General features: G+C 33.2%; 1 long non-coding RNA gene across 1 annotated transcript; it reads left to right on the top strand.

The window, feature by feature from the left end:
- The first annotated feature begins 21,976 nt into the window (after nucleotides 1-21,976).
- LOC146995703 (uncharacterized) lies at nucleotides 21,977-100,793 on the top strand. The gene is made up of 3 exons (XR_015042834.1): nucleotides 21,977-22,098; nucleotides 35,159-35,245; nucleotides 98,628-100,793. It is a non-coding gene; the product is annotated as an uncharacterized LOC146995703 (long non-coding RNA).
- Nucleotides 100,794-114,170: the final 13,377 nt, after the last annotated feature.

The following is a 114,170-nucleotide window of genomic DNA, read 5'->3' as shown; positions in this document are numbered from 1 at the left end:
TTGTTTTATCACAATGCGAGAAACATACATACATTTATGCAGATTTTTCATTATTTAATTTCTTTAAATATAATACAGGGTTCTAATATTTGTTGGCAACAATTTAAAAGTGATTCGCCGTTTAAAGTGAATCAACGCAAAATGCCAAAACTAAATTAATAGCCTTTCTGGGCAAATTGCCCCTTTGGCCTAAAAACTTATAATTATTTACGTACAAACCTATGTATTTTTATTTATGTTTCCAAAACATATATTTAATACATAATAGAAAGAGATTGGGTTATCCTTATTTATTCTCAAGTTTTGTCCCACTTCGTAAATTTTGTCTTTATTTTTAGTTTAAATTACAATATGTTATTTAATGATTAATTAAATATGTTATAGCTATTTATAAGAAATGTCAGGTTAAGAATTTAATATTTAGCTGTCAGTATATTTAAATTATATATGGTAACCAACAAAAATGACTTAAGATACCAAGTTTAGACTTTCGAGTAAGAAATAAACATGAATTTCCAACTTTTCTTTTGCTGTGTTATTAATGATGTTTATGTAGGTTTTAATAAATATTTAAAATTTAAATAAAGTATTTTTCATTTTATTGATAAAAAATTTTAATTTTGGTAAAAAGGGAAAATTCTAGCCCTTCAAATGTTTTCAGATTATGCATTAGACCTGTGTACAGTTTGAATTTGAGATAAACTCTGATTCAAGCCCGAAGGCAATTGATGGAAATTAATGCATAAATTACATGGTGAGATTATTAAAAAGCTTTTATTCTCCTTGTCGAAAAACCTGTACGACTGGAAAGGGTCCCTAAACTCCTACAACGGCATTTTTCAAGCTGAGGTGGTGGCCTTTACGAACGCCACTCAGTATGTCATTAACAGCGACCTAGGAAATGTCAAGCTGTTCATGGATAGCATGTCTGTCCTATACGTATTATGTAATCGCAACCACACCTTTCCCCTTATAGCCAACCTTCAGAGGACTTTGCAAAACAACCCACAAGTTCGCATTGACATAGTCTGGGTACGCCCATGAAGGTAATGTCGAGAACGAAGCGGCAGACATACTTGCGAAGAAGGCGGCCAAGATCGATAATTCCAGAGCAGTTGCGTTACCTGCGATCTGAGAGGAAAAGCAATGCAAATATGGCAACAAGATTGGGAACTAGAATAGACTGGCCGAAGAACTTTTGAATTTTACTTGAAAGTCTCTACTGAGCGTTTAATGGTCATCTAGCCGATCGTATGTTTTATAACAGGCACGGCTCCTTTCCAAGCTACTACTATCAACATGGCATTCCCAACACAGACAATTGGGTATGCGGGGACGTAGAGTCCCAGGATTGTTATCCCTTTCAATGCCCGTTGACGGCGAATTTCTACCAGCTACAATCTACAAACAATCTCAAGATCTTTCGCAAATTCCGGGCCCAGAACAGAGCGGCCATAAACAAAATATGCAAAATTACTCATACAGTAGAGGCTTATGGCCAAGGCATTTGCTTGCCACAGTAATGCAATGCAAATTTACACCTATGTCCTTATAGATGCCAACTGGACTTATAACAACAGCCCGGTATTTGTGCCCCAGTGCTATAAGTGCCCAATAATTAACGGTTAATGACAATAGTTAGCATCTACATGCTATAAATAAGCGTTGTACTCAGTGTACAATGTTTGGCTTTTATGCTACTATATGTGTTATAATATGAGTATATTGCATCGATACTGTATTGCGCAACTGTTTTATCGAATCTTTATGTTACGAGTAATAGCTGCGTTCAGTGTTATTATATCTGACAACTATATTAACAGCTGTATAATGTTCAATCTATTAAGCTAATATTAGTAACATCGTCACTGTGTTGTGCTACAGTATAATCAAGTACTTTATTGTACTATTGCATAATTATGTACTCATGCCACGGTATTCTATTCTGCCACTGTTTAATCATATAACTGCTGCCATATTAGATACTCTTGCTATTGTACTATAGCTATTCCATGATTTTGAACTGCACTTCATCATCGCTTTGTCTCTGCTAAATAACATATATAGGATGACGCTGCAAATACAACAGTGTCAGCGTATTTGTAAGCATGCGCATTTGTCAGCATTGTTGTGTTTGATTTTTAATGCGTATATGTTGTAGAGATATTAGGTATTTTTTTTTCGAAGCAGGAAAGATGAAAAATTAACAATACCTTCGCCGGGATTCGAACCGCAGATCTCTCAATTACGCGCTGAGCGTGCAGACCACTACACTACGTAGGCTCGCTAAGAAGGCGGGAGAAATACCTTATAATGTATTTGCTCATGTATATTTGCATATCTGCGTTTGTATCGTGTAACTGTGTTAGTATCGTGTACCTGTAAGTAATAGTGTCAGCGTAGTTGTAAATATTGTGTACTTGCCCCAGCTTTGGGCATATGTAAGCGTTCTACTTCAAGCACCTGTATCGGTGTACTGCAAGAATAATACTATTAATGTATCAATTACACTAGCATTTCTATAATAGTATATTCTATACCTTGGCATTTTTTAAAAATTAGCAATATTTTCATAAAAAGAAATTTTATATATCAATATACATAGCTGTTCTCGATTTTATGTAATAATATATTTGATGTAACTGTAAACACAACAGTGCCAGCGTTTTTGTAAATATCTGCATCTGACAGCGCTTGTGGCTTTGCTTTTTAATGCGTATGTTTATTTGCGTATTTGTATATGTGTAATTGCGTATATTTCCGTTTGTATTGTGAATCTGCTTTTGTAAGTATCATGCACCTGTAAGTATTAGTGTCAGCATATTTGTAAATATCATGTACTTGCGTATTTGCGATTGTATTGCGTATTTGCTTTCGTAGGACTTGTGTACTTGTACGTATTAGTATCAGTGTGTCTGTTAATATCGTGTATCTGCTCCAGTCTTGTGCATTTTTAAGTGTTGTACTGCAAGTAACGCATCGGTGTATTGCAAGAATTTGTATATTAACATATTCTACATATTAGCATTATATATAAATGTAATTATGTAAATCACTTCTGCACTAACATCTGCCTCTGCAACATATTTAGATATCAAGGGCATGTCTCCCAAATCAATATGTACTGTTTATGTGTGTTATCGTGCTAGTGCTAAACTTTAATGTATGCGTAACTGTTATTAGTTTTGCTAGTGTATGTCCACCTGCTCTTTCTTCACGTCTCTTACTTTCATTACTTTCATCTTTTCTCTTCCCTTTCTCAACTCCCTTCTTTTCCTTTTTCTCCCTATATTTCTCCCTTATATGTGTTTATGTTTATGTTTATGTTTATATGTATGTACAATCACAAAATTATCTAATTCTATCACTTACGTAAAACTGAAACCGCCCCTCTATGACACTGTAACCTCTATGTTTTAAATTATAATAAACTTTCGGTGCAGCCTCCTGGAGCTCCAGGGAGTTGTTGCTTATCTTCATCATATGTAAGGAGGAGAAAATTCACAAAGTCAGCACGCTGTTGCTCGTCTTCAGATTGCAGCACAAAACCTCCGCAGAATAGGAAAGTAGAAACTTGAGGACTCTAGTTGTTGATAAATCCAAACTACGGGCAACAAATTGCAGTTTGCAATGCACCTGTAGCAATCATATTGTCACATTCTTGCCACTAGGTGGCGGGCATCTCTTCCTTTACTTTTGCTGTAATTAAGTTCCGAGAAGCAGTCGAGATTGGAACCGCTTTGAGGAGCGTAAAGACTCAGAGTTAAAAATGTACTGTCTTAAAATAATTATCACTTACCTTGTAAATAGTGTATATTAGCGTTTTCTTTGAATAAATAATTAAAAGACAAGATGGCCTGCTAATTGTAATAGAAACTCTTACTGGAAAACGTGATTATTAGAAGCCTGGCGTCGAGAACACTGAAGATGCAGCAGGTAAGGAATTTTACATTAATTTTATTGTAAATAGAAGAACCTGATGCAACATTTTTATGGCGCCCGAACAGGGACGCCAGGTTTTTTTGAAAAGTTCTAATAAAGTGAATTCAAAAGCTGAATATTAAAATTGAAGATTTTAATACTTGTTCTTGAAGTATTCAGCAAAAGAATAATTTTGTTTTCTAAGTAAGAGTTAAATATTTGTTTTTCATGAGACGTATATTTTTTGTGTAAGTGTTTGAATCTAAGAAAGATAATGGCTGAAGTAGATAAATTAAAAAAGAGAAGTAGTATCTTAAGAACTGCCGTTACAAAACTATTTAAGAAAATCGAATGTGAATTAAATAAATCTGAAGGTAGTATTAATGAGCTCGAAGAATTGTTAGAACAGCTTAATGCTAAAGCCGAAACACTAGCTAATGCCGATGTAGAAGTTGAACCAATTCTGAGTGTAGATGAATTCGAAAATGAATTCGAAATTACAGAACAATATCGTGAGAAGATAACGTTATGGAAATTTAGGCTTAAGAAACGGATTAAGGAACTTAATCATGACTTAAATGCACCGAACACACAGCAAAATATAAAAGATACACCTAATGTTAAATTACCAAAACTTTCGATTCCCGTATTTTATGGGAACAGTAGTCAATGGCTTACTTTTTGGAATAGTTTTGAGTCCTCGATACATAATAACGAATCATTGAACAAAGTAGACAAATTTAATTACCTGAAAGCATATTTAGGAGGAACAGCTGCTAGCTGCGTTCAAGGATTTCCGTTATCGCCAAAACATTATGATTCAGCAATTCAAATCTTACACGACCGTTTTGGAAGGAGAGACATTCTTATTAATGCGCACATGAATAATTTGCTGAATATTGAATCATTAAAAAATGCGAATGACATAAAAACATTTCGTAACTTGTATGATAAAGTACAAACGCAGATTAGATGTCTCGAAGCGTTAGATGTTGTATCGGAATCTTACAGCGCTTTGCTGTGTCCGATGATTTTGAAGTTATTGCCTTCAGAATTAACGCTTGAATTTCATAGAACACAAAATGTTGGCACAGATTATAACATAAAAGATTTAATGTCATTTTTACACGCAGAACTTTCATCCCGCGAACGCACAAGGTCAACGGTTTCGCAACAGCAAAAAGTATCCGATCGGCGACAGTCTTCTTTCCCCCCTGCAACGAAAAGCGCATATGGTTTCTCAAATAGACATAATAAACCAAAGATTCCGACCGCTACAGATTTGTTTACAAAATCTGAATGCAGGGAGGAAGATATGAACTGCGTATTCTGTAATCAATTCCACAAGATTCATGACTGTAGTTTCGTTTCCGGCTTATCATTACAAGAAAAAAGGGACATTTTAAAAAGAAAATGTGCTTGCTATAAATGCCTAAAATTACACCATTTGGCTCAAAACTGCAGAACAAAAATAACTTGTTCTATTTGTAAAAAACAACATGCAACTATTATGTGTAATAAACAAAATCCTTCTGTCGAAGTTTCGGAAATTAAAAAAGACAAACAGATAGAAAATAAAGTACTTTCAAATCAAGCAGGATGTTCAGAAGTATATTTGCAAACTTTAATTGTTCGCATATATGGAAGAGGGAATAACCAATTTGTTCGAGCGATAATTGACACCGGAAGTCAAAACTCATACATAAGCAGGTATGCAGCAGAAAGGTTACAATTAAGAAGCTTAGGTGAACAAAGTGTAACCCACGGACTTTTCGGTGGCATAGAAGTTTCGGAAAAACATAAACGTTATAGAATAAAATTGGGTAGCGTAGATAAACGGTATAATTGCGAAATCAATGTATTGGATGAAAGAAAAATATGTTCTTCGGTCCCTAAAATCAAAAATATACACTGGATTGGGGAACTTAGAAGAAGAGGAATTTACGTCAGTGATGTTTTTGAAAATGGAAATTGCAGATTATTCCAGGAGAACCCCCAAGAGATTCATTTGTTGTTAGGGGCAGATGTTGCTGCAAATTTATTTACAGGTAAAATCGAAGTTCTTCCTTGGGGAAGATTAGTTGCTGTAAGTACAAGACTTGGGTGGACAGTCATGGGGAAAGCGAACACTGACAATTATGAAATAGAAAATTCCTTTTCCACGCTTTCGTTATCTTTACATATTTCTGATGCCACGTTGTCAGAACTGTGGAGGCTTGATGTTATCGGAATAACAGATCCAGTTACAAAAAAGGCTAGAGAGGAAAGGGATTTGCAAGCAAAATTGCAATTCGAAAATTCTGTATCTCTAAACGAAGAAGGGCGTTATGAAGTCGCACTTCCGTGGGCGGAGAATCATGTACCACTCTCCACCCACAAGGATTTAGCGTTGAAACGTCTACAATCTACCACCCAGAAACTTTTATCTCAAAATTTATTTTCTTCATACAATGCAGTTTTTAATGACTGGTGTAACTTAGGAGTGATCGAAGAAGTTAAAGAAAATATTGCGGTTGACTTTGGACATTATTTACCGCATAGACCGGTGATCAAAGAAAATAGCTCAACACCAATTCGACCGGTGTTTGATGCGTCTGCAAGGAAACAATCGTCTCCTTCTCTAAATCAGTGTTTGGAGTGTGGACCAAATTTGATAGAACTAATTCCATCTCTTTTGTTGAGATTTCGGGGAGGCAAGTTTGCTGCTATAGCAGACATTGAAAAGGCTTTCTTACAGATAAGTGTAAGGCCTCAAGATAGAGACTGGCTTCGGTTTTTCTGGTGGAATGATGTGGAAGAAAGGAAAACGAAAATATTTCGTCATACTAGGGTAGTATTTGGGGTTAAGAGTAGTCCTTTCCTTTTGGCAGCTGTTATAGAATTCCATCTACAAAAGTACATGAAAAATTCTTCATATGATGCGGAGATAATAGCTAAACTCTTGCGTAGCTTCTACGTAGATAACGTTGTTGCCAGTTTTGACAAAGAATCCGAGATGATTCAGTTCATCGAAAAATCTCGAGAAATAATGAATGAAGGAAAGTTTAATCTTCGAGGTTGGTTACACAATGGAGATAACCTGAAACAGGAAACTATATCACCCGTATTGGGTCTGTTATGGAACTGTCAGAAAGATAATTTAACTTTGAATCTGAATTGGCTAGAAGATTTTGAAATGGGTATAATAACGAAGAGAACAATTCTCGCTGTAACACACAAAATATTTGATCCTATTGGTATTGTGAGTCCTGTTCTCTTGTATTCTAAAATATTGTTGCAGAACCTATGGAAAACAGGAATTTCTTGGGATACTGAAGTTGACGAGAGTACAAAACAAAATTTTGTGAATTGGTATAAAAGCCTTTTTCTCTTAAAAGAAATATCCCTCCTACGTTGGATACATTCCAGCAAGGACAATAGGAAGTTCTGCAGCATTCACACATTCTGTGATGCCAGTAGTAATGCGTATGCTGCTGCAGTTTTCTTGAGAACTGTGACGAATTCTGGAGTTGAAATTCATCTGTTGGCATCGAAGTCTAGAGTAGCTCCCGTAAAATCTATTACGATCCCTCGTCTGGAATTGATAGCTGCCACGATAGGTGCCAGACTATGCTCTTCTGTTTTAAATGTTTTGCAATGGCAAAATATGGAAACGCATTTTTGGACGGATTCTACAACAGTTTTGACATGGATTCAAAGGGAAGAGATTGTCTGGGCTGTCTTTGTGGAAAACAGAGTCAGGGAGATTAGGAAACTGACGGATCCAAAAACGTGGAAACATATTGCTGGAACAAAAAATCCAGCTGACCTCCCATCAAGAGGTTGCACCGCTAAACAACTTTTAGTAGTTAGATGGTGGGAGGGCCCCGACTGGCTGAAGAAAAATCAGGAAGAATGGCCTAGACAAAGGGAAATACCGGACATGGAAATAGTGAATTCAGAAAAAAGGAAATCAGTCATTTCTGCACTAAATACGCAAAGGGTAGAACATTTTTTTGAGAAATATTCATCTTACCATAAAATGTTAAGAATAACTGCTTGGATATGCAGATTTATCAACAACTGCAGAAGACCAGATTTTAAACAATCAGGAGAACTCACGGTCCCTGAAATAGAAACTGTAGAAAAGAAAATATGCAAGATAATACAAATAGAAGCATTTGGCAAAGAACTTAAAGTTAGCAACCTTTGTACCTTTCTTGACTCAGATGGCCTTATTCGGTTAAAGACCAAGATTACTAGAAGAGAGGAAGAAGAAAATTTTCTCTGTCCAATTGTATTGCCCTCAAATCATGACTTAGTTCATAGGTTAATTTTAGATTACCATTTGCGACTGGTGTGCAATTCGTACTAGCCAATATTCGACAGAAATTCTGGGTCCTGAGAGGAAGAAAAACAGTACGTAAAGTTCTTATGAAGTGTGTTCGCTGTAGAAGATATAGCGCAAAGAATATAGAGACTGTTCCAGCACCTCTTCCTGAAGATCGAGTTAGAGATGCTCTGGTGTTTGAAGTGACCGGAGTCGATGTAGCCGGTCCTCTTTATTTACGAAAAGGAAAAAAGGCATGGATCTTGCTCTTTACTTGCGCGGTCTATCGCGCGATACATCTTGAACTGATAGAAAGTTTATCAACAAATGCGTTCATCTTGGGATTAAGGAGATTTATTGCCAGAAGAGGTCGTCCAAGTATTATTTACAGCGACAATGGCACTAATTTCGTTGGAACTGAAAATCTTTTAAGATCGATAGATTGGAAAGAAATAGAATGTAATTCAACTAGTATGAGAATACAGTGGAAGTTTAATCCCCCAACTGCTTCATGGTGGGGCGGTTGGTGGGAGAGGTTGGTACAAACAGTGAAGAAGATGTTGAGAAATGTTCTCGGCAAGTCCTGTGTCTCTTATGAGGAAATGTTGACTATACTTTGTGATATCGAATCAGTAATCAACTCAAGACCCCTTACGTACCTTTCAGAAGATCCAAATGATCTTACGGCACTAACTCCTTCAATGTTTCTACAAGATGTGCACGACGTCGGAGTGCCTGACTTAGACTACCTGGATACCATTAATCTGACAAAAAGATACAAGTTCTTGCAGAACTTAAGAGAACATTTCCGCAAAAGATTTCGTGATGAATATTTAGCTATCCTTGTGCAAAAACCATCTAAACGCTCTACTCGGACTATCAACAAAAATGACTTGGTGTTTGTCGGCAGCGACAACAAGAAGAGAATAGATTGGCCAATAGGTCGTGTTGTAGAACTATATCCTGGGAAAGACAACGAAGTACGTGTTGTCAAAGTGAAAACTGCAACGGGTGAACTCCTAAGACCTGTGAAACGTATTTATCCTCTCGAACTTGGTAGACCTAACTTGTTTAGTGACTTCACCATGAACATAAAAAACTCTGCGGATAAGTGTTACAGTGATATGAACTATCAAACTAGATATGGACGTAAAACTGTAAAACCTCTTACATATTTTTAAATTGCTATACTAATTTTTGTTTCTTTTCAGTATTTTAGAAATTTAATTGTCCTAACAGTTGTCAATTGGAACATGTTATCTGGATATAGTATGAATGTAATGCAGAAAATGTTTAGATGTGTAATCTTCTTTGTAAGTATTAATTTTAGAGCATTAGTTACTTTTCATATTTGTGAAAGTTGTACTTGAATTTTTGTTTGATTATTGATAAATTTTGTTTTGATTTTCCCATTTTATCGAGGTAAAATCAAAAGGTGGGAGGATGTCACATTCTTGCCACTAGGTGGCGGGCATCTCTTCCTTTACTTTTGCTGTAATTAAGTTCCGAGAAGCAGTCGAGATTGGAACCGCTTTGAGGAGCGTAAAGACTCAGAGTTAAAAATGTACTGTCTTAAAATAATTATCACTTACCTTGTAAATAGTGTATATTAGCGTTTTCTTTGAATAAATAATTAAAAGACAAGATGGCCTGCTAATTGTAATAGAAACTCTTACTGGAAAACGTGATTATTAGAAGCCTGGCGTCGAGAACACTGAAGATGCAGCAGGTAAGGAATTTTACATTAATTTTATTGTAATTAGAAGAACCTGATGCAACACATATTATGCGCAATCTTCTCACACTGCTTATTAAAGGTTTTCGACACGCAATGCTTTGCATATGGAGTTCTGTGATTCGTGTCTCTACTGTCTATCCCTATGAATTATGCAAAGTGCGTCAATGCACCTCATCTTTTGTTGTCATTTATCCTTTACTACGTTCTTCTTTGCAAACGCTTTATGCCGGCAATTTTCGTCATACGTAATCGTTCCAAAGCTATTTATGGTTTTTCAATGTACTGGTCAATTTGCAATGAGAGAAGGTGAGTATTCGAAAATTTCGAAATATTTTTACTATAACCATAGTCGTGAGAGCTATATTGTTTTAGATCATTAAAATCTCGAACGCATACCTCGATACTGAATTTAATCTCGATTGGTTGAGCAGATAGGCCGCTACGGGTTAAAATGCCTGGGAAGAATTTTTTCAAGACCGCCCTGTATATATACACCATGTTCACAAAAGCTTTTACCGGTCTTCATTTTTCTGGTCGTACACATAAACTTCCAATTACTGAAATATTTTAAATGACGCAGACATTTATGTTTTCGTATTTTAAATTTAAAAAAATTATCTTCGTAACAAAACTAAACTTTTTACACTTTCCCGGTACCCTATACTTATATTTAGGAAAATTTTGCACGTGTTATAAATAATAAGAAACAAAACGTTGACTCCCATACGACGAAAATTAACCGAGATATTTAATTTCAGATTTTGTAATACTGAATTTGCATTGAATCTGTTATTAATAAATAAATAAGACTAATTCGAAGTTGATTTCCCCCTTAAATTCCTCTTTGTGATTTACTAACGTTTTTATTTATAATGTTGTGTTCTTAATATATTCGGTAAGTAATTTATAAGAATTCAAAGTCTAAAAGCACTTCATTAATATTCTCATGAAGTTTTATTTCTTTATAATCATAATGCGGGGATCATAAAATCATTTATTAAAGTACAAATGCTTTTTATTTTTCATTAACGGAAATAATATTACAAGTGGGTTACTTGCCAAGACTGCTAGTGTTTCCTAGAACACGAATTTAAAAAATTCTGTGAATGAGATTTCAACTTTGAAAAAGATTAATATTGATCAACACTTTTTATAATAATCTGCATAGAAATGCTCGTCCCTTAATTTCTTATTTCTAAAAAACGTTTCCTACACGTTATTTTATTTTTAGTTACGTACAAGTGCCAACATTTTGCTCTTCAATTTGTGTACGGCCCCTGAGTATGATTTCCTATATAAAATCAAATATTTTGGTCAATTTGTTTTGTACGAAAGTCGAACGTTTTGTGTTTAACTTTTTTTATATTGACGACAAAATTTTCGTAAATATAAGTATAGGGAGCATAGGAACATGTAGAAAATAGATTTCGTATTTTATACAAAATTGATTTCTTTAAATTTAAAAATGCCACACAGATCTTCGCGTTATTTGCAACATTTTTGTTTTAGTCTATGACCAGTACTTAGTGGAGTAGCTAGGAGGAAGAAAACGGGACATCAGCTTCCGGGCACAGCGTCCAGGGGAAGCCAAATTGATGTTAACGGCATTTTAAAATGAAAGTTTTTCTGTTCTTGACAAACAAGAAGCGGCGGGATATCATGAGCTGTTAAAGCAAAAGGCTGTAAAGACTTTGTAACCACGGTGTATGTAAATTTTGCAGACATGTTTTCGTATCACGTGACTCAAAGTGTTACTAGAAGCTGTTTAACTATTAAAATCCTTTTGAAAAAAAGTATTAATGGAATAATCTATTCAGATATGTTCACTTAAAATAGAGGAAAAGGTTATTCTTAACAGTTAACAGTTCTATAGAATTTTTGGCTTTGCGTGATGTTAGCTGGTGACCTAGCTTTGCTCATCAGAATGGCGCACATTATTATTAATTTAGGTTTAAACTAGGTTTTATTAACGAACCAATTATTTATATTTATATAATAAAATACGATGGCTACCCTAAAAAATAATTGGCAACCTCAAAAGTGACTTTCTAATTTTGATGTTTTCCCCCTAAGTTAATCTTTCTCCCGAATTCGAGATCTTTCCAAAATCATATGATCGTTACATAACGCTTCCAAAGAGAACTAAAACCTAAAATTAACCAATCGCAGCTTAGCTATACATATGCACCTGCCTAGCATAAATACTGCTTCGCGAGCAATTACGTCATTCCTTTTCTTAACTTCTGTCCTGCAAACATCTCTGCGCTGCTATGCTCAGTTGTCCTCCATCTTTATCTGAGATGATGTAGTAAGGTGTTAACCCATGTACATAAAAATTATTGTTGCTAGAACTATCTTGTCTACAAAAAATGATTGGATGTGCATCATCTGTATTCGAGTGTCATCCTTCTAACTTTGCAGTTGAGCCTCTCAAACGCAAATCCGTTGCAACCTTCTTTCTCCGAGTCAAAATATTACATGTATATCCAGCTGTACTGGGCAGGACTAAAGAGTACTATTTATCCCTGTGTACTGGGAGAATCTTCACATCGCCATTACATTCGTTCGCGGCCTTCTACCTCGCGCTTCTCAGGTATGCGCCTTCTAACGTCGGCTTTCTTATAATGCCATCTGTTGGCGCTTACAAGTACAGAGTCAATGAGAAGGCAAACTTGTTTTCCATTATATCTTCAAATGTTCTAAATGCTCTGAATTGCAATTTTCATCCCTTCCATTTGGAACTATGTGTGTTATCGATGATGGTCGTTACTAAAAATTATGTATCCTATAAATATGACGGAAGGAAAAGGAATGAAAACACTGTTATGTCAGAATAGTCTTGCTTCAGTGTCCAAAGCTATATAATAGGAAACAGCGCAAAGTTATCTTCCAAACTGAGTCTGATGGAGCCAATCTGGTTTTTACTAAAAATGTTACTTTATGAATTATCTATAGTACACAATGTCCATAAAAAGTACTTATAAGGCTTTTATTTTCGCAGCCGTTGATTATAGCCATATACTTCCAATTACACATTTTTTAATGACGAGAATAATCCTGTTATTGCGATTTTATATTTAAAAAAAATCAATTTTATAAAAATTACGCAATCTCACTTTTTATATGGTTTCGCTTGGTCTCTGTAGTGACGTGTAGTATTTTATACTTATTCTAAAAAATAAAGCACAAAACATTTGACTCTCGTACAAGAAAAAATTGACTGAGATATTTAATTTTAAAACTTGATATTTTGCCCTCTTTTTTTTAAGCTTGTCTTGAAGGGTTGGTTAAAAAAATAAGTTAGAATAATTCGAGGTTGATATTTTTCTCTTTAATATCATTCAGATTTAATAATACGCAATATTCTTTAGTTTCTAATTTTGTTACGAGCATTACGTCGAAAGAATTTTCACTTGAGTAATTTAAGGTTTCATATGCTGAAAATGATTTATTATTACTCTGACAATGATCTTCCGGCCTTCAACCCTCAATATTTCTTAATATATTAGCGGCTAATATTTTATAAAAAATCAAAAATAAATCGTTAAATATTGGATTTTTGGTCTCCAATGACAAACTATCTGATGAATTTGAGTACAAGCAGAGAAATTTCAGAATTAAATTTTAAATTGAATGAAAAACAGGGCTATATTTCCAAAACAGGGCTGTATCATCAAATATAGATATGCTTTCACATTTCGCATGATTTATTTCAAATGACAAAAAGCATTTGTAGCTATTTTTTATATTGCTTTATTTCTAATAATCTAAATTGTTTTTATCGGAAACGCTTCTTTAGATTTGTAGAAATTGTAATCTGCATTTATACGAACTTTAAATGAATTTGAGAGGAAAAAAAAAAAAAAAAGGTTACAGCAGCTTCCACGCTTTTCAGAAAGAAAGTTATCATGGACGAAAAAATCATCATACACATGCACACAGACAGACAAATACGTAATAAAAACGTACTGTGGGGACCGTAATTCGTAATTATTCACTGAAACCTCACTATCAAATTTTTGGACTGAAAACATTACCTGTGAACATATACTTAAGTACATAACCTAGATACATAGGTTGGCCGGAGGTAAAAAATAAAATTAAAAAAAAAAAAAAAAAAAAAAAAAAAAAAAAAAAAAAATCTGAAATGTTTCAGATTTTAAATTACGTCCAAAGGGGCGTTTTTTAACATTTTGTGTGTTACCTTTCTTTATTAAATATCATGTTCCTCGCACTTAAACCATAAGATCCAGTGCAACAGCAATATCGCAAAATAGTTTTAAAACGAGCATATCTTTAGAATTTCCGATACAGAGACTCACGCGCTGGAGATAAAAATGTTTTTTCTGCACAACGCTGCCATTGCTCGCTTTGAAATCCTTGAGTTTGTTAATCAAAAATTCGTCAAACTTTTAAAAAATAGGAAATCGATCATAAAAAAAATTTCAAATTTCAAATTTGGTCTTCCACATGCTCATATTCGTTGGAGGATTACGTTATTCAAAATTCGATGACTCTATGTACCGTTGTTTTATCACAATACGAGAAATATACATACATTTATGCATATTTTTCATTATTTAATTTCTTCAAATATAATGCAGGACTCTAACATTTTGTGGCAACAGTTTGAAAAATGAACCGACATTTATGAGTCCGACGCAAAATGGCAAAACGAAACTAATAGTCCTTCGGGATTCAAATCCCTCCCTTTGGACTAAAAAATCATTAAACTAGAAGTACTTTTCGTTTTTAATTTATGCAAATAATATACGAGTTTATCATGTTTCAGCTATTGTTTTCTAGAATACGAATTCTGTAGTTTTCTGTGAATAAGATTCCTCGTTTGGTGTGTGTGTGTGTGTTTAATTATGGCAAAGCACACTAGGGCTATCTGCCTAAGGGGAGGGATGCCCTCGTGGAGGACTTTCTAAGGGAAACTGGCTCGTTTACACGTTACACATGGGGAAAACCACGAAAACACCCATGCAGCCAGCCCGTTCGCGGGATTCGAACCTCGGACCGAACTACCAGTGTTCAGCGACTTTACCGCTCGGCCGCTGGTGGGCCGATTCCTTGTTTGGAAAAATTTACAATTTCGGTATTTTATGGAGGGGGCATTTTTTTTCTGAAAAACGATTATTGGTGATGGCGATTTTTGATTTGCATATTACTTTTATTCTGCTAAAACCTTATTGACTGTGTACTTGAACAGGGGAAAAAACTAAAATAGAAGTTCTATGTATCAAATATTAATAATATTACAGTCAGCTCGGGCAATACCATGGATGACTTTCACGATGCGATCATTGATGGTTTTCTAAAGAGAACTGAAACCATGAGGAAACACTCCTGTCCAAGTATATATAAAAGAGTTGATGTAATATTCGCGAAAATTATCCATAAAGCTTCTTCAGCTGATGAAATAGATTTTTTTGAAATTTTTCACGTTCATAAAAGTTTATGATCTTTAGTTCATGATACTAATTCCAATCCAGTTTTTCCTAATTCTTTCAGAACTTTAAATCTCAGTTTTTCATGTTTAATTACTATTTTCCTCGACAGGTGGAGCTACGTTTGTTTTTGTTTTGCTCTGGCCATTGCTTTAGATTAGTGCTTCTTAATTTTTTTCATTCTGAATCCTTTTATCACAGAGCTTTGTTTGCTACACCAAATATTAAATAAAGAATAAACATACAAAATAAATATTTTTTTGGTAAACGATATATATATGAAAAGAAATAGTTTCAGAAATCGTATATATATTCAAAGAAAGGAAATCATGTTTTAATGAGATGGTGCTTTTTTTTGCTGCATATCAAGTGAAAGGCAATATTTGACACTGCTGGACCTAAAGTATCTTTAGTGTTTTTCAACGTTGAACGACATTTGGATTTAATAAGCACTAAAGTTGAAAAAGTGGGTTTTGCATAAGTGTATGGTGCTGAATGGCAAAAGAATATTTAATGCCCTGTCAGAGATTGGGGGAAATTCAGTTTAGCTTCGAAAAAAGAAATATGTTCCAGAATAAACTGCAGAACTTAAAATAAATTCCAGTAAAAGTTCGATAATCTAATAATTTGGTTCAAGCGATAATCCAGCACACATTTTACCAATGTTCTTGCAAGAAAAATGTGGTACTAGCATATTCAATGGATAATTTTTGAAAAGCTTTACAGTTGCTTTGTGTTTGCTTGCTGTTTTCAGCCAGTTTTTTTAATTAAAGCTTTTCATATATATATATGTGTGTGTGTGTGTGTGTGTGTGTGTATGATGTACCGGCTTTTGTCCTAAATAAATAGATTGCTGAAGAAATACAAATGTAGTCGTAGCTTAAATTATCAGACGATAAGTTTAGAAAACAGGATCCATTTATTATTATTCAGGAGAAATAGCAGTTACAAAATCAGATATCCGGAGTAAATAAAAAGAATTACTAATAACTTTTTAAAATGAAGTTTACTGCATCGTGACATTTAAGAAAAGCCCCGATATTCTTTTGTGAGTCCTTTTATAGCCTCTGGAAAGGCGGAGCTTCCAAGAAATGACGTCAGCCAATCCAGTTCGCTTTAAATATTTCCAGAACATTCTATAACTGCACGTGTAGAAAAGGCGGGAAAAACAACTTGACTACGGGACTGTGGATTTAATTCCACGTACTTTCAAATAAGAGACCGTCGCCATTAAAAATGAAAAGAACATACAGTTAAAATTCTAAGTGTATTCTTGACTATGGAATTTTATTATTACATATATGTATGTGTGTGTATGTGTGTATGTAGTAATTTAAATGCGTAGAATGAGGAATCTGGTATTTTTAACTTCTGGCCGTAGAAATAGCTGAGAAAACGATAATAGCTGAGGGTGAAGGCTTGATAAAGCAGATAACAAAACTGAATTGAAGAATCACCATCTTTATTTTTACACATCTGAAATCATCTCTTTGGCAGACAAATTTACTTTTCAATCATATTTGAATACAATAACTTATTATATGCACAGATAGAGGGATGCTACGTCAGTTCAGGCAGGAAAGCATATGCGGCGCAGAGTTGTAAGTTATGAAAAAAAGGGACGTAGTTCTTCGCAAAGCCATATTTATACTAAGTAGGTGAAGAAAGTATTGACAACATTCATTTCTCAAGAATCATCAACGATTGTAAAGTTTACTTCCCAGCTGTTGACACAATACCAATGATTGCATTTAAATATCAAAAGACCTTAAGCAACTTGCTCACTAAGCACCATGAAATAGATGAAACAGCAGAATGACATTGTAGGACACCAGTTTACAGCAATTACGTAGATTCTCATCACCAGCACATAATTACTGGCAACCTGAATATCATACAAAACCATCAACTAAAAACACTAATGAGCTATGGTACAAAATTTAGACCAGTCAGAAACATAACTAAAAATTACTGTTACAAGACTTTCGAAAACAACATCAACGAATTTATAGTTAAAGCAAGCTATCAACTGAATTTACCCATAGATACCTTCTTAAAATGGAAAGATAAAATTCTTCAACGCATATCCAACGAAATCAGTCACCTCAAGTTTAAAAGTACACTGAATTGGTCGCAGCTTACATCAGATATTAAAATATTAAAACAGCTTTTTACTATTACAAAAATAGATAAAGCAAATAATAACCTTAGCATTATATGAAAACAATTCTACGCAGAAATCATTGATAAAGAACTTCTCAACGCAACTACTTATCAATTTGCCAACCTTACAGAAACATCTATAACAAACAGGATTAAAACTTTTCATAAAAAACTTAATATTACTTTCAATACAAACTACAATAGATTTACTAACCTTTATGCAATTCTCAAATTCCATAAAACACCATTAAAATTCAGATTTATAGCTAATGGAACTAATAATTACAAGAAAAATGTAGACTATTATTTTTCAATTCAACTTAAAAAAATCTGTAAATTTATTTTCAACGATTGTAACACTAATCATAACTATTGCTGGATCATCCATAATAACACTCTTGTCATTAATGCCGTTCAAACAATTAACATCCAAAACATTAACTACTATGACTTTGAAAACTTGAATACCTCACTTCCTCTAGAAGAAATCTATACCAGTCTACTTGATCTGCCTAAACTCTTCCCTGATATGCTCACAATTATGACTCTTAACAAATGGAAAACCTACCTAAAATGCACACTTTTTCATAACAACATCAAGTTTCAAAATCAACTTTTTAAACAAGTCAGAGGTTTGCCAATGGGCTTACATTCCAGCACCTCTATCTGTAATATCATTTTATTTATCAAAGAATTTAACTTCCAAAAAAATCTACAACCACAAGAGTTAAATTACTACAAGCACACCTATAGATATATTGATGACCTTATTACAATTAATAATTTTGGTAATATTGAACACTCCGAGATTTACCCAAATTGTCTTACACTTAATAAAACTAATAATTCACAAAATAACATAGACTATCTAGATCTTTAAATCATTAACTACAAAAAAATTTTACTTTTTGACAAAACAAGAAACTTCAATTTCAATACTAACAAATTAATAAATTGGAACTCCAACATATCCAAAAAAGTAATTAACAATACAATAATAAAATCAAATACAACGAATTAAAATTATCTGCACAGATACAATAGATTTACAACGCGAAATTTTACTCCTTATTAAAATTCTCAAAAATAATCTAATACCCATTCAATTTATTAACCATTGCCTTAAACGAGCAGGCGTTAAATACTCACTCTAAATCATTTAACTGATAGGGATATAGCAATTTGTTCTTAAACCTGAAAAGGAGGTATAAGTTGGATGACTATCAGTTGAAGGATTTGTATATTGTGTAATTACTCAGTTGTATATATTGTAAAAAGCTAATTGTCTTCAGACTTATGCTGTTACTAAGAAAATGGGCCTATTTCATAATCTTTAGTCTGTCTAATAGCTCTTAGACAGAGAAAATTCCTTTTTTTCCTGTCTTAAATTCTTATCATTGCGACACGACAATTAGCCAGAAATTAATTAGTTTCCATTCACTAATATTTTCAAAAAAATCTTAACAGACAGTTTCACTAAAATAAGAACTCCACATAATACATCCCTCTAAGAATTCCGAGTCCCAGCCACTATCATAAATTACTTCACCCAAGTCTTACCGACTGATATTATTCAAAGCCCCCACTGCCGCTAAGAATTTTTCGGACACCCTACACTTCTGAGTCAGACACGAAGAGAACAACACTTTGCCGACTCCCCACTAGAAAGAATGTAAGTTACTTAATACTTTTTCTGGCCTTTATATCTTCATGTACATTCACTATTCTTATTATATTTTTTACTTTTATATTTTTTATTTTTATATTTTTGATTTGTTTTTACAAAGTTTGCATTATTCATCTTATTTTGTAATCTATGTTTATTTCAATGTTTATTTCAATGTTCTATGTTTTAATCTATGTTTATTACTTTGAATTCTATTTCATAATGACAATTTCCAATGTTTAATTTTTACAAATAATATAGAACTCAAATGCATAAACACGGGGGTGTCGGGGACGGTTACTCGAGTTTTTTCGGATTTCTCTACAGAAATTGCTTTTCACTCAAAATTGAATTGGCTTAAATGCTTCATAGGAATAAGTTCTTTGAGTATCAACATTGGTTCATAATCCCTTCTATTCGCGGAAATATTTGGCTTGACTAGAATTGCCGGTTTGGCTCAGCCTTATTATTCGAGTAAAGACGAAACACCTTCGTATTTACGTATTTATTTATTAATTATTGTTCATTGAACGGGAGTTGGTTTGTTGCCCTCGAAAACTCAACTAATTTCCGATCAATGACAATGATTACATGCTTTTAATTTAATTTTTCCTTTTACAATTGAAATTTTTTTCTTCATGATGATTTAATTCCAGTCTCCGTTAAAACATTATTAACATTACTTTTAAGTTAATTCATAACATCTTTCAAAATATAACTTACTAGTACGGATTCACTCTTTTAAAATAATTCTACTTTAATTAAACTTAGGAGATAATATAAACAATTAATCAATATTGTTTAGGAAATGAATTATTACATATATATATATATATATATATACATATATCATTTACTTAATTAGAATAATTTTAAAACTTGACATGTTCATAAGAAAATAAAGCGAAAATCTGTTATTTTAGCTATTCTACAAAAGCGTTTAGTGATGACGTTATAGGCCAAATTGTGTAGAATACGTATGAGATGAAAGAAATAGATAGTGACGTAGAAGCTTCAACAAGAATTAAATTACTAAATATGAAGCTGGTGAAGTGTTAAATTATTCATGAAATTCGCCGAAAACTGAAAAATATGTTATCAGAGAAATAATAAATATTCATATTTCTGTGGAATAATTTAAAAAAAAAGGCGAAATCTATGAAGCATTAGAACTTTATTTTAGAAGGGAAGAGAAAATACTGATGATTTCAAAACAAAACAAAAAACAAAAACAAAAAAACAAAAAAAAAAAAAAAAAAAAAAAAAAAAAAAAAACTGATAAAATTATAATCACGCTAAGAGTAATATTTACTTCCAAGTTTCACTCTTTGATTGCTTGAAGAATTACTGCATGCAATTTTTCATTCTTTTATGCATTCAGTAATGGAGGGAAAATGGTTTTGCGTCATTATGCCCTTTTAGTCCGATTATTCGGCGTCCTGATCATGAGGGCTTGCCAGATTTTTGCTGTATTATCATTTTTATATTTATATCAGACTGCAAGAAAAAGAATGTATATCTAATTTTTTTTTTTTAAAATGAGTAATTATTTGCTTATGGCAATTAGTGATTCATGCTAACTACTTATCGCTCATACTGGATTCGCTTTAAGCATGGTTTTCCCGTTTGTCGAAAAAGATGGTATAAACGTTATTTCTTGGCATATTCATCATTCTAGATATGTATTTTCAGTTGCTAAATTTCTTAAACTGCGGTAGAGAATTCTGTGAAAACTATTTCAATGCTGTGGTAAGAGAGTTATGTAAAAGTAACTTTTAACTTTCCGTACGGTACGCGTCGAATAAAAATTCCAGTTAGTAAAATGCTGATTATGGTCTAATTAATTAAAGACAAAATACTTCATACATTTACATGCTAAATTAGCTGAAGCGTGATTAGTAAATATTTTCGAGATACCACCTGCAAATTAAACAAATGCTGTAACTATTTTTCACATTAATTGCTAAAATTTTTCGCTCACATCGATAAGACGTATAAGAAAATTTGTTGTCAAACATCTGTTGTCAAGCAAATTTGTTGTAGAACATGGACATGAATTTTGGTACTTGTTTTCCTTAACTAGTATTCGCCGATACACCCCCCCCACACACACACCCATTCTATGGAGCTTTTTGACGATGAAATATATTTTCGACAACAGCTGACGAATAAAACCACTTTTTTTTATCCTCGGCGGGTGATATTTGGCAATCGCGTTCAAAATCACATCACATCGTTATTCTCCGCAGTTGTCTCAGTTTCCACATGACTTTTCTCAAACCAATCTCCAGTTTTTTTTTAAGAGTTTATTTTATTGGCTAGTAGATTACATTACATTTCCATCATATTCGTATATTTTCTGTCATGTATTCATAGCAAAAGTTAGAGCATTGGCAAAAGTTAGAGCAAAGTAACAATAAGACTGAACATTGTGGACTGCTTCTATTCCATTTGTTGGCAATTCTAGTGGAACGCGGCGTGCAAAAATGTGGTTAAAAGTTAACAAAAGATAAAAAATGTTGCCCTGAGACTTTCGCTCAAGAAGGATTACCCAAAAAATGTGACACAATGCAGATACGCGCTTATTCTAACCGGTCAGCAGTTCATATTTAATAAAAAAATTTCTTCATTCTTAAAGACAAAAATATATGAATAAAATAACAGGAAAAAAGTAAATAAAAAAAATCTTTTTTTTTTTTTTTTTTTTTTTTCTCTCTCTCTCTCTCTCCAGGAAGGATCCAAATTAGCTTCTAGATTTTTCGAACGTTTGCAGGAATCGGAGTCAGGAGAGTTGCTGGCGATGTACTGGCTAACATACAAGTATTCACCTAAAGGTATTCACGTAAAGGTGTGTATATATATATATATATATGTTTTGTTTGTTTTCTTTTCATTAAACCATCGTTAATAGTTTATTAAGTGAAATTCTTACTCTACCCAGAAAATATAAAATGCTAGACTTTACATTTATGTAACTGTCGTCCTGGAAAGCAAATGCTTATAGCCAATTTTTTTAAATAGACATTTCAAGGCCTTTTCTCTCTCTCTCTATTACGATCGTTATGCGTGTTGTCAGCACTCATTTTCTCCACCTCATTTGAGATCGTAGTTCAAATCAGCATTCATATAAGCGCTTTTCGCGAAGCGAAATACTTTAAACGGAAATGAAATAGGGGTGAAAAAATAGTAGACTAGCCCATCTGCCGCATTGTCGTTACCATAGTTACGAAGAAAGCCGGGAGTAAAAAAATGACCCTCGAGTACATATTTAATAGTAACAAATTATAGCATAGGTTGACTGCTAGTCCGAACTCCAAAGTACAGGCTCGAATGTATAGGCTTGGGATGTTTATGTGCATCTTTCCTGTCTTCTTTACGAGTTAAATATCGGTCTATCTTAAATGGGCTACCTATTTATAATATTCAGTGGGCTATTTTTCTGTGATGAAATGGCTAAAAGACCGATGATTTCGAACGCTCCCGGAAAATTGCTCCAAAGTAAGTGTCCAGCCATTTGAAAGAGGAAGAAAGGATCATATAACTTCTCCACACAGAGTTGAAATTATGTTCATAAAATTCTCTACCTTTGTTTTCGGAAAAAGAGGCTATAACTACTGTTACGAAAATGTTTTACAGAGCCTTAAAGACCTCTATAGAAATTCCTATAAAACTTTATAGATAATCTTGTATAGAAATGCTTCTCTATAAAACTAAAGAAATTTTATTTAGCTTTCGCAGAATAGAATTTTATACATACGTTGGTTTGCAAACTCATGAAGAAATTTTATGGATCCTTCGCAGAAGAGTATTTTGTAGATATATGCAAAGTTTCAAACTTTATTTAATATAAATGTTTAATTTTTGACGTACTATATGGGATACAGAACAGCAAAAATAAACACTTTTTTTATAAATAAATATTAAATAATGTTTGAATGAAAATTTTCCCTTTTATTTCTCTAGCTTAACGTTGTTTAGCTTCTAAATTTAACATTTTATGCAATTTTTTTAACAGTATTGCTTAACAGTAATACAAAAGTGAAATTTTGTAAATGTGTAAAATTAGTTGAAATTATAAAATTTGTTAGAGGAAATTTATACTATTAATTTTAAAATTTCAATTCCTGAAATGAATATTTTTAACTACTGCACATGTTCTTCTGGTAAGATGAATATGTCTGAATTTAAATTAAATTTAAATGTTATTAATAATGTATTTATTTAAATATTATTTAAATAAAACGATATTTAAATAGGGAAAAAATATCACATTTGTTCCGAAAGTTTTAATCTATCATGTCACAGATCCTTTAAAAATTTAGATTTAAAATTCTGTTCAAAAGTAAAAATGTAATTCATTCTTTTTAATCCCAAAAGAAATTCTTGTTGATTCTACAATGCTTTTAAATACCCAAAAGCTTATGTAAAATATTTTACAGGAAATTGCAGCAAGGAAATTTGCTTAAAATTCTTAAGAAGTATGGCTCAATTTTCTATGAACTGGATCTGACTTTGCGTAGAACTCTATACACATTATATAAGATTCTATATGTGGGATTTTTGGAAATTTTTATAGAATAACTGCACATAAATATCTGTAGAAGTTTTACAAATATCTCTATAAAGTCTATATGCAGGGTAATTCTAAGTTGTTTTTACAAATTAAAAGGAGATAGTGCTCATCCAGATGAGCAATAATTACCATAGAACATAGGGTCGCATTCCACTCTGAGAGGCAGAAAAGAGGAATATTAGAATTCCAGCCTGAACTTATAACAGTGTTGGGCGAGCGAATGAAAGAGACCAAAAGTTGCACAATCAGTTTAGTGAAAAACTCACAGAGAGTGCACAAATTATTACAGGTAAATTACCTATTAGGGAAAAAAACAGCTACCTTGATGTCAAGTATCAAGGTAGCAGTTTTTTTCCCGTTCGCCATCGTCTGTCCTGTCCTCCTGGACTTACTGTGCTGGGTTCATTCTACTTAAAGCAGCCTTCTATGGGAGAAGAAATTCTGACAGTCGGAACACAGCATGAACTTTTCATGCTAATCATGGCATACAGCGTAAGTTGGAGTTAGTTGACAATATTCAGCCCTTGATTAGATAATTAGCTTGTTGCAATCGTTTGCGAAGTTAAGACCTTGCCAACCAAAGATGTGCATTTGAGTGTTTGCCATCAAAGTCTGAGCTCGAATTAACACTCGAATGCCAAGTTTTCGGTTTTATCCGTTTTGTGCACTTTCTGTGAATTTTCACTAAATTTACTGAAAACTTTTGGTCTCGTTTATTCCCTCTCCCAACATTGTTTAAAGTTCAGGTTGGAATTCTAATATTTCTTCTTTTCTGCCTCTCAGAGTGGAATGCGACTCTATGTTCTATGGTAATCATTGTTCATCTGGATGAGTACTATCACCTCTCTTAATTTGTAAAAACAATTTAGAATCACCCTGTACATAACTTTATAAAAGCTATATCTAAAATCTTATAGAATTTTATAGAATATCTCTCACTTATTTTACAGGAAAATTAGTCCATAGTACTATTACTAGAGTACACTTACGAAAATGCCTCATAGAATTGTATAAAATAATCCAATATTATACTATTTTAGAATTCTTTGGAATTAGAAACTAATTTTTCATAAATTAGGTCAGAACTCTACTATAGAATTTTATAAAATTTTAAATGCAGTCTCTATACGTAGTTATAAAATTTTAGATACGCCTCTATACGAGTTATGTCTAGATATTCTAAAGACATGTAAACTGCTCAAAACAATTAAAGGATATTGTAAGTTTTATATAAAATAAAGATATAAGCGAAATTTTTTTTGCCGAAAATGGAAGAAGAGGATCACAAATGCAAATTTTTCTGATTTTCAAACTGTGGAGTATGCTAATTTTGAGTTCGACGTCAAAAACGTCGCTTCAGCGGCAGCGAATGAAATTTGACTTTCAACTGAATAAAAGACAATGAAGACAAGGGTGATCGGCATTCAATGACTGCTTTGTTTCGATGAATACGATGTCTCAGCGAAGTCATTTAATCGATTCAGAAGCTTGGAGAGTTGTTGATAGGTTAGAAGGGGACCAAACTCAAGCCGAAGTAGCGCAAGCCATTGTAGTGTCACAAAGTGTGATTTCCAGGATCTGGAACCGTTTTTTGGAAACTGGAAGTGCAGGGCGAAGACCAGGGCAAGGTCGTAGACGGGCAACAACACCCCAATGAAGACCGTTATTTAGTGTTAACGGCTCGGAGACACCGCTATATGAATGCTACTCTTCTCCAACAACCCTTCGCTCGGCTACTGGCACCAAGGTTTCAACTCAGACTGTCCAAAACCGGCTCCATGGTGTAGGTTTGTATGCTCGCTGACCGATGGTATGTGTTAGACTAACATCAAGGCATCGTCGCGACCGCAGGGAGTGGGCAACAGAGCATGCGAACTGGAGGAGAAATGAATGGAGCAATGTTCTTTTTCCTGACGAGTTCCGCTTTTCTGTTCATCCTGATAATAGGCGTATTTTTATCTGGAGGGACCGTGGCAGTAGGAATAATCCTGCGTTCTTGCAGGAAAGTGTCAGATTTGGCGGTGGGGGAGTGTTGGTGTATGGTGGCATCGCCATTGACGGGCGCACAGACCTCTACATCTTTCGAGATGGACCTCTGACTGGTCGCCGATATAGGGATGAGATCCTCAGACCTATTGTAATCCCTTACGCTGCAGCAATCGGAGATGACTTCATTTTAATGGACGCTAACTGCAGGCCACATCGTGCTAACCTGGTGGAGGATTTCCTTTTCGAGGAAGGAAACGTACGAATGGAATGGCCAGCGTGTTCTTCAGACATGAACCCCATAGAGCACGTTTGGGACGTTCTAGGAAGACGAGTTGCTGGCCGCCAACCACCCCCACAAACTCTCCAAGAACTGGAAAGAGCTCTTCTGGAAGAGTGGGACAGAATACCCCAACTTGTGATTAATAGCCTCATTGACTCCATGCCTCAAATGTGTTCAACGTTGCTGGTCGTCCATGGAAACGATACCCCCTACTGAAAATGATGTCCTTTGAAGAAAACACCTTTTCTTATTCTTTTTTTCTCATATGCACAAATTGTGTTTTTTTCCTTTTGTACACAAATGCGCAATAAAATGCATTTTTTTCTGCCAAACATGTGTTATTTATTCTCATATAACCTACTACGTCTGTCGACCATGTATCAATCAGCTAAAAAAGTTTCCCAGTCACAAGATCCACCTAAAATCGCAATATCCTTTAATTGTTTTGAGCAGTGTATATTCCTTACAGATTTGTACAGGGATTTTGTAAAAATTTGTGCAGAGTTCCAAATGGTTCCACGTATAGAATCTTCTATAGAATCAGATTTCTATAGAGTACTATTTTTAAAGGCTTTATAAAAAATTTTATATAATTTTGCAAAACTACACCTTCTACAGAATTATGTTCTATGAAAGCTTTATAAAATTTCTATAGAATTTTACAAAAACAATCTCTATATAGGGTTATTTATAAAGTTCCGTGTGAAATTTTATAGAGCTCTGCCATCCTCTATAAAAATTCTTTGTAAGGCAGTATTACAGACTTATTACTAGAACTCTAAATATTTTATAGAATTCTATAAGACATTTTCTTAAAAGCGAAATTTTACAATGTCATGTACAATGATTTATTTAGTTTTCATTGAATTATTAATTTTGTCTGTTACACAAACGTACCCGCAATATTGCCTACATTGCACGTTACATTTGCTCATTATGTACATGCACAGGAGCACGCAAATAGCATGTAGAAGGGAAACACTTCCTGTATTCCTTTCATAAAATGTCGAAAACTTTGACTTGACTTTGGAAGGACGTTTGTGAAATAGAAAGAAACTCATGAATTCCTTGTCATTTTCTTTAACGATCGCCACAGCAGCAATGAAACAATGCAAGGTAACAACGATTACAGAAATCTTTCGAGCATGATTTTCGTCTGAAAGTAGTATTTCGTCACTTTCGATGAGGATGAGTTGTAATTGTAACCTTTCTGCTTGACCGCACATTAAACCTCCAACACCTTGGCGCAATTTTTTGGCATTAACTTTTATTTTTGCAGTTTCGTCAAAAGCTATATATATATTGCTATTTGAAGTATTAAAGGATGCGTAGAACTTATTTTGGTGTTAGAAACATTTGCTGTACTGACAGCCGAATAAAACGGATTGAAAGTTTAAATTTCCTTAATATTGTCATAAAGTGATACATTTGTCAATTTTAGCTTTAAAAATGTCTTTAGCGGAGCCATCCAAAATTGTTACATTATCCTACCATGCCATTAACTATCCACAACAACTGGCAAGCGTTGCCTTGCACAAACAAATGTTAACCGAGCAGTGGCCTCAAACTTAAATTGCATGCAGAAAAATGCACAATCTGAAAACAGAAAATATTTTAAAGAAATCCTAAGCTTCATTTACTAAATACTTATCAAAACACACATAAAAGATGATAATAATGTGGGAAAGGGTGAAAAATTCAAATTTATATTTATTTCCTATTTACAATTCAAATATAGCAACTAAATATTAACTATTAAATTCTTCTTCTAACATTTCTTTCAATAATTTTAACGTGTTTCATTAATCATTAAATAACTTAGCTTAATTTAAACAAAAAATAAACAAATTGTGAAACCTTTCTAAGCTTTCAGAGAAAATTTACCGAGTGGGGCAAAATTTGACAATAAAATAGTAATAATTTAATCTCTTTCTCTTCTTTATTAAATTTTTCTTCAATGCATTGTAGAGTCATTAGGTATTTTTTGGAAGCAGGAAATGTGAAAAATAAGCAACGCTTTTGCTGGGAATCGAACCACGGACCTCTGGAATACGCGCCCAGAATGCAGACCATTACACCACGAAGACACGCTGAGAAGGCGGGAGAAATGCCTTATAGCATAAATAAAAAATACTATGTTTGTATGTGAATAATTATAAGCTTCTGTTTTTCTTACTACACATACGTAATTCAAATATTATCACAGGTCCCATAACATTGCTTCGGGAACTGCATGTGGCCCAAGGGCCGTCAGTTTCAGACCACTAGTTTAGTTTAATTCGTATTTCACGCGGCTTCCCAGAGTGTTGCCATTCGATGGGCTCTATGACCTTTTTTCTCTCAGATTTTTACCGTATTAATGAACAAACTGAGCGAATTATTTGAAAAAGTAATAACCTTTATTCTTAACAACTTAAAACTTCAAAATCGTAAAAAACAACCTTATATTTAGCGTAGGTATAATGAAACACTCAATCGATTTCGAGGGCAGCTAAAGGTCCCTCCTCATCAGGAGAAAGAAATACATAGAAAGAAGAAAATAGGAATCACAGAAACACGTGGTGCTTATCAGCACTGCACGTGGTTATAACTAGATTTTTAATCAGAGTTGCACTGGCCGCCTACTTTTACTGAGCCAGGCTGTCTGATCAAGCATAAAGAAATATTAGCGAAGTTAAAATAGGGAGCGAGGGGCAAATGCACATTACGCTCAAAATCTGAACTTCAAATAATTATTTGAACTTCAAATAATTATTTGAAATAATTATTTTCAAATAATTATGCACATTACGCTCACTAAAATAGGGAACGAGGGGTAAATGCACATTACGCTCAAAATCTGAACTTCAAATAATTATTTGAACTTCAAATAATTATTTGAAATAATTATTTTCAAATAATTATTTGAAATTCAGATTTTGAGCGTAATGTGCATTTGCCCCTCGCTCCCTATTTTAACTTCGCTAATATTTCTTTATGCTTGATCAGACAGCCTGGCTCAGTAAAAGTAGGCGGCCAGTGCAACTCTGATTAAAAATCTAGTTATAACCACGTGCAGTGCTGATAAGCACCACGTGTTTCTGTGATTCCTATTTTCTTCTTTCTATGTATTTCTTTCTCCTGATGAGGAGGGACCTTTAGCTGCCCTCGAAATCGATTGAGTGTTTCATTATACCTACGCTAAATATAAGGTTGTTTTTTACGATTTTGATTGTCACATTAGCGTGTTTCTCTTCTAGTCTAACTTAAAACTTCCTTTTATGTTTGTAAAAATTCACCGAATGTATGTAATTTAAAGTACATGTAATTACAAGTGCCGACATTCTTACGAATTCACTAAAATTACAATGCGTACTAACGCATTGTGGAATGCAAGGGAATGAGAATGCAGATTTCCTTGACGATGAAGGAATAACTGTCCTTCCAAAACCCAAAGAACTTTTATTCTGCTAAGAAACTGCTAAATATGGAGTTTAGAAAAATTCATGATTCAGATCTATGCATAAAAGCTAAAGGAAAGGCTCGCAACATCTCCTGGACAAAAAATATCCTTGATTCTCCTCCTGTTACAACTACGACATCGTTCTGGCTTTTAACTGAACACGATTGCTCAACGCTTGTCTCCTTTACATTACATTCAGGAATCTTCCAGTGCATTCGTTTTGCGACTGTCAGCACTCTATGGACAAATAATATTTAACACGATTTCCTCACTTATTTCAAATCTGTCACCCAAAAGTACTGAGAAGCATGACGCTAATAGTTTACCTACCAAAATAATAATATCGAATAAAGCAAGTATAGTTAAAATACTAGCTAGTTATTAAAATATTATCTAGTTATTTTTGGCATTTAAACTATTCAGCTAATAGTTCAATTACCAAAAGCGTAAATAAATAATAAGCAAATGGAAATTTAATGTGCATTTAATTTATAATTTATCTAATTAAAAACGTATTGTAACCTACCTCTAATTGATATAAATGTTAATCTAATTGGTAAACATTTTAAAGTATATTTAATTTATATTATATCAAACTGACAGTTATGAACATTTCAGTCTTGACGTAAATTTATGAAAGACATACTTTAATGCACCGCTCTATATAATGTGGATTCCAAACATTTTCTTACAACGACTCTTTTTAAAGAAATGCCTTTCTTCATCAACCGTCTTTCATTTTTCTCAGTAATATACAACTTGAAACATAATAATAATACAAGCAATTCCGCATAAATAATTAAATATAAGAATTAGATTAAGAAAACGACAGAAGTTTTGAACAAAAAATGGTTTATTAGATTTACATTTATTATTATTATTTTTTTAATTCTAATTGCACAAAAGTTCGATTTCAATTAATGTGATGCCTGAGCTGGATGTACTGAAGCAATTTCGTCTTTAAATATTTGGCATAAAATTGTTTAGTTTAATTTTTAAATCAACTTCATTCAAAATTATTTAACCTCTTTCTTGTTTTCCATTCTAATGTAGCTTTTTTCGTTTTTACTTCCTTGTACGAAGTAAAAAAGAAGTATTGTAATCGTGAAAAGTTTCAGGCAGCATATTTCAAAGAAAATATCCATTTTGACCGCTTTCGAATGCAATTTAACGATGTTTTTGCGTAATATCTGTACGTAAGGACAGAATAAAAGACTATTTTCCTCCAAAAAAATTAAAAAACTGCTTTAAAATTAATTCTGAAGAGAATTTTTCGTGGCGTCTGTACGAACGTATGTACTTACGTACGTGCGTACGTAATGAGTTGTACGTACTCAAACGTACGTACGTTTTTGAGTCGCATAACTCAAAAATGAGTAGCCTCAGAACGTTGAAATTTTGTATATAAGACTACTATAACATGTAGATGTGCACCTCGTATTTTGGTTGCAATCGGCCACGCCAAACGTATACAAATATATTTATATATATATATTCAACTCTCTTACCCGGCTCAGTGATCTCAGTTTCTTTACTCTCATATGTTTGCAAATTGTACATTTTTTGCTTTAAAAATGAGTGAATTATGTTGTTCTTATCTTCCGGTTAAGGTTTTTATGCCTTTAGTAAATCTGTATGCAATATTTTTAGAATTATCAACAATTTTAAAATTGTTTAAGTGCCGCTAAGCCTAATACGTTTTCAGTTCTTGCTTGTGTACATTTGAAACAGCAGAGTAGTGAATTTGTTGCCAATCTAGAGAAACGTAGCTTCGCAACAACAAAGATAACGCCTTCATTTATTATTGCGAATTAACTCATGCTTAATCCTTTCTGGAATTTTTTCGGGGAAATAAATGTTTAAGATTTACTTCGTAATTTTTAATACAGATATTTTGAGTTTTTATGTATTTTTGCCTTGTCGCGAAGTGAGAACTGATTTAATTGAATGAGAGATACTCAAACGTCTGTGAAAAACTATTTCTTTTTTGTTTCCTTAATTTCTTTTATACATCGTTCTAGCTTTATTATAGTATTTGAATAGAACATGTGGCAACGATTGAAATGTGGTAACGAACATGTGGATAATTCTTTAAATGATATAAATTTTGTGCATTCTGAGTTATAATATGAACGAAATATAATACTGTTAAGTGAACCTAGTGCCAGAGTGTCGCTATGGTAAACAAATAGAGTGAATTTTAAAGAATGCATTTATTCTATTGTGGTTTATGCGCTGTCCGCGAAGTAGATTTAATTCAATCCAATAAGTTTAAACGAAATGCAAGAAAAAAATGCGTATAATTTAATATTCCGTACAAGGAAGTCATGTGGTGTTCACATCAGATTTTTTTAATTGTGTTTTCCTGTATTCTTACGTTTTACTTCTTTTTTATATTGCACCTTTTGCATAAAAGTTCGATATACAGGATGTTTCGAAACTCACGGGCAAAAGTTGAAGGAGTGATAAAAAGATGCGTATCAAAAAAGGGTTAAGTTTGCTGTAGAAAAAATGGCTATCGCTAACCATTAGAGTAAACAAAACAGTCTGCCGAGTATACAGAAAGGAAAAGAGAGAACTATAGGATAGCAGCTGATGATATCGAAATGTTTGTTAGTTATTTGGTATCAACAACTGTTCTAATTTAATTGTACGTAATGCGTTGAACTGTCCGTAATATAAAAGCATTGTTGAATTATTCTCAAGATACTCATCTGTCATAAAGAAGAAAAACCCTAACAAAAAACCGACTTCTCTACCACGAATTTGAACTCGATACCTTGTTTAAGGGGTCAGCTACCTTTAAATTGTCAAAATATGCCAAACCTATAACACATTTTAGAGCCCAATGTCTTTAGAACTAGTTCATGATCGTGAAATGTTTTATACTTATTTTGATATCCTTGATATTATATTTGCTCTTCTGCTTCATGTTCCCTTCATCCCCCCAGAAAAAAAGGTAAATAAAACACGTTCTTCGTCATCGGCATAAAATTGTAGTATATACTGTGCGCGCAACATCATGAATAAACAAATCACTATTTTTACTTTATTTTTTTTCGGATTTTAAAAACAAACTTGTGATTAAAGTGACCTACTTTAAAAACAATTGAATGATAGTTTTCCAAAAAAATTATTCATTTTTTTAATTGATATTTATTTTTATTTTCGAGTTTCGAAAATTAACTATTCTTAAACATAGCATTTAAAGGTAAATTCTAAACATTTTATGTTCATTTTATACTCACATAGCATTATCACCGTAGCTGTAATTGAAACAATAAAACGTGAGGTCTCAAAATTTTCATACGATTTCATATTTCTAATTTTAAACATTCTTATGTCAGAAACACAATGATTTTCCATTTTATACAGATACAGTTACGTTAAACAATTAATTAAAATTTCTCGAAATTCTAATCTGCCATTCATAGAAATGATGAGTGTAACCAGAAAAAAAATCCCATTTTTAAGAAGATTTTCTAATCAGTTAATTTTTACATAATGCGTAGCTATATTATTTGTGTAATAAAAGTTTTTTCCTTGTACAGTGTTGCCGTTGCTTGCTTTTTATGTGTAGTTCAGGGAATTTAACACAAGGAATTTGCTGGGATGGAAATGTAAACAAACCATCTAGCCTTTTAAACAGAAAACGCTTAGAATTATTTTTTATCATTGCTTTGGTTCTAGAGCGAATTTTACACGAGTTTGTTTTAAAATATTTGTAAGAAATCTAATTTTAATATAAAAGCATAAAAAATGAAGATATAGATGATTAACAAGCAAAAATAATATTTTAAAATATTAAATTAAAAAATCTGAAAGCTTTCAGATTTTATAATACGTCCAAAAGGAAGTTTTTCTCATTTACATACACATATACGTTTCGAGAGCATTTGGGCTAAAAATATTTAAAAACAGCCTATCTTTAGAATTTCGATAGACAATCTGGGGCGTTGGATATTAAAAAAAAGTGTTTCTTTTCCCTACAGTGTTGCCATTGTTCGCTTTGAAATCATTTAGTTTATTAATAAAAAATTCGTTCAAGTTTCATAAAATTTGAAATACACAATAAAGTATTTTAAAACAGTCTATCTTTAGAATTTCCGATAGACAGTCTCCCGAGCGGGAGATAAATGTGTGTGTGTGTGTGTAATTATGGAAAAGCCTCCAGGGCTATCTGTTTAAGGGAAAGGATGCCTTCGTGGAGGACTTTCTAAGGGAAACAGGCTCGTATGTACTTTACACATGGGGAAAACCACGAAAACTCACATGCAGCCAGCCCGTTCGCGGGATTCGAACCTCGGACCGAACTACCAGTGTTCAGCGACTTTACCGCTCGGCCGCTGGTGGGCCGCTGGAGATAAAAGTAGTTTATTCCGTACAGTATGTTGCCATTGCTCGCTTTGAAATCGTTAAGTTTCTGAATTGAAAATTCGTTAAAAGTTTTACAAAATATGAAATACATAATGAAACAAATTCTAAATTCAAAATTTGAGCTTCCAGGTGTCCATTTTCGGGTGGAGGATAGTATTATTCAAAATTTGATGGCTCTAGGTACTCTTTTTTTTTTTCACAATGCGAAAAACATGCATATATTCATGCAAATTCTTCATTATTTTATTTCTTCAAATCTAATACAGGGCGATAATATTTGTGAGAACAATTTGAAAAGTGATTCGGAATTTTATTCAACGCACAATCCCGATTTTAGACTAATAGCCCTTCTCCATTAACGTTTCTTTGGGCTAAAAAATTTGATTTCCGTTGCATTATATTAGTGATTTTCAAACTTTTTTTTGGCTCCATGCCCCCTTTAGCCGATCATTCCCCTCTTTTTCCAAAACTTGAGAAATTCATCACATTATGTTTAATGTGTTTTATAAATTAAACTTGAAATAGAGTAGAAAACATTTATAAATAGGAAAACTTGAATAAAAGAAGTTTTTTTTTTTTTTTTTTTTTTTTTTTTTTTGTATGCTAAAACTAAATACTGAACAGGTAAATAAAAAACTATTTGCATTTCCTTCTGAAACTATCAAATTCCTTCCGTGGATGAGAACCTTTATATTATATAAGGTTATAACTATGTAAAGGTATCATACTGTATTACTAGATTCTGTTATAACTATTGCTCTTTGATGCACTTTATAACTTAGTTTCTTCTCTTTTGATGATGTTACTTCTTTTGTAATTTATAGCCTATACTTTTTGTTTTAAATACTGAATTAATTAACCTAATAACAAAATTTGTTTTTCAAATTAAATTCCTTGAAAATACAGGTAAATTGTTAACAGAATTTTCTGTTAATTATAATAGGGATTATTGCTCTTCTTGTAGCTTTTTTCTCAGATTAATTGGGATTTTGTGAGAAACATGTATGTTGTCCTAAGCATTATGCCGGTAAACTAAGAGCTAACTTCACGCTATATTTTAAAGCTGCATTATTTTTATATAGCAACATAAATAGCATTTCATTTTTATGCTAACAAAAAAATTGTTTCATGCATTAACAGTAGCAAGAGCAAGAATTCGATTTAGTTTAATTTTTAGTAGTAAGCTTCCTTTTCATTGCAAATATTATTTAACTTTTTTTTTTTTTTTTTTTTTTTTTTTTTACTAGTTGGGGAATTCCCCTAAATTGAAGATTGCAAAAGACGCAGTCATGATGTATCCTGTTTCAGAAAAACTCAGAATGAAACCCAGACAGGTAAATGTTTGACCTCTTGCCTCGGCGCTATATAATGACTCCCTTTTCCAAAGCGGAAACCATAATTTCATTCTTCTCACTTCCGCGACGACACAGCGAAAACATTTCGACGACCGCCGAATGACACACTTCGTGCGTGTTCTCATTTTCGTTCGAATTGGAGATGTGCTTTGAGCTTAGCATTCCGTTACGGGAGGTCGAGCAATTCAAAGGATTCCAGTCATTTACGGCGTGGATAAATGAATGTTTGTTTTGATAAATCATACGTTAGTAGAAATTACTGAATGTGATTACTCAAAATAGCTAATACCTAACCAGGCTTGGGTTCGACATTTTCGGTTATCAATACAATTAACGCTCCATATAAATTAAACATACTGATATTTAAAACCAACATACATTTATTTAGTTAATTAAAAATACAATATTTTTAACATTAGCAATCTGTTACAAATTCAGACATTTTTTTAAACATTTATGTCTTTCATTAAGATTTTCATTCGATCAATAACATACTATACAGATTGAAGGCAAGGAAATTTTAATTTTTCGTGACTTAAACATGATTTCAAACAAAATTTTATAAATTCCAGTACTGTAAGTGGTAATTCCTCTCTACCGAAACCATTGATACCAGAATTATCAAGAAAAAATTCATAGGACGACTCCTATGTTAGAATAAACATCCTATAAAGCGCGCATTCAAAAACATGTGCCAATTCCTTTCAGTGTTTTGAGCCACTCCGGATATGAGATTCAGATCCCATAAGTTACAAAATGCTATGATCATACCTTCGCCATTAATATCAAAATTATAGCTGCTGATTTACCTTCAGTTCTCCATTTCCTTGTTAAAAGTTGCAAATTTTTGTAATTTTTCGTTAGTAAGATTATGTTTTCTATTTCAATATCATAAAGGAATGACCAGTGTACGTCCGCCATACGGAGATTGTCAAATCGTTGCTTCAATGTAGGAAATACTTGATACGCCGCTCTGATTGGTATACAGGGTTTGTTCGGAAAGTAGTAGGACGTAATTTAAAAAAGAATTATTCGTAATTTTGACACATCGACTTAATAGTTCTCAAAATATGCCCCTTCTGCATCAATCCAGCGTTTCCAGCGACTCTGCCAATCACTGAAGGCTCCCTGGAACGCAGAAACTGCAATGCTCTTCAGCTTCCTCGTTACAGCCTCTTAAATGACCTGGACCGAACCGTGGTGCCGTCCTTTCTTGACCCTTTTCAGTCAAGGGAAGAAGAAGAATTCTGAAGGAGCGACATCTGGACTGTACGGTAGCTGAGGAAGCTATGTGATGCCATGTTTGGTCATGAAGTCCATGACAACAAAGACGATGTGGCTCGGCTAATTGCCGTGATGGAGCTTTCATGATCTACCGATTGCTGGACGGACGCGGGCAACTCGTTTTCTGAGTCTGAAGCGGGCAAAGTTTCAAAGATTTCATACTTGCATGAAGTTTTCGTCACTTTTTGCCGTTGAATGACGTTCTGACCGTTGCTCATCTTCAACTTGCTCTGTTCCCTCCCGAAATTATTTGTGCCACTCAAAAACCCTTGATCGACCCTTGGCATCATTTTCAGAAGCAGTCTTGATAATGACATGGGTCTCACTGGCAGTTTTACCCAGTTTGACACAAAATTTCACCGCACAAAGTTGCTCTACCAAACGATTCATTGTGGATATGACAAGGCACCTTGAAAGTATGTTGTTGTATGTTGCCTATTCTTTTCACCTTAAACTCGATCTACACTCCGTGAAGGCTTGACGATCGGCGACTGGTACGCTGGTAACTAAGATTCCCCACAATCCAACCAATACAGTGACATCCCCCACCTTCACCACGTTTTGGCGGAAACAAATCAGTCGTATTACTTCCCTGACATACCCTGTATAGTAGTTAGCAATGCTGACCGCTGTCTTTGGGCCTGGGTTCGAATACCGGAGAAGACTTATTTTCCTTGCGGCATGGAAATACGTAAAATAGATGACGAACCGTAAAATTCCTCTCGAATGGTTTAGTCGTAAGGAAAGAACCCATGAGACCCTTGGAACTGTCAGCCGGCAGAACCTTTCTCAAAACTGATACGGAACTGGACAAAGGCATTCTACGGAACTGGACATGCAATCCTGAGCTCCTCGCCAAGATAAAATTCGTGGACTTACTCTGATGTGAATGTTAGGCAAGTGAGATAAGACACAACAACAAAAATGCTTGATGCTGAAGAAATATTTTAAACTGCTTATCTGAACTGATTTCTGGATTAATCCACGTTCGTTTCTTTAGTCGAATTTCGTTCGTTTTGAATACATCTAATGATTTTACCAAAGCCTAACCTCAGCCACCACTGGTTATCTCGCGCATATTTAAAAACCAATTTTTATGTCTTACTTCCCCGTAATAAATCGAAAGCTTTTTCACGTTATTAGAAAGTTGAATTTATTCTGAAGATTTCAGATGAGATCGCCTTTCCGGATACCATTTTTTAACGCCCGATAAAATATATCCCTGTTTCTTCTGCGCGATGTCGTTGCTCTTGAGAAAAATTCGGCGCGTTATCTGCGAAATTCGGTCTAGACGGCTGCGTATGTTGCCTATTCTTTTGAGCCGGGTCTGTACTTAATTTAACTTGATGTGTGTGTAAACCTATGAACCGACATTGTGCGCACTTAAGGGAAGAAGCGCCCCTCTTAACAAAAAAAATAATAATAATAAGTTGATTTAGAATCGAAGCCTCAGATTAGCACTTTAAAAATGCCTTAAACTGGAAGCAGTGTAGAATAAAGGAGGGTAGTTTCCTAGGGAGAGGAAAAATAAATCGAAGGCTTTTTTAAGATGAGAAACATTTACTTATACATGAATGATTATAATCCTGTGTTCAAAATGTTCGCAGAAAAGTTATGTGGAACTCACAGTAATTGAATCTGTCTGTTTCAGGGCATTTGCTTATTTTTTGCAAAAGAAATGCATGAAGTGATATTCTCATTGACGCTTGACTATATTTGTATTGATTATTTGCTTTTTGCAATAAAAGTGAAAAGCTTATGCGTGATATATATATTTCATAGCGCATAGTTTCAAATTAAAATTTAACAAGCTAAATTAAGCTTTCAGAACGTGATATTTTGGGTTGTATTCCAGCTTCTGATACAAATCTGATACAAATCTCTTACAAAGAATGTTTCAAGTAACTAGTTTTTCCTGATATTGTTACAGATTATATAAAAAATATGCTGTTTAATATGGAAAATATTGATCTAAAATTTGCCAAGATTTAGATCTTATATAATAATCGAGTCACCCGGTAAGATAGAATGAATGCTGCCATCTGCTGATCAGAAAAGTTTGGAAGAGGCTTTATTTCTTTTTCATTCTGTAAAAATGTTTAATTGAAATATTTGTCCTTTGAAATTTGCTTTAAACTTTACTTACAGCTAAAATTTCTAGAATATGAAAAGCCTAACAGATACAAATTCAAAATAACTTGGTAAGAATATAAAATTTTTGGAAATGTAATTGTAGGGAAAAAACTTAACATTCTTGTGTAAACGTTGAAAAGAAATATTTGTGAAAGAAGAAAATTCAAAAAAGAACAACAGTTTGTTTAAAATCCGCTTAAAAAATCGCATTTTCAAGGTGGAATATCTGGACGTTCAAACCATATTTTGTACAGTTTTTCCCTCAGTGCATTGGTTTCAAGTATTCCAGCAAAAGGGTCTTTGTTGATGGAAAAGACACGAGAAAAACATCGCGAGTGAATGCGAAAGACGAATGTTTTCTCACTGAAGAGTTGTATAAATTTAAATTACGTCATAGAATGCTATATCATATCATAAACAGAGAATTCAAAGATGTCTTAGTAGAATTTCTTGAAGATTTTATCCGAAGAAGTGCATGGATATCAGATAAAAGCGTTTTCAGTATTGATAAAACCAATCTTTTCTTTCATCGCATGCTTTAAATATTCCTAGCCTCTAAAGACTTTAGAGACTCTTAAGTGTTTATTGTTAAAAGTCGCTTACCTATTTTACTCTGACCAAATGCTAATGAAACGGAAGGCGATACCTTTACTTATATGAACATCAGAAGTACCAAAATGTTTCGAAAATGTTTAATAAGTCTAGCGAACAAAAGAATGATAGATGATTTTTTGCTGTATTGCAGAATGCCTGAAGAAAAATAAAAAGGCATTTTTCTTCAGGCATTTTTCTAGAAGAATAAATATTTTTTCCATAAAATTTAATACCTTTTTTTATTTTAAAATTAATTTTTTTTAACTTATACTATTTAATTCTTGCGATTTTAAAAATAAAATATTTGTCTAAAATATAGAGAATATTTCAAGAAACTAAAAGTAAAATGATAAAAATTATGTAAAGGAATGGCACAATTATAAAACTGTGTAAAGCAATGTATGCAACTCATCCTATGTTAAAATGCTGGTTATAAATCTTTCTCATTTATATATCTTTTCTAAACAGCCCATTGAAAGACTTATTAACTGTGTTTTAGTCTATTTTTTATTTCAATATATGCAATTTTCAAACGCATCGCAATATGGGTCGTAAGGTATTCTTTTGAAATATGAAATTCAAATAAATAAAATAGAATTCCGGAAAATTCATGTTAATTGTAATGTAATTCATAATATGCGTAATTCATAATAAAAATTCATAATATAATTCATAATATGTCATTCATAATAATTCATGTATTTAAAATACTACAAAGTTCGAGTGAGTAAATGAAAAAATTTAAAATAATTATTTGAAGATATATAATTCAACCATGAAACTCAAAGAATTCAAACAAAATTTTGAAAAGGAAAGTATTATCTAAAAATAACAGCTATGATTTAAAAAATATAGTATAAACATATTTGAAAGAATAAACAATGCATCTTCTTTTTTCTCGCTCATGTGCATAGAAAGGGAAAATGAAATGGGTTACCATAAATTAAGAATTTAGACAAAGGAATTATTCTTGACGCAAGCTGAAAAAAGTGAGCCAAGATAAATTTTCGAATTTTCTCGTAATTTTGGTATTTAGTCATAATTTCGAAACATGCAAAACGCAAGCTGAATTTAGTCAATCGGCCCAGTAGAACGGGAGATAAGAAGCTGTTTCTTTTTAGTCTAAAACGGCAATTAGCCCAGAAGCGCTATTAAGTTCGTTTTGGCGTTTTGAGTTTATTCACTATAAACGGCGAATTACTCCATAAAATAAAAATCTCCATAAATGTATATATGCTTCTCGCATTGGGATAAAACAAAGGTACCTAGAGCCATCAAATTTTGAATAACGTATGTCTCCACCCGAATATGGGCATCCGGAAGCACAAATTTGGTATTTGTTTTATTACCTATTTCATATTATGTAAAACATTTATGAGTGTTTGATTATGAAGCTTAAACGATTTTAAAAGAGCAATTGTAACACTGTACGAGAGAAAAAAATTAGCTCCAGCGCGAGAGACTGTGTATCAGAAATTCTAAAGATATGCACTTTTAAATATTTTGTAATATTGTTGTTGAATTGAATTTTATGGTTTAAGGGCGAACAACGTGATATTTTATAAATAAAGGTAGCACACAAACCGTTAAAAAACGCTACTTTGGGCGTAATACAAAATCTGAAAGCTTTCAGATTTTTGTTATTATTTACATTCTTTACCATAGCTTGATACTTTATGGGGTATGGTTTCTGATAAAGTTTGTAACCTCGGAGAGAAATTTCTAGATATTATCTTCATCATAGATTGTAAATGATCATCGGTTAGTTGGATTCTCTGTTATAATTTTGAACTGTGGGGAAAAAAAAACCTGCTCATATAGAAATATGCTCCCAAATAAGGTGATTTTTCTTATTTCAAACGTTCATTGACTAGAATGATTGTTCATTGACTAAAATGATTGTTCATGACAAATTCATTGTTCTTGACATTTCATTTATTTTTTTACAAATACGAATAAAATTTAGTCAAGTATGTATCTTCAAATCTTTGAATAAGCTTAACATCCCATTTTAAATTAACATGCTCCGTTTATAGATTTTTGGCGCATTATTTATGATCTTTTTTTTAAAGAAATGAAAATAATATAGACTTATAATTTAAATATGTGAAACCTCGAAATGAACCTCTAAAACAAGAAGATATTTAATAAATAAAGGTAACCATTAAACATTGAAAAAACGCTCCTTTGGGCGGTAATAAAAAATCTGAAAGCTTCATTTTTTTTTTTTTTTCCTCTTCTCTTCTTGTTTTGTTGTTGTTGTTTTTGAGTGGGTGTAAATTTGTACAATTGTAGAATTAAAATATATATTATTTAAAAGCATGTTTCTCAAAATCTGTAGTTACTTGGAACAATGTATATGTTGCTGTTCTTGAAAAGGTAGACTAAAAATTTCATGCCTCATAGAATTCCAACAACTGTAGAACTAGCAATGAATTATATCACAACTTTCTCAAATTTATAATTTGTCAAACCATGTAAAACAATCTGATGTGGATACCAAATGACTTCCTTGTGCGGCCTATTAAATTATACACATTTTTTGCTGCACTCATTTAAACTTATTTCGTCGAATTATTCTATCCTAATTAACCGATCCACAAGGCAAGTTGGAAATGGCATGAAAAACTGCAAATTTTAAAATTAAATAACCCGGTCAATTTTTATCATATGGGAGTCAAACTTCCTATAATTTTATTTTTTTATAACGAGTATAAAACTTTCTCAAATATAAGTATAGGAACCGGAGGATGGAATAAAAGTTAAATTTTCTTATTTGTACAAAATTACTTTTTTTTTTTTTTTTTAAATTTGACATTGCCCCAACGCGAATATTTTCGTCATTTAAAACACTTCTGTAATTGGAAATATATGACTACGACCAACGATTGAGAAAATAAAGGTCGGATAAGGGAGTGGGTATATACACTACTTTAACAATAAGAATTTGGACACACATGCAAATACCTGATATCTGCGGTCCTGATATACGCCACGCCTTCCGCCGTGAAATATCGCGTAGAAAGCCACATTGGCATTAGTCTCATGCAGGATGCCACGAAGTGCAGAGTTATCTGATTTCGAGAAAGGTGTAATCGTCGGGTATCACATAAATGGCCGATCCTTAAGGAATACATCTAGAGAGCTGAATTAGCCAAAATCGACAGTGGGCTACGTGATTCAGAAGTGAAAGGGGAGCGATGATTGTCGGAATTGCCAGAGTCACCAGACCCAAGAAATTGGAAGATACAGACCGACGACTGCTATCCAGATAAATTCGGAAGAACCGCATCCAGCCGATGGCCCACATACTCCAAGAGTTTCAACAGACATTCGAGAGTGTTGTTTCGATGTAAACCGTCTGTAAGAAAGCAGATCTGCTTAGGTTTTCATGGTCGTATTGGCGCCCATAAGTCTTGGATCACAAAATCCAACCGAGCTGCTCGGCTAATGTGATACAAAGTACGTCGACAGTGGACCGTAGATCAGTGGAAACGAGTACTCGGGAGCGACAAATTAAAATTCACCCTGTACTGTTCGGATGGAATGGTGCGGGCCTTCCTGGAGAACACCTTCTGTCAGAATGCTTTGTGCCCAAAGAAAAGTTCGGCGGAGGTAGAATTATGGTCTAGAGGTATTTCTCCTGGCACAGACCGAGACCCTTGGTCCAAATTCATAGTAAGCGCAACCCCGAAGCCTACTATATTATTTAGGATTTGCTTCCTACATTGTGGCGGTTTTTACGACTGGACCCATGTTACTTTCAGGACTAAGATTTTAACGCCAGCTGTCATTTTGTGAGGTCCACCATGGACTCGCATGGAGGCTATGGAGTTCACAAAATGGAATGGCCTGGCCAGAACGCAGACCTGAACCCTATCGAGAACTTCTGGGACGAGTTGGATCGCCGAACTAAGAGGTGCAACAACCGTCCAACAGCGGTGAAGGAACTTCTCTAAGCCAAGTGGAGGAAAATACAAATAGCTGTCTTACAAAGACTTGTGGAAAGCAAGCCGTACAGGGCTGAGGCTATAATTACCGCTCGTGAGGGCAATATCAACTACTGAATGTGAATAAATTTTGTTTTCCTTTTCTATCACAGGTTTCTAAATATATATATATAATTACAAAGCATTTTTTTTAAAAAACAAAATATAATCATGTCTAGAATTTTCGCACATTAAACTGCTGAAAGATTATCAGTAAAGACATAAAGTAAGAAATTTAGGACTAATGTTTCACAAAGACCAAAAATTGAAATTCATAAGTAATAAATTTCTAATAATCCTTTAATTTAATAAATGTAAAATAAAGAATTTAATAAATGTTAAAACCTAAACTTTTCAAACAAGCAATATCCCAATTCAAAAAATCAATGAAATTTAATGGAAAAAGAACATATACAAGAGGAATTGAATCAACCTCAATGCCACTTCGTCAGGAGGAGGAAGACTGAAATCAATTGAAATCTCTCTTCCACAAAAATCCTTGCCTTTCTGTATTCAGAATTAGCCTATGAACCATTTCAATGTATTTTAACTATAATAGTTCACTCGAAAATTCTGGCCCCTCCCCAAAGAAAGGGAAAAACAAAGTAAATTTATCTGAAATCTGCTGGATTATTTCTGACGACTTGAAAATCATTGAAGACGTTAGAAAGCTTAAAATTTACAATATTAATTGCTATGACTTTGAAAATATTTAGAAATGGCAATTTTTTTCCCTGAAATATTTAATATTCTGGATTTACAAAAGTGGAAAGAATTTCTACATTTTTCGCTAAAAATAACTATATTAAACATTCAATTTTTTTTACCTGCAAACGCAAGGAATTCCAGTGGAAAATTCATATTCAAGTCATCTTGTAACTTATTTCTACTTTTCTAAAGAATTCAAATTCCTAAAGAGCCTTTCTCATAGCGATTTCAGTAAATTTGAAAACACTTATAGATATATTGATGACATTATTACTTACAACAATTAGCCTATGAATTTATAATTATAATCTTATCCAAAATAGCAATATCTACTCAAACTGTCTAAAACTCAATAAGACCAACAAGAAAAAAACAGAAAAAGTTTATCTTGATCTAAGTATTCATAATCTTAAAGAAATTAAACTTTTTTTATAAAAGAAAAGATTTTAATTTTTCTACTATTAAACTGATAAATTGGAACTCCAACATATCTAAAGAAGTTATTGCAAATACTATTATTAACCAGATTAGTAGAATTAAAAAGGATTACTCTGAAATAGAAACACAAAAAGAAGAAATTCTAATTCCCACCAAAATTTGAAAAGAAAATGAAATTTCAATAAAATTTATTAATAGCATTTAAAAAAATCTGGAATAGCCTACACCCTATAATACATTATAAAAGTATGAATTTTTTATCTGGAAGCTCCAAAAGAGAAGGATAAAGAAGGATGTTTTAAAGGGTTTATAGGTTTTTATTTATTTTATTTTTTATTTATTTTTCTCTTAATTACTATTCTATTATTAAAACAAGGGCCTCCTACATTCAGAGTCGTTATGATAAGCCTATGACGTGAAGGCTTTTTACTTTTCCAACCAATAATTTATTTCCTTTTCCAAGCTTTCTTTTGTCTTTTTCTGTAATTTCAAATAAAAAATTTAAAAAACTAAAATTCAACTTTAGGGATTTTTCTACTCATTTCTACAAAACTGTTATTAAAACCTGTTTGACCATTTTTTGAGCACCATTTATGAGTCTACTAATTTTATAGCATAATTAATTACAAAATTTAATTAAAGTTTTACACTGAACGACATTATTTATTCTCTTTTTGTTTAAAAAAAAGGTCAGAATTTACTTAAATTTCATTTTAATTATTAAATTAATATTTTTCTTTCTAAAAATTGAAATTTTAATATAAATATTAGAAATTTTTTCCTTGCTAATGAAGCCAAAATGGGAAACCTACACGTCACTACTGTAACGTGTGATTATGGCAAAGCCTCGAGGGCTATATGCCTAAAGGGAAGGATGCCTTCGTGGAGGACTTTCTAAGGGGAACTGGTTCGTATACATGTTACACATGGGAAAAGCCACGAAAGCGCCCATGCAGCCGGCCCGTTCGCGGGATTCGAGCCTCGGACCGAACTACCAGTGTTCAGCGACTTTACCGCTCGGCCGCTGGTGGGCCCACTACTGTAACGATTTTATTCATAGTTTCAATTGTGTTCTAAATGAAAGTGCTCGAAGTTTTTAATTATTTCTTGTGAGTTTTTATTCAAGTCTTTCATTAAGGTTTTATAATTTCACTTACATCTGAAATTCTTTGGATCGTGTGCTCTTAGTTTAAAGGTAAAATTTTGATTTGATTTTTTTCACTAAACTAGTATTTCATTATTTCATTTACGTTTTAAATTTTTTGAATAGAATTCCTTTTATTCAAGACTAGCCGCTATGCAGTCAGCCTTTGTCTGGCTTTTAAATGTATCATAAAAATGCATTAAATTTAAAAATTGCACAGAATTTCACTCTGAAAACAGCTTTATCAAATAAAATTCAATAAAATGTAGTCTAAGCATTTTTATAAATTATCCTAATAAATAAAATAAACAACTTCCCGTTGTAAAATCTTAAGAATTCAAATAGTATAAAGGAAGTTAAGAGCTTTGTTTCCTAAAAAAATTAGGCAAAACTTTTTTATGTAATTAAAATTGTATATACAGTGAAATACATTTAATGCGAAAACGCTTAAGGCGAAATATCTGTTAACACGAAATAACGCAACAGTCCCGAAAAACCACTATGTAATTTCATGCATTTTTTTTTAACACGAAACGAAAATCGCTTAACACGAAAAGATTTCTCTTTGGGGAATGAACAAAATACTCAAAACACCAACCGCGCAGGCGAGATTTAAGAGCGGTATGAAAGAGAGGTGGTTTCACATGTTTCGTAGACAGGAGGCTAACTTGGCGTATAACACATAACTTGGCTTTGAAATACGCTCGGAATAGCCTGTGACACTAGCCAATTCTGTTTTTCTAAGCTACTTTCACTCTCCGCCCTTACAAATGCCATACAAAAAATCTCATCTTTCAACAGGTGGCTTTTAAATTCGGTGACGAATATATCACAGTGTGTGTAAAAATCAGTGACTTTGGTTAGCGCCAAAAGAAATGGAGAAGGAGGGTATTGAAACTGAGCCGACACTTAATGAAATATTTGAGAAAGTTTCCGTATTATTGAATTGTCCTACTGTATCATCGGAAGAATTCGCTGCAGTAGATGATAATAATGTGTGTACAGCCCCAATTATGGCAGACAAAGACAGTTTGGAGTTTGTTCAAAGCTAAAAAAATATCATTAATTTATATTCTGATGACGAAAATGAAGTGAATAATGCAGCTCCTATTCCCACGTCATCCGAAATGAGGAACATCGTGAAAAGTATGCACAGTTACACTCATGTCCATAAATTAAGGATAATTCGGAGTCACGCGGAAATCGAACTCTAAAATAAATATATCACCTGTAAAATCACTACACACATCTTCAAGAATCATATGCAAATTTCAGGAAGTAACCAGATGACACCGATGGTACGTCACAATGACGGGAGTGTAAGGGAGTGATATATAAGGAATACAGGCAAAGAAGTAAAATTGTTCGCATGCGCTTTATAAGCATTTCAGTGCAATAACCGAATAGTTATGACACAAAGGACGCATTTGGATGATTTTTTACGTGGTAGAATTATCGGTCGTCTGGATTGTGGGCGTGCCCAACTGGAAGTATCAGATGAACTTGGAATTGTCCAGAGTGTCATCTCCAGGCTTTGGCAACAATTCCAAGACGATGGTAATGTGAGTAGACGTTACAGCACAGGTCGCCCCAAAATTTTAACGCCGAATGAGGACCGGTATTTGGCAGTTACTGCCAAAAGAAACAGGCAGAGCACAGCCTCAGACCTGTCTCGTCAGCTCTCTTCAGCCACTGGTACGACAACTTCAAGGCAGACCGTGTACAGACGCTTAGGGCAGATTGGTCTATATGCTCGTAGACCTGTCAGATGCGTTCCATTTACTGCAACTCACTGTCGCCTGCGGTTAGCCTGGAGTAGAGAGCATGCATTGTGGATACCGCAACAGTGGGCTTGTGTGATGTTTTCCGACGAGTCCAGGTTTAGCTTGCAGTCTGATTCTCGCCGGACTTTCATATGGAGAGCTCTAGGTACCCGTTACCACCAAGAAAACATCATTGAACGACACCGTTACGGTGTTGCAGGAGTGCTCGTTTGGGGTGGAATTATTCCGGGTTCCAGAACTGACCTGCATGTTCAAATTGGAACCATGACAAGCCAAATCTATCGGGACGTCATTCTGGAACAACATGTACGTTTGTTTCGAGGCGCCATGGGCGCACAATTTGTGTTTATGGATGACAACGCCCTTCCTCACCGTGCAAACATCGTAAGCGAATGCCATCAGTCGGAGGATATCACCCGTATGGACTGGCCAGCATTCTCACCGGACTTGAATGGGAAATGCTTGGCCGACAATTTGCAGCCCGTCAACCTCCTCCTACATGTCTAACGGAACTTCGGAGAGCATTGCTTTTTGAGTGGTGTAATAGCCCCCAAGATCAGATCGATAATTTGATACTCAGCATGCCTAGGCGTTGTACGGACTGTATTGCATCGTCAGGGAGACATACAATGTATTAACAATCATACCAACTATGTAATATTGGTTTTTTTGTAAATAGTTTTTTTTTTTTTTTTTTGTAATTTGCTCCAGGGAGAAAAAATCGCTAATCTTTTTAATAATATCAAACATATAGCATCTTTTTTTGCTCTTTACCTTTTGTTTAATAAATAAGCTTTACAAATAAGTCAAATTTGTTTTGCTTCTAACTTTTCCTTTGCCTGATTTTGCATTATCTTTAATTTATTATGGACATGAGTGTATTTAGACGCACATTCCAATGGTGAAATGAATGACAAAAATAGACAACATCGAACAATTTGTTGACAATTTGATGCTAAAAAAGACAATACAAAGAAAAATATCAGATTATCTTCTAAAAGCTCAATAAATATTTTGTTTTTCAAAAACTTTCAAATTTTGTATTAAATTAAGTGCTTTTGGATGAATTTGTTTCATTGATTTTTATTAAATATATGCATATATACATATCTATGTAAATAAAATGTCCTCCAATAAACTTAATTTTGTGTAATACTTTTTTTTTTCAATATCCTTTAACACGAAAAAATGTTTCAGTCCTCTCAGTTTCGTGTTAAACGATTACTGTACTTAAAACATAATATAAGAAAATTTCAATGAAATAAGCAATAAATCTCATATTTTCAAGAGAAACAGTCAGCAGTCCAGTATCCAAAGCAATGAATGACTGTTGCCAAAACCACATTTCTAAAAGAGTGAACTATCATCAGAACGCAATAACCAATCAAAATTGTGCTTTGTGGATGATATAATTCAAAATATACAAACTTTTTGCCTTTATCTAATAAAGAGAGATATGGGGGAAAAAAGAAAATTCTTTCCTTTGTGCCTCGCGAGACACATGCGCGTCAGAATAAGATTGCGATGTGCGTGTTGCGTGTCCAGAAATCAAAAGAAAATAAGCAGCATTTTAGCTCATACTTTCAACAGCCAGCAATCCTGTATACAAAGCACTGAATGAAAAAGTGTTGCCAAAACCACATTTCTAAAAGAATGAAACTATTCAAAATGATGCGGTCTCATCAAAAAGATAAAATAAAAAAAGTCTAATTCAAATTTTGAAAATATCGCTTCAAAGGGCACTGGCTCTTGTCTAGATACACCTATGTACCAAATTTCGTATCCCTGGGTCTAGTAGCTTACGCGCAACACGAAAGAAAGACGCACAGGCAGACCTTTCTTTTGTTATATGTGGAAACTACAAAACAATTTTTAAAAAAATATAATCATGCCTAGTATTTTCGAGCATTAAGCTTCTGAAAAATTATCAGTAAAGACATAAAGTGAGAGATTCAGAACTAATTTTTCACAAAGACCAAAAACTGAAATTCATAAGTAATAAATTTTAAATTATTCTATAAATGCAAAAAAAGAATTTAATAAATGTTAAAACCAAAACTCTTCAAACAAGCAATACCCCAATACAGAAAATCCATGAAACTTAAAGAAAACCGAACATAATAGAAGTGGAATTCAATCAACTTTAACGCCACTTCGTCAGGAGGATATATATATACATATACACTATGCACATACATATATACGTTTGTAGTGCCGACTGCAATAAAAAATTGAGGTGCACAACTAGACGTTATTGAAGTCCCATACACAAAATTTCAACGTTTTATGGCTAATCGTTTATGAGTTATATAAAACGCATACATTCATATAAACGTATGTACAAATTTCACGAAAAACTCTCTTCTGAATTCATTTTACAATCCGTTTTAAAAAAACGAGTCCTTTATTCTACCCGCACTTACAGATGTGACGCAAAAAGAATCGTCCGAGTATGTTTTGGAACGGTCAAAATGGATATTTCTGTTGAAATATGATACCCGAAATTTTTCGCTATTACAATAATTCTTTTATTAGTACAAGGAAGCAAAGATGAATATGTAGATGGCTATCTGATAGCATAACATAACACAACTTAATGTGATACGGAAAACATGAAAATTATACGACACATGTTTCTAGGGTTAAACTCTCAACTGTTGGTAATGCCTCTAGAATTCTTTAAATTATCCCATTTTCAGATTCTTCCATTGCTTTTAAAGGAATAAATCAAAAATAAAAGGAATAATAAAATAAAATATAGGATCCTTTTTTCCTGAAATTGAAAGAATAGTGTTTCTGAAAGTGAATGAACTAACAAAAACGGAAAAATACAAAAACGGTAAGTTCATCGTCAGTGTTCAATGCAACGTAACGGAAGCAGGTTCGCTGCTTTCATTAAACTGCGTTGAGCTCCAACGAAAATGTCGTCGGCTGGAATTTTCTAACAAATTTTGTTTATTTATGTTAATACCATATTTACTCGCATATTTCTCCTTCTCGCGTATTTTTTACCCCAGCAGATGATTTAGAAACTTAAGATTTTAACAATGTAAAGTGTATGCACAAGTGAAAAATTATTTTGTTCAAAATGAAAATCCTGTGTAAAGTAAAAAGAATTACTATTGAAACTGACAAATCCTTTGAAACACATACCGTAGGCACCGTTTAATGTGATCACGGTTGTCCACGACTATTTTGATAGCATTAACCGAAAGGTAACATTGAATGATAGTAAAAAATATCCTTCAAAACAGCAATAGAATTTAACTAATTTAATATAAAAATATCAATAAACATATTAATAAGTACTTTCACAACATTTTAATCCGTAACATACTAATGATCAACTCTTTATAATATCTTTAATGTAAAAGTTAAATGGTGAACTGTTCCTAACATTTTCGGAAATTATTGGACCAATGCTGTATCCCTAATCTAAATACTAGGAAAGCATCCGTCACTGGAAGAGAGCATGCCAATGTAAAATTTAAAATTAAGTTAAAATGTTTTAGTTTGGCATAGATGTTTTCGAGGAATTTTCTTTTCAGGAAAAAAATATGCAGAAATGATTTTACTTCTGAAGAAAAGGTACACTGCGCAAAAAAAGTGGGCGGGCAGTTTTATCTCTTCCGTTCTACTGGGCCGATTGGCGGAATTCAAATTGCGTTTTTCATGTCTCGAAAGCGCGACTTAGGATATATATATATATATATATATCAGAATTATATACAGCATTGTTATAACATAAGTATTTTAACAAAATATGAGATTTTTCTGAAATAACATACCACTTTTTTCCATATTTCGATTCTACGACTCAAATTATGCCTAAATAATAAACTTTGTAATTTTTGGTGAGAAATTTATGGAGAAATTAAAAAATGTATCTGGGCGAATTTTTTTTTTAAATTTGCGCCAAGAATAATTCACTTAGCGAACTTCTTAATTTATAGCAACCTATTTTCCTTTGCCTTTTTTATTTGTGCAACATCGGGAAAAAAAGGTCTTCGTTCATACTTTCAAATAATTTTAATAAAGTCCGTACACAACATTTTCGTTATTATCGCTTATAATAAATACGCCAAATTTCAAAACCCGGCGAAATGTAAATTCAGGTATATCTTAGGAAATTTTCAATAAAAAAACTCTAATTTTTTACAGGTATGCTAAGAAATACATCTACTTTAAGATGATGGTAAAAATTTTATAGGTTATAATTCAAACTTTTTTCGAAAAATTTAGAAAAATTATTTGAAAAGATAAATTTTAAAAATAAATCATAAAAAAATTGGCAAATTCTTTTTAGAATGAACCTAAATTTAGAAGTATGAAAGGAAAAATCAAATAAGTTTAATAAAAAAGATATATTAATAGATATATATCAAATTCAATTAACTAAGGAGCTAAAATTTTGAAAGCTAATTTTTTAAAAACTACTCGTGCGATTTTTACAAATTCGGCAGTTCGGCATAATTTGAATCGCAGAATCGAAATATTGAAAAAAATTGGCATGTCATTTGAAAAAATATCGAATTTTGTGTCAAATTACCTATATTAGAAAAATGCTACATATCCTAAGTCGCGCTTTCGAGACATGAAAAAAGAAATTTGAATTTCGTCAATCGGCCCAGTAGAACGGGAGATATAGAACTGTCCCCCCTTTTTCACCCCGCAGCTTACCTATATGTCATATCCGCCTAAAAGTCGTTTGATTTATTGAAAATTTATCATCAAACTAAATTTCCTTTTTTGCCTAGTTTGAAATGGTTGACTGAAACAGAAACCTAACTGTTTGGCGATTTAATCTCTTACTCATCGACATTTTACTGTTACTTGGGATTTTTTTTTCCTATTTTGATTTTATTTGGCTAATTTATTTCAATTAAAAAAATTATTGTACAATATTTTGATCTGATTTATTATACAATATTTAACTGAATTGTTGATCACAATTATGTACTTTGTGTGTTTTCTTATATAAACAGCGTACGTTCGACAATTCGATAACGTATCCGAATGATAACATTAACAGGATCACATTATGTGGCATCTACTTATAGCAGCGTGTCTTTATGTGTGCTTTTTAATGTGCTATCTTTATATTTTAAACGTCCTCTTCTAAAATAGCATACACCATGTAATTTCCTCCCTCCTAGTTTTCAAGTGGTAAAAATTAGTCGAAAAACAGGGATATGTGAGTAAATACAGTATTTACGTTAAATATCTTCATCTATTCACTAGTAAATTGAACATTTTCAAGTATCAATGAATTCAACAAATTATTAAGAAACTTCTACAGTACATACCTATGGAATTCTTGCCACGTTCTGTTAAGAAATTTGCTAGTAGCTTATCAGTTACTACAAAACTTACAAATAAAAGAAAAAAAAGACTTTATGAAACAGGAGACTAAAGTTATTTAAATACGTTTTTCACTTTTAAGTTTTTTACAAGTCACATCATCAATTGCAAGTACTACGTAAATTATCATATGCGTATAGGGCATAAAATGACATAAAGCGCATTAATATTTTCTGCATGAGTCCTGCCAACTTCATTTTTTGGATATTGGTTTAATCATTTATGATAAAAGCAATAATAATAATAAATTAACCCATGTATGGTATTCCCTTCATGTGAATTAAAAGAAAACAAAAAGTTTAAGAAAGGTACCTTGAAAATGCGAAATGCTAATAAATATCGCGTTATTGTAAGTAATAAATAATGAGTAAAATCCAGAGTTGTTGCAGTTTTGATGCAAATGATATTGACTATAGCGACAATTTTCATCCGAATAATGCGAAAAAAATAAAAAATGTATTAACCGAAGTGAATCTATCTGTAGTTCGGATAAACAGCTTTCCGTTGTGTTAATATCCACCAAAATACATATCAGAAGCAAAACAAAATGAATAACTTTTTAAGAATTTCGATCATCATTTAAACAATATACGTGAGACCTTAAGATAATATTGTGACGAATTTTCAGTCCCAAGGTGTTATTTGCGCAGAAGGACTATTAATTTCGTTTTGGCATTTTGCGTTGAAAACTTTAAATGTTTTCAAATTGTTGCCACCAAATATTAGACCCCTGTATTATATTTAAAGAAATTAAATAATGAAGAATTTGCATAAATGTACTGTATATTTCTCGCATTGTGATAAAACGACGGTACCTAGAGCCATCAATTTTTGAATAATGTACATTTCCACCCGAATATGGGCATCTGGAAGCCAAAATTTGGAATTCGTTTTATTTGGAATTCTATTTCATATTTTGTAAAACTTTAACGTATTTTTGATTAACAAACTGAAAGATTTCAAAGCGAGTAATGGCAACCCTACGGGGGAAAAAACATTTTTATCTCCAGCGTGCCAGACAGTGTATCGGAAATTCTAAAGAGATGCTGGTTTTAAATGCATTTTGCGATATTGCTGTTGAACTGAATTTTATGGTTTAAGTGCGAAGAACATTATATTTAATAAATAAAGGTAACCCACAAAACGTTAAAAAAACGTCCCTTTGAACGTAATGTAAAATCTGAAAGGTTTCAGATTTTTAAAAATTTTCTTCTTAAATCTGTTTTTATACATTTCAATCATTTTAGTGAAATTATATGTGAATTGTAGAATATTTTGTGTAATGTAACATGAAAAGAATCAAGAGTGGGAAAAATCGCCGGAAAAACACAGCTACAGGGGTTAGTTCACACTATTAATTGGCGAAATACCACCAAGCTGACGATGGTTTCGGCAACTAATTTATGTCGCCAAATTTGGCAAAAAATAGCAAAACGTCGCAAGATTTGGGGACCATTTGGAGACATTTTGGTCCGATCCCTGTGTGACTGTAACTGGTTCGATCCCTATATAACTACAATTGCATTCTGCTCTATGTAACTGTAACTGTGCATGCCTTTCAGGAATTTCGGGAAATCGAAGGTACTGAAAATTTCTCTGCGGCCGATGGAAAACTATATAAGATCGGAGAAAGTACAGATATTCAGTCGTCACCATCCAAAACCTCCTACGAGGAACAAATTTCATGCACCATTCCTTCTCAAGCTCCGTAAGGAACTCTATACTTGCTTTGGAAAGTACTGCTTAGGCTGTACTTGCTCCAGAATAACAGTGCAGTATTGCGGTTTTCAGTTTTGTTCAGATATGAGTTCAAGGCTCAGCTTAAGTGTCTCTGGAAAAATCAATTTCATAAGGGTATCATCGGTTCTAGGTACATTCAATCCATTACGAACCCGTACACATGTAGCAATATCCATGCGAACATAATTCCAATTGAATATATATATCGTGTTCCCAAAAGTCTGGACTTGGCCTTATTATCGTAACCGTTGATCGTAGGCATATACATACTTCCAGTTACAAAAACATTTCAGATGGCTCAAACATTCATTGGTTGGCATTTTAAAATTTTAAAATATTAATTTTGAATCAAATACGAAATCCAACTTTTTACACGTTCTTCTGGTTATACTTATATTTAGGAAAGTTTTGTACTTGTTATAAAAAGTCAAACACATTTATTTTTATTTAAGGCTGTATATTTAAAGGCCGGAAACTACTGCTAATTATTCTAATTTATTCATTAAACGAAACCTCCACCAAAGTTAAAACGATGTCCAGTATCGCAAATTTGGAAATTATATAAATATCTCGGTTTATTTGTATCAAATGGAATTCAAAACGTTTTTCTTCTTTTTAATGAGTACAAAAATTTTCTAATCCGAAGAGGGACCAGAGGACGTTATAAAAAATTAACTTTCGAAATTTTTAAAAAATTGATTGTTTTAAATTTGAAATGGCAAATCATAAATATTGGTGTCATTCAAAACATTTTTAGCCCACAGGGGCGGTAGCCCAGAAGGCTATTAGTCTCAAAATGGCATTTTGTTGTGTTTCACTATCAAAGGCGAATCACTTTTTTAGTTGTTGCCTCCAAATATTATCGCCCTGTATTATATTTAAAGAAATTAAATAAATAAAGAATTGTCATGAATGTATGTATGTTTCTGACATTGTGAGGAAACGATAGTACCTAGAGCCATCAAATTTTGAATAACGCAATCCTCCACCCGAACATGGGCACCCTTGTAACCCTGTCCGTCGCTAGAGAGACAGAACGATATACCTAGACGCCCGACCTGGTACATGACATATGGGGTTGGTCCAGAGACCTCATCCAAACGGGCACAACCACCGCAGTCCCCGCTCGGCTTTATACAAAGCGTGGGACAAAGCTCATAACGCTATCCGTCCTTATAGGAGGCAGAGCACACCAGCGGCCGAGCGGTAAAGTCGCTGAACACTAGTAGTTCGGTCCGAGGTTCGAATCCCGCGAACGGGCTGGCTTCATGGGTGTTTCGTGGTTTTCCCCGTGTGTAACGTGTATACGAACCAGTTTCTCTTAGAAAGTCCTCCACGAAGGCATCCCTCTCCTTAGGCAGGTAGCCCTCGAGGCTTTGCTGTAATTAAATAACCTAACCCTATAGGAGGCAAAGGTGGCCCACCTATTAGGTGCTTCCATAATAATAAAGTGACCATCACTTCTGGCCTCAGTAATGACCAAGTCGAAGTCCGCTGAGGGCCAACCATTGGGGAAAAAATAGATATATCATGAATAAAATGCATTTTTATTTAACTGGATCAAATTTAAAAGTAAAAAAATAATATTCTTAAGAACTGCATCTATTCCTTTTAAATAACTTAGTTTGTTCATCACTACAGACAGATTAAATCTGAAAGATAGATATCTAACACTTTTCGGAATGACGACAACTTTGAATGAAAAGCGAAAAAAAAACGTATTAAAGTGAAACGTCGCAAAATAGAATTTCGACACTGATAGCCCATTGAACTACAAACGCTTATCGAAATATCTCTGAAACTGATGCAGAAAGTCTTTTGATTATCGATAGAACATTTTGTTGCATTAAAGTGTCTATTGAATTCGTTGCACAATAATTGCAAAAACATCTTACAGTAGTTTACAGATGCATGAAAACACTTGTTACAAATGATGGATCGTAACAGCCCTTAAGAAAAGTTTTTATAGAAGCTAGTAGAGCACTAGAGAATTTCCTAAAGAATATTATAGGCTATCTTCTATAGAAATGTTTTTCGATAAAAATTTTGCAAAGATTTCACATAATAGAACTCTACAGAAATACAAAATCATATAGAAATTTTGTAACGCTTTTATATAACATCATTCTATAGAAATCTGCAAACTGTAGTCGAAGCAAATTTTTAGTTTCTGTATATCACCTAGAGTAAATACTAGGAAAAATAAACACATTTTATTCATAAGTGCTGAATAATTTTTTTGAATGGAAATTTTTGCCTTTTTAAATCTGTTTCAACTTTTTTAAGTTTTTAAATTTATGTGAAATTTTATGCAATTTTTTGCAGAATATTGTTTAAACAATACAATTATTAAATCCTGTAAAAGCGTAAAATCAATTTAAATCATAAAATTAGTTAAAATATTAAATTTATGCTGTTAATTAATGTCATAAAATTTTATGTCCTGAAATTAATGCTTTTAATTAATGTATATGTACCCCTGATAAAACCTGTTTCTTAATGGTTAACTGTTATTTAAGATGCATTTAATTTTATTTAAATACTTTTTAATCAAAACAACTGAATTTTTTATTAGAAATGAAAGTACATCTGTTCCATAAGTTTTTATGCCTCCCTTGCATGCTATAGATCATTTTAAAATGTGGGTTTTAGTATTCTGTTCAAAAATTGAAAATTTTATTCATTCTTCTTAATCCCAAAAGAAAGTTTCCTTAATTTTATAAGGCTTTTAAATACTCAAAAGCTGCTATAGGATCTTTGATCTTTTATTGTAAATTACAGCAAGGAATCTTGCCTAAAGTTCTTAAGAATTATTGCCCAATTTTCTATAAACTGTATTTGATATTTTCAATAGAATTCTTTTAGCTGATTTTATACACATTATATAAGATTCTAGAAGTGGGATGTTTAAAAAATATACAAATTTTACAGAACCTCTGAAAAAATCTCTCTAGACTATCTACACATATCTCTGTAGAATCTCCATTCATAACTCTATAGAACTATATCTAAAATTTTATAGAATTTGTGAGGTTTATTTTAGTTTTTTAACTAGTTATTTTATGTTTGGAATCTTTACTGTCACCACCTCTTTTTCCGTTTTCCCGCCAAAATGCAAATTAGTTCGCGTGAAGTGACGATTTGAAATTGTTAAGTCAAAGTGTGTTCTACAACTTGAAGACGAAGTTACCAGCTAGTTTTGTTATTCTACATAATAGTTCCTGTCTTCGGCGTTCCATTACTTCTTGCCAATTTACGCCGTTGAATTCCGAGCCATTCGCGATTAAATTGATGTCTGCAGCATTTGGCTATCAGGTATTTAAATTCAGCTGGCACTGAATTTCTCCTTTGAATTTCTCGCCATTAATGTTGGCAGACTTGTAACACCAAGCATGCCTTCTCTTCGTCTTTTTAAATTTTAAATAAAGGATTTTTTACACCTTTCCAGTAGTGGAAAGTTTAAAAAATTCTATATTAAATCTGTGACCTAAGTTATAAAATAATGGGTCAAAATTCTAAATGGTTCAAAATTCTGTGATTTTAAAACCAGCTTTTTTTTTATCGAATTCTACAAGACAAAGTTTCTCTAACTGTGGTTCACGAAACCTGTTCTTATATTGAAAAAGGTCTTGTTATTTATAAACGAAACTGACAAAATTTCACATATTTTGCTGATAACAGGTTTCTAAGTACGCTGGCCTAACTTTCAGATGTATTCTTAAAACTAAATCTCTGTGTACAAGGTAATTCTTTGACTGTTCTCAGTGCTCACGAGAAATTAAAGGTGATGGAGAGAAAACTTGGTTTGCAAGTTAGTTGCTTAAAACCGAGAAATTTTCACTATTTTCAGCCTTAGATTCGTTTTCAGTAGAAAATTATGTCACTGGAAAAGAGTTATTCAATGACATACGTTTAAAATGAAATTTCAAGCAGACGGTATAGTTCATTTCTGAACCTCATTACCAGTGAAAACAGAATAAAGTTATCTGTACAATGGTGCTTTAAAAATTCTGATTTCACTTTGCTTTTACGTATGAGTAGGAAAGGGTTTTCGTCATAAACAAAAACAAAGAACAAATGGATTTGATATACGTGCCAATCTCGGACTTAAAGCATATTAGCAAAGATCCAAGCATAGGACAGTTGTGCAAGGATCTGCAGGCTTATTGATATCATTAATTATACATTTATTTAATTGTTAGTTAATAAGATAAAGCTTTTCAAAACTTTCATAGCCTTGAATTATTAAAACAAGTTTAACTTTTCCTCTGTTAACCAAACTGATTAATACCAATATAAAACTAAATAAATTTTGATTCATTGTATTTCAAAAATATAATTAAAGTATTACTAACATGCTAATAAACAGCTTTCGAAAGGTCTGCGGAACATTCTAATTTATAAAAATGGTCTCCACTTAAGAGAAGTTAGAGAAATGCCGCTGTAAAATATTTGACTTCACAGCAAACCTGATGAGGTCAGTTTCATTACTTACGACTCTCAGCTTCATTATTTATTGTTACCAGAATGGCGCAGATATTTTTGATCAAAATAGGAATGAACCTCTACATTCTGATAGATGTTTGCATCTCTCGTAAAACAAAGAAAAAAAATTCCACGAAAAAAAAATGGTAGCCTCAACAGCACCTTATATATGACCTTGTCTTCAGTGAAAGACATCACATTCGCTTTACGTTTCCGTGCTTTTCTGTTCGCATGAAAAAGATATTTTTTTTTTATTTCTGTTTTCGAATGAACGCGCACTGAACGAAGCGTTTCGTCCATTATGCTTTTACCCGCCAGACAAAATTTTACGCATGCGTAGAAGATGTATGTGTACACTCGAGTCATACCTCTGTAATACAACTTTTGTGTTATTTTTTTCCCCACTATTCGCTGCGTCGCAGAATGCGAAATGTGGTGTTGATAAATTTACGCGAAAGCTTTCCGCTCTATTATTTATTAGAGTCGTGCTTCTCTCATTTACAATCTGCGACTGAAAGCCAGCAACTGTAACTACGTGTAGGGTTTGAAATAACGTTTTGTCCTTAAATGATTCTGTTTTCTCGCATTTATAGTAAGAAAATAATTAATATCAGTTCCTTTTTTTAAAATTTATTTTGTTTACCGAGTAACCTATTTTATGGCATTCGAAATATTATAACGATGACACAAGGCGTATTTATACATTTTTAGAACAATTTCGAGGCCATTTAATTAATAATTAAAATGTAAAAAGTATTTTTTTTTAATCTTCGATCACATATCTTTTTTCTGGGCTTAGAGCCCTCCATCGCGATTTCCCATAATTTTCAATCCTTTTTCTAAAATTTCCAAGAATATTTATTTCCTCCACTACTTTTCAGAGTTCATCAATAATGGTTGGTTTGAGTTCAGAAACAGCTATTTTCAAGAGACCAATAGACCTCAGGTGAAACATCAGAGGACTTCGCAAGAATACGTTTAAAACGTATGTATTCAATACCTCTATCAGTCTTATTTGTTTTTCAAGAAATGGAGGGGTACTTTTCAAAGTATGACTTATTGCTTTGTCTTCACGAAGTATCACTCTTTTAAAGTCATTAAGATAAAAAAAAAGAGGGGGGAATTTCTTCTGTAACTATCGGACATTTTCCTTACCTCACATGGACCCTTTATTTTATATCTTCATAGTTTTGGCTTCCATTAAGCTGACAACTGCATCTGTGGATCAATAGGAACAATAGATCAGTATAATATTCGAATGCTCAGTAACCAAAGATCTCCACTTTCGGCCCTTCACAACTGTCAACGCACAAATCTGGTTGAAACAACTTCTTGAAAGTAATTTCCTTCGTAATAAACTGCGTAACTTAATGAAATATCTAATAGAAAACTGTGAACATTTAAAAGGAACATAAAGTCAATCCAAGATTCAAGATATTTCATGTTTCAATATATTTTATATTTCAAGATATTTCATCTCATAAGCTGCTACAGAACTTTCATATTAGAATTAATTAATTTTTATGTATATTTATCAAAATAATCTCCTGTAACTATTTCTTACAACTTTATTTAATGTATAGATTTATGTATAATGATTTAATGTATATATCCAGATTTCATAGTTATAAAATTTAAATAAATATGGTCCCACTGAGTGAGCAATAAAGCTGAAAGTCTTCTTGGCGGCACAGCTGCTCACCTAGTGGTCTCCTGTCTCTCCTGTAACTATTGGACATTAAATTTTCTCTTGAATGTACGGTAAGTCGATTTTTAATATTTTGCCTACTCCTCTTATTTTTAATTTCCCATTGTAAGAGAATCCTCCGAAAATCATAAACCCCTTTTTAAAACATTCTTTGCACTGATGGAATTAGATTTGTGCACCTTTTCCCTTTCCGATTAATAATGTTGCTTATTTTGCACTTAAAAATTTTAATACTTTTAATCTCAATTTTACTTTTTGAATTATTGAATAGGAATATTTCTATTCGGAAAGCTGAATTACAATCTACAGCTTTTTTATATGCCACATTTTGGAAGAAGAATAAATTTAAAAGTATCAAACCATATTTCTCATTTCAAATAATAATCTATTGGCTTAAATGTTTATTCTAAATCCTTTGCTTTTTAATTCTTTATCGAAATCGTTCTAAAAGCGTGTAAACACGCTCTGTATAAAGTTTCATAAAAATTCTGAGCTGATTGCAGTAAAACCCAGGTCAGGTAAATGTATTATAAATGTTAATAGGCATTTATATTATTTTAAATACACTCTTTTGCGAAAGCTCGAAGCACCAAGAAGGACTTTAGTGATCGTGACGAAATTTGGTATGCAAAAACATCTTGATCGAACATACAAATGATCAAAGCTTCAAGGCAAATGAACAGGAACTGCGATCATAGCGCGCATTTCTAGTTCGCAATTCGCAAAGTGTAAAATCAGTAACAGAGGCGGAAAATTTATCTTTTTCTGTTGCTGTCATTGTAATTCCGTAAAGAAGCAACTAAAGATGCCATTACGACGATATCGAAGACCTTACAGACAACTGAACGATTTCGAACGTGATCGCATTGTAGGGTTGCGTGAAGCTGGGTGGTCATACCGAGCAATGGACCGCCGCCTGCAGCGTATAGACACTGGTGTGCAAAGATGCTGGCAGCAATAGTTGCTACAAGGAAATTGCCGACGAAATGAAGGCTCTGGAAGTCCAAGGAGTACAAATGCGAGGCAAGATAGGATGATTGTTCGCCAAGCCCGAACTGCCCCAACGGTATAATTATCGACTATTCAACACACTACAGCCACGTCTATACCTTCCGTGGTGCCGTCCACCAACTCACGGCGCTCGTCTGAGGCGGGATTAAGCTCACAGAGGCCTTTAAGGCATGTGCCTTTGACCCCACAACATCGGCGGAATTGTCTGGAGTGGTGTCGCAGCCGATCATCACGGCTGCCATCAGACTGGCATCGTATAGTGTTCAGCGATGAATCTCACTTCACTCTTGAAGCAGATGACCATCGTGCTTGTGTCTGAAGAGGACGGGGCCAGCGGTTTCAATCAGCCTTTGTTTTACAAAGGCATGCAGCCATAACCCCTGGTATGATGGTGGGGCGCTATTTGTTATGACAGCAGGTCATCTTTGGTCATCTTCCGTACATCTTTAACAGCTCAACGATATTTGATACCATCCTGCGGTCGGTTGCATTACCCTTCATGGCACGTCAGCCTGGGGCCATTTTTCAACAAGATAATGCCAGGCTCGCATATACCGCCCGCATATCCCTGGGCTGTCTCTGTGCGGTTGATACTCTTCTTTGGCCAGCAAGGTCACCAGACCTTTCACCAATCGAGAATGTCTGAGACATGGTAGGCTGCCAGATTCGGGCACCACAAAATATCACAGATCTGGAGCGACAACTGATGAATGCCTGGCAGAATGTGTCACAGGACGACAATAGGAACCTCTACCACTCCTTGCCTCGACGAATTCAAGCATGCATTGCCGCCAGGGGAAGTTCGACCAACTACTAATTTGAACACTCAATGCGTGATTGTGAGCCGTGAACAGGTACTGCGACCTTGATTTTTTAAACATTTTATTATCTGTGTATGAGCTAGCTATACACATATTGAATTTCATCAAAACAACCACTTCCTTCATGGTGCTTCGATTGTTTTGCAAAAGAGTGTATAAGACATAGGTAGACAGCAGACGTCGCTTAATGTGATCACGATTGTCCACGGCTATTTTGATGATATTAAATGATGAGAAAAAAATGCCCTTCAAAATAGCAAAGGAATTTAATATCAGACAGGTAAAACAGTTAAACCGATTTAAGCAAGTACTTCATTACGTTTCTGGAAATTATTTTTTCAATGCCGAATCTCTTATCTTAATATTTGGAAGGCATCCCTCGTTAAAACAGAACATTCCAGTAAAATTAAAAATTAGAAAAAAAAAAGCAGTAGATGTTTTTATGGATTTTTTTTTCCAGAAGCAAGAAAAAAAATATTATGTAGAACTTTTTTTTTCATCTTAAGAAAAGGGACTTGTGTATGACCACCCTCAAAATCGATAGAGTTACTCGAAATCTATGCCAAAATATGCTTGCTTCCTTACTTGGCGATATTTCTCTATTACTTGCCAATTTTTATAATCTACTTTAATTTGACGACTTCACATCAGTTTGAAAAATGTATTCTATAATATTTTGATAATGTGTGGTTGTAACGAATGTTTTCCGCTAAACAATGTTCTTAATAAAGTTAGAAAAAAACCATTAAAGCAGTACCTTTAGTGCCGTTTGTAATCATTACCCATAATCTATGATTTTCTCCCAACGTTTTGTAGTTTTCAAAGCCTTCCGGAAATCTTGGTGGCAGCGAGTTCAGAAGCAGATCAACTTCATTTCAGACGTCCTGTGCAGAATGCAAGATAGCACCAGCAAGATGTAGCTGCAAATGTGAAAAAAGTTAGCAGTGCGAAGGAGCGATGTCGGTGCTATATGGTGAGTATGGCCAAAGATCCCTTTCGAGTCCGTACAGAGTCCAGCCGGTGAAGCAGACACATGTGGTCTTGCATTATCTCGATACAACATTACCTTTTTTCGCCGGTACTTAGTTTCACGTCGTTTTTCCTCGATAGAACATTACCTTTTTTCGCCGGTACTTAGTTTCACGTCGTTTTTCCTCGATAGAAGCCTCAACAGAGACTAGCATCTCACTGTACATTTAACTGTCGAGGGTTTTCTTACAGATACTCTTTGTGGATAATACCACGGCAATCCGACCAGATACAAAGCATGATCTTTTTGTTAATCAAATTGCCCTTCGCCGCTGCCGACGGTCCTAACGCCGACGGGCGCAGACCAACCGTCTTTTCGGCCTGTGTTGTTGAAGTAAATTTACTTTTTATCACAATTGACGATCCAGGATTTGTCCTTGCGTTCATGTTCGAGCAGATTAGTGTAGCCCCTGAACATGTCTGTCCTTATCTGCCTGAGTCAGCTTATGCGGCACCGAACGATTGAACTTTGTACGTTCAAGTTTATGCGATGCATAGCGCGACTTATAGACATGGTACTAACGTCTAACTCCTTAGCAAGCTCTGGAGTGGTTGCATACTGATCTTCTTCCTCAAGTTCTCGCAGGCGGGCCTCATCAGCATCAGAAGGCCAGCCAGAACGCTCTGCTTTTTGAATGGCCCACCAGCGGCCGAGCGGTAAAGTCGCTGAACACTGGTAGTTCGGTTCGAAGTTCGAACCCCGCTAACGGGCTGGCTGCATGGGCGTTTTCGTGGTTTTCTTCATGTGTAACGTGTATACGAACCAGTTTCGCTTAGAAAGTCCTCCACGAAGGCACCCTCCCCTTAGGCAATAGCCCTCGAGGCTTTACAATAATCACACACACACTGCTTTTTGAATGTCATAGTCCTTGTTTTTGAACTTTCGGGGCCAAACCTCCACAGTGTTATATGATACAACATTAGTATCTAAAGCTTTACACATGATTTAGTGATATTCTGTAGCTGACTTTTTGCAAAAAAAAAAAAAAACGGAAGTAAATGATGGTTCTAATCTGGTAGCATGATAGTTCCATTTCAGGCGCTTTGTACTTAATGATAACAATATTTTTTACAAATTTCACAGCACAGCGTTCTAAAGCAAGTCTCTTTCTTTGAAATGCCAAAAATAATTTGACAAAATATGATCACGTAAATGCGAATTGTTTGCGCAGACGATATTTGCGGTGGCGGGAAACTTCAGTTAAAACCCGATGATAAACGAACTTTTGATTACAATAAGGGAAGTATATTCCATGTTTTCCTTATACAAATGTACGGGACTTCGGCAATTTACTAACAAGATCCGAATGATAACATTAACCGCGATTACATTACACAGCGTCTCCTGCAAATTACAGAAAATATTTTTTTGAAAATAAAATAAAATGTTGCAGGGTTTGAACAGCTCCAACTTTATATGAAGAAAAATCATGTCGAAATGGGCTAATGAATGACGGGCATTTTTCTGTAAAGGCATAAGTGATTTTCTCGTTGAGCATTTGTTCATGACGTAATATTTTTTTGGGAAAGGAGGGGGGTAGTTACGTGTTGTGTTACTTGGGCCAGAACCGGTACAGTTTACTACACAAAGCTTGAAACTGATTAAGGAAGCATAGTACCCTAAATGTGGCCAAAATATTATTATTATTATTATTATGGTTTAAATTGTTGCTGTTCTCTCTTTAAAATGTTCCAAAAGTTTCAAAGTTCTACCTTGCAATAGTTTCAAAGTTATTGATATACTTTTTAAGGCAAAATTTTATTTAAAAAAATCCTTTTAAAAAAAAGAGCTAGTGTCATAGCCTGAAAATTTTAAGATTACAGTGAACCTTCTCATGATGCCTCATGAACCTAAAATAATCTCTGAAATGGTTTCTAAGAACAGAAAAAATACTGGCATCAATATGTTCTGTTTAAGACGAGAACCTCTGCAGAAGACCAGAATCATCTAGAACTCTGAGTAGTTGTTGTAAACAGTATTTTATTTCATACTATCGTAAAGTACCAATGAAATGAAGAAATTTATACAATAATAAGAACTAAGAAATTCTTGTAAAATGCATATAATTCCTAAATATAATGCATATGATTGAGTACTTAACACAAATCATAAATAGAATTTCTCTTAAACTGGTTATTTTCACAATTGAAAACTTTAAATTCATCCTTTCCATGGGATTTTGAAACTCGAATTTGTTTTTGATTTATTTCATATTTTGTACAAAATTAACGAATTTAACAAACTCAGCGATTTCAAAGCGAAAAATGCTAACAATTCTGGCTTCTCTAAAGGCAGATCGGTAAACTGAGATGCTCATCGAGAGCCTGTGAAACCTTTACAGGTTCCCTGTTGCAACGTTAAAAATGTGAAGCCTTTCAAATTTCCTTTCTTTTTTAACCCAAATGAGGTTAGTAGTCTCGAAACATAATTTTCTAGCGTATCGAGTATAAATGTCGGCTCACTTTTAGATGACTGATTATCTTTTCAAATTGGTCCCACAAAATGTTATCTCCCTGCATTAGTTTTAAAGAAATTAAATAATCAAGAATCTGCATATAAGCCTGTATATTCCTTGTATTTTGAAACAACGACGGTACCTACGGCCATCAAATTTTGAATAACGTAATTTCCCTTCCCCGAACATGTGCACATGTTCGGAAGCTCGAATTTTGAATTTCGAATTTTTTTATTAATTAATTCCTATTTTGTAAATCTTTAATGAATTTTTCATTAACAAACTCACTGATTTGAAAACTAGAAGTGGCAACACTGTTAAAAGTAACATATTTTTATCTTCAGAGCTTGGGACTCTTGCCATTCAGAAAAATTTTAGATATTTATGTTTTAATTTTAATTAACAAATTCTGCTCTGTAAAAGCAATGTGATGTCGCTGCTGGAAATCAAATACGTTTATTTACGCGCTGCCGTTCAATAAAGCCTAAAATACTTTCAGATTTAATCTAGAAAGTTACTGATAATAAACTAAGCGATTTATAAGCAATAAACGGAAGTCTTAAGAATATATTTTCCACTTTCTAAAGTGATTGATTTAAATGTACTTATCTTAAAATCATGATATGCCCAATTAGAAATATCCAATATTTTAATAAAACCGCACTAGTTTCACTCACTGAAATCATAATATATTTGTCATTTTTTGTAATGACTATTTTAAGCGGCTGGCCGCGCGAGCAGCTAATTTTTAAAGAAATAATATAGCAAATATAAAAATATATAAGGCAGCCTCTAAACACTCTATCGTGAATTAAAGACGTTAAATAGTGAAGAATCTGCCTGAATGCATGTGTGTTTCTCGCAATGTAAAAAAATGACAGTACCTAGAACCATCAAATTCAATTTTGAATAACGTAATCCTCCATCCGAACATGCGCACCCGGAAGCCCGAATTTTGAATTTCGAATTTGTTTTTATTATTTATTTCACATTTTTTAAACTTTAACGAATTTTTGATTAAGAAGTTCAACGATTTCAAGTGAGCTGTGGCAACACACAGTAGGGAATAAAATATTTTTATCTCCAGCGCGCGAGACTGTCTATTGGAAATTCTAAAGATATGCTGCTTTTAAATATTTTTAGCCTCTCGAAACGTGTACGTAGTATGTATGTGTAAATTTAAAAAAAAAATGCCCCTTTTAGCGTAATATAAAATTTGAAAGTATTGTTGGACCCGCCTTCAAATCCCGGAGAATGAATACATAAAATGGGCAAATCGACAACCTTGTATTTGGCGTAGATTTTGTACCAAACACAAGGTTGCCGATTTTCCTGTTTTATATTCCACTTCGGCGTGTTTCTCTTGAGTCTTTAATGCATGAATGTTTGTAAGCGCATAGCGTCTGTGCGGCATAGTGTCACTTGAAATACGGACGAGCCAAAAGTTCTAACGAGTGGTTTGGTAGTATGGGAAGAGAGAAGGAGATTCTCAAATCCATCTTCCAGGGTATTTTCCATCCAAACTGAAGCGGAGCTACAACGTTAGTGTGATATTTAGTGCGCGGATTTACTGCAGAGATAGTGCGCGGCGTACAGGGTTAAAGTTAGTAAAGTTAGTATACCTGTATGGCCAATGATGATCTTATGGTCCCCCGCCCACTTTTACATGCACTTACGATGAGATGCAAGTGTACATAACACGATTCTCTGCGGGCAACAAATTTACTTTAATCCTCATACTTAGTTGTTTTTAAATATACAAAATCAGCTGGACTTTTTTTTAATAAATCCCCACCCTCAGTGGTTCGAAGTCCTTCCTTCTCGAATATATAATTTAAGGGAGAATACCCATACGAATATTCATTTATTGGAGAAGCTCAAAAGTCTTGGAAAAAAATGTCTGCAAATAAGCAAGCAACAGAAAGTTAGAACAAAAGAAAGAGAAAGAAAACAGGAAAGAAAAATTAATGTCTGAGAGTCAGCCAAAAATGTTATGGAAACGATTTCCTGTAGAGAAGCGATCTTCAGGCAGTTAAGCCAAACAAGAAAATAATCTCTTAAAACGAAATTAACTCTTTAAATAACCATTATTGGATTGCCACAAGGAGAGAAAAAATACTCTTTTTCAATGAACGAAAATTGTTTTTATCTAAGGAAATAAAAGAAAACTTATACTGGTCAATGAAAATGTGTGAAGAATCATGTGTATTGCCAGAAGAGTGGAATTACAAATTATTTTACGATTTGTGAAAATTAGTTAATTAAACTTAATTGTACACATGCTTTTTTAAATTTTAATGAAAAATAAAATAACAGTCATTTTGCTCAGAAACTGCATAAAATTTGAGATAAATAAACGTTAATTTTTATGCATATTAATTGCGTTTGATGGTACAGGAATTAAAAACCAAAAATTTCTTTCCCAAATTATTTTTCTTGATGACCGCACAAATTTATTTAAAAAATGGTTTCTAAAATGCATGATTACTTGGTTTGTAGAGACATTAGGTATTTTTTGGAAACAGGCAAGATGAAAAATTAGCAACGCCTTCGCCGGGAATTGAACTACGTACCTGTCAATTATGCGCTTAGCGTGCAGACCACCACACCACGAAGGCACGCGAAGAAGGCGGGAGAAATACCTTACATACTCCCCCTTTTAAATGGCGACTGGGGTTTTTTGGAGGTCCATTCTTAAAATCCTATGTGAGAATCATCATCCAACACCCTTTTAGTTCGGGCGCCACTGTAGAGACATTAGGATTTTTTGGAAGCAGAAGAAATGAAAAATTTGCAACGCCTTCGCCGGGAATCGAACCACGGACCTCTCAATTGCGTGCTGGGTAAAAGTTTACAATTGGATGCCCCTTGTTTTTTGGCGATTCTTTTTTGACGCCAAGATCACCGCCAGGAAGGCACAAGTTCAAGATGGCCGCTACATAAAACCAAAATAAGAAGTCAAAGAATTGCACAAACTTTGTGTCCATGTACACATCGATCTGTTGTCACTTAAAAAAAATCCTAGAAGTGCACAGGCATTGCACACTTCCTTAAATTTGTCCATGTACACATCAACCTATTTTCATTTAAATAAAATCAGAAAGCTAAAAGAGTTAAATCTATCACGGTAACCAAAAGTGAGGTTTCATCGCCAAAATTTTAAAAAAAAAGTTGTCGCTAATCGAAGGAGCACCCATTCCTACACTAGAGTCGCGCGCTGAGCGTGCAGATAACCACACCACTGAGGCTCGCTTAGAAGGCGGGAGAAATACCTTATATGTAGGTTATTAAGTGAATTATTGTTCTAATCTCACAAAAATGCTTCTATCGTTATACGGAGTGGCAGTAGCACACATCGCGTCTGCCAATTCACTAAATCCTGAACTATTTGCAATATGTGGACCAGATTCCAAATCAGAGTGACTCCCAACTTCATGACATTTAATAAAGGGAAGCTATCTTAGTAGTGTATCAACTGTACGGGACTAAGAAATAATATCCAGTATTTCCATCCAATAATCTTTCCCGGTTTTCTAGCAGCTTCAAAATTCCCAACAAAAAGTTGTTGCATAAAGTCATTTATAAATGGAACATTTAAATGAGACAACAGAAAAATTTAGTATGCGTTAAAATAAAAACAAATTATACAAACGTTCATATTATACTTTTATAATGAATATATAAGATATTTTCTAGATAAATATTAGCAGATCTTCTTTAGTATAATAATTTTAATTCATCCAAAATTTATGAGTATATTTAAATGGTTCCGCAGACTTACAACAATATTGTTTAATAGACGTTTATAACATTCATTACTAAGTATGTGGTGAACAAATTTTCTTCAGAAAATCATCACTCGCAACAAAATGTCATTAGTTTCATCTATTTCTAAATTTTCATTCGTAAAATTTACGAAAGACATATTTTTAAAAGGAATGGCAGAGACAAAAAAAGCATTTATACAAATTATATTACAGCGTATTACCGTCGCAGGATACTCTTGCAGTGTGAAATTTTAAAAAAATCTGATATGGTCACCATATGACATCCTTGTACGGTAACTAATAAACTGTACGCATCTTTTTCTGCACTTCATTTAAAATTATTTCCTTAAATTTCATTAGAAATATATATCTAATTTAATCAATTCAGTTCTCACTCTGTGGCAAAGCAAACATACGTAAAAACTCAAAACATCTTCATTAAAAGCTGTAAAATATAAAAAACCTTAAACAACAGTCACAGTTAAAAATCCAGTTTTGCAAGTAAAATTGGTATTTCTACGATAAAACAAGCAATTCCTTCAACGTGCAGAAGGAAAACAAATTCGGTGCACCGCAACTTACTTAACTTCTGACCCCAGTGGGTAAACACGCTGAATTTGTTGCACCAATTGATTTAATTTCTACACTACTAAGAGATTTCATACGTAAACAAATTCCGCCTCGTTAGGCTTAGTTCGACTTACACTTTTAAATTGTTGATAATTCTGCAACTATTGCATTAGAGTAACTAAAGGCATAAAAACCTTAACCAGAACATAAGAACTATACATTTCAATCCCTTTTCAAACAAGAAATGCCCAATATATATATATATATATATACACGTTTGTTACCGCTGATTGCAATAAAAAGGGAGGGGCTCAACTAGATGTTAGATCAGTCTCATATGTAAAATTTCAACGCTCTACGGCTAATCATTTTTGAGTTACGTGAGATACCTACATCACGAAAAAAATCGTTTCTGAATCCATTTTAAATCCATTTTACAATCCATCTTGGGAAAAAAAATATCCTTTATTCTGTCCTTACGGACAGAGGTCACAAAAACAAAGTCCAAATGATGTCTGGAATGATCAAAATATATATTTCCTCTGTAATGTGATACCCAAAATTTTTGGCGAAAAAGTTATTTCTTCTATTTCACACGAGGAAGTAACAAGAAAAGTATAAAACACTTTTTTAAATCAGCTCAGCCTACTATTAAGAGAAAAATTTACATCCGATATTTACAGAAGAAATTTTGTTTCTTTATCTCAGACACTCTCACAGAGTGATACATCATAAAGAAAAGCAACAAGTCGTACTTCGAAAAGTACCATTGTTTTCCTCGAAAAAATAAAGTTTGGTATAAATATTACATATATACTGTTTCAAAGTATTCCTGCAAAGTCTTCTGACGTTTCACATAAAAATATTGAGCCTTTGGTCTCTGGAAGAGTTCTTTCTAAGCGCAAACCCATCACTATTTACGGGCTTTGGAAATAGTGGAAAGGAATTGAAATCAGTATTCCTTGGCATTTTACCGAAAGCTGATCTGTCATCGAAAAAACGATACTGATTATAGTCCAGAAAAAGTCAATCAGAGCGAACATTTGAAAAAGCAATATGTGTGCTTTTGAATTACACTTACTTTTAAATTAATTTTGAATTTTTTGAATTTATATTTTGAACACTAATTAAACGGCACCGAAATCGTCTTATTTCTGTGGGGAATATTTAGGAAAATAAATATCGCATTTGGATAGTTTTCGAAGTCATTTGTGAATTTATTTCCTGTTCCAAAAGTGTATGCGTCTTTTCGACTAAATGAGTAACGGATTCTCCGTTACTCATTTACATACAGATTGCATATTCACCAAACTCTATTCTCTATTTTCCCGTAATAAATTCATTATATAAAATTAACTATTGTATAGAATTATCCTGGCACTAAAATCATTGTCGTTGTTAGCTTACGATTAGGCCTTGTCTTATTTCACACGTATTTGTTACAACTGCTTTTTAATGTTGAAAATTAAATTGTAAAGACCATTAGACATTTCAGATCCAGGAGATGTGAGAAATCAGTTGTGTTTTCCCCAGGAATCGAACCACAGATCTTCCACTTGCTAGCTGGATGTGCTAACCATGTACGGCATAACAGCGCACTTGGAGGAACGCGATATAAAGCGAGACGGCTGCAAACACGTAGCTGAGTAAATTTTAATTCATTTCTTTTATCCTCATTGTTGCTAAAACCTTTTCCTTACAAATGCATGAAGCCTAAGATGAAAATTGCTACAAAACAGAAATATTAGACATGGTTCTCAAGTTAATTAAAAATAAAGTAAACTACGGGATTTACTTAATTGAATTAATCAACTTCGTGGAACTAAATTTTGACGCCAAACTGGCTCACTATGGCGCCAAATGGTAGCCAGACTGGTCCAGTGAGTACATTCTAATCTGATTAACATTTTGACACGCTTCTAAGAATGTTTGTCATGATTTTAAACCATAAATAAGAATAAATGCAAGTTTTTCACATACCTGCAATATTTAAAAGAGAAGTTAAATAATGATAAAAATAACGTCTTCAACAGAAACAGTGACCACAGCGAAAATATTAAGTTACATACTTTTCCATAGCTCTTCAAATCTTGAATTAATCAATAAATTTACATGTCATATTCGCATTCTGCATAGTTAAGTTAGTAAAACTGATTACTGGATTTTGTATAGATAATTTGGCTTTTGTTCAGGGTATTCACTGAAATACTTTTAAATTTAAATTTTTATTTTTATTAGCCCTAAAATCTTTCTTTTAATTTCAAGAATTTTTTATTTTATCTTAAAGATTAGTCGAATGTTTATAATTTATATTTCTTATCTGCGTCATTTCTTAATTAATGTCTTTACGTATTTTTTACATAACTCTACAAACATATTTATTTATTAAAAGGTATCGGGAATGATGTTTTACAACATAAGATTTCATTAAGTATTCATTAGTTGAAGTGAATGACCTACAGGAGAGCGGTTCATCATCGACGAATTGTCATGCATTGAGAAGTTCTTTACGTAAAATTTCCATGGCTATTGATTTCTATTCGTTTTCCACTACTTTCCAGAGTCCATCAATCGTGGTGGGTTTGCGCTTAGAAAGAGCTCTTTGCACGAAACCAAAGGCACAATAGTCCATAAGTGAATAGGTCAAGGCACTTTGCATGAGCGCCTTGAAACCAATAAGCAATATGTATATGCCATACTTATATCCCTCTTCATTTTTACAAGGAATGCAGGGGTACTTTTCGAAGGATGACTTATAGCTTTGTCTTGATAAAATTTCACTCTTTGAAAGTCACTGGGTACAGAAATTTAATTTCTTCAGTAAATATCGGATGTAAAACTTTCTATTGGTATAGTACGCTGAGTTGTTTTTAAAATGTTTTTTCTACTCTTCTTATTTTTAATTTTCCACTGTAAGAGAATACTGCAACAATCATAAACCCCTCAGTGAAATTTTGTTTGCATTGACGGACCCAGGTGTATATATTTTTTTCTCTTCGTTTTTTAATAAGAAACAGACATTTTTATTGCAGTCAGTTAGGTAAACCCACGCTTCATCGAGATTCACAATATATTTACATTTATCTCCTGCTAAATAGTTTTCATACAAGCCTCTAGAAATTGTCCTACGTTTGAGCCACATGCCTTGCCAAAAGCTGGTAAGCATCATGTTTCAGCTTTTTTAAGTTGTAAATCTTGGTTTATTATTTTATTTATTGTTTCAACAAATGTATTTAATGTAACTACAGATGTTGCAATTGACTTCTGCGTCGGTGGATTTTCTCCTCTTATCAATGATTTAAGTTAAAAAGACATTAGAAGCAATTTTCGGGTATTCGTTTGGAGTTTTCTTTCCGTGTAGAAGTAACGATTGATGGTTTTTCCCTTTCCGATTACTAATTTTGCTTATTATGCTCTTAGAAATTTTAATACCATGCATTTCACAACGATTTTGTATTATGAAACAGATAGGTTTGCGTTCAATCCACAGCTTGTTTGCAAGCAACGTTTTGAAATAATAAATTTCAAAGTAGCAGATGATTTTTCTCATTTCAAATACTAAGCTGCTGCCAGAATTTTTTATTCCACAACATTTGCGTTTTTTAATTCTTTATCGAAATTGTCGAAAAAGTATGTGAACATCATTTGTATATGTAACGGTAAAAAGTAAATGATATAAGAACTGTTGTTAGATGTCAGGCAAATTTGTGACAACTACCAAAAAAATTTGCTAGCTATTCCTTGCATGTGCATGTCTTAAATTAATTATTTTCGATACCTTTTTGTCACAGTATTCTCACAACAACACTGAAAGGAAATTAAAATTCTTGAAGAACGGTACTTAGACCGACTGAAGATTGTTTGTGTCTTTCTACATGTTTACATGAAAACAAAGCAGTCTTCCCTTAGAACATCATCCATGAAGGGTATCCCTTCCTTTGTGCAGACCAAACAACAGCCAAGCCAGTTTTCATTAGAACGTTTTCCCACGAAAATATCCCTTTTCTTAGGCAGATAACCCTCGCTTGGCTTGTCACAATTAAAATAATTTCTAATTTCTTAAGCAGATAGTTCTTGAGCGTTTTACTTAATCGATTACAGAATTTCAATCGTCGTACAATGTTCCAATAAAACCTCTGTAAATCCAAATGGCAAAAAGCATTTAAAATTCATTTTTAAAATAAAATAATATTTTTCGGAAATCATTCAACAAATTTTGGACTATATTTTTGCTAGGAACTGAAGACTGAAATCATCGAATTTCACAGATCATTAATAATTTTTTTTTAAAAAATCGAGATTTGAAGAATTGAAACTTTGCGATTTTTCGACGAATTTTAAAGCAAAAAATCTGATATGGACACCATATGACTTTCTTGGCTTTATTCTTTTTAGAACAATGGTAAAAATGATATTAAATATTGTTAGATATTTACAACAATAAACTGATATTAAATATTTTTAGATATTTCTTGTTAGACTAACTACTAGGACCAATGATTGCGAAAATAAAGGCCGGGTAAAAACTTTTAAGCAGGGTAAGAGGGTGGGGGTATATATATATATGTAATGTTTTCAGTTATTCCAACACATCGTGGGCGAATGGTGAGGCTATTCCATTTCACGTTCTGGCAGATGGTTAACGAAGCTGGGGTGATTGAAACACGGAGAAAAATGACGAATCAGGACTTTTCACTTTTAACAGCAAGCATATCTTTATTTTAATTTATAGCAGATGACTTTTTCCAGATGAAGTTAATCAAATAACTTATTCAGTAATTGAACGATACGACTGACTTTAAACTTTAATACATCATAACGTTCTAACAAAGAAAGAGGAGCATAGCGGAAGCGTTAGCAAGACGAAGGCGAGAAGGCATCTGTCTAGGAGAACTTATGACTCAGCATTTATATGAATGGTTATGTAACAGAGTAGCTTCTAGAAAAATGTAGAAAACTTATGACGCAGCATTTATATGAGGGGGTTATGTAATAGGCGTGAATGTTCTAGCAGGTACTGGGTTAGGGGACGATCCTGAATTGCAGAAAATTAATTAAAGGTTGCTGGTTCGCAAAGAGCAAAGCCATCGTATTTTTTTTTTATTTTATTTTACATCTTTCCCCCCCCCCGTCAAAAAGAGAGGCCGGGGTGAGAAAAGCATTAGTACAGGAGTGAAGCAAAAGTATGAGAAAAGACATGAAAACATCCAGAACATAGCGTACAAGCTTTAACTATGGCCTATCATAGTTCATGACTTTCTCATATAAAATTTTGACTTTATAGCATATGAAATTTTGAACATTAAAACAATGAGTTATAAATAAATATACAATATATGACTAATTTTAAGACTATAACATAATAAATATGGAATACTGATAAATAAATAAGTTATAATTACAAAAGTCCTCAATTTTGTTAAAAATGCCCATTTCATAAAAAGAGTTCGAATAGAATGAAACTATCTGGTAAAATCTCTAAATGCCAGATAGTCCACAAATATGATGCATTTTTTCCTCTCATCGTAAAGATTGACATGTTTTACACTTCAATACAAAATATTATACTTATTCAAAAAAACAATTCAATATAAATAATACAATTATACATTAGAAAATGAACACTTTGACTTTAAAACTATGGCATGTCCTCGCCAACAGATCAGCGTGATTACTTGCTGATGGTTGGGGGGGGGTGCTAGGTACAAATATCGAAAAACCTCCGTTGCCTAATAGAAGGTAACTGGTTTTTGGCATTGTACATTACCTCAAAGTGGTGTTAGAAGAATAAAAGATCATATAAAATCAAAATTATAAGACGGATAACTTGTATAATCAAGTTAAAGTCTTTTTTATAATGTTGTAAATTAGAAACAAATATTATCCTACAATAAGAAGAAAATTTTTGCTACAAAATAATTCAAATTATGTGAAAGATATAAAAGGTCAAGATCGGGAGAATAATTTGTCATAGTCGGGAAAATAACTTGTCATAGTTAGGGTTTAAGTCTAAATCAGGTATTAAAGGTCATAATCAGGAAAATGTTTAAAAGAGAATTTTTAAAAAAATTAATTTTAATTTTGAACAGAGATAGGAATTCTACTATTTCGGACAGTTAACTTAAACTCACTTGCTGGATTAAAAGGTCTTAATCTAGTTGAATGAACAATTTCTGATTTCTTTTTAGTTAAAGGATTAGGTTTATCTATTTCATAAGTAACTTCAGAATATTGTTTTAAAATTTTATAAGGTTCTGAGAATGGAGGAGATAATTTACGTGTATTAGGGTATTGAAATTCTTCATACATTACTAAATCACCAATTTTAAAATTACTAGGTTTAAAATGAATATCATATCTTTCTTTATTTACATTATGATAATCATCAGATCTCTTTTGAGCTATTTTTCTAGCTTCTTCTATTGACGGATACAATTCTTGATTTTGAATTAAGGAATCATAAGGTAATTTTCCATACATTAAATAAGATGGAGGGAATTTTGTTACAGAATGAGGGGTATTATTATACTCTTCAGTTACTTTGGGTAATAATTTTGTCCATGCTATATTACCGTGATAAGAATTTATTTTACATTTTAATCTAGTTATAATAGTTTGATTAACACGTTCAATTTTACCATTAGTTTGGGGTCTATTTGCAGTAGTTAGCAATTGTTTTACATTATGATTCCTTAAAAAGTGCTTAAATTTTGAAGATGTAAAAGCAGCGTTCCTATCACTTAAAATCTTTTTAGGGACCTGAATTTGGAAAATTTGTTTTAAGCAATTTATATAAGTATCTGTAGTTACACTTTTAGAAGAAAATGTCCAGATATATCTAGTTGCATGATCAATAATTATGTGAATATACTTTTTAGTAGAATTATAATAATTTAAACCACCTACAGTATCAATAGATAATATTTCAAAAGGTTCACTAACTGATGGTAAATTTTGCATTAAACCAAATTTCTTTTGTTTACTTTTCTTATTAAACTGACATACTTCACAATGTTTACAATAATTTCTAACATCTTGAACAATTCCTGGCCAATAATATTGTGGAGATAACAAATTTAGCATAGATGATACACCAATATGACCAAATTGTATATGGGCCTTTTCAAGTAATTTCGTACGTAGAGACATGGGTATCACAATTTTGTACAATCCCTGTTTTTTAATAGTTAAGACATCATTCATTTTCCTATACTTAGTATTACAAACATTAACTAAATTTTGATATTCTTTTATTTCTTCTAATGATAATAAATTAACTTGCAATCTTAAATGTTGACACATAGGATTTCTAGAGAGCATGTCAGCTTCAACATTAGTAGATCCTTTTTTATATTTTATATCAAAATCATACATAGATAATTTTAAAGACCACCTAAATAGACGACCAGTAGGGTGTTTTATATTTTTAAGCCAAACTAAAGCAGCATGATCAGTATGTACAGTAAAATGGTTACCATGTAAATAATAATAAAATTTATCAATTGCATCAATAATAGATAAACATTCCAGCTCAGTAATGGCATAATTTTGTTCATAAGATCTTAATTTTCTAGAATGAAAAGCAATTGGATGTAAACTACCATCAGGATGTTCTTGTTTTAAAACAGCACCAACAGCTTCTTTGGACGCATCAACAAATACATGACAGGGATATTTAGGATTAAACAAAGTTAAAATAGGTCTAGAAATCAATGCATCTTTTAATTTTTGAAAAGCTTTTTGACATTCATCAGTCCAATTATAAGGAGTATCTTTCTTAAGTAAATTTGTTAATGGGGCTCTAATTTTAGCATAATTTTGAATAAATTTATGATAAACATTAATACTTCCTAAAAATCTTTGTAATTCTTTGATATTTTTAGGGGGTTGCAATTTCTTAATAACCTCTATATTTGCATTACTGGGCTGGTATTTACCTGCTTGAATTTCATATCCTAGAAAATTTATTTTTTCTTTAGCAAAATTACATTTAGATTGTTTTAATTTTATATTCTCTTTCTCACATATATTAAATATTATTTTAAGATGATTTAAATGTTCATCAAAATTTGGAGAGAATACTATAATATCATCAAAATAATTTAAAGCAAATTGAATCTGATATTTGTTTAAAATTTGTCTAAGAGCTCGTTGGAAAACAGCTGGGGAATTTTTCCAACCAAAAGGTAATCTAGTAAACTCATACAGCCCAAAATTTGTAGTGAATGCTAATTTTTCAGTATCCTTTTCATTTAATTTTATATGCCAATAGCCTGATGCTAAATCCAATGTAGAAAAGATTTTTGCATTTGTTAATTGATCTAATACAGCATCAATTCTAGGAATAGGTTCAGAATCAGTTTTAGTAATTTGGTTAAGCTTCCTGAAATCAATACACAATCTGCTTCTGGACTGCTCGTCTCGCTTATAAGCTAAAGTTACAGGAGCAGCATAGGGACTATAAGAAGGTTTAATAATTCCAGCTTTTAACAATTCATCTATTTGTTTTTTAATTTCACTATTATCTTTAGGAGATGCTCTATATGGTCTATAGGCTATTGGTAATTCAGAAGTTAATATAACTTAAATAACTATAAATATGTAAAATAAAAAAAAATAAAAAAAAATACGATGGCTTTGCTCTTTGCGAACCAGCAACCTTTAATTACTTTTCTGCAATTCAGGATCGTCCCCTAACCCAGTACCTGCTAGAACATTCACGCCTATTACATAACCTCCTCATATAAATGCTGCGTCATAAGTTTTCTACATTTTTCTAGAAGCTACTCTGTTACATAACCATTCATATAAATGCTGAGTCATAAGTTCTCCTAGACAGATGCCTTCTCGCCTTCGTATTTTTTATCTTACACATATATATATATATATATATATATGTGTGTGTAAGATATAATAAAATACGATGGCTGCGCTAAGAAACGATTGGCCACCTCAAAATTAGCTATGCTAGATTTTATGTTTTCCCCCTAAATTCATCTGTTCTCCCGAATTCCAGATCGTTCCATGTTACATCCTTCCATGGTTGAAAAATGGAACTAAAACCTAAAATTAACCAATCACAGCTTAGTTATGCTTATGCACCTACTTAATATAAATATTGCTTCGGAAGCAACTACGTTATTTTAACTTCTGCTCTGCCAATATCTCCGCGCTGCTGATGCTTTCCTGTCTAGATGCTGACCTCGTAATTTTAAAACCAGTGCGCACAAAAGTTATCGTATTTAACTATGATTGGATAAATGTCTATAAAAATAATTTGATATGTGTGAAAATAAAGATTGGTGATTCGTCAAAATCCAGTTTTCGTTAGTTTTGTCTGTATGCCTTCATCTTCAACCATGACGACTATCGAAAGCGTACCGGTGTTTTCTACGCAATTAAAATATCACATATATATATATACACAAACACACGCACGTGCACGCTTGGTTCTGCCGATTGCAATAGAAAATGAGGTGCACAACTGGATTTCATAGCAATCCCATATACAAAATTTCAACGTTCTACGGCTAATCATTTTTTAGTTACGCGAGATGCATACATACATATATACTGACCGAATAAACCGAATAAACCCTTTTGAATCCATTTTGGAAAAAAAGAGTCCTTTATTCTGTCCGTACGGACAGACGTCACGTAAAAAATCATTCAAATGGATTCGAAAACTGCTAACATGGATGCTTTCATTGAAATATGATATCCTAAATTCTTCTCTATTACAGTCCTTAACTTCGCACAAGTAAAAATAATAAACATTTTGACTCAAAACTTTAAAAAGATTAGCTTTATGAACATTATTTAGAAGCACTAATTGGAAAAGAATGCGATTGTTGCATTGTTTACAGACTTAAATCACCAATAATTTATAGAAATTATAAAATATTTTACATTTACTTCTGAAAGAAAAAAAGAGCTGTTGCTCAAATAGATATACAGACATAAGTATACTTTAAAATACTGTAGTTGTAATTTTTCTGTTAAAGCCATGTTTGAAACTTTTTTTTAACTAAAAACGTTTAATGTTTTTATTTTTTCTGTCATCCATCCTCCTTTCATTTTTATGCGAAGAACTCGAGAAATTCGAAAGATTGAAGAGATTCGAAACTTTAATCTCAGGCAAAGATTTGAGAAGCTTTAGAATTCTTCCCATTCATATCTCTGATTTATGCTTTCCACTTCGTTTCGTGATAGAAAAATCCTTTCCGGCATGCTTTTAAGTATCAAAAACTGTACTAACCGCTAAATCTTTCAAGAAGTCAAAAGGGCCTTACATCAAACTTTTGAAAAGCGAGCGATACATACATTAAAGCGAGCGATACATACATTAATTATATTTATCGTTATCGTTTTTAAATTTCTTTACCTTCCAACAACTCAATGAAAATTCTGTTGCTGGTGTATTTAATTATGGCAAAGCACACGAGGGCTATCTGCCTAAAGGGAGGGATGCCTTTCGTGGAGGACTTTCTAAGGGAAACTGGCTCGTATACACGTTACACATGGGGAAAACCACGAAAACGCCCATGCAGCCAGCCCGTTCGCGGGATTCGAACCTCAGACCGAACTACCAGTGTTCAGCGTCTTTACCGCTCGGCCGCTGGTGGGCCGCAAAATTCTGTTGCATATTGATCTAGTACTTGTTTACTGCATAAAATGATGTATTCATGGTACTGTAACACTGGATATAAGCAGGGCTTAATTTCTAAAATTAGAAGTACCGGAGCACTATGGAAGGCCATCAGGAAAGATGGAAAAAATAAATTTTAAAAATTTGAAAGGTTTCAAATTTTAAATTACGTCCGAAGGGGCGTTTTTTTCATGTTTTGTGTGTTATCTTTATTTATTAAATATCATATTCTACATACTCAAACTATAAAATTCAGTTCAACAGCAATATCGCAAATTAATTTTAAAGTGAGCATATCTTTAGAATTTCCGATACAGAGCCTTGCGCGCTGGAGATATTCTTTTTTTTTTTTTTTTTTACAGTGTTGCCATTGCTCGCTTTGAAATCGTTTAGTTTGTTAATCAAAAATTCATTGAAGTGTTGCAAAATCTGAAATCGATAATAAAACAAATTTCAAATTCAAATTAAGGCTTCCACATGTCCATATTCTATGGAAGATTACGTTATTCAAATTTTGATGGCTCCAGGTTCCGTTTTTTTTTTTTTTTTTTTTTTTTCCAGAATGCGAGAAATATACATACATTTATGCAGATTCTTCATTATTTAAATTTTTTAAATATAAGACAGGGCAATAATATATGGCGGCAAGGATTTGAAAAGTGATACAGCCTTTTAAAGTTTTCGACGCAAAATGCCAAGACGAAATTAATAGTATTTCAGGGCAAATTTCTCCTTTAGACGAATAATTAATAATTAATATAATAAAATAGTTAAAACGAAAATTCGGTGAAATGTAAAATGATAAATAAAAATTTAATAAATTATTTAATTAATTATGAGCTTTTAAATTATAAAATAAAATACCGTATCTTGTCTTACTGGGGGGGGGTTGTGACTGATAATTTGACTCAAAAATTAAGAAATGGCTCAGTTGGGCTCCGACTGAATTTAAGTCCTGAATATATAGTATAATGCAGTATATGATAGAAAGAAATACTGTTATTTTTCAAGCATACTATAAAATTTTAAAATCTCTCACTATTGTAAGGAAGAAAATTTTAATAGCTGTATAGGTATGTAAACAAAGAGAGAAGAATCAAATACTTTCTGACCACAATCACTGTCAAGCAGAATCTAACAGGGAAAAAGTGCTCGCGAAAAAATCCTATAAAAGTGACAATTTTCGTCCTCCGTATTTGGCTACATTGCTCCGAAACGTCTGTAGGGGCTGTTTTCCATGAAAAGTCGCTAGCATTGGAGATGCATGACCAGGGTGATCGCTTCTAAAGATTCTTCGGCAGGAAATTCTTCGGATATGAAAAATTTATGTATTCTTATAAATTTATTTCATATCCTGAGGAATAAGCCTACGTGTGGGTTGAGACTTTTCTTTCTTTAAAAAGCTCTGTTGAAGGATTTATTTAGCACAGAAAGACAGGCATGTATTCAGAAGGTTAAAATCGATTTCTAAGCCTTACTTATTATTAAAATAAAATTTCGAAAAGTATGTTCTGCTGGAATTGCGGTTCAGTTATATAAAAGAAGTGCCCAAACCCTCTTATTCAAGGCTTCGGCGGAAACTCAACTCCGCATATTAAGCTTGGAAAATTGCTGTTGCTGTTATTTCGTAATAGTACGTCTAGGTATGGAAGTGTTAGAGATAATATGATTGGAAATCTCTATCCTAAAGGAAATTAAAGATGCGGTTAGCTGCACACCTGCATTGCAATCAGCAATATTACTTTTAATTGTAGCTGAGAATTCAGCTGAATAAATAAATAAAAAACCCTACAACCTCCACAACCAACTTTATTGCCTTAAATTTCTAATTTTTTATTTTTCGGCTGCGTTATGAACAAAAATTAAGATAGTAATTTCTGATACCGTTAGACCTTCTTAGCTTTTGTCAACAATGACAAAGTAGAATATTTTAGCCATGTTTATCTTCAAGAGAAAAACATGAGTAGTTTGAAAATGTATTTTTGAGAACAACATCTAGAAGAACTAAACAGCTCTGATTTTTGAAGTCATATACGTAGAATTATTCGGTGTACCGAATTATTCACATTCGTTGAAATCAACATAATGTAAAATCTTTGCAATTAATTCTTTCTAATGCGCAAAACATTTATCGAACTGCTTTCTCCTGTTTCTATAGGATTTAAAACAGTAACTGATAGATAACTATGTTAATTTATTTATAAAACAATAAACATGCAACCTGAAGCATTTTAATCCATTAACAGCAAAATAGTATATTGAATAAAATATTGTCCTAAAATAGGTTTCTTATACGTTCTCAAAAGAGTTTCTAAAACATTTTACGAAAAAAAAATCATTACTCCTACAATTGAGATAATTTTTTACGGATCCCCATTTCGGGAACATAGAAGTAAAGAACCATTTTTATGCTGTTGTTTGCATACGACACATTTTCTTGAACTTCTTTTGCACACGGCACATTTTCTTTGCTTCCCTTCGTTAAATAGTAAAATATTAAGGACATTTAAAATGAATTATCAGTTAACTTCGTCAATTAACCAGGGGTGATACTAAAGCCACCAGAGTATAATTAAATTCAAGTGACCATGCCAGTTGGGCGCGCTAAGAAAATTTTCAAAAGGGAATCACATCAGGTATGAAATAATAATTATGAAATTTAAAGTACATTAAAATTCAACTTCTGATTGATGTTAATTTCATATGTCATTTACAGTGATGTTAATACTATATATTTGAGAATTCCTGACCTTTGGTTTGACTGCCAGTAACTGTCAACTTGCAGTGCAATTCACTGAATGATCGGTGGCTTTCGATTCAACTTTATTTTGACAACTATTTACATTTACTGTGCTGCCTCAAACCGTTGACATAGGTCACCCGTTATCAACACCCTGATCACCGGTATCATCATTAAAGGCCGACTTCGGTATATTTCTTACTTTAATATTTTATTTAAGTGATATAATTTTAAATGCAGGATAATTCAAAGAAAATGAACCGATTCCATGGAGTTGTATTTTATTAAGGGAAAGAATTTTCAAATTTTAACCTTGCTAAAGACGTCATTTTTATCATAAAGTTTTGTTTTCAATATTAGAAGTGATTTCCCATCCTCAAGAGTGTCCCACCAGTGCGCGAGTTATTAAGACTGCCGAATGCTGGAGAGTAATAGAAGTCCAACTTCTCTTTGAAGTAGGCTCTGACAACCATTGTTCCATGTAAATGGACAAGACAACAACAACAATAATGGTGGAAAGTTCGACCCGGATTCGGCCGCAGGCTAAAAGGCTGGTTGGACTATTACGGTTTCCATAGTTTTCCCCATATATAATGTGAATATGAGTCAGTTTCCCTCAGAAATTATTCCACGAAGACACCCCTCCTTCTATTCATATAGTCTTCGTTCACTTTGTCATATTCAGATGAAATAATCTAACTTATCCTTAAGCGCGTTAAGGGATCATAAGGTTACAACTGACTTGAGCTGTGGACTTCCATGAACTCCGTTGAAACGTCTCTCTATTTTTCCTCCGCAACTCGAAACTGTGTAGGATTTGTTCCTTTCCAGGAAGAGGTGGAAGCAAAGAAGGTAGCTGTGCATCTACTTAGATATCATCGGGCCTTACTAACTGTTAAGCTTCCACCCCGAATGGAATTAAGAGATCAACCCGACGCGGTCTAAGGGTCTCCCACCGTTCTTCCCGTACCACCAATCTCAGGATAGGATTTCGGCTTGCCGCGTATTTTGAGAGTCCGCACAGGCGCTTATAAGCATCCAAGACTTCTCCAGGATTTCGAACTCGGGCCCTTCTACCAGCTGAACTTTCCGGGGCAATCAGCATCACTAACAACTATCCAATTTGAAAGGCTTTGTTCCTTTACACTGATGTCTACTGTCTAGAAACTGTCGAAATCACGGCCAAGTTATCGCGATTTCGAGGACGCAAAACTTCTTTTGCTGAGGTGTCGCCATTCAGATCATAAACAAGCAACTGAGCGTTGAGGGGTAACGACGCATCCAGAGCGCGACAGACCACCCTACTGGCAAATATTCAAATCTTTCTAAAAACCTACTCTTTTAAATGGTCAGTGACTCGTTTCGTGACGATGCTTGAAGGCTGTTCGCTTAGGCGTCTAAAAAAGAGTTACGCTGCCAGCGTATCACGAATTCTAGAGACTAATAAACATGCTCTAAATTTTTCTATTCTAATTTTGTATTGATTTGTCGTTAAAAATAAGTTAATACATCACTCATGTATTTACATGAATAATAACTCATGTATTTACATAAAATAAGCTAATACATCACTCATGTTATTTAACAAAAAATTCTTTTAGTGTGCCTATTTATTATACGTACATATTTTTAAGTAATTCCAAACACATAATTACACTGTGATTTTTATGGCAAATTTCATATTTAATAGAACTTACTTCTGCATTTATTTACAGTGACAGGCTTTTAAGCAGCGAAACAGTGCCCTTTGTCTTTTAAAAGTTTTTGCCTTCCTGAAAATAGCATTTTTTTAGCTTTAGATCAATTGAACAAATCATATTTTGCACTCCAAAACACGCACAAGAATCAGCACTCAACAAATTTCCTGCTGTTGATGGTCGTTCGTGAACAGTTTTAATAGATTTAATTCTACAGAACAATTTGTGCGTCAAACAAAAACCAGCCACAGCTAAATATGTGCTTTCTTCGAACTCTATTTCTGATTTAAAAAATTTTAATAAACTATCCAGTCTACATTTTGGGTCAACATTTGCAGTTCTTTGATAGGCTCTTAAAAATTCCTCAGGTAAGCAAGATTCAACTAATGAATAAAAAAGTGCAGCACTTTTATCTGTAGCGACGCCAAGGGTTTCCATAGCCCGTATTTGTTGTTCCAAATTATTATATAATACACATAAATTATTAGAAGAATTACTAGAATTTCATTTCTCAGGACCAGTCAACTATTCTCTCACATAAAGTCACACCTGCAAGTCATTTCGTCCAAAAGAACTCTTCAAACATTCTATAGCCTTAGGATAAGTAACAGCTGTAGAGGAAAACTTTCTATAGCATCTCTGCTTGCATGCGAACCAACAGTCGCTTGTAATAAATATTCAAATTTATCACTGCCAGAAATCGTAATATATTTGTCAAGTTTTACAAACTAACTCAAAAATAAATAAATAACCATTTCTTAATTTCACCATCAAAATTTCTTAATTCAAGCTTTAGCAGTTTAAATGCACGTTTGCATCCATTCTCATTAACAGATTCACTTTTAACCAAACTTGAAGTACTTACGTTTTGTAGATTCTGAAGAATACCTTTTACTTTAGTTTCGATTCTGATTATCTCAATGGTCTTTCTTAGTATCAAATTCTGCTTCAACTTCGTTTTCGGTCAGTGTGCTGAAAAAGTGTATGTGCGTATTCTCCTAATGTTCAGCTTTCGAAACAAAAGCTCCAAATTAATTCAGAAGATTTTACCTAACTTTTCTTTATAACTTCTTCTAAAACGTTGAAGGACTTTATACACGCAATCTGTAAATCTTCTTATCACGTTTAAAGTTTTACCTTCCATTTTTATACTTTAGAATTTCAAACAAATCTATGCGTCTGTACGGGCGGTCAGAATAAAGGATTCTTTTTTTTTCGCAAAACGAATTGTAAAATAGATTTAAAAGGAATTCAAAAAGGATTTTTTCGTGATATTTTTTTTTGTACGTACGTATGTATGTATATGTGTATGTATCTTCCATAATTCAAAAACGATTAGCCGTAGAACATTGAAATTTTGTATATGGGACTGCTATAACATCTAGTTGTGTATTGTAGTACCAAACTTATATAATATATATATATATATATATCCATATCTCTTACCCGGCTTAGAAGTCCTTACCGATCCATTTTCGCAATCTTTTGTTGTAAATATATACCAGAATTCCAACTATAAAAGGGTTTTAAATGACGAAAATATTCACGTTTTGGTTATTTCAAATTTTAAAAAAAATTAATTTTGGATAAATAACGAAATCAAAAATGTGGTCTTCGGTTTCCTATACTTTTATTTGTTTTCCTATACTTTTATTTTATATTCATGGTGAAAAAAAAAAAAAAAAAAAAAATTATAAGAAGTTTGTGACCGAGATTCCAAAAATTTGCTATTTCTGATGTCATTTTCAACTTATTTTTCGATTAATAGAATAGTTTTAAGAAATTAGTTTAAATGAAGTGCAACAAAAAAATGTGTATAATTTAATAAGCCGTAGAAGGATGTCCATATCAGGTTTTTATTTTAATGCATTTGAATGGATAGAGTCGTTTCTAGAAGACGTATACACTCAAGCCAGTTACAAAATTATATTCGTTTGCATCTCGTGGTATCTCTATTTTTATTTAGCTGCTAAAACTATTTTCCAGAATAGCCATTTTGTTTTATTTGCAATTGTCTTTCCGTTGGGAACAGTCACTGTGAAAAAGATCTAGCTACTTCAAGAAAATGTTTACTGACCATCTTTCCACGGCATACATCACGATCAAATCTTTCTGTTACATGATTTAAGATGTAACAGATCCATTGTTCTTCAATCATGTCTCGAGTCCATCGTGACTTTCCATATCCCCCAATACATAAGTAGCATTTGTAACAATCATTTGACAGACTTTTTATTAGCATACTGTTGCATAAATTTTCAAATAAGAATGGCAAATAGATCAAATTTAAGTCCGGTCAATTCCAGCTTTTACTAATGAAGCACATCAACTGAACCATTTACATTTGCAGGAGGCGCTCCCTTAATGTGATCACGGTTAATGTTATCATTCGGTTACAGTTAATGTTATCACATTTTCGAAGTCCCGCCCGTTTGTACAAAGGAAGCATAGAAAATACAGCGTTTATTATGATCAATAATCCGGTTAAATGTGATCAAAATGTCGTAGAATAAGTTTTTATACTGAAGTAGTCTCAAAATAAAAGACAAAGTCGTCAAGAAAAGCTCAAAGTAGATTATAAAAATTCTCCTGTGATACAAATATTGCCAAGTAAAGTATAAAGTTGTCAAACAGCTTGGTTTCAATTTTAGTCATCCTTTAAAAATAAGGGGGGAAAAACTTCATTTTTAATAACTATATCATTTTGAAGGCGATCAGATGCAGATAAAACATTTCCCCCGAAATATCTCTAATGACTTAACAACTAAGGTTGCCTTCTTGCTTAATTTTAAATTTTACATTGGCATGTTCAATTCCATGAAAGGATACCCACCGAGTATTAAGTTTAGGGATACAGAATAGATCAAATAGGTTTTTTTTTTTTTTTTTTTTTTTTTTTTTTTCAGAAACGTTATGAAACGTTCATAACTGAACTTTTACATCAAAGACATCAGGAAGAATTCATAAAAACATTTTCGCATTTACCTCAAAGTGCTGAGAAAGTGCCGATTTATATGTTTCTAGTTATATTTATATCAAATTAGTTAAATTCCATTGCTATTATGAAAGATACTTTTTCTCATTGTTTAATATTATCGAAATTGTCATAAACAAGATAGTAAGCGGCACCTATTATACTTTTAATAAAAATGTCATGAAGATAAGTAGTAACAAAATTTCCACTTACAGAAATGCGTAAAGCTTACTCCTTCAAGAGCCTTTTTGACGTTAGATAAGGATTTTTAAGGGACACTTATAAAAATTGTTCATATTGTACATTAATTACATTAATTTATACTACTGTACATTTATTAGGCACACCTCTTGGGAAATGTTGCCGTTGCTCTAAATGATCTTTAAATAAATTTTAAAAAATAAAAGATCTTTAAATGATCTTTAATTTTGCACCACTGCTTCACAAATAGCCATTTCTTAGAATGTTGCCATTTGGCAAAGCATAAGATCTTTAATTTATTATTCAATCTGTTTTTTATTAGCAAACTGCAAGAATATTCGCCTGGGGGTTCTAACCTGTCGGTTCAGACTCCTGCTGATATCTTCCCCCCGATTTCGCTCTTCGACTGACGGAGTTTCGTACCTCGAGTACCCACCGTGTTTACTTGAAAAGAAAGTCTATCGAGTTGGTGTGCTTCTAATTTTGCTGCGATCCGATTTTCTAGGACATACCGCCCCTCGTCCAGCTCCTTACGAATGACCGCTGCCTTTTTTATTATTCGTCCAAACTCCCCTTCTATTTTGAACCGTGCTAATGGTAAGCAAATTGAAGCGGCATCGAACGGTTGTTTTACTCAGATAGATTCGCCCGTCAACATCGAAGGGGTGATGTATTTGTTGCATATTAGGTCAATGCATGATCCGGTATCTCTCATAACTGGGAGATCGAACTCGTTCACTTTACCCACTCTTAGATAAGGGGATAACCAATCTTCTTCAATCTCCTGGACCCTATTTACAATAACTGGTGATTTGAAATCCTTTTTAACTTCCGAGCATTGAGGCCTTAAGTGTTCGGTTGATCCACAAGAATAACACTTACGTGGTCTTATATCAAATTGACGCTCATTCTGATTTCAGAGATTTTCCTTTTATCAGAGGCAGATCTAACTTCCCCTCCAGACAGATGATACTGTTGCTACTCTCTTGAATTTGAATGATTTTTATTGAACTTTTGTGACTTCGAACTATGAACAGAGATCTTCTTCCGGAGTTCATGAACATTTTGATACTCTTCTAATATTTCTGCTAATTTATCTGGAGTCGTTATCTTCTACCATTCGTCAATAAAATGCTACCACACTTTTACGCGACATAAATATGTAAATATTTACGTTTTGTAAATATTTACACGACGCTTCATTTGATCCGTTATCATGTGATCTTTTAAAAGTTCAAAATCTGTAACTTCCAAGCCTGCAAACTGTAACTTCCAATCCATTCTTCAAAATAATTCCTTAACTCAAAAGCAAAATCTCTCCAAGTGGTTTGAGTGTTTTACCGGGTTTTCTGGGGGTTTGAGTGTTTAAATTTGATGCGAAATTTTTCTAGGCTAAGCTTAAACCTTTTAAGCAATATCTCCTTTACGTAAGCATAGTCATAAGCCTGCCGCTCTGTTCTCGCATAATCAGCTGAACTATATCAGTTGGCAAAATTGTCAATAAAACAGAAACCCATGCTGATTGGTAAAAATTCGCACGCTCAAGCATAACTAGATACAAACTAATATCAACTAACTTCAGGATCAAATTTTGGAATCATTTTTTTCAGATCGTAAGGGTGTAATATCGTTGTGGCCCCAACTTGTCAGCAACTGTGGTAGTGACTGCTACTAAGTGTGAATTTACACAGACACGTAAGAAGGGTTTAAAGCCCTTTTCATTCAACTTTTAAAATAACAGCTGCGTCCACTTGATGCTCACAAACTACGCCGACCCGGTGGTTTAACTGAAACAGACTGTAAAACTGAAAAATAATGACTGGATGAATAAATAGCGAGATCACTATCCACAAGGCTCTGAGATCTTAAACTAACCTAACCGCGTTCTAAAATACCGCTGAGATTCAGCGAGCTTACTAATTAAGCAGAGATCTAGCAAAATCTGCCGAGATAGGCAGACAGGCCGACACGCGCGGTTCTTAAATTCTACCTAGCAACCTTCACGTTCGCGATTCAAGAAGCACACCTACAATCTCGTTTTCCTTCTATTTAAATTCAACTTACTTCCGCTAAATTTGAATAAACTGCGCGCTCTACTACAATTTACATACTCTAGCATTGGCAATTCTAGGGGAAAGTAAAGGCTTGACAGGAAAGATAACTTAAAATAAATGTTAGTTAAAATAAATATACTAAACCCTACAAGCCTACAAGGATTTCTTAAGCCCATTTTCTTCATTCCCACCATTTACAAAGTCATTTCCGTTAGCGGCTAGTAATCTTAATTTCGAAAATTCAAACTCCGTTTCTTTTCTCCTAATTCTATCCTGCCTCTCTGCTTCTTCTTTCCTAATCCTCTCCTGCTTCTTTTTTTTTCCTTTCTCAAGCCTCGTTGAAGTGATATTTTCTAGCAGGCCTTTCACTAGTTCCTCCTCATAGGAGCTAGTGAAACTCATAGGTTCCTCCTTACTAATTCCTCCTAACTTCCCATAATCAGCTGTCTTAAATCCAATATCCTAAGTTCAAGGCTAACTTTTTCCCCTAACTCTTCAGCCAAGGTTTTAAGATCCTCTTTCCTAACCTTTGGTAAGAATACCATGATATAAGCCAAATTTATGATAACAACCTAACAATTTTAGCTCTCTTACACTACATATATATAAGATTGACTTAAACAAATATCATTTTCACAAAGGGAGAGTAAAATTTAACCCTTAATTTTTTTTCACAAGATATTCTATAGATCTAAACACAAATGCAAAACAATTTACACCATAATATGCACATTATGAGTTCAAATATAATTTGTTACTTGAGAGCTTAAGATTACAAATACTATTAACGTTTCACAAACTTAAAATTCAGTTACGTTAACTCAAAGGCTTATGATAATACCGTAAGCTTTCTTCAAAATTTGAGATATGCTAAAATATGCATTCAAAGGTACAATAAATTAAACAACACATATCCACATGCTCATAATTAAACATTGATTTCGCACACACAGTTAAAATAAGAAACTGGGGGTTACTAGCTTCCCCTTTTACCAGTTCAACAGAAAACCAAAAAGAAATGTTCAGTTCTTACTCACATAAAATTTTACACCTTAGCTGAAAATACTAACATTTAAAACATTCAATTTTATAAGATTAATTTCAGCTTTCAGCACAAAGTTTAACATTTCAGATATTAACTATCTATGAACACAGATTCAAACCTAAAGTTTATGCTTCTCAATATAAAAATAGGCCAAACAACACCTATCTTTAAGTTTTACAGAAAACAGTGTCGACTGAACAGTTAATTTACAGAAATAATTAAACTACTTCATTGCCTTAATATAAAAAAATCCAAGGTACTTATCCGCCTGGATTTGTAGACACTTGTTGCACTGGTTGAATACTGATGATATTCGATTCGTATATCACTTATCACACACATCACACAGTTCACCACCAATATATAGATGTTGATGATTCAGACAAATACATCACTTTTATCACTACACTAAAAATTCACAATAAACTGATGATCTTCGGAGAATGACGGTCTCGCACACTTCGACGCACTAGCTCTTCTCGGACACAAGACGATCGCATAAATTTTAAAAATTGCTGACGATATCTGGACACAGCCGAAAAAATTTCGTAGATCGAAAATCTTCTTCCAACGGACTGGTGTCCGTAACTTTTTCCGTGGATTTACTAATCCACCTGCTTCGAAGAGCTGTAATCACTTTAACCGGACTGTTGTCCGGAACCTTTTCGTGGATTTCCTAATCACACTTGCTTAACGAATACTGCATTCACTTTTTCGAACTGATGTTCGTAACTTTTCGTGGATTTCTAATCACACCTACTGCCACCAATTAAAAAAGGCTGTAACGTCTGAACACCCGTGATGGATGAAAGGAAAAGTGCAGTTGTCTTTTAAATATTTATTTTAAAACTTAATTTCTCGAAATATCCTAAGTAAAATAATCAAAACATTACAGCCACAATACAAAACAATGGCCGCTGGATGCGGCTACGACGCTGGTTGCGTCTTCTCTCTAGTTTTTCACTGCATAAAAACTCTTACGAAAGCCCCTCTCTTACCTTTTTGTTAACCACCTTTTCGGAAATGCCTTAGAGGGGCAATTTACTACGTCCCTTGTGTTTGGAAACCGCACCAGGGGATTTCCGCAACATCTTTCCTCAAAGTTCTAACTGACAATTAATCTCTGGACAACCAGGAAGTTCTTCTCATTAAGCAAATGGCCCACCAGCGGCCGAGCGGTAAAGTCGCTGAACACTGGTAGTTCGGTCCGAGGTTCGAATCCCGCGAACGGGCTGGCTGCATGGGCGTTTTCGTGGATTTCCCCATGTGTAACGTGTATACGAGCCAGTTTCCCTTAGAAAGTCCTCCACGAAGGCATCCCTCCCCTTAGGCAGATAGCCCTCGAGGCTTTGCCATAATTACACACACACACACACATTAAGCAAATGTTTGCCAGAGGTGTGCATATCGTCACAACATGCTATTTTTATTCTTCACTTTTTTACGCCTTTCCCTAACAAATATGTCTGTTTTCTGTTTCAAGCGAAAATATTTCTTCCACTTAGTTGCTGGTTGGATTTTATGTCAAAAAACCAAAGTTGATTATTATGCACCAAATATTGGGTCAGTTCATAAATTTATACGCATTTTTGGTAAATTTTTAAATAATATAAAAAAACACACTTTAACATTTTAATCAATTATATATTTTCCTCCATTATCTACAATGTCTCGCCATCTTACAGGAAGCATTTTTATGCCATTGCTGTAGAAAGACTCTGGTTTTGATGCAAAAAACTTGAAAGTTCATAGTGTACATCCTGTTTAGAATTTAATTTAACTATCTGCAAAGGCCATGCTCAACATTTCCCTTCTAAGTGTTGGCTTCATGTCAGCCTAACACAAGAACTGACCAATGACAGTGAAGCAAACAGAAACTGACATTCGATCTTCAGCTTCACATTCATGTTCTCTTAATTATTTATGGATAATTTGAGGCTTAAGGAGTAGTAGAGACAACAGTGTGAATGGGCAAGATTCAAGTTACATGGAAGTAGAAATGAAGATATCTTATTAGATACTGTAATGTTAATAGTATTACATATATATTGTAATGTTAAAAATACTACTTCACATAGATATACATAGATTCTTATAGATATTGTAATGTTGATAGTATTCACATATTCTTGTAGGAATGGAGGTTTCTTTTAAAGAAAAAATTTTGTAATGGTTACCTGTAATATTCACATAATTTTCTCTTCTTGATTTTCAGATGATAAAATTAGTATACAAAGGGGGAAATAAATGGGGAAATACGGTATTTCAAATACAGATTATGAAAAATAAAATAAAAGATTGAGGTTGAGATAAACACTTACCTAATGATGTGATAGTGTTATATGGGGAATTTACAGGTGAGTAACGAAGGATGGACTTCTTGGGTGATGTGGGGTTTGCGACTGAGGAGGGTGGGGGAGAACACTTTGGGGAAGGCTATTAAAGAGAAAGAAACATTAAAATTCAATAAATCATAAAAAAATAATTTACATTCATTCAATGAAGTTGTTACAAATATTTAAAATAATTTATTGCCATTTTTGAATTTTAAAACTAAACAGTCAGGCTTGCCAGGCCTTAATTAAAATATCTCTTAATAAACATTTCTTGTTTTAAGAAAATTTCTCAAACTTCATTCAATGAATCTTTCAGTAACACAGAAAACAATGCATTTAATTACCTATAGACTCTTGGCCAGGATAAGGATTGCTCTGAAATAATAATTTACATATTATTCTTTATCTACTGAAGTAATGAAGTATTCTGACAAAGCTCATACTAAGAAATTTTTAGAGAAGCAAACCTCATCTTGCGAAGTTCAAAAATTATATTTCTGAAGTGATTTTTAAAGATCTGTAATTGGTACTCCCGCTTATCCTATCTACCAGTTTTTAAAAAATACGATAATTTTTCAAGTTAATCAATATTATTTTCTGCAGTCAATGAACTTGATTATTTATATACCTTCTATTTTTTGCGGAGCATATTCAGACTAATAAATTACTTTAAAATTTCATCTAAGGTCACGTAAAACATATAATACATTCAAATTTTAGGCAATCTACATAAAATTTATGCTACTTTTTGGCATGCTTCTCTTCCATATACTAAAGAAAACTATATTAAAAACAAGCTTTTATATATAACAAAAATAAAATAAAATTACAAATAAAATGATATTTTATTTGTTTCTGAAAATTAAATTTTAATAAATTATGGTAAAAATAATTACTCAAATCTTATCAAAATATTTTTTTTTTAATTTTTTATATCTTAGAATGAACCCTGCTAATAACGTTCCAAGATTCAAAATACTCTCATTAAATAGGATGAAAAATGCTTAGAAATGCTCATTACCATCTCATCATTGCACAAAAAAACTTCAACAAGAAATTCTTTGATGTTGCCATCTTTGAAATAGATAAAGCAATAAGGGGAAAAAAAACGGCTGAGAAACACTTAATATTAAGAACGGAAAATCTAAGAATAAAACAGGAATGAAATAACATTTAGTAATTCACACACTGTTATCACATTTAATATTTTGCACGGAATTATGCAATTCAAATACATCCATTAAACCTATGAGCATAATATACATTTAACTAATTTGGTTCTGGAGGTTTAAGTTCTTATGAATGCTTAAAGTAATCCAGATTATAAGCCAAAACAGAAAACTTAAGTTACTCAGCAAATGTTAAGAGGATACAATCTTAAAAAAACTGTTAGTTTAAATAGTAAAAGAAAATATTCTGCAAGGACACAAAGACTCTAATTTATACCATAAATAAAATATATAAATTTGTGAAGGATAAAGTGTGTAACTTCACTTTCTAACGGATTTACCAATTTGGGGTGCAGTTACAAACTCTTTAAGTAAAAGAACCAGGCAAAGAAAAAACTCAAATTTTAAAATGAATAAAAAATAAAAGGAAGATAAGGAATAAACCAAGAATTCCTTTGAAATGAATATAAAAAGTGATTAAATAGACTGCTATTACTCCTTTTAAAATGCATTCAGTTCATTAAAATTTTTCTCACAAAGCTTTAAAATTCTGCTTTCATTATCTTCTGTTGACACCCAACTTGAAAGAACTGTGAAACTTTATATTAAATATTAAGAATAAAGGGAGAAAATATTTTAAAGGTGCTAAGCAATTTCTCTGTGATTAATACTGCAATGTCTTCTACTGAAATAAGTTGGATAATTGTATATGCAATATTAATAAAAGAATAAACATCTGATAAGAACATAAAAAACTATAAATAATGAAATAATATTAGTGCACAGGAGTTTTGTAACATACATATGCAAATTTTGTATATCAGATTTTTATTGTGATTACACATCTATATAAAAATTATGAATAATGCTAATGTATAATTCTTTTTAACATATCATCATCATTAGCTTCTAGTTTTAAAGGGATATTTTTCTCATCTATCTCAATAAGCAAAGTGTTCCACATAAAAACTACCCATCCTTTATTTTTATGCACATTTAAAGAGAAAAAAATGATCCAAAGAACCAAAAATAGCAGTCATGCAGGTTTTGCTTTTTTTCCAGTGTTACTTGCTACGTTTTTTAGTATTGTGGTTGGATAGCTTTCAAAGCTTTTAAATATCTTTTCCAAAATTTGATGTTTGAAATTGTAAGCTTTTTCTTTAAGGTCAACTAAAAGTACTAGAGCAGTAATTCTCAATTTTTTCCCCTATACACCCTTCCACCCTTGCTAGATGATCCTTCTTCTTTTCCAAAACTCAAAAAATACATACACATTAATGTAATTCATATTATTTTTTAATGTACTTTATAAATTAAAAAAGAAAAAGCACAGAAAATGTCGATAAATGACAAAACTTGAATAAAATTCATTTTCTATATTCATAAACTAAAACTAAATACTTAACAGTTACCCCCTGATTCCAACTATTATGAACTATTCTATTGTTAGTACAAAAGCCACGAAAAAGGAGCTATGAAAAATACATAAAGATATATTGATCATTGAGATATATTCTATTCAAAAAAGAATCACGATAGTGCAGATTCATAGGATGATTTTCCATGCATCAGTCTGTATTCTTCTGCATTACTGGTTACTCAGAGAAAAAAAAAATCCTTTGCTCTGCATACCAACAATAACGTTTTCATAATACAAGTGGGAATTTTCAATTCTACTGGCCAATTCTTTTGCCTAGTTATGAAGATGCTCTAATTATTTGATTTGCTACTAAACTCTTCTCTAAAATTTGGGCCAGAAAATCTTTTCTGTTGTTTTCACTATCCATTCACAGTAAAGTTGCCAGGTATTGGACAAGTCCACTCCAGAAAGAAGCAGGGTATGCTAGTACAGATAATTCACACTTTACGGAATGCTAATCTATAGGTTGCATTTTGTGCAGAACATCTTGAATTATTCTTTTGGGGAAGTTTTTCTGTTCTTATACTTCCTAGTCATTCATTGTATATGCAATTTTTGTCTCATTGCTTATTTTCGTTGAAATTAAAAATATTCTGTACCTGAGGCTTTCACTTCACATATGACCTAACTATGTACAATTTCACAATCTTATATATTGGGTCAGTTCATAAATTCGTGTGCATATTTTGGTAAATTTTTAAATAATATAAAAAAAGACACTTTAACATTTTAACCAATGATATATTTTTCTCCATTATCTACAATGTCTCGCCATCTTACAGGAAGCATTTTTATGCCATTGCTGTAGAAAGACTCTGCTTTTGATGCAAAAAAACTTGAAAGTTCATTGTGTACATCCTGTTTAAAATTTAATTGTTTTCACAAGCAAAAAAAATTGTAAGGCACGAAATAAGTGAAATTCACTTGGAGCAATATCTGGGGAGTAAGCAGGATGTGGCAAAAGCTCCCAATTAAATTTACTAATTTTTTGAAGCGTTGTTCGAGCCGTATGCGGTCTAGCGTTATCATGATGAAACAACACTTTCTTGATATTGACTAATCGTGGGCGTGTTTTGATCAATTCTGAGTTTAGACGGCAAAGTTGTTCACTATAAACTTCTGAATTAATCGTTTGATTTGGTTCTAACAGTTCAAAACGTCTTGAACTGGGTTCATCATCAATGCTGCTTTTTCCAACTTTAAAATTTTTAAACCGTTTCTGGGCACTATTAGTCCTTACACTAATAGTGTGTTCACCATGTACACTGTTAATTTTTATCACTACAAACCTCGCAGATTTACCACACAAAAATAAAAAATGTAGCACAGCACGTTTGTACTGATTATCTATATTCATCTTCTATGAGTACTAAACTGCATTCGATATTTACGAAAGTTGGTGATAAACTGAATAATATGTTAGTCAAACGATGACAAGTTTCAACAGGTTCAAAATTGTATTGTGTATTGTTTTAGTAAATGCGTCATAGTGAATTCCACGCATACTCTTAATGCTCACAAACTTATGGACTGACTCGATATATCCCCTCAGTGTAATCCATGGTAAAGTTAAAATCACATACAAATCACTCTAAAATATACAAAAATTGTGTTGTTGTTATTGTGATTAAACTCGCTTGTCTGATATCAGACCAAGCCCCCGATATTAATAGTGGCGAGCAGGCAAGATTGCGTCGACTTGGCAAGAGCCTTGGGCCTATATAGGTGATAGTACGACTTTGCTCAGTTCTGCCTCCAATTTTGAAGGAGAGCAGCCCGGGGGACGGGTCGGAGAGTCTACTCCCTTCTCCTCTACCACAATCTCGCGAGAGGACTTTTGTCTCGCTGCATCTGTAGAGTACCCCCATGCCGCACAGTCATACATTTACAAACATCTTTAATAGAGGAATACACGAGAAAATACGGTATACAAAAGTCGATCAAAATGTAATGCATAGTCTGTAGTTCAGTAAGGATAATCACTAGATAAGTGAAATTTTCTATATAGAAACATTTTAATTTACCATCTAACCTATGCTTAATTTTTATTTCCAGTTGCTGCAAGTAAGCCAGCATGGATGACCGACGTAACCACTTGTTACGCCAACGAGCAAGGATCGAATTCCTCTACAATTCAGCAATATCGATTTTCAGTAACTTGTTGCCAGTCCCCGGGGACAGCATGAATTGAAGTAACATATGTAAATAGCTTCAGAGGTTTTGGCGCGGTGACTGGAACATCCGTACCAGATCCAGAAACCAACATCCAGTCAATCAACCGTCACAACCGATGAAAACGCATCAGTCAATTTAAGAAATCATCCAAAATGTCAAATGCATTACCAGGAATGGATCATGGGTAAAAGAATCTGTGTTAGTGCTTATCCAACGATTGGAACTGAGAAAAATTTGTGCTCCTTGTGTTATATGGCTCTTGACAAGGGAGATGGTGCAAATCAGGAAGAAAGTATGTGATGTTCTTCAGTGTTTCTCTGGGAATTCTCCAGAATGCTTTCATAGAGTCATCATGTACCTGTCTGTTTCATTTTGATCCTAAGAACAAAAGGTAATTATTAGAATGAAGGTGCTTTCTTATCATGGATATGAAGCTAGTTCATGCTGTAAGCAAACGGATCATGTACTGACATTTTCAAAGGACCGAATGATCAGTTCTTGTACTTACAATGTTTCATTTATTTAATGCTTACTACTACCAAGTTACACTAGATTGTGTCTTACTTTTTGACTGACTTCTGTAACAATACAAATATTCGTTTCGTTATCTTAGACAGGGTCTAGCGCTTTTCAGCAGCTGTATGTTTACTGACGTAGTTATCTTAATTAGTAATACAGCAATCGAGAGAATAACTTCTACGAACAAAAGAAGCCAAATGAACAAGACCGCTGAAAGTTGGCAATTCGAATTCGAATATAGATCCTCCAAAGACTGTCTACTTATTATTTTCACATTCTAGGTTAGGTTAGGTTATTTAATTACGGCAAAGCCTCGAGGGCTATCTGCCTAACGGGAGGCATGCCTTCGTGGAGGACTTTCTAAGGGAAACTGGCTCGTATACACGTTACATATGGGGAAAACCACGAAAACACCCATGCAGCCAGCCCTCGAACCTCGGACCGCGGATTCGAACCTCGGACCGAACTACCAGTGTTCAGCGACTTTACCGCTCGGCCGCTGGTAGGCATTTTCGCATTCTATATCATGAAATTATATCATTTGTATTATATATCGGATTATATATAGATTTAGCAAGTTTTGCTTTAACCAGTTAAACAACTAAACAGAAGTAAGGAAAAAGAACGATTAATGTTTTTATGGGAATCCTACAATAATTACAGTTTTCATACAAATGCTGTTATTTTTATTGCATCTCCAGTAATGAGAGAAAAATATTACATCTATCAAAATGTATGTTATACTCGTTTTACTGACTTAACAGTGTTATCTAGAGCTTTTCGAGCGACGGTAGTTAATTTCACGAAAACTGCGTTTCGTTATTTCTTACTTTGCCTTTAACTGCTCATGCTTCTTTTTAAATTACGGCTCACTGGCGGTCCAGCAGTGAATCCGCTAAGCGCTGAATGTTTGACTAGGATTCAAATCCTCACGAACATCTTAGCTGCATGGGAGTTTCGTTGTTTTTTCTCATGCATAATGTGACTATGAGCCAAATGTAAAACTTAAAATGTATTTATTTTTATTTAAATAATTTTGAAATAGAACGATATTATAATTTTTATTTGAAAACAAATCACATCTTTTCCAAAAGGTTTTATTCCCATCGCTTCCATTTCATCGAATATTTCAAAATTTAGAAATGGTTAAAAAATTCTATGAAGAAATTAAAGTTTCATTTAGTCTCAAAAACAAATTTAATTAATTTTATGATGCTTCTAAATCCTCAGAAGCGTCTATAGCCTCTAGTATTATAGTAAAGATAGTTGTATAGAATTCTTTAGAATTATGGTCCGATTATATAAGTTGGATCTATAATTAGAATATTTTTCAATAGAATTCTATTTGTTGCTTTTTTGCATAAGTGATCCCAGTTTTTTTTTTTTTTTTTTAATGAAAAGTTTTTTTTAATAAAACACATTTTTTAACTAAATTTTGAATTTTATTTACCATGTAGTTATAAAAATATACATAAAGAATAATAATAATGACTCAAAGGATAAAGTCCAGTTTATATTTATTTTCTATTTCAAATCGAAAGGCTGGTATCCGCAAGAAATTTCTTTTAGTTTTGTAATTCAAAAGTATTGATAAATAAATATTATATTTTCAGTCTGAAATTTATTTCAAATAATTCTACTATGTCAAATTAACCACTAAATAACTTACTTTTAACCTAAACTAAAAATAAACAAATTAACGAAAAGTTTCCAAGTGGAACAAAACTTAGAAATAAATACTTACAACCTATGCCCGTTCTTTTATTTACTATATTTTCCTTTAATGAATGCAGAAAAATTCCATATATTTATATGTAAATAATTGTAAAAGTCATTATTTCTTAATACAACATTCTCATGTCTCCTTCTGAATATAGTAGTTAGTACTTCTGGCTGCGTTATCGTTGGGCTCCGCTTCGAATCCTGGAGAAGGCTTGGATGTCTGTAAATATATAGTGTCTGCGTGGCATAGAGGCAATTAAAATATATGACGAACAGTGAGTTGAGTACTTTGGTGACAGGAACAGAAGAATGGGAAAAACCTTAGATTCGTTCCCTAGGGTGTTCTCCATCAAAAATAGGATGGTGATATAAAGATTTTCAAGGGTGTAAAATCAGTCGCCCCCTGTGATGCACCTTGAGCAATTTTCTTGGTGATTAGAAAGCTAAATGATCGATGGATATCGGCCATTCCTAACGAATGCAAAGTTACAAGTGTCACGCAATTTGAAACCATGGCAATGATTTCAGCTCAACTCCTTATAGCGTTTCGATTTTGATTGTGTTTGTAACCCTGGAGAAAAATTTCTAGAAACCATCTTTATCTTGAATTGTAGATGATTATCGCTGAATATGGTTTTTTTCTTATCAATTTCCGATTACGGAAAAAAAAACTGTGTACATATAAATGTACTTCCAAAGATGATATTCTTATTTCGAAAATTCATAACTGAGCGTATTATCTCTTGACCAGTTTGGAAAAAAGTTAATCAAATCTGTATCTTGAAATCTTTGAATAAGATTTTTATTGCAGGGTAAATTTATTTTTAAATTTTCTTGAGGCGTTACTCCAGTTTGTCTTTAATGGTTATGAAAACAATTCAAAATGTTATTTCAAGTCATTCCGCGAGCCGGCATTATCATACCACTGCTATATAATGTATATACTATATATATAATATAAGATTTCATATAAGTGAGACTATAGAACTCTATAATGTTTTAACAGAATCTCTGCAGAAATATCTGTAGAATATTTACTTATATCCCTGTAGAACCTCTTTACATAACTGTATAGAAGCTAAATCTAAAATTTTATAGAATTTTGTAGAAGATCTCTGACTTAATTTAGGGAAAATCAGACCACAGTTCCAAGGCTTCTAAAGATTAAAATTGGATATTTTATAGAATTCTGTAAAGCACTTCTTTTAAGAGGAAAACCAAAGCATTAACATATGTCACAATCTTCAGCTGCAAACAAACTAATCTAAAATATTTGACTTAGTTCATCAATTGGCCGTGTGACATTTGATTTTGGTTTGTCAGTATAATGAGCGGCAGTAATGGGGTAGCAACAATAGGAAGAACCTGTCTATTTCGTCCTTTTACCTTCTTCCACCTCCATCGAAATAGATACTATCATCTATTTCGACGGTGGTGACTCTTTGTCCTTTCGAAGATTATCTCTAAAGGCAACGCCCCTTGCGAATCGAAAGAGAAGTTCGAATATTTGTAATACTACGGTCATTAAGTGTTGAATTGTATTTTCTATTTAGAGACTTGTGTGTGTTATGTGAATATCATAATTTTCTGGGGATATAGTGATTTCGTGCCTGCTTTTTTTTAAACAAGAATCTGCAATATTTAAATGACTGACTGTTCTTCCAAGGTAGGAACATTTGTTTCCAACTGGATATTTTTAAATTTTTCTCTCTAGCAGGATTTACACATGTCCTCTGTTAACAAATTATACCGTAGCTTCCTATTTTTGTGTTAAGTGTTCTGTGGGTGTAATTTAGCTTAACTGCTAACGGTCAATTAACAAACGGTCAGTTAATATTTCAAATTAATTTCTATTTTGTGTATTTATATATTTTCTGATATTATTAGCAGTATTTCTTTCTGCTCAGTTTTCATGTAATTTACTATTTGGTAGGTAATTGTATATCACTCTACTATTTAATACTTTTTTTTCTTTTATATTTTCTTATCATTTTATTCGATTAATATTTTCGCTTCTCATATATTTATATACTTGCATTATTTATTACGTTCATATAATTACAGTATTTAGAAATTTTTTTTGTCTATTCCTTTTATCGTAATTTAATTTTTTTATTCTTCACCGTGTTTTATTTACATATGGGTTATTTTTAATAACTTTTTATCCACAACATTAGTATTCATTTTTGTCCTTTCCAAGTAGGAGCGTTCTTCATGCTCTTTTGCAACACTTTGTTTTATTGCGTATAAGACCATGTATTAATGATGTATTCGTGTTATTTCGTGCATTATCGTGACTGCCAGTTTGCTTCTTTGCATCCTTCTAATTTACTTTATTAACGCAGTGCATCAACAAGTGTCAGAGACAGATTAACTGTAAAGTAGAATAATAAGCTGGTGCTTAAGGCATGAAATGGGCACCACAGAATGGTGCTTAGGGACTCAAGAAAGGAGGCGTCACAAAAATTTCATACTGCCGATTCATACCACGGAATGAATGGTGCAGCTAAACCAAGACCGGAATCAGAGATAGGAGGAATACCGGGGGGGGGGGAGGAAGTTAAGTGCTTACGAGTTGTAAAAATCTTTGATATCAGCGCTGCCCAGTGTGTGCTATTTTTGTGTGTATGATTTTTAAGTTACGTTTACACTGGCCTGGTGGGGCGAAAAGAAGAAAATCGCGAAACAAACAAGTACGTCAGTTCACATCAGAGCGGACACTTTCGCTTTAAAAGCTGTAATATGCGCATATGAAATGGCTATTCATATCGGAAATTTGGTGGAAAATGCATATTTTGGGGTGATATTTTGTTTTCCTAATGTTACTTTTTTTTTATTTAAAATGGATCCAATTTCTACTAGATAAAATCTTATTTTATTTCTTACTTTACATATAAGGAAAAGCAAAAAGTGGTGGATTAAACTCATATGCGAAAGGCGAGTGCTAGGAGGTGCAAATAATTTAACTGGGGAAATGGGCTTGAAAGACATCAAAAATATTCTTAATTACTTCTTGTGATGTCTCACTTATTGGATGATTTTTCTAGCCCTTGTTGAGCAATTTATCCAAAAGCAGAATGCGAATTTTCTTCAGAATATTCCAAAAAAGGATCATTTTCAGAATAGGAAAAGGATATGTCAGAAAAGGATCATTACATATCTAATTTGTTTTATTTATGAATTTTGTAGAGTGATAACTTAAAGCTGTTAATTGCGTATTTCGATTTCAGATAGTCAGTTTTTCATGGGGCAGGATACGGAAGAATTTTTTGGTTGATGTATGTACTTCCCTTATTAAAACTGGTTTAATTACTTTAAAAGAAATACATTTGTTATAATGTGCGTAAGATTTATAGGGTTAACCAATTATCTCACTTGAAAAAAAGCAAGCTGTTTCCAAAAAAGTCAACAAAGAAGGATTTTTTTTTTAAATTTCCATTTAAACATGTTTCATTACTTTCGTAAAAATTTTTTTGGCTTTAAATGTAATTGCAATTAGTTCTTCATGTATTAATGAAAAGCCATTTTTTTAAATTTTTATTTCATAAAGTCACTTAAGCATTGAGTAACTTTGCGTTTTATATAATAATGCTCCTGTGAGTGTTCTTTAACAAATGAAATATTATCATCAGGATTAAACCTGTGGCTTGATTCTTATAAAATTAAATCTTATAATCCACAGAATGTCTTGTGAACTGTGTCAAAGCCTCCATGTTTATAAGAAGGAACGAACAAAGTGCACCTGGAAGGAGAACATAAAAAAAAAAAAAAAAAAAAAAAAAAAAAAAAAAAGTGATCATCAAAAAATAAATGCAAAGTCATTGTGAACAAAAAAAAAGGGGGGGGGGTCGCTGTAGATAAAAATTTTATGAATCCGCATCGTCATCAGTAGAGGGAAAGAAAAAGCAAGGCTCGAAACCACAACCTTTAGTATCAATTGAGATTCCCCCCCCCCTCAGCGCTGGAATACTCAGCTTCAGCGGGTCTTCTGCAAAGCATCTGTGCTGGCGTGGAGTTAGCGATAATCTTTTCTCTAATTATTTTTTTAAATACCATCTCCGTTTTAGCACAGTCTCTGGCAGTATTTGAATCCACAATTTTTTATTAAGATTATTCTATTTGATTTCATGTTTCCTTAAAAAGAAATCTTGAAGGCATGTTTACTTAAAACCTGTGGTAAAAAATGGCGATTTGAAATGAAATATCTGAAACTGATGCGCAAGCAGCAGAAAGCTGAATGTTTTATCCGACCTTCCGGAAAATACTGCCTCTGAACTCTTTTTTGATTGGTTACATCTTTCCGCCTCAAAGCGGCCTTTACAGCATACTTAGTTGTTGTGCTTAAATTTCATAGGTACCCCTCTGTGTTCTGAGTTATAACGCAAACTTGACTCTTGGAGCACTCAACTGTTGGCATTAAAGTCTCCGATGACAAGCTTCATGTCTTACACAGGACATGAGTAGTAGCTCTTCACAAGTAAATCATAAAAGCTGTCCTTTCCAAATTCATCCTTCCCATGCCAAATTGGTAAGATTTGTCTTGACAACTGCAATATACCCTACATTCCTTTTTATCCATAATACCATTCCACAGCCATCTCATTCCCTGTATTGCCAGACATCAATATCGTAGTAAACAAATATTTCTATAAAGTCTTTAAACTGGGGTGCGAATATTCAAAGTACCAATTCTCAAGTCCTTTTCCTTTCCGAGTTGTCTGGGTAGAATGAAGCCAGTTTTGCACTTTGCTGTGATTTCTGAACTGAATATTTTTTTACAGGGTAAAGTAGTTGGCCCTACGCCCAACCCTGGAGGGCCATCCTCTGATATAATCCCCAGGAGTAGGGTGCCCGGCTATACCCCGGACGCAGGGTACTCATTTTAGTCACCTCTTATGATATATATGAGCTACATTGGGTCTATACTTTCTCATCCGGTCACTATGCGGATGATAAAGTATTTTGGGGATAAAGCATATTAAATTCGTAGCTTCTATTGGGACACCTTATATCAGTGAGTTTCTCTGCAATACAATTCGCACTGGAAGGTGACGTATAATCAGTGAAGGAATTCAGCTCCTTTGCCCCGGATCTACAGAACGGCTTTCTAAAGTATTTATAGTTTGGCAAATGTGTTACTCAAATGAAATTATCATATTTATTGGGGTAATTTTAACTAGTACAGCTAATTATGGCTTATTATCTGGACAGCGAACACATTGTGAAATACCACTGTTGCCACTTACCTTAATTTTTTTTTAAATAAACTGTGTCGCCAGGCCCGTTTCAGGTGCCTTAAGTGATGAATACATTTGGCGTCTCTTGTAAACTAGACATGTTAATATTTCGAGTAATAATGCATTTTTATTCAGTTAATTAAAAGGAATCCTTTTGATATTTTCAGTCTAAACGGGATCCAATAGGCTGAAAAGCACCTAACCCAGTGAGCCAGCTGTTCCGTCGATGGCAAAAAAAAAAAGAAAGTCTAACCTAAAATTCTACGTGCCCGCCTTGTACGCCGTGGTCGTTGATGATGTCATCATCATACTGTTATAATTGAGCAATACCATTTTCTGCAAGCAGAAAAATTTATGAAAATAATTCAATTTATTACTCTCAAATATAACCTCGAACAAATTTTAATCAATTGGTATAGAGACACGTTAAGACAAAATTTTATAATAAGGCAAAAAAAAAAAAAAAAAAAACTTAAATTGGTATAAATTTTGAGTAAAATTCTCTCGATTTTTAAAGGTGATCCTCACCATTTTCTTCAGGAAAGAAAATGGTTTTCTACGGAAGAAGAAGAAAAATTTGTTTCTGATCGGCCTACGCATTTTAAATAAACATCAGTTTCAGCAATAGTTTTACAGAAAAATCTACGATAATCAAATTTTCCTCTTTTGCCTAACTTCAAATTTCTTTCAGTTCCAACTAAGAATAATTTATCTTCATTCAGCATCCAAAACCGTCAAAAAATTCGTAGGATGACGAAGGATTACATATGAATATGGGAAGCAATTTCTTTTGGTATTTTTGGCCGCTCTTGAAATGAGATCATGCAAAATGCGCCACTTTGTGGGCATCTCTTCAGAATTCAGAATGATAGCTAGTCACTCTCAGTTGTCGTTTTTGTGAAGGCAAGTTCTATGTTTTCTTCGTGTCCTATCAGATTCTGCAAGATCGTAAAGAAACGACTAGTCATGTTGAGCTGCCCATATCGCTTCAGGTATCAAAGATATTTTTCGCTTTGCTGAAAAGAGTACTAGAAGAATTTTTTTAACTGATTTTCTGGATCTATTGAAACTTTGCAAAAATATTTATAATTTTTAATTCAAATTCTAATGCTCCTGGAAATAGAATTTGCATGCCAGATCTCGACATCAGCTGTAGCGCTAGTCTATTCTCTTATATAATCAATCAAGAAATTATGCACATCATTAAAGCTGATTGACGTAAAAATTTCACGTAAGATTCGTATTCACGCGAGGAAGATTTCGCATAAAGATATTCAAAAATCGCCTCCATGCCCTATAGTCTTAAACACAAAGTAGATTAATTTAATATTTTACCTCTATTACTCAGGTAGGTTGGAGATAGCTATTTGTAAGTGTAAAACCTATGAGTAAGATTCGGTTTATATCTTGCGTTAAGACTTAGGCACTTTTGACTCTAATAAACGAGAGAAATAGCAATGCGAAATATCGCGTCCTGCCAAAATAGGATGTTTTCCAACACATTTATGACGGGTGACATCCCTGACTAATGAATAGAGCTATTAAGGCACCATCTGTAATGTAAGCCTTAGTGAATGTCACCCATAGAACGCTTCACTATCATAGAACATTTATTGTCAAGCGCCGAGAAGCTCAAATTTTATCTGAGCTAGTTGGTTTGTTTGTTATGGCAAAGCACTCGAGGGCTGTCTGTTTAAGGGAGGGATGTCTTCGTGAAGGGCTTTCTAAGGAAAACTGGCTCATATACACGTTACATATGGGGGGAAAACACGACAACGCCCATGCAGCTAGCCCGTTCGCCGGGATTCGAACACCGGACTGAGCTACCAGTGTTCAGCGACTTTACTACTCGGCCGTTGATGAGCCCATCTAAGCTGGTAAAATTGAACTTAGCGCAATAGAATAAAAAAACAGAAATAAAGTATAAGATTCATATTTGTATTTATTGAATGCCCATGCGCAATAATGGACGAACGACAATGAACAGGAAAGGTATTGCGTACCGTATATGATCATGTCTAAGCATGTCTTAAATATAGCCATTATGGATTTCTGTTAGTAGTATTCTATCGTGCAGAGGTGTAGCAATATCTGTGAAATGGAGTAGCGAAGGAATTTAAAGTTCACTTCCAAACTTGGTAAACCTCTGAAAAAGTCATGACCACCTGAAACAAATTTATGAGTATGAAGCTGTATTTTTAAAATACGTTTATGAATGGTAGTAACGTTTTTGACATGGACAGAAGTAAACTGAAGACTTTGGTTGAAGTGATAGGCTTACGACTTCTCTTAGAAACGAAAATATTGAAAAAAGTGAAGAAGATGCTGCATGTGAATCATTCATGTTGCGGTGTGAATGATAGCAGAGGAACTAAGCATAAACTGTAAACGTTTCTATCTAGAACATGTTGAGACAATCTCTTGGTCCATCTCCATCATAATTTAACGTGCTTCATATTCGGCCTTCGTCTTTAAAAGTTTAATAGAAAAGATACTCTACACTCTGCTGATCTTGATCCAGTAGTCTTTTTTCTTTCTATTCCCCGCCTGAAACGAGATCTAAAGGGTGAATAGTTTTCTAATATTACTCTCAAAGCCATACGGCGACGGTTATTCATGAGATAAAAGAAGACAACTTTGTTCGCAGTTTTTAGGAACTGTACAGTTGTTGTAAAAAGTGCATTACAAATGACGGACATTACTTCAAATGTATATAAAACGATTTTCCTTATTTAGATCAGAACCTTTTGTTTATGAAGACATTCATTGAAGTTTGTTTTACCTTGTATATCGTGACTACCATAATTAGCCATCAAAATGACCACAGTGATTGTCAGGAGGGTACCCTTGTTTCATCGAGTACCTTGAGATTCTAATTTACAACACTTGAATTAACGCCATTTAATAACACGATATATCTAGTTTCAAATAATATGTATTTAACTGGTGCATGTTTACTTTTATTTTGATCTCCGGTACTAATAATTTGCAAAGAGTGAATTTCGAATTTTTTGAACAAAACACTTGTAACATGCAATATTGAGTTAAATGAAATTTTGGTTATTCACCTGTCTCGGAATCCTGTTCGTGATGGATAAGAGAATAAACAGATTGATGATAGAAACTCCTTTTCCGCCTACACCGCACCACACACTGACATCGATTAAAAAGATCCATCTTGAGAGTAGTACAATATATACTAAGAATGAAACTCAGTAGTGAAATTAAAAACTTGTCACATTGTAGATGGCTTATTAAAAATATGATATTTAAAATGAAACCCAAACTATGTTAAGCCGAAACATGACAAATGTCATATATCTTTTATTCACCTAGAGTGTTTTCACTTTAACATTAAATATGGTACTGTATTCTTTTACTTTTTGCAATTTTTTTTTTTTTTTTTTCAATTTCTAAAAGGTAAGTACAAACTTTGTGTAACGTAATTCCATATAGCCAGACAATTATTTGTTATTTTAGGTACTACGATGTTAAAATTATACCACAAAATTCAAATGCGTACTAAATATCACTAAGCAATAAATGTATAGGATTTATCAATAGAACATTGCATTCCGTGATTACTGAATATTATGCAGTAATTTTAACCTATTTTTTTTTATGCATGTCTTGATTTAACGGTACAATAGTATTGTACCTTCTAAAACATTAATAATTATTTTATTCTAAATACAATGACAAAACACATATTTTATTGTACATTATGCACTATTTTAAATAACATTTTTGTACTTGGATTTCTATTTTAGTAACGTATAGCTTCCAATTATCCTCAAAATCATGTCTTTGCAAAAATAAAATCCATAGGCACCATCATCCTTCGGAAAATTATGAAGAGAAGAGCGAATTCAGAAGCAACCCTTGTAAAGTGTTCCCACTAAACGAAACTTTAGACCCTTCATCTAGGTGCTCTCACTCGTAATGAATTATCAAAACGTTGTCATTCGCAAAGTATAAAATCTCTAATTTGCCTTTCAAATTTAATTAGTCTACGTGTTTTTAATTAAAAAACTGAACGATTTTAAAGCAGTAACGTGCTTGCGAAAATTTAAATATTTATTTTACTTTCCTAAATGACATAAATTATATTTAATTTACTATACATCGATCTGATAGTTATCAATTGAATCATGTTAGGATTCATTCCACCCCGATATATCTGCTCCATTTTCTAAATGTCTTAGTGAAATATTTCCCTTTGTTCCTTGTTCATAGTTCCTAAGTTCTGGGGGGGGATTGTTGATGGGGGATACAGGAAGCCAATTTTCAGAGACATTCTGCATCCCAGGTTTCCCAGAAATCCATGTACCAGTTCATCAAAAACCTTCAAGGCCACCGTTCATCCTTATTTAAACTTGTTATAAACGTTTTAACTTGCAAGGATCTCCAAATTCGAAGGCAATGAACATTTTCTCTTTCAATGTCGCATCATTAAGCTTTGGTTTGATTTTTTTTTTTTTTTTTTTTTTTTTTTTTATTATTATTATTATTATTATTATTATTATTATTATGGCAGAACATTCGAGGGCTATCTAAGAGGGTGGATGCCTTCTTGGAGGACTTCTTTCAGGAGTATGCCAGAGAAAATTCAAAGTGTGTGTGTGTATTGAGAATACGGCAAAGCACACTAGGGATATCTGCCTAAGGAAAGGGATGCCTTCATGGAGGACTTTCTAAGGGAAACTGGCTCGTATACAAGTTATACATGGGGATAAGAACAAAAACGCCCATTCAGCCAGCTCGTTAACAGAATTAGGACTTCGGAATGAACTACCAGTGTTCAGCGACTTTACCGCACGGCCGCAAGCTTTAAAAAACTGACTTTCTCTTTCTTGCCCGTGGCCTTAATCAAGTTTTCTATTAGGCTTTATTTTATTTGCAGTGCCTTCTTCGAAACGGATCAGTTCGAGTGTATTCAAAATGATGGAAAAGGTAAAGTATAAATGTGCATTATAGCATGTTACTTTAGAACAGCGTTCTTACATATGCCATGCCTCGTAACCACGGCAACCGCTGCAGCGGAAAGATGGTCCAATCCCCTAATTTGCTAAAATTCTCTAATCCTCCTTTGTGGGATGATGACGATACACGCATTACGATCGTAAATGAGAAGAGGGTCGTTATGAATTTTCAGGAGCCTATTTTAATGTAACAGGGCTACAGATGTGTTACCATTTGTGTGTAAAAATAGTTTCCTGCTATGCATATGTGCATGTTTGCAGATCAAAATGCAGTGCTTCAAACTATTACACTTTCCAAAAAAGAAGGTGATTTTTCCTCTGAGACATATATTATCCTCTCACCAGTCTTTTAGATGTGCTTAAAATTTTGCGAGCTTATTGGTGACGTAATGCAATTTCTGAACACAATTTAAATTTTGAATGTACAAAGTGCAATTCCAGTTTTATAGCTTCCATAGCTATACGAAAGAAAGCTCTAAAAAAAGGATTTCTGTTGGGAAATTCCATTGCTCTCTACTTTGTTTACACAATCTATGAGTCATTTGAATGTATGTTTCGTTACAAACGAAACGAGATATTATTCATTACTACTTGGGGATTTTTGATGGGGTCTAAAGACTGGCAATTATGTGCACATGATTAATTTTTGTTAATACTTATCCGGTGGGGAAAATGTTTAATGATTTACTATAAAACACACAGAGCTGGAATATTTTCATATTCCTCAACAGTATGAACATTTGATGAATTCACATTTGATGAAATTTCACTAAGGCCTATTTACAACCGCGTTGCAGAAGCCTTAGCGAAATTTTTATATCAGTATTGTTTTGAAAGATGTTTCTTAGTTCTTATTCTGTAGAATAGGTACAAAATCAAAAAACAAATTAACTTGTATCATTTCTTTGTCACTTGTCAAATGTCACAATATATTTCGACCTTGTTTGGCGAGTTTATCTTATATTTGGCGACTTTAGTTTAAAAAATTTGTTCTATAATATTTCTATCATGTTAATCGAATTGTTGATCAAAATAACAGAAATATTTTCCATGTTTTCTTAAACAACCGCGATCAAAATTAAGCGTCTACTATATCTTAATTGCAAATAACGACTAACTACAGTCTGAACGATATTGCAGGTTTAAAGTAAAATCTGCTTGCAGTTGTCTACTTGCAGCAGTCCGGTAACAAGTGATCAATACACTCCAATAAATAACTTCGCACTAAACACTTCTTTGACTGATATTCTAACCAATCAGCTAACTTACTCAGCAAAGAAAAATCAAAGGCCTTGAGAAAGTTCCAAATCCTCCCAGGAAAAGCTGAGTCAGCTTGTTGTGGTATAGCTATGTTTGTTTCTTTCTAAGCTGTAGTGTCTGTAAATTAAAAAAAAGAAAATAACGAAAGAAGAAGTAGCACCATAAGTTCTAGTTTTAACATGAGACGGGATATGTTTTGCCCTACAAATAACGATTTTCTGAGCTCTTTAAATACGAGACTTAATGTCAGGGATCCCAGCCTTTTTCTTGCATCGGCTCCTTTTAGAAGAATGGGTTTTCTAAATTGGGCCCCTTATATTTTTCTCTAATATACAGCGTAAAATATAATCATAATACAAATAATTGCACATAAATAACTTAAACATAATAATTAGACTGAAAATATAAACAAAAGGTTTTTCAAAAGTAGTTAATTAGATTTATGTTTTATTTCTTTTTGCATTATTATTATTATTATTAATGTAATTAATTTTGAAAATATGAACAAGTTTTCAGAGACAAAAATCACTGTTTCTAATTGCACAAAAGTTCTATTTTAATTAGCACGATGACTGCTATGGATGAATAATTTTTTTTCTTTCTTTTTTTTAACACATTTAATTGAATTGCATTTAATTAAAATTGCTTAATTCTTAAATCCTCTCGTTCCAAAATATTCAACCTGTTTCTTGTTTTTTGTAGAAAATTATTTACTTCGTTAAAGGCTGCTACCACTAAATAAGAAGAAGAAAAACTCGGTAATGTTAGTTCGGTAATAACTTTTATTTTTGAGTATTCCTCTCGAATAACTTCTGAATTCCAAAGCTTAGCGTGCACATGTGTTTTGAATTAAATCAACTCTCCTTCAATTATAACATCAAGATCAGATATATCTCAGTTCAGCGGTTCTATAAGCCAGTGCTCCGCAACCTTTTCTCACCTGCGACGCACAAAAAATCTTTCTGGAATTTCGTGGCACACCAAAAGCTAATGCATATATGTATTTATTTATACACAAAATTTACAATAAATTTTTGTTTTTAATTTGAAAAATATACAATTATAAAACCATAACATATTTATTTATATGCAATCATAATAATTATCAGTGTGATACCTGCGCTTGCTTCAATGAACACAAAAGTTTTATATTCAAATGCTGACACATTTACAATCACACACACAACCACACAACAGTGAAATATATAAAAACATTTAAAATAGACATTATTAAGGAAAAAAATTGTCATTGTGTATTAAATACATGATAAAAAATTGCAAAATGTCAAATACATGTATTTGATTGCGGCACACCTATATCCTACTCATGGCACACCAGTGTGCCGCGGCACACCGGTTGCGGAGCACTGCTATAAGCCATGCTAACACAAATTTTCAATGTCTTAGAAACTAAAATTAAAAAGCTTTTTTTAAAAAAAATTTTTTTTGCAGACGGTTTGTATGTAACAATATATATTTTCTGAGGAAGCGTTTTGTGTTCTCCTATATATTAAAAAAGTATTATTGATTTTTAAGATATAGTAAATAATTTATGCGTATTTTTTTTCCTTGCATTGAGTTTATATGATTTCTTCCTTATTAAATGATAAAACTTTATACCAATAAACAATTAATTAAGAGTTTTATTAATATTTTTTCCTCAATCAATTAAGCTGATCAATGGGATCATTAAGCCGATCAAA

This window comes from Stegodyphus dumicola, chromosome 8, assembly GCF_044657685.1.
Source record: "Stegodyphus dumicola isolate Sdum_Otavi_A_Nest chromosome 8, ASM4465768v1".
Lineage (NCBI taxonomy): Eukaryota > Metazoa > Arthropoda > Arachnida > Araneae > Eresidae > Stegodyphus > Stegodyphus dumicola.
Note: the sequence above shows the minus strand (reverse complement) of the source record. Positions and strands in the feature narration are given on the sequence as shown.